Source organism: Lissotriton vulgaris, chromosome 9 (genome assembly GCF_964263255.1).
Source record: "Lissotriton vulgaris chromosome 9, aLisVul1.2, whole genome shotgun sequence".
NCBI lineage: Eukaryota > Metazoa > Chordata > Amphibia > Caudata > Salamandridae > Lissotriton > Lissotriton vulgaris.
The window spans coordinates 356,373,028-356,517,206 of NC_141697.1; the positions used below are offsets into that span (position 1 = coordinate 356,373,028).

Genomic DNA, 144,179 nt, shown 5'->3' on the forward strand with positions numbered 1-144,179 from the left:
CATTAGCCCAAAGCTGGAGCCTCTGGAGCTCCATAGATGAGGGGTGTATTATTAGAATTAGAAGAAATAAATAGTTTGTTTAATAAAGGATATTGAGTAGATTTGAGAATGTATGTTAGGGTACCATCCTCCACATGTGTTGCAGCCATTTATTCTCAATAGTCTTTTCTCACCTGATATTGATTCTTCAGTGTTTATTAGTCTGTTCCAATTGTTATTATGCATTCCTAAGGAAGAGATTCTAATAATTGCTTCCTAAGCCATGCTCAACACATAATGGCCTATTCACACACTGAATTTTGTAGTATGTAAAATAGTACTACAGTAGTTATGTAACATAAAATGCTATCCACAAGCTGTAGATCCCTGCCTCGTTTTTCTCCTGTACGGTGGTCTGTGCCATGGTGGTGGAGATCTCTCCACATGTAGGCATACATTTTAGCTGTAAATGTGGGAGGGACAGGCGGGAGAGGTTGGAAAATTGGGACTACCAGTACTAAAAGGGAGGGGTTGGGCTAATTAAAGGAGTGGTTAAGGTAGAAACATGGTATTTTAAACACAACCTCACAAATGTGCAAGACAATTGCTATTTATAAGCTACACTTCTAAAATTGTTACAGCCCTAAAGGTGTCAAAACAGACTTATATGTACTTCAATCCAGCCATGAAATGTATCATGCAACACATATGGCCAACCACTAGTGCTGAAACAAACTCTCATAGCAAATAACTGAGGCAGGGAAATAAAATACCACCAAATGGGAGCTAACATTAAATCAACAAAATTATTTTGACATAAAAAAATTGCACATGCATATTTTAGTGTTCAGATATTTTATATAATTATTATTTACCTATTTCTTTATGTTAACGTTTAATAATTCCATTAATGGATACAATTATATTACGTTTTAAAATGTTTTCTAAAAAATAACACGTAATTTAAATAAATTAAATACACAATTAAAAAAATACATAATTTAATAAAAAATATTAGTGACAATGGGATTTAAAAAAAACTATTTTTCTAAAATGATTTCTAAATTAAATAACTATATTTTCATGTAATAATTATTTTGTACTCTGTAATTTGATACGTTAATATGAGCTAATATTTTATTTTATTTTGAGGTCAAAAATATAAAAAAATAATCAGCATTTTTGGTTTACAATAAAATATTTTTAACAATTTTTGAAAGAACTTTTCCATAGGGGGATCTCCACTATGGTTGCTGATATCTCCTCCTAAGTGGGCGCAAATACAAGTGGTAACTATGCACTTCGAAAATCTTGTAGGAGGCTATAACTCCTGATCTGGAGTGAGTCGACCAATGTTAATCCACACCTAGGTGAACATCTACACTTGGAAATTCTCAATGCCAAAAAACTGTAACACCTTTGAGAAATGCACATGAATAAAAACTCAAGACTAGAAGAAATTGGGAGCATTAGCTGAAAGGGGTACATACCCATCTCAAATATTAATCACAATTCTTGTCAGGGTGAACCAATAAAGTCCCTTAATTCTCCTAAGCTGAAGCCTCTAGTAGATATGGCTCAGTGAAAACAGGCTTAACTGATTGGCAATGTGTAAAGGATTTATGCAGTACCAAAACATTAGTAATGTAAAAAAAACACATTAAAAATCCCAAATCAATTTAGAAAAATGGAGCACCTTTTTATCAATTAAATGATACCCAAATTTCAAAAATATAATAAGAGAAACAGGAGTTATAACTTTTTAATGTTTAAAGGTGAAAATGACGTCTAAAAGCATTACGCATCAACCATGGTCGTCTGATTGTGCTTGACCGGTATTCAGGCACAAGCTAAGGCCAACTGCAATGGAGCGGGTGCTGGGTCCAGAAATCACGTTTGACGCAGTCAGCCATTTTACCTTAAAATGTAATCTCTGAAATGGAAGTAAAAAATCCGCAGTGGGGCAAGGCAGCAGACTCTGGCTGAAGATGGCTCTATGTCATCAGACGCTGCTGGACAATTTCTCAGTAAAACTTAGATTTCGTGCCCAGAGAAGGTCAGTTTTTAGGACATTGGGGCCAGATGTACGACCCTAAATTGCATGCGCAAACGGTTTTGAGACCAGTTTGCGTATGCAAAATTGCACAGGGCCATGTACAATTCCTAAATAGCGAGTCACAATTTATTTGTGATTTGCTATTTAGGAAGTGCGAGTCACTAATAGCAAGGGGCATTCCCTTTCTAACAGCGTCCGCAAAGCAATGTATGAATGTTTTGTGACCGCAATTGCGGTCGTAAAACACTCGCAAATTACATCCCTCTTCAAGAGGGTGGTAATGCAGTCGCAATTTGGAAGAGGTCCCAGACATGGTGGTCTGCTGAGCCCAGCAGGCCACCATCCCAGGGGGCGGAAGTTATTCCCAAAATGGGCTCGCAAATTGTGAGAGACTCAGCAATATTCATGAGCCTCACAATTTGCGACCCCATAGGAAATCTCAAACAGTGGTAAACACACTGTTGTACATGACAAATAGTGCCTTGCAAATTGTGAGTCGCAAATGAGTCGCAAATTGCGAGGCACTATTTTGCAGTTCGTACATCTGGCCCTTAGATTCTTAAAGCCAGGCACGGCGGCAGGCTGTGGACAAAGAGTGTTCAACAAGGCTGGATGCCATTGTCAAGAGATCCAGTTGAAAAAGATTTGCTGCTTCTGAAAAGCTCTGCGTAAGAGCAACTTGGATCTTTGTCCCAGAAAGAACACAGCTTTATTGGTCCCAGACCTCTGGAGGATTTGAAGTCAAAAAGCTTTCAGGTTCCAGAATGCAGGAAATGTTGACACCAGCCATGGTGCGAGAACCTTGGGGTAAGAACTTGGCGCTCAAACACAAAGAAATCAGCAGGGTGTGGGGCAGGTCCAAATGGAAGTGTCAGTTACACTTGCGAACATGTCTCTAAAAGCACTTACTTTGTGCTTGCAGCATCACCGACTCAGCGATGCTTTATTTATTTATTTGAAAGGTTTTCTATAGCGTTGGCTAGACCCGGAGGTCTCGGAGCACTTTACATGAGCATAAGCAGTCAAGAAAAGCAATTGTTCAGGGTAGAAACAAAACAAGCGAGTACATATACAGATTAAGATTAAAAAGGGGCAAAACGTACTTTACATGAGTAGAAGCAATCAATGAAATCAGTTGTTCAGGGTAATCAAAACAAGCAAGTGCATATCACACTAAGTTAAGGGGGGCAAAATCAGGGTTGATGACAGATTATATACATATGAAAATAAGATGGGGTAACAACTCATGGTAGAAGGGAGAGAGTCGACAGGAAAGAAAAAATGTTGGGTAGGGGGGTAAGGGTAGGAGAAGGGAAGGTGTTGAGCAAAAGGGGGTACGGTCAGGTTAAACAGGAATTACATGTAGAAAGAGAGGGCGAAGAGAGGGCTAGGAAGAACAGAAAGATAACCAGTGTAGGGGAAACAGAAAGCAATGTCATCGGACTGACTTAAGGGCACCAACATTTGTTGAGAAGGTGATGTTTTAGGTCTTGCTTAAAGCTGAGGTAGTATGGGTTACAGCGCAGGTCCCTCTGGAGGGCATTCCAGATGGTTGGGGCATTTCCATAAAAGGAGCGAGATAGGGTGATTTTCTTTTTTAGTAGTGGGAGGACAATGAGGAGCGCATTGGTGCTTCTCATCAGTCTGGAGCGGCCCGCTTTATTGAGTTTGTTAGTTAGGTATTGCGGGGATTGTTGGTGAAGAGCTTTGTGTGTGATGCAGGCAGCCTTATAAAAGCATCTACCTTCAATGGGTAGCCAATTTAGGGATTTAAGGGCTGGCGTGATGTGATCAAAACGTTTACAGTCAGTGATGAGCCTGGCCGTCAAGTTGGGCACAGCTCTAAGGGGGGCTATGTGTACTTTAGGGGTCCCGGGGAGGGAGTATAGTGTTGCCGTAGTCCAGTTTAGAGAGGACTAGAGATTGAACAACCCATTTGAAATCATCTGGAGGAATGAAGGGTTTTATTTTCCTAAGTTGTGGGAGCTTAAAGAGTGCTTCGTTGGCCGAGTTTTTTATGTGGCCTTTAAGGGACAGATTTTTGTCAAGAGTGAAACCTAGGGATTTCGCTGAGTCAGACAAGGTGAGAGGACAATTGAGGGCATTGAGGTCTGTAATCCAGCCTTGGATAGGGAGGTGGTTGTTTTTAGGAGAGAAAAGAATAATTTCAGTTTTATTAGGGTTCAGTTTGAAATGGTTGGAGTAGAACCAGGATTGGATTTTACTCAGGGTATTGTTTAAATGAAGTACATCAGAATGGGATTTAATTTTATAGTAGAGTTGGGTGTAATTAGCATGGAGATGGTAGTTAATTCCAGCTTGTTTCAAAATGAGGGTAAGGTGTTCCATAAAGAGGTTGAAGAGAGACGGGGGGAGATGGGAGCCCGGGGGGGGGCACCTAGGGAAGAGACAGGGGTAGGATTGGAGAGGCAGGCATTAATTTTTATTTGCTGTGTTTTGGGCTAGAGGAAAGAGGAGAACCATTTGAGGACCAAACCATTAAGGCCAAAGCGAGCTTTAAGCAAGTTAAGTAGGAAAGAATGGTTAACTGTATCGAAAGCTGCAGAGAGGTCGAGGTGTATAAGCAGGCAAGCTTCTCCATTGTCTAGGGAACTGTGGATATCATCCACAATGCTCATCATGGCGGTTTCTGTATTGCAGCCTTTCCTAAAACCGGATTGAAAGGAGTCAAGTAAGTTGAAATAACTTATGTGATTGTGAAGCTGAAGCAATGCCCATTTTTCAAGGGCTTTAGTAGGGAGTGGGAGGTTAGAGATAGGGCGGAGGTAGTTAGGAACATTGGGGTCAGCAGAAGCGTTTTTAAGAATGAGAGTGATTTGTCTGAGTTGGAGGGAGTCAAGGGCACAACCAGGGGTAAGGGAGGTATTGGTGAATTTAGTCCAAAAAGGGGCAATGATGTTGTTAAGATTGTGAACTAGGTTAGAAGGGCGTGGGTCTTTGGTGTGCGAGGTCAGAATTAGTTTAGAAATTATGTTAAAGAGTTTGGGCTCATTCATAGGATGGAAATTATACCCGGATGCATTATTTTTCAGTAAACTGTGAAGCGTGGCTAGGTTACACCTTGCGCAAACCAATATTACGTGGCAATAAGATCAGGTTTCCTAAGCAAATGCTCCAGGGAACAAAAAGGCAACAGCCAACCACGTCCCAAAGAAATCCTCTGTTTGGTATCAAAAATGTTTTCTCAACACATAAGTCTTGATTATTTCATATACTGTGTTCTTTATGTGTTGCCTTCCAAATTTTTATTACATTTTAGAGTAGGTGTCACTATTACGCTTTATGCTTGGATATTTGATTAATGTTCTTTCTACTCACTGCACTCAGGTTTTAAATTAACTTTTGGTGCATGTTGGAACATTCTTTGGGGAATATAACCTTGAATTATTGTGCCCGATTAATTTGTGTTAATTTGTTTTTTTATTTCAGAACTGACTTGACCTCCTTCTGCTGGACCAGATTATTTGTTCTTTTACAGGTAATCTGAACTGCTGGTCTTTTCATAAATAATGACTGGCTTCTCAATTTATTTTTTAGGTTTTAAGTATCACTAAGAATAGGATATTAGGACTACTCAGAAAAGCACATATTTTTGTGCTACACTGTACACTGTGGGTTTTGATACTCAATATTGCCCTTTGTAAATTGAGTAATCCTTACATATATATATATATATATATATATATATATATATATATATATATATATATATATATATATATATATATATATATATATATATATATATATATATATATATATATATATATATATATATATGTATATATATATATATATATATATATACATATATATATACATATATATATATATGTATATATATATATATATATATGTATATATATATATATATATATATATATATATATATATATATATATATATATATATATATATATATTCGAACCTGCTTCCCATCCACCTCCAATAGCTGGACACAGAAAACGGCACACCAGGAAAATCCAGCACAAATCCTTTTACTGTGCACTTATGGAACAAGGACGACACGTTTCGGCATTTGCCTTTATCAATATATATATCTTTCCTCCTTTTTTTTTTACCTATTATAGATACTTGGCCTTATACTTTCTAGAACACCGAATGCGGTATATGGAAGGAATATCTTCTATCCTTTAGGTATATCTATTTACATATTTTATTGAGTAATATGTATGTTCTTTTACAAGCGTGGTCAATATTACCTCTCTCTTTATGGTGTCTATTCGGTAGTGACACTGATATGGAATATGCTTGATAGCAATAATTTATGAACTGTTGGAATTTAATCATTGACTGAAATATAGGGTGTGATTGTTCTTTTAACTGAAATACTTCTTGCTCTTCTCGTGTCGTTCCCTCCTCTTTAGACCCATATTGTATGTGTGGCCACACCGGGTTTTAATAATGTCCTGTACTGGATGAGATTTATTGATGATGTTTTCTGTGTTTATCAGGGTGACACCACCAGTGCACAGCAGTTTGTCGACACTCTTAACACCAACACCAGCAATCTTTTCTTCACTTCTAACATAAGCAGACACTCAGCCAAATTTTTGGATGTACAGGTTGACATCATTGGGAATAACATTGTAACCTCTTTACACCGAAAACCCACTGCAGGCAACAGTATTTTACATGCCAGCAGTGGCCATCCCCGGCATGTAATTGAGAGTATTCCCTTGGGGGAGCTTCTAAGATTAAAGCGAATCTGCAATAGTGAAGAAAAGTTTAAAGAAGGAGCATCAGCTATGCTGGAACGTTTGAGGGCCAGAGGCTACAATGAGACCACCCTTTCAAGAGCATTAATAAAAGCTCAGGAAAGATCCAGAGTGTCTCTTCTGTCACCAAAATCTCCAGAGGTTGACAATAGCGATCAGTCGCCTAGGCTCATTATTTCACACAGCCGTCAACAAAGACAAATTAAAGCAATCATCAATAGGCATTGGCCTATTTTAAAAACTGATGGTGTTTTAAACTCTAGAGTATCTGACAAACCTGTTGTTACCTTCAAAAGAGCCTATAGCATGCACAGCAAATTAGTTAGATCTAGCCCGGAGCTAGTCAGTGGCAGTGACTGGCTCACCAAAAAGGGCTTCTTTAAGTGCAGCTCTTGCCGTGCATGCAAATTTGGGCAGAACACCACCCACTATGACAATCCTTTTTCCGGCACCAAGGTGGCAATTAAGGGCAACTTTAATTGCCGCACGGAGTTTGCTGTGTATGTCCTGACCTGCACCTGTGGCCTGAGCTATGTAGGTAGCACCAGGTCGCAGGTGCATGTGAGGATATTGCAGCATCTCCGTGCAATAGTCAATCATGACTCCGCCTACCCCGTGGCTCGACACTTTGACATGGTTCACGCCAGGGACCTGGCGTGTTTAAAATATTATGTCATTGATGCAGTGCCCATCTTGAGACGGGGGGGGGACAGGGACAAAATCCTTAGAAGATTAGAGACTCAGTATATTGTGGCGTTAGATAGTAAACAACCAAATGGACTCAACGCAACTGAGGACTTACACAACTTCTTATAAGAAAGGGTTTTCTTAGCTTAGGAAACACCCCCTTTCTCATATATGTCTCCCCTAGCGACACCTATGAGGGCGGAGCTTTCCTGGTCATTGAATTACTGACAACTTTGGCTACTTATATTGATTTCAGAATTCATTTATGATTCCGATTTCTGGTAGCCCACTGAGCTATTGAATCTATTACACACGCTAAACATTGAAAATTTGTATATATTTCATATACACTAACTATACGTGTGTTTTATCAACACTGCAATTTCTCTTTTTTCTTAGTCTTTTTTTTGGGGATTGTACGTAATGTCACATACATTATTTTTCCCATTTAATTATTTTCGTCACTCACATTGGCACAAACACATAGGAGCACAAATTTAGAGGTGATTATGTTACACCATGTGTAAATATTTAGTCACATACTCTTGTAAATATTAGTATATCGGTCTTAATATTTATGAAATGTGTAAATTCATGAATTATGAATTTTTAATAAATATTATAGACATTAGCTCGTGGGCATTACACAAATACAGTTGTCACCTATATGTAACATTGCATGATTTTAGGCCTTTATGTTCAATTTTGATACTGGATTGCAATTTTCACAATTTGCATTAGGCACTTTATGTCTGTCTTTCAGACTATTGCATTCAGGCAGGGATATTCCAGCACTAGTCACTTTTATAGCCCGTAGTTCGGGCATTTCTGCATTCAAGCAGTTACGATATTTTCTTAGGCCTTTAATGAAATTAGTGCAATAACGTTATTCTGGGAAAAGGACAATGTTCAAAAATGTTATAAAGTATATTTTTGGTTTTTAACATTATGACTGATACCACATGCATTTATAATATGAATTATTGTATATATTGTACTATACACTATATGCATATTTATATTATCTTTGTATTATAATGTTGTGATTTAGTGATTACACTATGAATCAGTCGTCTGTATTTTCCATCTGAAGATTTGCACCTATTTCTATGCTTATGGACACAGTCATGTGATGCACGACAGGAGGTGTGGCTGACTGTTTCAACGGTGTGTGAACAAGAGTACAACGTACTCGAAACGCGTCATTTGAAGGGTCCTAAATAATTATAACATCCTGCCTGTTAAACATGGGGTCTGCCTTCTTCTTTCGCCACGCTGCCTGCGTGGAGGTTCGAGGATTTGCACTATATATATATATATATATATATATATATATATATATATATATATATATATATATATATATATATATTCGAACCTGCTTCCCATCCACCTCCAATAGCTGGACACAGAAAACGGCACACCAGGAAAATCCAGCACAAATCCTTTTACTGTGCACTTATGGAACAAGGACGACACGTTTCGGCATTTGCCTTTATCAATATATATATCTTTCCTCCTTTTTTTTTTTACCTATTATAGATACTTGGCCTTATACTTTCTAGAACACCGAATGCGGTATATGGAAGGAATATCTTCTATCCTTTAGGTATATCTATTTACATATTTCATTGAGTAATTGTATGTTCTTTTACAAGCGTGGTCAATATTACCTCTCTCTTTATGGTGTCTATTCGGTAGTGACACTGATATGGAATATGCTTGATAGCAATAATTTATGAACTGTTGGAATTTAATCATTGACTGAAATATAGGGTGTGATTGTTCTTTTAACTGAAATACTTCTTGCTCTTCTCGTGTCGTTCCCTCCTCTTTAGACCCATATTGTATGGGACCTAATACAGGTTATGCCTGGAATGTGGTTTACAACATTATCAAAGATTTGTTTATGGCGAGTGACATATATTTTTTTGTTTGATCCATGACTTTTTTTTTGGGATTCTACTGGAAGTGGGTTTCTTGTCACTTGATATAAGTATCATCTGTGTGAATTTTTAAATATTTAGCTCTTCATTTAGCTGAATGTACTATTCTTGGGGGCCACACAGCATTGCCTTTTCAAGCTAGTAACCTAGACATTAACATTGCTGAAAAGATGCTCCATTTTCTCTTGGCGACCTTCCGGTTTTTCTAATTTTGAGATTTACACCTTTTTTTCTTCTCTTACATCGTTCACATTATGGACTTAGTGTGTTTTTATTCACTGGGTGAACTTCTGCTGACTATTGGTTTTGCTCTTCTCTTTCACCTCCTAGTCCATATACTCTTTTGTGAGGAACGTTGTTTGATAAATCTATTGGTTGGAGTACTGTTATTTAGTGTAAATATGTATATTTCGTGTTGCTGTAGCCCTGATGAAGTTGTCGGGTGATTTTTCCCCTAGCTGAAACACGTGTCGGCTGCTTGGCTGCTTGGCTACATTCTGGTGATGTCAACTACACCAAGCTATCATTGAGAATCACTGCTTCAAACCTCTGCATTTGTGATAAAGAAAACAACAAAATAAAGGAGATATCATTCTGAACCCTTAAATTTGGATGTTTAGTTGGACTGATTAACTGATATGATGGAATTTGATTGTTAATTAGTTCTCTCTGCTCGGGAGCATTATTTTTCAGTTGTAAGTTGGAAAGGAGGACATCGGGCGAAGTTGGGATGGATAGATGAGAGAGAGGATTAAGTGGTAGGGACAGAGTAGAACAAGGGGGTGTGTCAAAGGCAACGTCTATGGCATATTGGGTGCTGGGTAGGGCCAGGCTTTGAGGGTTGAATGATCAATTTTAGTAATTTTACAGGAGAGGAAGTTGGCAATTTCTTCACATTTTTCGATTCAGGTCGTCAGCTCTGGTAGGGCAGATGACGTTTATTTTCTAATAATGTTAAACAGCTCTCTGGGCCTGTTTTTGGCACAATGAAGTTGAGCTTGAAAGAAATATGCCTTTTCATTGAAAATGTGCTTCTAATAAGCGGATCTAGCAGCTCTGAGGAGGGCCGGATGGAAGGTTGAAGTGTGTTGTCTCCATGTTCTTTCTGGGAGTCTAAGTTGTCTTCTTTCGTTGTTGAGTTCAGGATTGAACCAATATTTGGATTACATTTTTCTTTGTTGTTTTAGGGGCGACTTGGTCAAGGACATCACTAATGTTCTCATTGAAGTGTTCAGTGAGCTCATTAGCATTTTGAGAGAGAGGGGTGAGATGAAGTTGAGCTTGGAGTTTGGCCTCAAGTTCAATGGGGGGATTTGTTTATGGTTTCTGGTCCACTTCATGGGTTTGTTATTAGCTGCTGGAGGGAGTAGGGCACTGGTTGCGATCTTAAACAGAATAAGGTGATGGTTGGACCAGTCGATGGGGATGATGTTGGAAAGGGAGGCCAAGTCAATATTGGAGATGATAGCGTTGAGTGTGGCCCCTTTGATATCGGTTGGATTAAGGCATCGTTGTTTAAGGTCATTCATCTCAAGAAGGTTAATGAGGCGCATGACAGTGGGATCCTCTAAATCATTACAGTAGATATAGAAGTATTCTAAAATGAGATTTTTCAAGGCAGAAAGGGAGACATGATTTAGAAGATCAGAAAATGAATTGGCGAAGATGAGAGGATCAACCGGAGGGTGGTAGATGTTATGTAGTCTAATCGGAGAAGAGTCCTTGACAGTGAGTTCAACACCAAGGTATTCAAATGTCAAGTGTTCTTTAAAAGGGAGAGTTGAAATGTATTTTTATAGATCATAGGTATTCCCCCGTCTTTTCTGTCGAGTCTGTCCTGCCTAATGATGGAGTAACCGGGAAGGGTGAGTAGGTCAAGCATAGCCGTAGAGTGGTCGTTAAGCCAGGTTTCCGCGAGTAAGGCCATGTCAATATCCTAGCTGAGGATGGTCTCTGAAAATTCAGGAGCATGTAGGACTGCCGATCAGCAGTTAACAAGCATGCAAGAAAGGGGATTAGATTTATCCTTAACAGGATTGAGAGAGTGGACGGTGGTGAGTTGAGCTGGGGGTCTAGGTGAAATGAATGTAAAGGGGACTCTGTTAACACCCACAATAACTGAGATGCTGGAGTAAGGGGGAGGATATCCATTATCAGAGGCTTAGGTAGGTAGGAGTTACATAGGTTTATAAGGTCAGATGTGGAGAGGCATCTAACAGCACTTTGATGCCTGTGTGTTCAGCTGCAAAGGGGTGTAGTCAGTCATCAGGTGTGCTGGGAAAAGTTATGGGAGCAACAGTGACAGGCATCAGCATGTTTAGGAAAGGTCCTGGGGTTAAGCTTGTTGATATCCCCTCTGAGTCTTGTTAGTTCAATGGTCATAGCAGAAGGTTTGCGTTCTATGCTGTTCAGTGTCTATACTATAAGATTGAGGGGAAAGCTCACTGAGAAGGAGGGAGGGAAGGCAGTTTAACGAGGGGCAGGGGAGAAAGCCCATGGTAGGTGGTCTGAACAGTGTGCAGACTGTTGAAGAAAAGATTCTGCATAGAGTGAGATGGGTCAGTGCAAGAATCAAGAGATGTGGTAGAAGAGAGCAAGAAAGAGTGAGGGGTATGGGGATCAACCACTTCTGATTGAGTGGGAAGGAGGATATTAAGTGAGGGAGGAGTAGACGTAGAGGAGAGAACAGTAGGAGATCCCAGGGGAGGGGGGCAATGAGTGGGAGTGGGGTTAGAGGGATGGACAGAGGATAATCGGGGCAGGAGGGGATCGGTCTCTAGAAAGAGTAGGCGTAGGAGCATAAGACCTATAGGATGGTGCAAAGGGAGTTTCAGGGGAGGCATGTGCGTTGGGGAAGAGTTAGTGGGAGACTCTGGAGAGATGGAAGGGTCAGGAGGGAGTCAGTCAATGGTAAGATGAGAAGTTGGAGAATGAGACATAGCGGAGAGTGCAGAGGGCGTCCTCAGAGGGGGTAAAAGAGTAGGTAGTGAGTTAAGGGGAGAGTCAGATAAGGTGGTAGGGGTAGGAGGAGGGGATGAAGGATTAGACAAAGAGGAGAGTGCAGGGGGAGTCCCGGGGAGGAGCAAGAGAATAGGATAAGATTTAGGGGGAACGTCGGATTAGATGATAGGGGCAGGAGGAGTGCAGACAATGGTATGTGTAGGGGAAGGATCAAACAGCCTTGGGGGATAGGGGAGGAGGGTCCTCTTCAGGGGTGTAGGTCCTCATCAGAGACAGGGAGCGAGGTTGGGAAGGGTAGGGGAAGGAGGGCCAGAATCGGGGTGGAGGGAGACGATAAATGGGCATCAGGCATTTGGGTTACAGAAGGGTACAGACGGGACAAGGTTCTGAAATGGTTGTCGAAAATGTTGCGGTGGTAGTAGATGCTTGAATAAGAATGTTGCCGGTTCCTAATATGGAAATGTCAATTTCGCCATAAAAGGCTAGGGATGGGGTTGGTGATAGTTTGAATCCGTACAGAATTTTGCTTGATTTAGTGATGAGAAGGTGGAGAAGGAATGTGTTTTTCTATCTAGTAGTGTGTTTGGAGTAGAAAATAAAGTTTGTTTTCATTGGAGAGGACAGGCTGTGGTAGGTATCAATCATTAGCGTTTCAGGCTGACGTATCAATAATTTATGTATGAAATTTTTCTTGGCGCTTTGGGAAAGATTAGACGGGTATAAGATGATCCATTTGTTGGGGCCATGTCTGGAGAGAGCAGGATCAGGAGGAATGATGGTGGGATTGGAGGAGGACATGGTCAGAGGCACAGTGGGACGGGGGAAGGAAAAAGGAAGGAGGATATAGAAAAAACAGATACGAGGAGTTAATTCCCGTTGGTAGATAAAGGGAGTGAGGAGAGTCCAGTGTAGGGAGATAGGAGGGGTGATATGTGAAAATAAAATACACAATTCAAATAGCGGTCACAATGGGACAGGGCGGTGGAAAAAGGAAGGATGATATGGAAATATAAGCTAAGGGTAGTGAATTCTTGTGGGTAGATAAAAGAGAGTGAGAAGAGTCCAGTGTAGGGAGGTAAGAGGGGTGTTAAGTGAAAATAAAATTACCAATTAAAAATAGCCACAAAAAAGAACAACAATATTGAGAACCGGGACAACATAATTAGAAGGATGGAGATTGAGGAAGGGGATTATGCAAGGGAGTGTTCAGGTATAGTAAAAATATCAGAAAAAAAGGTGGTCAGCACCACAAGTATAGGAACAGGTCAAGTAAACAAGGCAATGCATAAAAACATTTACAACAGAAAAGGAGTTCAAAATTAAATGGAGGGCAGATAAAAAGATCAACATCAATAAAAGGGATTTCCCCCCCAAGTAAGGTGAAGGAAGACCTTGATCCAAAAGTAGTAGTCCTTAATGCAGCATAGATAAGTCAGTCCTACCTCTGTTTCGGCAGATGAGAGTCCTTTGTTTATTTTTATTTGTTCTTGTCGAATAGAGGAAATTGGGTCACCATCTTGCAAAGTCAGCATGAATTGAGAGGATTGAGTGGTAATACAAAATGGAGGGGGGTAAAAATGTCCCAATTGAAAGTGGGGCAGGAGATAGGGGAAATAGGGCTCTGGCAGAGACTAGGAAAACAACAATGAAGTAAAAAAGGAACCTCACACTCCACCTCAGGCAGAGAAAAACAACAATGAGGTAATAAGGAACATGGGACCCCAGAGCAAGCAAATGTGGTGAGAGAAAGCAGGTGTCGACGTGGGGGAGGGACTCTGTGGGATGAAAAGGGTCAGGGCAGCCATGGGAGAGCAAATAACCCTCACCGGGCCGGAAGAAAGGCGGTGAAGCACAGGGGAATGAAATGAAGCTCCATAAATCAGGGTCCCAAAAGATGGAAAAGAAAAACCACCAAACAGATGGAGGTAGTAGCCCCTGGTGGAGGAGCACAGCCGCTTCAGGGATGAGACGGACGGAAGGCCTCCCCTCGTAGGGGTTGAGGCAGCACGTGGCAACTACTAGCACTGGACGTGGCTCTTCCCAAGTGTCCCAGCCGTTACTAAGCATCTCGTCTCAGACTTAGGAGCCAATCTCCTTGCAGGAAAACAAGTGCAGCCGACCAAGGCTGTGTGAGGCCTTTGGTTTGTAGAGCACTCACCAGGTCATCAGATTATCCAAGGCCAGCGGCCTAAAAACAGCGTGGTAGCAGAGGATCAAAGAGAGAGAAGGATGGCAGGCCTCCCCTCAGCAGGGATGAAAGCAGCAAGGTGGTGAACAAATGAGCACGGGACATGGCTCGAAACCAGGTGTCCCAGCCGTTACCCAGTGTCTCGTCTCAGGTCCCAAAGCCGACCCCCCAGGCAGGAAACAAACATGGCCGACCAAGGCAGTGTGTGGCCTGCAGTAGGAGGAGCACTCACCAGGTCCTTGGTTCTTCCAAAGCCATCAGCCAAAGAACAGGAAAACAAGAAAAATTCCCCACGGGATTCAAACGCTCAGAGCCCTCAACTTAGGTCATCCAGGCAGTCAGATGAGGCGATGTATCCGCAAGGTTACACAAGTGGCCAGCCCTGCAGTGCGATGGTCATTGGTCACATAGAAGGTGAGTAGAACCTATAAGCGATATACGGCAGCCTCTGGACTGCTGTGCGAGAGTAGTGGTGGCACCAGGGTGACGGATGGCAAGGTTAAACAGGGATATCAACCAATTTGGTAACCCCCAACCCGGAGCTCACTGGAGGAGCACCTGTACAGTGACCATCTTGCTGCAAGCGCAAAATAAGTGCTTTTATTTATTTATTTATTTACTCCTCACTTTCCTGTCATATGCCACACTCCACTACCCCCCACCCAGCCCTGCCTCACCGCCCACAGCATTACCTGTGCGAGTCGCCTCTGTACCTTGGTAGTGTCCTTGCTTCTCCTTTCTGCAGTGAGGTGTTTTCTGCAGGCATTTTACACCTGTTCAGAGTTTTAGCTCCTCTCTGTGTAGCTTTCTTCTCTTAACAAGGTGGCAGTTACTGGTAGATATAACCAGTTATGAGAAGAAAGCTACATGAAGATTATATAACCCTCCAAACAGTTGTAGAATAACTGAAGAAAATACCTCATTGGGGAAAGCAGATAGCAATATCCACTTCCCTTGTAATCCCTATAAACTGGGTTTTATATTTGATTACATGTAAGGATCGATAGTAGGGTCCTTTACTATAGCAGTTTAGCCAGCAGTTGCGGTCTATACTGATTGTTAAAGGCTCTGAATCTGAGTTATAAGCCTCTGTTGTAGACATATAAGAAAAGAGAGGGCCAGTGACAACCGGTGTAGCCTATGGCAGAAGGGTTATAAGCCTAATAGAACATTCCTTCTGTAGGGTAGAATGTTAAAAAAGGAGAAACAGAAAGACAAAGATTGGAATGCTGTTGATGATGTTCTGCACCAGTCATTATTGACCATCAGGCACTCCACTGTTTTCAATGGAGATCTCAACATTTCAATGCTTTAATATAACTAATATCACTTGTGCATTTCTGATTCCCGTTGTGTATTCATTTACATTGTAAAGATTACTTGTCATTATCTTTTAATAATAAACATGTAAACTTGCATGCCGGGGTCATAACTATAGGATCATAAAGACTATTAATAGGATTTGTTCAGTTTTGGAGTTTAATATGAAGAACATAATCATATTCTGAGCTTATTTGCACACTTCACCAGTTCCTCGTAGATTAACGTAAGCCACTAAAAAGCTAAAGATGGAGAAACAGAGGAGAAAAGGTGAAATTTGAGCGCCGAGATCCTTTCATCAAAGTTTAAATTCAAAGGAGAGAATACTGAATATGAAATTGGATTTTATTTAGCACGTCCTCAGCCATTAACAGTGATAGAGATTTGGCAGTTATGCAAGTGCAGGGTTGCAAATTTTTCCCATGAAAAGGATGCTCTTTGTCATATGATCATAAATCAACAACAGGAAGGGCCTATTGAATGCAGTGGGAAAGACAAACGAGAGCGGGATCAGTTCAACTGCAGTGGCCCCTGCTGCTTCTGTGCCCTTTTCATCGACACTGAGAACGGCCTTGTGGAGAGCCTGGAAGATAAAAAAAAGAGAAAGAAGAAAAACATTATTCTTTTGACTAGAATAAATGTCTAAATAGTACCTACGTTTCAGTTCCAAAAATGTCTTGCTCTGCAAATGGGATCAGATCTTAAGTAACTTGTGAAATGCGTGGAATGTTCTCTACTATCTTCTTAGTTGACTATTTTTCTCTCCCACACCATCTAGCTTGTGAGCACTACCTTTGTGTCTCTTCGCTTGCGTGGACTCTGAATCACGTTTCGCCAAGGTGCTAGTTACCAGTGCCTAGTAAATCCTAGTTACGAGTGCCTAGTAAATCCTGACAGGTGTTACTAGCCAAATTGGGGATACAAGGTTTGTGGACCACACCAATTCCAATTGCCCCAGAACACATGTCCTAGATGTGCCAAATGCACATGGGAAGCAGCGCAATGTAGAAAACCATGGCAATCGGTGTGTAAACATTGCCTTCCGGGGTTATTCCCCTTTCCTCAGGGGGCAAACTTGGAATAGTGCTGTAACACTGAGGACTTGAATTGCCATCTCCTGTGATATTGGTATTTACTGAACTGTTCTCATATCGTTTAAATGGCCCTTGATCTCCATCTCCATTTGTGGTCCTGAGTTCCACTATCCAGGGACAGGATGGTTTACGGATTCTTATTAAAAGGCTAGAAATAGTTGTTGCAAACGTTTACAACCCAGGCGGCTTCAGTGGTGGCATGTGCGATTGCTGGTTTGCAGAAGGATCCCGCAGTGCTGGGCGTAAAGCAGATCCACTAATTTTTAATCAATCAATGCTAATATTATATCCACAGTATTTGACATTTAGATTGGCAATGATGAGCAAGTTTCGTACTTCTCTTTTAAATCTACATGGTAAAATCTGCTCCACTCACATTGAGATGTTGTTGAATGGATGATTTATCCCCAGTTCAAGCCAAAAGTTCATCCAAGTGCTTATGGAAGAATTTCAAGTTTGCACTATGTTTGTGCGGTGCAAACAGCATCCTTATCGCTCATGCTATCACTGGATATTATTTATTCTTACCCAAAAGGGTATCATGAGTGGTAACCCCAGATTCTGGTTTTGCACATATGTCAAGTTTGCCCTCTACCTAAATGTCAATCAAATGTCTTTCAGTCAATTCGAGTACAGCAGTTCTATTAGAATACTAAGGGCCCGATGTAGGAATCAATGTCAATTACCGAATTGGTAAATACCGATTCGGTAAAATTACCACATTTGCAAGGGGGACAGGGTGTCACTTTGACACCCTGTTGCACCCCTGATTCTGATTGTGTGCCATGTGGCACACATACATGCCCTTGTACAGGTGTACATGCACAGATGTGCATGTACACAGGAATTCGTTATCTACCATGACATAGTATTTCATGGTAAATAACGAATTCTTAAGGGCCGGTGGCACTGTTTTCAGTGCCACCTACATCACAAATTTGAGATTCGGTAAATTTACAGATTCGGTAATTTACAGAATCGGTAAATTTACCGACTCTGTAAATATACCGAATCGGTAAATATAAGGCCCCCTACATCTCAATCACCAAATACCGGTCGGTAACGGCCGAAATCGGCCGTTACCGACCGGTATTTGGTGACCTACATCTGGCCCCAAGTGCCCTGTTTACTTTACTGTATCCAGCGTGTCCAATGGTTGTGCATTTGTGAGATTGGTTCATCATATGAATCCTACCCTCTGCAGGACACTAGTTTCTTTCCAATATTAGGAGGACGATGCAATTTATAAATACAGAGGGTCTCGTTAAATGCTGAGGAAATGTTGGAAGTCTTACCTTTGATACCTTAAGGTCTCGCGCTCCTGTGATTCCAGAAATATCTGCATTGTTTGAGAAGATATCAATAATCCCCAACTTCATGAGATGCTCTTTTAGCTGAATGGTCGATGAGATGGATAACTTTGGTAAATTCAGGTTTACAATGCTGTTCAAAACATCAAACAAGGACCACTGCGTTATTGAACATGAAAAGTAAGTTCACAATTGAAAGAAGCTTTATGTGCTTTAATTTACGGAACATACATATTATTTTAGATATCATTCGAAAAAGTTGATTTTGTGGAATATGTTTGAGCAGCAAACAGATCAGCTCATCTTTATTACCAGTAGGAAAACTTTACAAACTATTCCTAACAATCCTTATGAACCTGATTGTAAATGTCCCTTAGGGTGGTTTACACCTCCAGTTTAGTTTTGTTCTAACAGGCGAGCACTGCCCGAAATGAACATCATTCCGAAAGCAAGGCATTTTTGGATAATCTTCAGCTCAAGAGGCAGCAGGGAGTTAGAACACTTGACATTCAAAAACCCACTAGCTTATAGTGACTGAAACAAAATTAAATAACTAATTTCTAGTCATACCAAATGCTTTTCAAACATCTCAGATGGTACGCTATGGTCTTTTGTGGTCCCCTCCTGCAGATGCTCCAATTAAATTATGCTGATCTACTAAAGATACACGTGGCCCCTACGAGATAGATTGTTGGATGGATTTGGACAGATGAGTGACTTTTGGTTAAGTAACACAGTACTCCTGCAATGATTTCCTTATTATCTTTTTAGCGGTACAGCTTTAGACCACCTGCCCTTCCTGTCAGCGTTCTGGTCAAATAGTAACTGACTTTACTTCAAACCACATCACCTATGTGATGCAGCGAACATTGTGTTGACTCGGATGACATAGTCATTGGTGCAGAGAATCCTTCACTGTTATGAATGACCTAGTTAATGTTCCATCAACATTGTAATTCAAGCCACAGCACAATTTTTGTGTGCTGAAATGTGCTTTGACAATTTTTTAGCCAGTGCATTGCATTGATGATGTCAAGGGTATGGTGAGTGCCATGAGTGATAAAGGATACAGGTTTTTCTTAATACATGATCTTTTTTTAGCACAAATAGATTCTTTCAAAGGGAGACCTTTACAGCCGCCTTTCAATGCTATTTCATAGAGTTTAAGATAGAGCATTCCAATGCAATCCAATCCAAACAAGCTTTATTCGACATGTTAGTCATAAAAGCATCATACAGAACATATCATACAACACAGAATGTATATGGTTTAAAAAACTAGTTCAAAAGCCTGTTTGATCAATATAGATTAGAAATATGAATAGCAAATTCCATTAAAACAGTTTTAACACTTTTTTAAAGAAACAACAATCTTTTTATTTAAATTAATTGTCATAAAAATAATCCATCTAAATAGCTGAGACTACTGTCTACATAGCATTGTAAATCATTAACTTTCCTTCTTGAGACATGTGCAAAAGAGCAATTATAAACACTCCCTTGTTATACAGCAAATGAACGAGATCTTATAGCCCACGACCACCCCCAAAATTTTTTTTTTTTTTTTTTTTTTTTTTTTTTTTGGTGCAAGACGTTTATTTAGTACCGTTAAGTATACACAGCATACTGCCACAACCCGGAGGCCGGCTGCTATAGCACATTTCATTAATCACAAATAAGCATCAGCGAGAAGGCAATAGTGCGTTGCGGAACTGTATATATAGAAAATAACATCAGTAACAGCACAGGCACAGATAGCATATAAAAGCGTCTTACTTTTGTCGTTTTTTTGGTGAAAAAGAGAACAATAAAAACAAACAAAACAACATCGTCAGAAGCGTGCGCACCCCAAACAAGCAGATTTCGGAGGGAGGGGGGGGGTGGGAACAGCCTCCCGCAGCAACCCGGTGGACCACGAGTGGGTAAAGCATACAGGTGAGTGAAGCAGCAAGGACAGGTCAGGGACATAGCAAGGGGGGTAAAGTGCATAGTGCAGTCACAAGGCATACAACGATGCAGGCAGGTCCAAAGCGGTTCAGTACTCCATTCTCATAACACCTAGAACAGTATTACATTTCACAACTCATCGTCACTCGGCGCTTCCGTTATCAGGTAGCAATGCAGCGGAGCCCAGACATCAGTCGGCCTGGATGAGAGTGGCAGCAACTCCGCATACGTGTGCAGTTGTTCCTGACAATACACCAGGTCTCGTAACCATTCCTTAAACTTGGGTGCCCTGCCTCTGCCCCATCTACAGGCCACCCTCCGCTTGGCTAGCAACAGAGCTAACGCGACATACTTGCGGTGAGCCGCCTGCAGGGGTACGACCCAACCCAATAGTGCCATCTCAGGAGTTGGCGGCACCGCTGCATTGATCATGGTAGAGAGGGCCTGAAACACTAGATCCCAATACTGACGTACAGTGGCACATTCCCAGGCAAGATGGAAAAAGTCAGCTCCAGGGGCCCCGCACCGATCACAATTATCAGTGTCTCGCAGCCCAAATCTGTGTAATCGAGCCGGGGTATAATACAAGCGATGTACGAATTTGTAGTGGATAATTCTATACCTGCTGCTGGATGAGATACGTTCTGTCTGTAGTAAGCTAAATTCCCATTGTTGATCGGTGAGCGGGGCAGGCAGCTCCTGATCCCACTTCGCTTTGGCAGGAAGTGTGGTGAAGTCAGTGTGTGTTCTAACTAATCTGTACAACGTGGACACAAGCTTATATGGATTTGCAAGTTGCAGAATGTGTTGCAGGGGTATGAGGATCGGTGGCTCATGCGGAAAGTCAGGTGTAAGGGCCTGCAGCCCGTGGCGCAAGCGCATATAGTAAAACACATCTAGTGAGGTAGGGTGTATGGTCCCAAATAAATGATCCCTCGTACGGAATTCGCCATTATGATATAGATCCCCCCACGTGCGGACATGGATTTTAGACAGTAAACGCTGGAAGCCAGTTTCCTGCAGCAGCTGCAATTGTGGGTGATAAGCCAGGGGCATACATGGAGCGTAGAGGAACTTCAGCCCCAGGGAAGCACAAATGTGTAGCCAAGCCGAGATAGTGCTAGACAAAGTGTTCGGGGTCTTATCCCTCCCCTCAATAACGGCATACAGAGCTCCCTCGATAGGCGTGGGGTGCGCCAGCCAGTGTTCTGCAGCCAGTTGTGGCATATATCTCGGCTGCCTCACCCAGAAGTAAGCATAGTGCGCCTGAGCCGCCCTGAAGTATAGCTCAAAATCAGGTATACCGAACCCTCCCCGCACATAGGGCCGTGCCAGAATCCCCCATTGGAGCCTAGCCTGCTTCCCTCCCCATACCAATTTTAGCATTGCAGACCGTAGTCTCTTAAAAAAGTATGCACCAGGATGGAAAGGTATGTTAAGAAACAGGTAGAGCAGCTGCGGAAGTACAACCATTTTAATCAAAGAGGCCCTGCCTGCCATCGACAGGGGAAGGGACACCCACCTCGCAACCTGGTCTTCAACCCTACCAATGGCAGTGCCATAGTTCGCTCTCATAAGCGCTTCCCGGTCCCTCTCAATGTGGACTCCCAAGTACTTAAAATCACCTTCAGTCCAAGTGAGCGGATATTCCAACGGGAAGGCCTGAGTGGCCGCCGTGAGGGGAAATATGCACGATTTGGTCCAATTTATTTGCACTCCCGAGAGAGTCCCGAATCTAATGAACTCCCTAAGTATGGGGTGTAGGTTGTCCCGAGGGTGCCGGACATACAGCGTGATATCGTCAGCGTACATGGATATAAGTATTTGTCGCTGGAAGCAACGCAGTGCGCTATCCTTATAATGTTGCCGCAGTTTGGCTGCAAGGGGTTCCGTGGCGATCGCAAAGAGCAGAGGGGATAGGGGGCACCCCTGCCTCGTACCTCTAGAGATCTCAAATTCGGGGGAGAGCTGCCCATTAATAAGGACTTTGGCCGTGGGCCGCGTGTAGAGCAGTTTTATCCAGGAAACGAAGATGGCCGGGAATCCCATGCGTTGTAGTACCCCAAAGACGTAATCCCACTCCAGGGAATCAAACGCCTTGGTGGCATCCAAAAAAAATGGCCGCCATGGGCAGATCCTCATGCACAGAACCGTACACAGAAAAAAAGGTGCGTAGATTGTGGGACGTAGCCCTCCCTGGGACAAAGCCCGCCTGATCCGGGAGGACCAGGTTAGGCAGCAGTAAGCTAATTCGGGTGGCAATGAGTTTTGCAAGAATCTTCACATCACACGTCAATAAGGAGAGGGGCCTATATGAGTCGCAGTGTGATGCAGATTTCCCGGGCTTGAGTAAAGAGATAATCAGCGCAGTTCTCATTGATGCGGGGAGATGCCCCACCTCCAGAGCGTCCTCATAGACCTCCCGCAGTACCGGGGCCATGAATTCAATGTATGTTTTGTAGAATTCAATAGGGATGCCATCTAGGCCTGTGGCTTTGCCCGATTGCATACTCATAATCGCCTCTTTTACCTCGTCAAGCTCAAACGGAGCACTCAAAAACGCCCGTTGAGCGTCACTCAGCCAACCAAGCGCGACATCCGCGAGGTAGTCGTCCAAAGGCGGGCCCCCCAGTCCCTTAGAGGTGTACAGCTTATCGTAATGGCCCACGAACTCGTTAAGGATTTGTGTGGAGTCGCGGAGCAACAGCCCTTCGGCTGTCTCCAGCTCCAGTATAGTTGTAGGCGCCCTTGCAAGCCGGACCGTAGCCGCCAACACCTTCCCAGGCCTATCTCCTTCTCCGTATTTCCGTGCCACCCAGTATTTATGTCTAAATTTCGCCTCCCGTGCAGCTTCCTCGGAATATTCAGTAACCAAATTTCGAATCTCTGCCAGAGTGTCGCTAGCGGGGCGCGCTCGGAGGGTCTCTTCCGCCTGGCTCAGTTTTACTTCTAGTGCCTTTAAGCGGTTCAGGATAGCTTTAAGCACACCCGAGCCCTTTGCAATGCAGAAACCCCGCAGTGTGACTTTGAAGGCATCCCAGACTGTCTCCACTGCATCCACAGACCCCTTATTTCTTGCAAAAAAGTCTAAGCATTCCTCGCGCAGCGTCTCCCTAAATTCCTCATCTAACAGCATTGCGGCTTGCATGCGCCACGCGGTAACAGGAGGGCCTAGCTCAGCTCCGCGCATGGCGACTAGAACCGGGGCATGGTCCGAATAGGTTCTAGGGAGGTGTCGTGCACCAGTGACAGTGGCATACATGTGTGTGGTCAGAAAGAAATAATCAAGCCTGGCCCATGACCTAGCCTGCGCCGTGAAATGCGTTCCCTCCCCCCTCGGCCCGCAGTGTGCTCGCCAAGCATCCACTAGGTGATTCTCCTCCAAGATGGCGCGCAGCACCTCCCGCCCTTTTGTGTAGTGGTGTGGGGCCGGGTGTGAGCGGTCCAGGGTCGGGTTCACAGTAACATTAAAATCCCCCCCCCATATTATGTGTTGCGACCCTGCTTCCAGTATAGCAGCCCAGAGTGTCTCGAAGTACTGCGGGTCGTCCACATTGGGGCCATAACAACATGCAAGGGTGACCGTCACACGGCCCAATCTGCCCCACAGCAGGCAATATCTCCCTTGTGCATCCGATTTCGTGCCAGCCATGTGAAAGGGTGTCGACTTTTTAATCAGGATTGCAGTACCACGGGCATAGGAGGAATACGAGGAGAACGCAGTACTCGAGGCCCATCTACTACCAAAGGCTGGCAACTTGTGGGGTGCAAAGTGCGTCTCCTGCAGAAATGCTATGTGAACATTATGTCTGTCCAGATATCCCAGAATATGGCGTCTTTTCCGATGATCCCCCAAGCCCCGCACATTCCACGTAAGAACATTCAGACAAGTGTCCCCCATCTCAACATTCTTTCATATAACAGAACAATCCAACTGCACCAACAGACCTTACAGTGAAAATCTCCAGCGGCCCACAGAAACCCCGGCCACCACAAGTAGCAGTCCCTGAGTCCCCCCTCCGTATCAAAGACAGTAGACCAGCCCATCCCAGGACGGGTGGAGGGTCGATGAGGTATAGGTGCACACGCTCGACTACAAAATGAAAACTTAAACCCAGTGCAAACCCAGGCATCCAACACTAGAAATCGTAACCGTTGCCATTCAGCAAACAGGCCTCCGTATGTGGCTAACCATGAGGCATCCCAGTTGTCCCCTCTCGAGCAGCGACACATAGAGAGAGGAGCCGGCAACCACAGAGTTAGTATTCGGGGCCACAGGCCCAAGTCAAGGGCAGTGAAAAACAAGGACCAGATCATCACGAACTGCCCCTTTGAAGAACTTCCCCCCACCCCCACCCACTGAAGCGCCCCCAACTCGCCAGTACCCTGTGCCCACCCCCCTCCCCGAGCAAACCCGCAACAACTCAACAGTAACAGTGCATTAAGCAAGTCCAGTGGGGTACACCCATTCGGGGTTCTAGAGGTGCACCGTCGTCCACCCCCGCCTCTCCTCACCGCAGTTACCGCCATGCTTACCGTCCTTGTCCGGGCGAGTGAGTCAGCGTGGGGGGGGTGGGGGCCTGGCATGCTACAGGGCCTGCAGCACCACCCAGCCCTACACTCCTGGGGGCAATGTCAGGAGCAGTAATCCATAGAAAGAAATAAAAAAAGCACATATCAATGAGTCATCAGAGACGAAAGCGAAGATCCCAGTTCAATCCGCATCAGAATCGTGTCCGCCATCCGCCTGTGCAGCTCTCTTGTCCCTTTTCGGCAGGGTCTTGATGTACTCCTCCACCTGTTGCGGGTTCAAGAAAAAGTGTTGCGTGCCTTGGTGGGTCACACGGAGCTTGGCAGGATAAAGTAATGCATAGTCAATGTTCAAGCCTCTGAGTTTTCGCTTCACGGCTAGAAACTTCCTTCTCTGTTCCTGAACAAGCGGAGTAAAGTCCGGATAAATGGAGAAGGACACTCCTTCAAAATTTAGGTTCTGGTTCGCCCTCGCTGCTTTCAGTGCCGCATCCCGATCACGGTAGTTTAGCAGGCGTGCTATGATGGGCCTCGGCGGGGTGCCTGGTTGAGGTTGAGGTCCAAGGGAACGATGGGCCCGCTCCACTATAAACTGTTTGGAGAGAGCCTCCTCTCCCACTGTGGCCATGAGCAGGCGTTCGACATATAACTCCATACGTCCCGTGTTCGTGGATTCCGGAATTCCCGTAATCCGGACGTTGTTTCGCCTGCCCCTCGCCTCCAATTCTTCGTTCTTGGCGGCGATCACCCTCAAAATGTTGTCCATGCGGGATAGTCGCGTGGCTTGCGATGTTGTGGCATCCTCCGTTTCGGATATGCGGCGTTCGGCTTCCGTCAGCCGTTCGTCATGTACATCCATTCGTTGAACTATGCCGTCCATCCGGGCGGAGAGCCGGTCCACCTTGTCCACCACCGTGGCGAAACCCTGCCGCATCTCCTGAAGCATTGTTGCTATCTCCGGGACCAGGGGGGCTGCCTCTGCCGCCGGGCTCCTTGGCGGCGCACTGTCCCCCGTCTGCTTCGTCCCCTTTTTCTGCGTCGCTGGTTCAAATTGCAGCTTGGGCTGCCGAGTATCTGGTTTCCCCATGCCAGGCAAGCAACAACTGCACCTCCGTGTCAAGCCGCTCTATTAGGAAGTGCACGTGTGGGAAACCACGGCGGTGGATCGGTTCCGACGTCCAGTGTCCAAAATAGTCCGGGCCAAAGCAGTCGTTCAACAGAATGTCTCCGGCTCAGAAAGCGAGCCGCCGAGACAGGATCTCACTGCTAGGTTGACGGGCCAGGTCCGCTAGGCGGAGGTGCGCGAGGCGTAGCGCGGCCTACACGCCACGTGTCAGTCCTGGGCGTCGCGTGCGGCACCACGCCGTCAACAGCGAGGCCGTAGCTCTTGATCACTCCCGCTCCAGACTGATCTCGATCTAGCTCCGTCCCCGAAGGTCGTAGAATCTCCAAACTCGGACAGAGTGTGCAGTAGCTATATCTCAATCCCCCAGACCGTTTTCGGGCGGGTGGCCGCAGTTTTGAAGGATAAAAGGAAGGATAAGAATGCCAGGCAGCCGGAGCCACACTAGAGTGCGGCCATTCAGCTCGTGCGCCCTCTAGCGCCCCCCGACCACCCCCAAAATTTTGCTACTGCAACAATAGAAGAAGACGTATCGGAGAGTAAGATTCTTAATGCTTCATTGGTCCTTCTAGTGCCTAGTAGTTTACAAATTGGCCCCAGCCAAGCATGTCGTGGGGCAGCATAGGCGGGGCAGACAAACAATAAGTGTGCTAATGTTTCCCTATTGGCCTGACAAGAAGGTAGAATAATACCACCTCCTTGTGCCCATCTAGAGGTAAACACTCTGATTGGTAGTGCTCCCACCCGAAATTGGAAGAATCATTTCCGGTTGTGCAGCTTTGTAATGAAATCCCAGTATTTTTCTCGACTGGGGGTTATTTTAACTTCCTTTTAACTTAACATACTGGACGGAGGAAAGGGTTGCGGTCCAGTTGCTGGCCGCATCCCGCCCTCCCAAGGTATTTAAATCGCTTTCTAGCACGAGCGCGCTGATTCTGACTGAGCTCACCTCTGAGGCGGAAAGCCAGAGGCTAGCGGGCCTTTTAAAAGTGTGCATTTTGGAAATCTTGTTTTGCATTTTTATTTGATTTGGAAAAGTTTTTAATATTAGCAGCCTCACTGCCGATTACTTCTCATCTCCCAGCGCAGCAGATTACGTGCTGATGCTGTAGGAGAGAGTACTGATAGCCGCCATACTGGACGGAGGAAAGGGTTGCGGTCCAGTTGCTGGCCGCATCCCGCCCTCCCAAGGTATTTAAATCGGTTTCTAGCGTGAGCGCGCTGATTCTGACCGGGCTCACCTCTGAAGCGGAAAGCCGGAGGCTAGCGTGCCTTTTAAAAGTGTGCATTTTGGAAATCTTGTTTTGCATTTTTATTTGATTTGGGAAAGTTTTTAATATTAGCAGCCTGATTGCCGATTACTTTTCATCTCCTAGCGCAGCAGACTACGTGCTGACGCTGTAGGAGAGAGTGCTGATAGCCGCCATACTGGACGGAGGAAAGGGTTGCGGTCCAGTTGCTGGCTGCATCCCACCCTCCTCAACACTGGATATAAGGACAACGTCATCTCGTCCGCGAAGCGGGCGCACCGTTGGCGCGCCGGAGGCGCGCCAACGGCAACCCCGTCTGCGCCTGTCCGAGCCAAGGAAGCTCCCAGCGCCAGTTACGCTGCCTGTTTTGGCCCCTTAGAGACTGATCAACAACCATCTGGTCCCCCTTACTCGAGAGAGATGCTCATACAGTTAGGTAAGCTCTATGCAGACAAAGGAACGTTCAGATTCTTGCAAACGGCCCACCCACGAGCAGACTTTCTTGCTGACAGTGTCTTGAAATGTGGGCTTTTGAATGTGAGGTCCCTGCCTAAGCACAGTATAGAGATCCAGCTGATGATTGAGACACACAAATTGGATATCCTCTTCATGACGGAAAAGTGGACTCACTCAATCAATGCATTTCAATCAATCAATGCATTTTTATAGCGCACTACTCACCCGGAGGGTCTCAAGGCGCTTGGGGAGGGGGGGGTCCGCTCCTGCTCGAACAGCCAGGTCTTGAGCTGCCTCCTGAAGGCGAGGTGGTCTTGGGTCGGGCGGAGGTGGGTCGGGAGGGAGTTCCAAGTCTTGGCGGCCAGGTAGGAGAAGGACCTTCCTCCTGTGGTTGCCGTAGTCCAGGCGGCTGGTGACGAGGGCCTGGGTGACCGTCTTCCTGGTCTCGGTGAGGATCCACCGGAATATCTTATGTAGCATGCGCAGGATGTTGAAGCACGACGAGGAGACGGCGTTGACTTGTCTGGTCATGGAGAGGGAGGAGTCCAGGATGAAGCCCAGGTTGCGTGCGTGGTCTGTTGGTTTGGGTGCGCTGCCCAGGGTGGGGGGCCACCAGGAGTCGTCCCAGGCGGAGGGTGAAGAGCACAGGATGAGGACTTCCATCTTGTCTGAGTTCAGTTTCAGGCAGATGTTCATCATCCACTCGGCTACGTCTGTCATCCCTTCGTGTAGGTTGGCTCTGGCGGTGGCGGGGTCGTTGGTGAGGGAGAGGATCAGCTGGGTGTCGTCGGCGTAAGAGATGATGTTGAGGTTGTGCTGGCGTGCGATGGCCGCAAGGGGGCTCATGTAGATATTGAAGAGGGTGGGGCTGAGCGAGGAGCCTTGAGGAACGCCGCAGATGACTTCGGTGGCTTCTGATCTGAACGGGGGGAGGCGGACTCTCTGTGTCCTTCCCGCGAGGAAGGAGATGATCCATTCTAGTGCCTTCTCTTGGATTCCGACGTTGCTCAGGCGCTGCACTAGGGTGCGGTGGCAGACAGTGTCGAATGCCGCTGAGAGGTCCAGGAGGATGAGGGCCGCAGGTTCCCCGTTGTCACTCTGACTGTCTGGTTGATCCCGGCTGTGCTGGTCCTCCTGGGTTTACATTTTTACATCTCCCTAGGCCTAATGGGAGGGGTGGAGGGGTAGGAGTTATTTTTAATGCAACTTGCAGAATCAATACTATTGACCTAGATCTGGCTGAGGGTACGGAGCTGTTGGAACTATCTATCCGGACTCACTCCGGGACTATTTTTACTGGGGTGCTATGTTATAGACCGCCATGGGCTTTTAGCATGCAGCAGCAACAATCGCTATTAGCTACCCTGACTAATATCGCAGCTTCACACCATAAGCTGGTTATTTTGGGGGATTTTAACCTCTGGCGCAATGGCTCCCTTGACTTGGGTCTCCTTAACCTACTTCAGTCTTGTGAAGCTTCGGCCTTTCTCAGCAGGTCATGGGAGCTCACAAGGCGGGACACCTCCTAAATCTGGTGTTCGCGGCTCGTGACCTGTTAGCTATGGGGGAAACTCTGCCCATGGATTGGACAGATCACTCCCTCCTCAAATTCTTTGTAAATATTAACGGTGCTCATACCAGGGTTCCTGTGACTGCTAAGGAATTTCGGTGCAGAGACTGGAGGGCTCTTGCACGCTTGAAATCCTTAGAGGGGGTGTTTAACGTGAGAAAGTTTTTTGGCTTGGATAAGCAAGTGGAGGAAAACTACGCTTCACTTTGCTCGGGGATCACAGCTGTGTTGGATGCCCATGCTCCCCTAAAAACACGTAGTTGCAAGGGGAATGTTTCTTCCCCCTGTTTCAATGACACACTGAAAAACTTGAAGCAGGGCTGTAAACTAGCTGAAAGAAGGTGGAGGCGGGAATATGAGGAAGCATCTAGTGAGTTATGGAAAAACAAAGTTTTGGAATATAGGAGTCTGATTAAGAAATCTAAGGCAGACTATTATTTCTCCTTGATTTGTAATTCTACTAATAGCTCCAGGAGCATCTTTAATATATTAAACAGCTTTACTAATCCTGATTGCTCCAAGAATGCAATTGTCCCGTCTCAAGAACTCTGTGAGAACCTTGCCAAATTCTTTGGAGAGAAAATTGAGCAAATTATTGAGGATTTGGAGGTTTCTCCTGAGTCTGGTTTCTCTCATGACACTAGACCTGGGTCGCCGGTGGACAGGACTGTCGAGCCAGCCTGGGTGCCGGAGGAACCATTATTTGAATTCCCACTCCTCATGGAAGATGCATTCAGTGGGCTAGCCAAGGGGATCTCCTCCGATTCTCCTTTGGACCCTGTGCCACATAAAATTTGGAAGGAATATGAAGAGGAATTATTTCCTTCACTCCGCCTAATCTGCAATCAATCTCTTGCTACTGGTATTGTTCCAGCCCAGTGGAAACGGGCGGTGATTTTTCCCCTGTTGATAAAGCCCTCTTTAGACCCGGATTGTTCCAAAAATTACAGACCCATTTCCCTGTTGCCTTTTCCAGCAAAGATTGTTGAGCGTCTGGTTAGTGCTACTCTCTCCAAACACCTGGAACAGCATCATCTATTAGAGGATGATCAATTTGGTTTCCAGCCAGCTCACGGGACCGAAACGGCCTTGGTCACCGCCATGGATGAGCTTCAGAGGCGTGCAGACAGGAGGCAGGCAGCGTTTCTGATCCTGCTAGATATGTCTGCCACCTTCGATACGGTCAACCACAAGATCTTGTTGAACCGGTTATCTGAGGCGGGGGTGAGAGGTAGCGCTTTGATGTGGTTTCGATCATTCTTGCAGGATAGGCAGCTGGCGGTTTCTCTTTGTCCCCCTTTCAATCGGCCTTCACTCAGGTACCTCATGGGGTCCCTCAGGGCTCAGCAATCAGTCCCATACTTTTTAATCTGTATCTTAGACCTTTGATCTCGCTCATTAAAACCTATAACATCAGGATTGTAAACTACGCTGACGATACGCAGATGATCCTCTCCTTTGAGGTAGAGGAATCAACAGATGTGGAGGTTTTCCACAATTGTCTGCGGGATACGTCATGGTGGCTAAAGGATAATTCCCTTCAGTTTAATGCTGGCAAGACGGAGGTGCTCTTCAGCGCCGGGAATAAGATCTCCCGCCCGTTTCCAGAAAACTTCTGGCCTCCTAAAACAGCGACTAAAGTACGGCCTGTGGATTCAGTCCGGAACTTAGGGGTCATGCTAGATCAAAAGCTCAGTATGGAGACTCACGTAAAAAAAATGACTGCCTATTGCTTTGCCATCCTACGCTCCCTGAGGAAAGTCTTGCCACTCTTACCATCTCAGGCTGGTGCTCAAGTGGTAAGGTGTACAATCCTCAGCAGGCTGGACTATTGTAATGCCCTTTTGCTGGGGTCCCCTGAGTTTCTTCTGGATAGGCTCCAAAAGATACAATCAGCGGCCGCTAGGTTGGCTCTGGGGTTTCCTAGAAGAGCACATGGGCCGACTACCCTTGCAAAACTGCATTGGCTACCTATGAGGCAGAGGATACAATTTAAGGCCCTCTGCCTGATCTTCAGGGCTCTCCATGGAACCGGCCCTGCCTCCCTGCAATCGAAATTCGTTTGGTATACTCCAACCAGGCTGCTTCGATCATCAACCGCCAGGTTGGTGAAGGTACCTAGATTCAGGAAGGTCAGAGCAGGGGGAAGATCCTTTGAAGTGGCTGCTGCTAAACTGTGGAATTTGATCCCGCTCGAGATTAGGCAAATCACGGAACTTCTTCCAATTAGGAGAAGGATCAAAGCCTGGCTGTTTCCCAAAGTAACTCCTTGAAAGGTCACGCTCCACCCGTTACTTGTAAAATGTAATGTAATGTTAAATGTTATTTATATCGCGCAGCAATCGCTCCAATGGAGCATCTAGGCGCTACCTCCGTCAAATTACCAGATGACAAAGTGACTCAGAGTTGGACCAAAAACAAAGGCAAGCATCAAACTAGAGTTCTGGCCATGCTATCTTGCAGTTTAAATATCCAAGTTTTTAATTCTTTGCAGAACTCTGTTTCTTTATCCAGAGTTCTCAGGGCAGGAGGCAGAGTATTCCAAGCCTTTGCACCCAGTACTGCCAGGGACTTTCCTCCACGGGTTTTTAAACGAAACCTAGGAACCACCAGAGTATTGGAATTTGATGATCGTAGGCTTCTGGTTGGGCAGTATCTCTTGAATTTTTTCTGTAGATATAGTGGTCCTGTTTTGTGCATTGCTCGAAATGTTATAATCAAAACCTTGAACAGGATCCTTTTTACAATGGGAAGCCAATGAAGAGCTTTTAATGCCCCTGAGGCTGACGATCTTTTTGGCCATTTTAGCACCAATCTGGCAGCAGCGCTTTGCACTAGCTGTACTTGTCCGCCCTTCTGAGCCTGTCAGCACCAGGATGCCTGCAAGGTGACAGTGCACTTTATAAGTGTTTTAAATAAATGAATACATAAATAAATAAATAAATGAATAAAAGCCACCGGTTAGTGAGGATGTCTCATTACTTCTCCATGTCTTCTGCACTACCATTTCCCAATACTTTTCCTTTAAGATCACTTTTGGGGGGAATGGGGAACCTGTTGGATCATCCCGGGGTGCTGGCATGCCCGTAGATGCTAGGATGTCTCTAACCTCCCGTAGCCATTTGATTACATGGAAATGATCAGCCTGTAGAATGTGTTTAAGGCCTGCAGCATATGATGCTAGTTTAGGTGTACTCCAGATTTTACGCCAGTACAATATAGGGTGTAATTTGGCTATATCTGCCAGTGGTTTTCTGCCAAGATTGTAGAGAAGGGGGCACGCAGGTGTACTTTGTGCAAGAGTTGTAATTGTATGTAGGAACCTATTTTCGGCTACAGTGAGCTTTGACAGATTCTCACAGCCCCAGAGTTCTGCCTCGTACAAGGCTGAGCTAACCACCTTCATATTATAGATCTGGAGTACTGGGCTGATTGGTTTCGTAAGTGAGGTATTTTTCTCAAGTTGGAGCACTCCTGATAACTGCTGATGCATCAGGGTTGCCAGGCCGATCTGATGGTTCCATTTGAAATCATTCTGTATATTAACCCCCAAAAAAGTAGAAGTATTGACTTGATCCAAGGGATGATTGTTCATTAAAATGCCACTTTAGAATGTTCTATGTGGGTTAAAAGCCATGATTTCATTTTAGATACATTAACTTCCAGGCCCCTTGTACAGCAAGACTCCTCAAATATCACGAGGGTCCTTGAAGATCACTCTGGGTTTTTGAAATAATTAATGTATCATCTGCAAACATTAAAATAGGGATTTTTTCACCTGCTAGTTTTGGGGCATCAGTTGCAATAGATTCCATGCAATTCACAATTCCGTTATTGAACAGAGAAGACAATGTAGGTGCCTGTCGGACACCTTTCTCGATGGGAAAGGGACTAGTAACTTTCCCTTGTGAGCCCCAGCGGATTTTAGCATAATTATCCCCATGAAGTCTCACAATGAGAATTGGTAATTCAAGTGGCATCCCCATATTTTGCAGGACTGCCCAAAGTTTGGGACGGGGATCAGGTCAAAGGATGACTTAAGGTCAACAAAGGCAGTGAATTAGGTTAAACCGAAACACCTGGTTGATGGTACTGGTAAATGCCCGAAAGCCAGCCTTTAGAGGGAATAGAATACTATTTTCATCTATCCAATCTTGTAACTTATTGAGGACAAGCCACCCCATTACCTTTTGTAAAGAATCTATTCAGCTAATAGGTCTGTAATTACATGGGAGTGATGTATCCCCCTTTTTAAACACAGGTATAATTTCCTTTCGAGGATTCAGGAACAGACGCACCTCAGGCAACCGCATTAGCCGGCAGGAAGAAATATTGGCACCATCTGGCGATATCATACAGAAATATGTCTGCCGGAATGTCATCAGGTCCTGGGGCACTATCCCCTGTTACTGATCTAAGTGCTACTTCGACATCAGCCCAGCAAAAAGCCTTGTCTTGATGGAATGAGGAGCTCAGCTACCCCGGGTATAGCTCTGCTATGTTAGGAGCATAATGGGGTTTAAAATGTTTGACCCTGTCCTCCTGAGTCACATGATTTTGTGGCTGTTTTGGCTGGCCACCTCGGTTCCATTTTATGATGTTCCAGAAGTGCTTGGTGTTACCCGTGGCACAAGCCTCTTTAAGGTCCTGCAATCTCTCCTCGTCCCAGTCTCTCTTTGCCTTTTTCTGAGTGCTCCTGTACATTTGCCTAGCTGATCGGACAGCAGCGGGATCACCTACTCTAATGGCATGTGCTAATGCTTTATTAAACCAATGACTAGCTTTCTTATTTTCACTACTTGGTGTCTTACACTGTTTGATGGAGTATGTGCGCAGGAGGGCAAATAATTTATTAGGGTAAAGATGGTAGCCTTGAGGACCTCCGATTTATCTATGCAAGCCTCTAACTCAGCTATAGCATGGTGAATATCCTTGGTAATATTAGATATGAGTTTGGGCTTCTCTAGTATCTTCACCCATTTTAAGAGTCTCATGTCATTGGTAGGGACAACGTCAAGGCCTAGCACTTCGCCACCTATTGATGTAGGTGCCTTCTGTCGTGGTAGCCTAAAGGAGGCACACAAGCGGTTGTTATCACTCTCCAACCTGTCCCTCACTATCATGTCATCCAAAAGATGCCATTGTTTCAGACTAATTAATAGGAAGTCTATCCGACTAGTGCTAGATCCATTATTAAACGTATTTGCCCCACCTCTATCAGAAACTGATCTTCAATTTGCCGCCCTTAAACCTTTCTCCAGACAAACAGAATTAATTTGAATAGCCACATCTGTCCATTTTCTTAAGGGTGCAAGCTCCAACTTTGTGATTCTCCACTGGGCATCTTCCTCTTCCATGAGGTATAGTTCATCTTTAGCTAGGGGCTCAAACGGCGAATTAAAATCACCCGGTATTAAAACATAGGATTCTCCCGAGTAATGATCGAGAAGATCGTCAAGAGCCACTAAAACTCCTGACTTCTTTCCTCTAGTTCCTCTAACATAAACATTATAAATGTCTATGCTCCCAAGGAGACCCATGTACAATCTTATGGCCATGATATCATTGCTTTGGGTCGCAAGTACCTGAATATTATAGCCGAGTTCTTGTCTGACCCAAATTGTCAACCCCCTTGCACCTCTTGTGACCAGAACATAATAATTTAAATAGCCTAACAGTGGAGGGGAGCCACCAACCTTGTTGCTTGGAAAAGGCAGATTTTGTGACAGTCAATAAAATCATGCCATTTGGTGAGATGCAAATTTTGAGTTAATTTCGGCAACATTCCATGACAACAAAGTTTCCCTTTGTGAGGAGTGTCCCAGTATCAACGACACATTCAATCTCCTAGGTAATGTACTTCTAGTCTCCCTCAGGCCCTCCTCCAAACACAGTGATGTTGTTATTTTTCCTACAGTTCGATCAGGGCCTATACTCAAGCACTCAGGACTAGGGGGGTTGTCCCTTGTAGATATACAAACATTTTGGGGTTCATGATGCATATGGGGCACATACTTGAGTCAATCATTGGTCTCCAATGAGGATTTTTCCACCTGTCTAGTGTAAGTCTGCCTAAGATATTCTCTACCCTAGGTATTAAGTGTGAATCGCCTAAAGTGAATAGATGACGAATCCAGAGAACTAGTTCTGAACTCCAGAGCAAAGAGATTTTCAGCCAGATCTGCCCTTACTAGTGTGAGCTCAATACAATCTGTATGATGGGTTGGGGAGGTAAGCCTACGAGCATTGATGATATCTTCCCTAATCACTGAGCGGCATTCTCTAACATACCGAATCCAATGGATTGATTTGTTTGTAAGGGAGTCCACAGTTTTCGTGCCTTTGCTAGAGTCATCTTTGGGTACATTCACCAAAAAATTCTGTGTGGGTGGGGCACATTCGAATTATTCACATCTACCAGGTCAGCTTGGAAACTGTTCTGGAGTTGATTAATTTAGGAAGAGTAGGTGTATCTGCCCTGTGAAGTCTGATCCCTAATAGTTGCTGGTCTACCATGATTAATAGGATTTCCTACCCTATCATTGAGTAAACTCATAGCTGGAGAGGGTGTTGGCATTGGATTTTTGATCAGGGCTATGGTGGGAGCAGTTAGACGACCAATGGGGACAGTGCTTTTAGCACCAGGAACTGTTCCACTCCTCATGATGGTGGACTGACAAGGTCGGAATGGAGGTCTAGGTATGAGGTTGCTATGCTCTGTACAGGAAGAATCCATTTGCAGTAAAAGCTTAACTGTTTTGGTTAGGTCCTCAATCATTGTTTTCATGGTCTCTATTTCAAGCCTAAGCAGATTAACCAGTTGTTTCTTGTAACAACCCAGGATAGCTGGGCGGTGGCGCTTGCAGTGGTTGGGTATTTTTATCCTTGTCGCCATCAGGCACTACCAGCAAGTGAGAGAACCTATTTGTGCAATTAATAATGGGATCTAGTTGCGGCAGGTTAATACAGAGGGACCTATTAGGGGAATTATCTTCCCTTGTTTTATCTTGTTTTCTCTCAAAACACGTGGCAATGGGCCCCTTTTTACCTGTTTTGAGAAACATGGCTGGGATTGCGGGATTGCGTTTAGGGCTTTGATTAATGGATTGAGTACTTCTATGGGGAGATTTGTCAACACCAACTTGTGTGTTAGGCTCTGTATCCAATATATTCTCGGTCTCACTAATAAGAGTGCCAATGCAATCAACCACACAGTTTCTACTTGCATGTTTAAGCAATTTCCTGGCTTTTGTCACCTTACTACCCTTACAAGTGCCACTACTCCCCCCCCACATCCCTCCATGGATTTTCTTTTCCCATATTACTACAATACCTTAACCTGCTTAACTTTTCCGTGGATATTCTCAAGTCAGTCTTATGATTCAATTTAGAAACATTTCCATTACATGTCCTTACATTTATACTCACCAACCTCAAGAGAGCTTTTGATACATTTGTTTAGAAATGGAAGATACCCAGGATAGTCAAAGATTTCTCAAATTGGTGCATTTTGGCTGGCCAAGCGGTCATGCACATTTTTCATATTCCCCACCAGGTTGTAATGGACAGCCTGGTGGGCAATATGCACAGGCTCCCGGTTCCGATTTGAGCCCTGATTCATGGCACTCATTGCAGTGTTGAGATTGACTCAGGGTATCCTGTGTGCCCTGAGTTTCTTGCACCTCTGGACTAGAGCCAGGAAGAGCAGAGACGCGGCCGTTGGAAAAGGTAAGTATTTTTTAAAAACAAATATTTTCAACCTGAAAGTTCCCTACCAGCTGCCACTGACACTGCAGCTGTAGTACTAAGCCAATACAGATCATATGAAGATTTAGGAATACCATTAACATTTCAGGAACATATAAAATGGTTCAAAGGTGACCTACCATATTGTATTGTATTGTATTGTAATTGCATTTATATAGCGCGTACTACCCCTGATGAGGCGTCAAAGCGCTTTTTCGACGAGTAGCATGCCACTCCGGGACCCACAGAGCATTAGTGTTGAATTAGTATAGTGAAACATGCAAGTACATTTTAATTGGTGGCTAGGTTAGTCAGTTATTTGGATTTGGAATGATAGCAGAAGGATAGGCCATTGGACAGAGTTGACTCTGCCGCCGCGTGACTGCCGACTGTGGGACGGGGATATGGATATCAATGTCGGGACCCCCAATAATTTATGTCCTATTGCCGCCATGATGTTAGCTACCCCACGGGCACCGGAGGACAGAAGGAGAGCGGAGGCTTAGATACTGTGATGTGAGGGAAACAACGCGGAGCCGGCCCCGGAGCGAAAAGTTCTCCGACCCACCTCCGACTCCAAACAAACTGGCTGGCCATCCGGAGCTCCGGCCGTCAGAGGACCTTACACCGCCTTCGTGAGAGTGCCGACTTGAGCCCCGGAATAGATATTCTCAGACCCCCCACTGCCTGCACCGTTCCTGCGTAGGGGAGCCCGATGTGTGAAGCATGAGGACCGGCGATGAGAGGGCGTGTAAGAGGACCGACGAGTGAGTTGCCGAGGAGCACTGCTGCTCGGAAGAGACAGAGACGCAATGCCCCATGGGACAGCAGTTCTCACGAGAAGCGGCATAATTCCAGCCACATAACCATACGATCCCACATGCTGCTGGGAGAATTATATGAGGAGTGCTGAAGGTAGGACTGAGCAAAAATCGATCAAGAAGGGGGATAGAGGGAGCCTGGGGAGTTAGGACCCGGCCTGCCTGACCTTAAAATGGTGGCCGCTGCGGACACTCAGATCTAAACAAATAGATAGTGGCAAATGAAAAAGGACAAGGAATGGAAACAGAGGAGGGCATCCAGACATCAGTTAAACCTAACTGCTAAAAAGGCGGCCATCTTGAAATGTCTACTTAACAAAGAAAGAAAGGAAAAAGAACGTGAATTGAAAGCTAATAACCCATCTTTAACAATAGTGTACGGGCTTTTATGAAATCCTCTCAAAACTCGCTTCACACCCTAGATAGGAGAAGAGATCTAACTCAATAACAGGCAAACTGTCCCATCAAACTGGACAAAGGGAGCTAGCAGAGCAGACGAAAAGTTTTTGGAACTATTAGCAGTCAAGTAGAGAAGAGTCACCACAAGGAATCAGCAAGGAGCAAACATGGACAAAAGCTTTTTAGAGCCAGCACATACCATAAAATATCCAACCAATTTATCCAAAAATGCAGCCAAAAAATTCAAACACAACATAATGAGAAAAAACCCGGACAAGCTGATCTCTGACTACTACTTTAGTATAGATAAAGGCATTATAGTAAACGACTTGTTATTCGTCACAAGAAAAACAGCTAAATGGCGCAATGCAATTACAAGAATGCTCATCACAAAATCAATAAACAATATCCCACATGGCACTAAAATTACGATCACACCGTCACCAAGATGTAGAGCGAACCTATGTATAACCATATATAAAAACAAAATAGTGCTTATACAAGCAGCCAACAGCGAATTAGATGAATTCAACATTGTGTTCTCGATTTTAAAGGATTCAGTAGAGAAATCAAGATGTCAACTACTCCAGACCCCACAAGAAGACACACCAGGCACCAACAATACCACCACCAGAGATATCACACGAACTGGAGACCATCAGGATCAATCTACACAATTAGGAGAACGAATTGGAATAGGAATGACAATAACTGAGGAGGACACAGAAAGAACAGAGATGTCGACACAACTTGCAAGCCGCGACCAGGAGCTATTCCAAAGGAAAGAACCGCCGCCGCCCCCCAATGAAGAGATATCTCACACATCTCGCACATATCAGACATCTCATTCGAATAGGCCGATCAATGGTAACCTGGAAATTAATACGTTAGAAGATATCAACCACTCCTTACCTCAATCTAGTACAATACAAGTGACATCTGGAGACATACCCCCAAACGTACTACCAATATCAAAAAACATAGATATCACATCCTACATCGAAAATAGAAACGGTACAGACAACCGAATGGATGACAAAAAAAAAGGATCCCGGCAAAAAGAACAGATCAAAAACACAGAAAAGCAAAGCGCATATCCCAAAAAGAGAGAGGAATCATTCCTAAGAGGTCACTCCAAAATCAGAGAGATATCAAAGAGCTTCAGACACTAATTGGCAACATGGCACAAGACACACGAAGCACGCTACAAGCGATGGAAAAGCTACTCGAAATGACGGCAAGCACTCATTCTAAAGTCGTACATATTCAAGAGCTAGTACACTCATCTCAAAGAAAGAGCAATGAGACGGCCATGCCATTATCACAAATTAAGAGCAATGAGAAGGCCATGCCATTAGCAAGTAGGCACAACCGACCAGATAGGACTAGTGATTACTTGTCGGAAGAAGAAACCCTCACCTTACTACGAACATATGAGACATCAGACCGCACTAGAGGGGAGGAAATTAAAACAGTACCGATCGACCCAAATAGAACATCCAGACAGAATGGAAGAAAACCCAATCTACAACATGTCCAACTAAACAGAATCACAAAATCCGAACCTAAGTAGCTCAGGGACACCTCTGATTAGCCTTCTTCTCAATTGTCGGTCTGCAACAAAAAATGCATCAGACATAGCGGACCTCATCGGCAGCAAGGAAATTGACTTGACAATCCTTACAGAAACATGGCTGTCAGAGTCCTCGTCTCCAATCATGGATATCTTAGTACCCCCTCAGTACAACATTGTGAGCCTAGATTGACTAAAAAAGATAGGAGGTGGCATAGCCTGTATTCACCGATCGGAGATAGAGGTCAATCAAATTCAATCCGACCCACCAGAATCCTGTGAATACCTAGGTCTCAATATAAGATCAGCAGACAATCAAAGATGCAACCTACATGCGTTTTACCATCCACCAGGAGATAACGCCTCGTTCATTGATGGGTTCATGGAGATCATAACAGCCAACTCTAACACCAACGCCAATAACATATTCCTAGGTGATTTTAATATACACTGGGACGATTACAATGACAACAGGTCGACCCTCTCAAAGACTTCCTAACGGAGCTAAACCTCACCCAAGCATGCACGCAACCTACACACTCGAAAGGAGCTATGTTAGACTGGATAATATCAAGAAACAAAGATACTTCAATCCTCTCGATAGCGCCATGTGACTGGTCAGACCACTATGCCATAACTTTCATGATTCCCACAATGAAAAAGAGCATGACCACGCAACCCATCAAACTTAAAAAATGGACTCGAGATACCAAAGAGTCCAATATTGATCTATTAGTATAAAGCTGTGAGAGGGACCTAAATCCACCTAATATCCTTCAGAATGTGAATGGTCTAACACACCACTACACTATATCAGTAGAGAATATTGTCAACACCACCATGCCGCTAAAACTGAAAAGAGTCACAGGGAAGATAAAAAATCCATGGTTTAATGGGACATTGAATGAAGACAGGCGAAAACTGAAATTGGCTGAAAGAAAATGAAGGCAACACCCATCATCCCCCGAACTGAAATCCCTCAGAAAAATCAGAAACGAATACAACAAAAAGATCCTCAACTCCAAAAAAGAATTTATAAGATCAGAATTGGATAATGCCAAAAATAGACCACAGAAACTATTCAAAATCTTAAAGCAACTATCCAATAAGCTAGCCAAATCTACCCAAGAGACCATGAAAACAAACATAAGCTGTGAAGAATTTGCGACATTTTTCACTGAAAAGGCCAACACTCTTGAAAGAGAACTCAAAAGCGCAGCTGACAACCTCCCCAACCACCCACGATCTACGATCGACACTCGATCGAAAACGGCCGATAACAGTACAAAAAACAAGGCACAATGGGATACCTTCAAATTATACGCCCAAAATACCATCACCAAAATACTCTCCGATATCAAACCTAACAACCACTACAATGACCCACTCCCGTATAAATGGCTAAAAAGAATCAGCCATATTGTGATTCCTATTTGGACCAATATAATAAATGCCTCGATATCCCAAGGGATCCTTCCAGATTGCCTAAAAACAGGTCAAGTCGTCCCCATCATCAAAAAACCCACAGCGGACCCGGCGGATCCTAATAATTTTCGTCCAGTGACGAATATTCCATTACTTGCCAAACTAATCGAGAAGTGCGTGCAAGATCAACTGAGCCGACACATCACCAACTTCTCCCTCCTAGACGACTACCAATCAGGATTCAGAACAGGACATAGCACGGAAACGGCGATCCTTCATATTTTCGATGACGCACTAAAGGCCCTTGACCAAAATCGAACATGCCTACTGATCCTCCTGGACCTGTTGTCTACATTTGACATGGTAAACCATGAAGCACTACTGACCAGGCTCAAGGACAGGATGGGAATGTCTGGAAATGTGCTGAAATGGTTTGAATCTTTTCTGTAGAACAGAACACAAAGATTCCTGGTCAACCAATCACTTTCACCATCTTGTCCTAACTCAATTGGAGTCCCACAATGATCTACATTATCTCCATCTCTGTTCAACCTGTATGTCGAACCACTTACAGAAATTCTTCGAAATTCAAAAATGTCCTATCACATGTACGCAGATGACACGGAAATATATATCAAGATTGTGTCTCTGGAAGACATCAAACTAATGAATGAGGCACTAAAATGACACTGCAATGGCTAACGACCAATCATCTGAAGCTAAATGCACACAAAACAGAGTTCCTACTAATTTCACCACCAAAGAACTATACAGAATTGAAGGAATGGATCAAGCTGGTGACAGCACTAAAATGCACCCCTACCCTAATTAACTCAGCGAAATCACTAAGAATTACATTAAATGTGAACCTAGACCTGAAAGCCCACATTAAATCAATGGCAAAAAGTGCCCATTTCATTTGAACTAAATAAGAAAAGTGAAACCTTTCATCTCAAAGACGGATCTCAAACTGGCAGTCCAGTCATTAGTTATTCCAAGGATTGAATATGGATGCACTACCTTAGCCGGTCTACCAAAAATATCTACAGCACCATTAAAAGCATGCCTCAAGGAGCAGCAAGACTCATCACCGGATCTAGAAAATTCGACCATATCTCTCCTCACCTGAAAGCATTAAAATGGCTACCCGATAAAGCCAGAATTCAGCTAAAAATCGCCTGCGTCACACACAAAGCACTCCTCTACAATACACCAGGATACCTCGCCGAGAAATTGAATTATCAGGAGGAAGCAGACCAGCTAGAAGTGCTAAGGAGCTGTTGTTGAGACCACCCATTTTCAGGAAGAAGAAAACCTATGACAGAGCATTCTCAGGAGCAGCCCCCAAAATCTGGAACTCCCTCCCTCCAAACATTAGGAAAATTCGAAACACAGCCACATTTAAGAGGGAAGCGAAGATCCTCCTGATGAGTAAGTTCCTTACATAGGTAAGACAACTCATCACTAAAACTGAAATAGTGACGTTCCAATACAGAACATCTAGGTAACTAGAAGGCGTTAATGGAGATAAATGCTCTACGATATGAATCAGGACCTGTGAATCAGGTCTGGCGGTACACATGGTGACCAAGCTATATGTTGATATTTACCTTATGCTACTATTACTGTATCTATATATATATATATATATATATATATATATATATTCCCACCCCCTTAGAGTCGAATAATTATGTACTTCGTATTGTAATTTGTCCAGGTTCTATCAATGCAATTATGGCTAAGGTTCCCACCAGACTGGGAGGAAATTCCATTCTGGAGTGCTCAAAAAACAAACCAGCTTGAAACAGTATTTGCCTATACTGAACACCATAATAAACATATGCCTGATCTACAAGAAAGTGACTGAACGTGGCACTGCAAGCCATTTGGCTGCCCTGCACTGAGTCACTTTCAAAGCACAGGGATGTGACATATTTACAATATTATGTTGCATCCCTATGCTTTTCCCTGTGCTGGCGCACAACGGGCTGCTATTTGCCAATGCAGGCACCATTGCACCATGGTGCAAGGATGTCTGGTTTTCAGGGGAGATTGTTTTTGTGTAGGAAGGAACACCACAAGAGGTGATTTCCTCTTTCTATGTGTGCTATGTGTGCTGCAGAATGCAAAAACGAGGAGCAATTAAAACATTTCTCCTCATTGTGCCTTCCTGGGCCTCCCCTGGGAGGCTTAGCATTCTGACACATTCCTAGGTTTACAAAAAGATGTAGATCTGGAATTGCAGAAAAAGCCATGGGTGTGACATGGGGACACCTACAGCAACACCCATGGCACGCCCCTTTCACACAAAGTGCTGTTTGAAATTGGGCCATATTTACAAGGACACGAAAAGCCACACAGGGTGGCTTTATGTGTCCCTCTAAATATTGGGCAGCAAAATTCACCGCCGATGTGTCGCAAAAAGTGTTGAACCAGCAGCACAAAGGGCTTGTAAATAAGCTCCATAAAATTCTCACAATGTGCCTGCCACTAGGGATGGTTCCCCCGGTAGATGAATGTGCCACATGTGGCACAGTTTTTGCTAAAATATATACAATAGAACATGGTACACCATGTATAGCTGTTATGCATGTGGAGAAGTGTGGCTCACTGGTTAGAGGAGGCAGACCTGGAAGCAGAGGTCAGCCCGGGACGAGGGTTCAATTCCCGGCTCGGCGGGGTCTTGAGTCCTAAAATGTCCATGGACTTGACAATTCTCGCTCTGGTGCCTACTCGATTCACGGGTTCACACTCTGTGACTCTGGACAATAGCTTGCTTAATCTCCACAACGGCCCCTAGCCGGGTGGGATGCCTGGCTTTCACCTTGCGAATACCCTGCCGGGGTTATCTCACAGGGGAATACCAGGACGGGTTCCCTAAGCAAGCGCTTAGAAACCGCTCGGTGATTTGCGCTATATAAATTCCTGTACATTTACATTTATGCCTGAACTGCTAAAACAAATTCAAAATGAATACAGGTCTGCCACCACCCTGGATTTGGGGCTGTAATAATTGGCAACAATGCTGCAATCGCTGCAATTATTTTAAGTAACATAAAAGAGGAAGCAGTTGCATTGGCAGCACGCCAACACCTCACTCATGGTCCTTTAGCGGACCAGGAGCGTGGATTACCAACATTTTTTGCTGAAGCATCTACATCTATAGGTCGAGATATCTTTGAGGCTAGACCAAATAACTAAGCCACACCTTAAGGCTAAATCCGAGAATGATAATGCCAAAGAGGCACCTGATTCTTCTAAACTGCACTGGGATAAACAAAAAAACTTAAGACAAAAGGTAGTCATGAAATAGATCTCCCAAACCGGAGCCCAATGAAAATCACTATATCCTCTATACCTGTGATACACTTAAACAGCTGTACATTGATACACCCCCTTCTTCAGGGCTCACTCAACAAACGCCTGGAGAAAAGAGGTCAACAAGACTGCAGACAAAAAGAGTATGCAAAACTGAGAAACTACTCACAACGCTCATCTGTCATAATCAAAAAAGGAAGCGAAACTTCTCCAACAAAAGCTTTAATTAAAAAATAAGAAAGTGGCAGGTATTATCATTAAATTTGCCCCACATATGGAGGACACTACTTCAGTATAAGGAGTGGGCCTGACACCGCTAGACAGCGCAGCGGAGGTCACAATAGTTTGCCAGACTCTTCAAGAGTTTCTGATGGCGAGAGCTACTAATGAATTTATTCAAGTTGAAGCACCAGATCAGCAGTTCAGCTATTCTGACAGACTGGTTGATTTGGACATCTCAATTGAGGGTGATATACCGTGTACCAATCAATACATTTTTAGGGAAAATTTAACAAATCCTTATGGCATTCTCTTTGCCGAAGTGGATTGGCCAAAAGGAAATAAAATGAGAGTGGCCCTTCGGTCCAAAGGAACAGGGCTCCGAATCAGACTGTAAAGGTACAATGTTTTTCTTTCAGAATAAGAGGTTGTCACAAGGGCTCATTTATCCTTATTCCATCTCTCCATAGATCAGGTTATGGAACATACTTGCACATTAGATTAGAACCTGGTTACAATCACGTGCCTGCATTGATTATTTGTACAAATTAGTAAACAATTATGACGGATTGTAATGTTATGTGTTTTGTCTCTTTGTTTTCTCTTTATACACATTTTATTTGCATGTAATGTGTGTGCGATCATGTATTTTAACAACAGAGAAGTAGCAAACATCTTTTCAATGGATGTTTTACTATGCATAGGATTAGATGATTGTATATGTATATTGGGATCTGTAATAAGCTTTTTTATTAAATATTTGATGCAGTCATTACTGTTGTGGCACTTTACTTGGGTGTGGGGCTGTGTACATGACCTGTGAATAAGTCAGAGATCTATGCAAGTTGGAATATGAATACATGAGTCCTTGTGACGATCTATGATTCCAAAGGGAAATTATAAGGTTCTTTAGGCACAAATTGCGTGCTCATATAATTGCATGCAACAGAGCAGGCTATTTGCCTGTCCACGACTGGTCCAAAAGTACCAGAAACCCTGAACGCAAATGGGTGTATTACTCCAGCCCCATGGGATGCAGATATGCCGTACAGTGAGCCAGGAATTATGGAACCATGGCGGTTTTGGGACATTGGAACCTGTCTGGTTACTGGACTAAACCAGCATCAGCACCAAGTACAAGTTCTGTGTTTCTGGTACTTTTGTACCAGTCCCCAGATATATGTGTATGCCATTTGTGTGTAATGAACATTAGAATTGCACCGTGGTACCAATATTCCTTTTGTCCCAACAAATGTCTTGCACTAATTCGGGATAGAGTATGGTGGCTCCAGTACTAATCCTACCCCCCCTTTTTTCTCACCCATTTGGGCACACTAATGATGTTTCTTAATGTTTCTTAATGTTTTTCATGACATTTCGTCAAAAAATTTTCAACATGTGTTGAGTGTGATTAAATAACACGGTAACACAAGTATAAATCGTTTCTCAGATTTCCTTTTTTTTATTCACAACTGTATTTTGTCTATTCTCACGATTTCAATGTAGTAGTACTGGAACCACCATACTCTATACTGCTTGACACCCAGGTCCCAGTGATTTTGGGTATACCCTTTTCTTTAATGTTGCACCAATTCGGACTATAAGAATCCAGCAGAAACATGTTGGCAAGCTGAGGGTCATAGGACAACAGTACTTCTTTTTTGTCTCTCCCCATAATTATCATAAGTATAATTATTTTCATAGAGCCCATCCACCACGTGAATAAAGGGATACCTGGGCATGGATGAGTCATTTTCAGTAGTAATATCAATCTCCAGTCACACAAAAAGAATATTTTTATATCTTCACTGACACAAAAAGGTGGATTTTCTTTCAAAGGAAAGCAACCACCTGCAAGGGAAGAGAATCATTCTAAGCAGTTAGTGAAGATCCAACTATGTTCCCACTGGGAACGTGAAACTTCAAAACAATAAAGTACCCGTGTGCCCAATGCATACGTAAACCGTCAGAGCTGAAGTAACGTAGTGACGTTTCTTAAACTGCAGGGGAAGATTAGGCTTTCCTTTTAATATGCAATCCTCACTCACTCGCTCTAGTAGTGACATGCTCCACCATCTGGTTCATCCTGAATGCTGAAAGCCAGGATGGGCTCAACCATATTCCAGGGAGCTCTTTGTGTATAAGATATAAAAATAACTTCTTTCTCCGTCCTTGTTCCAAGGCACTGTTAAACAAGAGTATGCCACAGAGTGGGCCCTTGCACAAGCCCCAGCATTATAATACCACCATGTAGGCTGAGATAAAAACTCACTATATCGAGTTGGGCCCCCCATTTTTCCATTAGTTTAGACAGGTCATTTGTTTTGTATTTTACGAGTAACTTATACGTCCCACTAATGACTGATTTCGTTTTTTTAGAATATAAACCGGTCCATATATCACATTCTGTAATATTTCAAATCTTTTTTTTTATTAATTAAAAAATCATGAATCTGTAGATACTTATATCTGGCATGTTCTGGTAGATCGTATGCTATTTTAAGCATACTGAAGTCAGCAAACCCCTGTGGGCCATATAAATCGGCCAAAGTATTAATTCCCTTCTCGGCCCATATGTTATTAGTATTGTCGGAAAATACACTTGGAAGACCTGGGGTGCGCCATAACGGTAGCTTTGGATGGAAAAATGAAGTCCTACTATAAGTCAGTATGTTTTTCCATATCTTTACTATATCCCTGGCCGTCTTGAACCTTACCCTCTTGAAATAGTTGGGGTCATTTAGTCTAAACAAAAACATGTTTGACTCTTGTTTCAGCATAAATTGATGAAAAAATGTACTTCCCCCTTTATGAAGTAAAGAACGTAATCGTAAGACAAATGAAGACCAAAAGTACAACTTAAAATCTGGAAAATTAAGCCCTCCCTCGTTCGTGGTGTTTTTCAAGTATTTCAATGATCTTCTTGCTTTTTTGTAGCCCCAGATAAAGCTATTAAAAATGCCATCTAATTGTTGAAAAAAACGGTTATTCAGTGCTAACGGGATCAATCGAAATAGGTATAAAAATTTAGGTAATACCTTCATCTTAATAAGATTGATTCTGCCGATAATATTCAAGGGTAACCTATGCCATTTCTTTAAAATTAAAGCTGTGGATTTGATTAATTCGTTGTAATTAATATGATTTATTTCTTGTATTTTGGCCGTAATCTTAACACCAAGATAAGTAGCTACCTTGCAGATCTCTGGAGTGGTCGTAGATGGTGAGTAGTTGGCAATAACTTGCGTCTTTTGTATATTAAGCCTGTATCCAGACTCTTTCCCAAATTTAGTAGCTTCTAATTTAATTCCTCTTAGAGCTTGATTTATATTGTGTGTATAAACAGCAATATCGTCAGCGTAAGCGGTCAGTTTAAGCTCTTTTGAGCCAGAGCTGAAAGGGACAATCAGGTTTTGAGAATTGAGAGCCATTAGAAAAGGTTCTAAAGAAAGAGCAAATAAAAGAGGTGAGAGAGGGCAGCCTTGGCGTGTGCCACGCAGAATTGGGAAATCTGAGGAAGTTAAACCGTTATTGCTAGTACAAGCAATGGGGTTATTATATAAGGCCTGTATACCCCTCAGAAACCTTCCCCTAAACCCTATTTTGGACAACGCACTCCAGAGATAGTTCCACCCCACTCGATCAAATGCTTTTTCTGCATCTAATAAGATCATGCCTAATGGGGTGGATTCTATCTCTGCGACATCAAAGGCCGTGATAGCCGTGTTTACATGTGAGGTGGTGTCTCTCCCAGAAATAAAGCTGTGCTGTTGTGTGTTAACTAGTTGGGGAATAATAGGTGCCAGTCTAAGTGCAAGTATTTTAGCAAAAAGTTTAGCGTCTGTATTATTCAATGAGATTGGTCGGTATGACCCCCTCTCTTCCTTTGGTTTATCCTTTTTTTAAAAGAATATTATTTTTGCCTTATTCCATGATTTGGGTGCATTTCCGTTCGTTCCTACTGACTGCATAACTTCTAATAATAGTAAGTCTAATTCAGGCAAACAGGCCTTGTATTACTCTAACGGGATGGTATCTTCCCATGCTGCTTTGCCCCCGGGCAAGGAATTGATAGCCTGGTGTAACTCTATCATTGTTAAATCGTCAGACAAATAGCTCAGATCTGGCCTATCATCAGACCTCGGTGTATATTTATCAATATAATCCCGTATAAGGTCAGAATCCGGTTGATTTTCTGGGGTATATAGAGTTTTGTAGAAGCTAGCAAATTGCTCTAACACTTCCTGTCGATTATTATATATATTGTTATCTGACCCCCGGATGTTGGAAATTAAAGAGCCTAAATGTCACCATGAAGCAAATAGAGAACTCGCTGTCTAATATTAATAAGCTAGTTAGATCTTCCAGCCTTAGGCTACAGCAGTTTAGAACAACTTGTATGCTCTATTACACTCCGGCAAGAATCTCTAGGTGGTCCCCTAATCCTGACTTTACAGATCGTACAAAATGCCCTAAATGCTCCGAAGTAGCTGCTAATCTAGTACACATGCTATTCTCTTGCCCCAAGCTTAAGACTTTTTGGGATAAGGTCCAAGATACATGTAGACTTAAGAAGATTGGGCTGCCCATGCTTTCTGCTTCTTTAATTCTGTTAGATTGTAATACTTCCCCAACCGCTCAATCTCCCTTGGCAACTATACTAATTTCTTGTGCTAAATTAACTATCGGAAGAGCCTGGATTGCTACGGATCCACCTACTGTTTGGGATTAGTGGGCTCTAGTAATGGAAATATATTCCAAGGAACTTGCCCTAGCAAATACAAGGGGTGGACGCTCTTTGGTCAAATTTGAAAGAAAATGGGGAACCTGTTGTTTGACTTGATAGGACTCTGTCAAGCCTTATCTTTATCTGACCCATTATGAAATATATTAGCTACTTTTTTTTTTCTCCTGTTGTTTTATGAATTTGTATGTATGTGATCTTTTGGTGTTCGATTAATGATACCTTCAGTACTTCATATTTCTTATGTATTTGATTTGTATATTTAATAATTTTCTCTTGATATCATCCATGTCCTGGATATATAGATGTATTGTTCTTTTCTTTTTCTGTCAGCCTGTTTACATTAAAAAATTGTTAAAAAAAAACTCACTATATCATATTATACTTAAACATTTCAGCTCACAAGTGCAACCACAGCACCCAATCAAGCATGAAGCTGGTATGAATGAAAGATTGTTGGCTCAGGGGAAATGCATAAATGTGGTAACTTCCATTACAGCCTTAGAGGCTGTCACAAAGGCCCGCATGAAAGCCTTACATCCTAGATTGATACAGTGGGTCACCTCCTTGACAGCTACTGAAGTTGATTATGGATGGAACTTATTATGACTTTGGTGGTGCTCCTGTGGCACCACCACCACTCTGTCTGCAGGAGTGCTGCTGCGGTTTCACAGCGGTGGCTGTGTCACGTTCATAGAAGTGACAGCGCCTGCAGTACAATCCTGCATGGTGTTGCATGCATGCCACAGTGTGCAGAAAAGGGGTGCAATTAGAGAGGGGCACAAAATGCTCCCCCAGCATGCACCATCCAGCTGGTAGTTGCCTCTCCACCATCATTTTCATGGTGGACTCACTGCCTTGATAAGGGTGGTGAAAAGGCAACTCGTAATATGCTTGGCTGATTTAGGCTGGTTGCAGATCCTTGATCCTGGAAAAACCAGCGGTCTCGTGGCAGTCCGACCACAACAATAAAAATACTGCTGGTGAACCCGCAGTGTGGTGATGGGTTGACCCCCTCCACGAGGACGGTGGTCCTGAGGACAGCCATACTTGTAATAAGGCCCTATGTCTTGTAGTTCCTATAAACTACAATATACACTGAGGGCTGGTGTCCAGACTGATTCTAGACACCCCCATTGGGTATGTTAACCTGTATACCAGCTAGCTCACAGTGCCACTAGAAACCCTCTTACCAACAAGAGAATAGTTCTTGGCAACTATTGAACATTACAACCCTGATCCCCCAGGACAGTGGAAAAAGTGCGATACTTTTCGCTCAGTCACTCATGCGTACTCTGTCTCACAGAGATATACACAGAATAAATGGTGGGGACGTTTTTCAATAAGCATTTATTGAACAAGCGTCATTCTAGTGTAAAATAGGTGTTCTGAAACAACTGTTAGACAGAAACAGATATAAATGAATAGAAGCACTAGCAGAGTAAAAGGATGGTAGAGTTCTACCATTCTGCTAAAACAATGAATTCTGGCAAGCATATAAAATACATGACTGTAAAATGCGTACTCCTACGATGCGAGCCTAACTAGATGTACCTAAGTGTACCTAGCATTTATACAGGTGAAAAAGCCATGAATCCCTCTAGGATAAAGTCAGCCTCGTTACCTGAAGTGAAAGATTGTGGGACCCCATTTTGGTCTCGAGATGGACAACCCGCAAGGGATGTCGGACCACTGAAAGCTGGAGTGTCTGCATTCAGGAACCTCAGCATCTTGTGTCAGTGTGTCAGCATGGACGTCCTTTTCTCCTCTGACTACCTCAGCAAGATATGGTGTTTATGTACCCAAAGTGGTACCCTCAGGGGTACTACCTTACAGTGTCATGTTGGACTTAGGATGACGGAAGGAATGACCCTTTTACATAGTTATTATGCAGGAGATGATAGTCCTGCTGAGTTTTCGAGAATCCTCATGCATAATGGATGAGGCTAGTTTTCAGGGGAAAACCTATGTGCTGTAAGAAGTATCATAACTAGGTAAAAGGTCAGTCCCAAGAACCGTTATGAAGTGGTAGGGGAGAATAGAGGGGAAAGGTTAGGTGACTCCCTGAGCCTATATTGGGGTACCTATATGAAACATAACAGTCTTTGGCTCTGCACTACAACACAAGATTTCCTCTAATATGAAGAAGCATACCCTAGGCCCAGTGATGTTTTGCCTCTTGACCAGGATGACATTATTGTCTATACTGACAGTTCAGCCCAGACCAAAGTTGGAACTAAACAGCAATACTCAGAAAACCTTTTACCTAAGCTCTATGGGATGGTACTGCCCAAATGATTAAACTCAAAGCTCTAATTCTAGCCCGAAAGGATAAAGATACAGAATTTCCCACTCTCATAGTGTGTGATTCAGATTACTGTGTCCAGTCTTTTAATGAGCATTTCCATTACTGGTGCCTGAATAGATTCAGAGACTCAAAAGGGAACGCTATCAAGCGCGAAGTGTTTTGAGAAAATGTGACATATCTTAAAGAATACATTTTTTACCTTTAGGGACATCTTTTGTTTACATGCCTAAGGGCTCTTGTTTATCTTTATTGATTGACACTTTCATTTTTTATTTCAAATAAACACCTTTTTATAACTGAGCATTTATATTAAAGTGAGTCAGGTCTTCATTTTTACTAGAGGCTTTTGCACTATAGTAGTGGACGAAGCAGGGAAAATTAGTGGTGGGAAAAAGCTGATCTCTGGTGGATCTATGTATGTGCTAGAACTTTGTTACATGCTTACTCTTTCCTGAGGGAGCGTCTCCACATCTCTAATTTTTCAACAGATAGAGCATCTTCCACCTTCTCCATGTTTCCTTCATTTGGTAAAATGAACAGTGCTGACGCATTTCCGGCGTAGGGCAGTTCTACTATGGTGCAGCCCAATTTTCGATCTCTCCATGAGCGATTTGAAGTGTAGCTGTGCATCATAGGGACTCGTACGGTAGTAACATTGTTGACAAAGAAATCGGCTTCTTTTGTTAGCTTGGGGTCAAATGGTTTTTCCCACTTGCCTTAAAAAAAAAGAGAAAGTGAGAAAGAAATGTTAAAAATAAAAGTCGTTTGGGGGAGATAATATGAGAGAGAAGAGAGAATGAGCAAAAGGAAGAAGGCAAAAGAAAGAATGTGGGAGAAAGGCAGAAAAGGCTGAACACATATTTAATGAGAAAGAAAGAAAACTGAGGGGAAGGTAGTATAGAAAAAAGAATGTGAATGAAGTAGAGAGGGTGAGAGAGCGGCAAATGAAGCGAGATCTTCACAGATTCATTTACATAACTAAAGTTAGGCAAAACTTTAATAAGATTTTGCTTCGGTTTGGATCACTTTTGTTCCGCAACCCCAATGCAAAATCCATGTTGGGATTTTGCCAGCTATGCAAATCAAAATTTGTGTTGGATGTGATCACAAAAGTAACAGAAGGAAGTGCTGAAAACTACCTTACACTACCTTGCATCAGGGAGGCAATGCATAGATGGAGAATGGGTTTTCACCTGCAGTCACCCAAGTATTTTAATAAAGTCAGTTAACATGGGCTTGTGCCAAAAATGGTGAGCTTACCCGAGTCTGGGGTAACAAGGAAAAATGTATTTATTTCTCCTTGTTACATGCTCTTTAATTGCATGCCATTTTTTGCAGCACACACAAAAAAAGAAATAAGCCTCGAAGAATAGTTTTCGAGCTGGAAGGTATCTAATCCTGCGCAAGAGCTATTCTGACTACAACCCAGGTACCCTTAGGTTGTGATGTAAGAGAGCCTGCTTTGATGTCCTTGTGGGCCAACAATTCCTCCTGTTACCTCCAGTAAGCCCCTTACAGCATGATTGCTTAGAGGTCATCGGAGGCCACGCCCCCTTTCTCCACCACTCTGGTGTACTGCTGGTTCATGGTGCACTACTGGCTGGGGGATAAAGCCGCCTTGGCTCTAGAGGGTCCTTGGAGGCCAACTCACCCACCTGTCACCTCCAGTAAGTCCCACACAGCTGGATTGCTAAGAAGATGTTAAAAGCCACACGTCCTTTCTCCACCACCCTGCAAAAGCGTCTCCTGGTGCACTACTGGTTTTGGGAAGAAGTCCACTTTAGTCCTGAGGCCCTCAGTAGTACAGTGGAATTCATAGATTTCTATCAGCTTTACAAAGTTGTTGCATAAGTTAATTCATTTATCTTGCGCTTTAGGATTAATTTTTTATTTACTGTTGTTTTTTTGAGCTCACAGTGTCACTACTATTGTGTCAAAGATCATATGGCCACACCTTCTCAAACATCATCAGGGTCAGAACCTAATGTGATGTCACTTTCTGTGATGTCTTCAGCAGCTGAAGTTTTGAATTATGTCACTTCCGCTATCCCTCACATTTCGGTGAATCAATGCCAATGTTCCTTTACTCTGAATAGTGCTTCAATAATTTTACATTACTCCATCATAGGTGTAGACTAGAGAGAGCTAGGCAGAATTCCTGCTGTTCAGCAGGCATGGACAAATATTTCTAAACAACATCAGAAAAAACACTTTATGTCTATATATGTTGGGAGTTAAAAAGCACAGTTTAAACCCATATGCTACATTGGGCTGTTGGCAATTAATGGGAGAGATGTCAAATCTGCATTGCTTTGCTCATGTGGTTTGTGTCAATGTTAAATCACTATTTGGAACTTCCACATATTAGATTGGTTACAAAAAGGTTAGGTTTCTTCTTACCCACCATTTTTGTTGAGGTGCATCAGAACATTCCCCCCCCCCACCCCCCATGTTGGTTGCAGACCTCGGTAGAAGTTCTTGCTGTATTCAATATGAATTGTAGGAAGGCAGCCTTCTGTATCCCTCCGAAAGAAGCATCTTGTTACCTTTGAAAAGTGTTTATAACTTTACAGTTTACCAATTATCAAAATCCTACATTAGTTACCAGTGAGGTTTTTGATCCAATTCAAATTTGGCTGCTTGCTTAATGAAGCCTTGGTGTTGATATGTTCATCCTTTCTGTGAGCAGACTTGCACTTGTGGAGAACCTCAGTTTACCAAAGTAAGGGTTCTATAGAATTGGAAATCCCAAATATTTGTAGGGAATTCACTTTGCAGCTGGTTCAGAAGTAGCACTGGATCACTGGAATTATTTTCCGGTATCAAGTCCCAACAGTGATATGTTTCAGAAAATAAGTGTAAACTTTATTTTTTATAAACTGCCTTTGGTTTCCATGAATGTTTTTTTCTTGGGGTATCTGTTGATTATATTTGCTGGGCTGCACCGTTGTATATTTTGTATGAATTTCATGCTTTGTAATGGGAAAATGGAAAATTATAATTGATATACAGTCATCCTTTAGATGTCTGGCAAATTCTACACTTCATGCAAAAACGTATAAAATAACTAAAATAAAGGGCCTTGTATAGAAAATGCCTCAAGGCTTTGTGCCCCCAAGCAATTGTTCATTGTGGTGAGCGTAGACATAGAGATTGGTTTAAAAGAGAGGAGCTCATTTTGAACATAAAAGAGAGGAGCTTAAAGCCTGGCTAATATACAGAACATTTTGCCTCAAGAAGCAAAGGCCTGGTATCAGAACAATCATTGAGAGCCAAGTGTGTTTTTTTTTCTTAATTCCCTCCTCGGGCTGCTTAGTGAAGTCAACATGCTTGGTGGTGGGATGATGTGATCCCTCATCCTTAGCTCCAATGTCATCTAAATGTCACTAACATATTTGCTGTACTGTTATCAACCGAATCGAAAATTAGATAAAATATTCCTAACCAAAATAATCAGATTTATGATACTGTACTATCATAAGGTTCTAGTGAATATTTTACATCAATTTTAACAGGAAGGGTTAATGAAGAATATTTATTCAAAATGCATCATTATAATTGGATAACAGTGAAAGATAAGGATGTATTTCACCAAGGGGTCTGAGTGACATCAAACAGATAAGGAGAACAAAGGTCGAGTTGGGTATGATTTTACTGTTAACCTATATATACCTTTATGTTATTTGTAGCCCCCCCTCACACATACTCATTTGCCCCTGCTTTAAACTGCTTGGTAGGGATAGAGGAGTAATAGGAAAGCCAAACATTCTCCTCCCTGTTCCAAATGCCAAATAAATGAATTTCGCCATCCTCTGTGCATTGCCTACCCCAAGTCCTGAAGCTATGTTCGGTGCTCTCCATCAGAAAAGAGAGCAAGCACTGCATTAGCAGGCCTCTGAGAGATCCATGTTAGTGGAGCCTGAATTTTCTTTATCACATAGCAACTGTGAGAACAAACGTCTGTTTCCAACTGTTGCTGTGTTGCACCAGTGAATAACCAGATATGAATCTGTTATTAATGGTAGTAGCTCACAGTGGAAGCTACACATAACAGATGTACGTGTATGCATCAGATGATTTACAATATAGTAAGGAAAGCAATATCTCAGTTCTACTTTTTTAGCTATACATTTCAATGAATGCACAAGGCTCATTCACCACAAAGGGCCAGCAATAATTTATGATTTCAACGAGATCTAGAAATCCTACTCACTCTCTAGATATCAACTACAGTCTTACAGAATAAAACCAACACAGTCTAACCAGGGAAATGAAAATAAATTAATGAGAAAAATGTGAGCCCTGGAGAACTCCACAGGCGGACATTTAAAATATGACATACAGGAATTATAGCAACTATTTGCATATGCATTTCCAACCATGATAGTCAGTGAGGCTGTCATTTCAAGATTCGTTCCAAAAAGTAGGGAAAGGTAGCTTTAACATTATCCGGTGTCAGTTTATGCCGTTGCTGCTTAGACAGTAAAGTGTTATGCTTGCATGAGGAAGCAGACTTTTGCCTAAACAGCGTTAAGACAAGTGAAAAGAATCAAAGAATGATCAACCCAAAGTAAATCCACTGATGAGAATGGACAAATGTATCCTATAAAGCCTGTTAATTACTGGCTCATGGATCATCACAACTGGGCTAGAAATAGTGATATTGTAAAAAAGAGAGCAAATGTTTAATTTAAGGGATAAGAGACTGTCAAATCCCTTTTCAAATGGCCAAGGATCAAGCAGGACCTACAGGGCCCAACCTGGGGGTTGAGACTTTTTATTCTGATATCCAAGGGCCCGACCTACTGTGGGTCCTGCACAACTGGGTCAAGTACCACATCAGCTCTTGACTTTCATTTATGGCACGGGTCGAGCAGTTCAGTGCTTCTCAGTGGAGGAGATAGATAATTGGTATAAACACAGGCTCTAAGCTCGAAATGCATTCAAAAGCAGCAATAAATGATTGTCCAGTCAAATACTGGCTTTTATGGAAATAAGAGTATTTATATATGAACACAAAGTGAAAAACGGCATACACAAATAATATACACAGATCTCCTGAGGCCAGTACTCTACTGTTGGATAGACAGGTCGCTAAGTTCCACTTCCCTCTCCATCGGTAGTGGTTATTCCTCATTCACAATAGCTGTCCTTCAGGTTAGGCCCAACTAGCAGTCTTAGGAGTCACACTTCTACTCTTTGAGTCAAAGGTTTTCCAGGGCCTATAGCCCCATGAACCAGAACAAACTCCCCTGGGCCCTTTGGCCAGCCGCGGCCGGCAGTGAGAGTAAATGCAGGGCAGTGACATGGGGAGGGATAGGGGCAGGGTGGGGGTAGTAATGTATGGATTACGGAGTTTTACAGGTAAGTAAACATTTAAATAAATAAAACGAATTTCGTTGAGTACACTGTATCCCAAAATGCGATGCAGTGCACGCTACAAAATTAGTTTTATTTATTTAAATGTTTACTTACCTGTAAAACTCCGTAATCCATACATTACTACCCCCCCACCCTGCCCCTCCCCACGTCACCACCCTGCATTTACTCCCACTGCCAACTGCGTCTGCCTTTGGCCGTGTTATCAGTCTTCCCCCTCGTGCTGGGGTTGCTCTACCAGAGTCCCAAGGAATGCTTCACACTCAGATGTCGCAGAATCCTGAGGCCGCTGCTAGTGACGATTGGCACTCACAAGTTTGCAAGGGCTGAAGCTGGTTGTCTGCATGCTCCCACCTGTGTAGCAGCAGGGTCCACTGATCCCTCTCACGGGTAAGGGGCAATCGCATGGGCTCTAATGTGTAGGCACTTGCAGGTCACTATGGCGGCCTTCCATTTAGCAGTAGCGAAACCAAGTCATGATACTTGCTCACTGTGTCCCCCTTCTGACTTATGAGGTCACCAAGTTTAGCTCAAACAAGCCCTATGGCCTGATCAGAATGACAGTAATTCAGTCTTCACAGCAGCTCCCTTTGGCATACGTATGGGGTTGCAGACTCCACTTTGCACACGGGGTACGGCCCGATTGGCACATAAGTAATGAATTCTTCACAGCAGCCCCTTCTAGCATATGGGGTCTCTGATCGCTCTGCCTTCAGACTATGGGCCGATCGCCACAGCAGCAATGCACTCTTCATAGCTGCCCACTCTGGCATCCGGGGTCACTGACTTTTACCTACACATTTGCTATGGCCCTTTCGGAGCAGCAACAGACAACTTCACAGTGGCCCCCTCTGACATGCAGGGTCTCCGACTTGAGTCTGCACACGAGCGATGACTCCATCATTGCAGCAAACACTTCCTCATAAATGGCTATGGAGATCCACTCGTCAGAATCCCCCATTGGATCTCACTCCCTCCAAGTGCTCTCCTCTTCCTAACAGTGCACACTGGTCTTCAGGGGCGGTGCGTCCATTGGGGCGTACGGATGTAACCCCCCCGCCCGCAGCTGCTCCCTCGGCGTCTCTGAACTTAAATAACCAGGGGCATGCAGCACAAGTGCGCATGAGTGGGGATGGAGGGCACCGTGCCCACTCATGTGCACTAGTGTCTGCTCTGCTGGCGCATGCCCATTAGGAGAGCGAGGGTTGAGCAAAGGCTCAAACCTCGCTCTCCTAATGGGCAGGCAGGCGAGTAGTAACCGTGCACTCAGCGCCAGGATTGGCTGAGAGGGGATTGCCACTTGCCGGAAGTGATGCGGCTGTTCATGTAGGCACCAGAACGGACCCGAGGCGGCGCGGACCTTGTCAGGCAGGTAGGATTTTCTAATTTTTCTTTTAAACTATCCCTCCACCCCGGCTCTCACTCCCGCGCGACCCCTCCCACCCCCCTCCCTGCACCTCAGCCAATTGTGCCTTTTCCTGCCATGGAGAATCTCGCCTGACTATCTGTGCCAGGAGAGACCTGCTCTGCTAGTCTTATGAAAGTTTAATTTATTTTGTAGGCGAAGCCAGTACTTTCTTTTTGTTGGAATGTTGACTTAACAAAGTGGATTTCTGCACAGATGGTTTACCGCCGCTCCTCAAGAGAAGAGGCTGGGCCTACATTTTATTTTAATAAACTATCTTGAGTTCAAGTGTTTTTTGTAAAACAGCTCAGTAAGTTAATGCTTCTGCTATACAGATGGCTGTAACCCGCAGGTCAAGGTTCGAAGCCAAGCAGCAGATAGATGTGTGCAGTCGATAAAATGAGTGCCATTCAGTGGTGTACTCCGAAGAATAAAGCTCTACAAAGCTGAAGGGGGGGAGGGGGCCGAAAGCACAATATGACTGATTGTGTTTACGTCCATCTTAGAAGAGGCACAGAACAACTATTGAAAAAGTATTTCCTGGGGGGGCATGGCTTGGACGCTGGCCAAGATGGCGGCGTAGTCCCGGAGCTCCGGAGCCGTTCCTCACACTCGACGCATTTGGGGCAGTCTACCTGATTCTACTGCCGTCATGACCCGAGTCCCGCGATCCAGAACTTGAGGAGAGCCTAGCGCCCTCTTTGTTTCCCGGTTTCGCGACTTGCTTGGCAACTGCAGGGGAGTCCCGTTTTTCGCGGCTGCGCCCGCCATTTTGTGCTCCGGCCGCGTTTCTCGGAGGTGGCCGGCTTATATCCTTCTGCAGCTGTTTTTGCCTCAACTTCACTCAACAGAGGACACCCTCTACACGTTCCACCAATGGTGAGCACAATTCAGCTGGGAGCTTATTTCTAAAGCGCTTTATATCTTGCGCAACTCCCTTTATGGTTTCTGGCGCCATTTTGTGACTGTGGTATTTCACCTCATCGCCCTTCTGATTCATTGCTTCTTTGCCTCGCTATTTTGCCTTTCTCCATCATGGCCTTGGATTAAAATGTCTCCAGCTCATTCAGACCTTCTTTACACCTGACTTCGCCCTTTCGTTTGTCATGTGCTGGGACACTGCGTTAGTAGGTTTTTCTTCACGACTTGCTTCAGGAAATTGAGCAAAGCTCCCTCCAATTTTCCATATGACTTTTCTCATTCATATTTCCAGTCTGGAGGATTGTCAATTTTTTGTTTCAGAACTCTTGCGATGCTGAATGTGGCTATATTTATTCCAATGGCTTTCTCCTCATTGTGTAAACTCATTGGCAATTTCTTGTACTTTACCTCATGAATGGCTCTATCATCCTGACGTGCTCCTCTGCCTGGCACAGTGCCTGATACTGAACTGGGGTTTACTCCTTCCTCTAGCCATGGCCTTGTGCTGATTTTTCATATTATTGCTCTTCATGTACCTTTTCCTGTCAGGATCACCTCATATTTAATATTGACATTTTGCCTCCACTTTCACTATTCTGGCCGCCTTACATGGGGAAGCTTCGCACTCTGAAACTCACCATTTTACCGAAGCCACCCATTGGTTCTGACTCCGACTCACCTACCCAGGAAACGGAGGAGGGTAAATCTTCGAAGTCGGACTCTATACATGGGGCTATCCCTAAGACTCAAAATGGAGGGAAGATCCAATCCTCTTTAACTTCATCCAAGCGTCTGAAGAAGGACCCGCCATGTCCTGGGAGTAACGCTTCGTCCTCTATAGACCTTATCTTGGAAGAACTGCGGGCCTTCAAACCTTTTATGGAAGCAACCACAAAAAACATGCAGGCCATGCAGGAGAAATGGTCATCATTGGATTCCCGTGTCACGATTTGGAACAATCCTCGGACTCTTTTCATTCTGTTTCCTCTCGCATTCCTGCAATAGAAGCTGAGATTCTTCTCCTATGACGACAAACAGAGGATTTGGAAAATAGAAATTGGAGGAACAACCTACGCTTATATGGTCTTCCGGAACTTTCAGACGGGTCCAATCCTACCATCTTCTTCCAATCGTTCCTTGCAAAAATTCTTGACAATCCAGCCTTATCTTCCATTACCATACAGTGAGCTCATTGTCTCGGTCCTAAGGTTGCCTCCAGACCTAGAGGTGTGATCATGCTGTTTTTGCACTATGCTGACCTCTTGCAGGTCCTTTCAGCCGCCAAACTAAAAAAACTGAATATTTGGGAAGGTCATCGCCTTTATCTCTCCCAGGATGTCTCCAAGGCCACCGCAGATCGGAAGAAAAAATCTTTGGACTTACGGCTGCAGTTAAGAGCCCTTGGTGCCAGGTGTAGCCTCTTACATCCATGTCTTTTCACGGTCACCTATAAGGACAGAACAACTACATACGAAGATCCTGAGGCCTTGCAAGCTTTCCTTCGTCAGCAGAGTCCTGATGTCATGGATACCTCCAAACCTGGATGAGTGACTTTGCTGTTCATTGCCTTATTGATCCCGTTGCATTGCCATTCAGTTTTCTTGGTTGTCGTTGCATTATATGTTTTCCTTTCTGTTTCTGTTACAATGACTGTCTTATGTTATAAACCCTTGTATTTTTCCTAATGTTTTTTCTCCTTTCTTCAGATATGTCCCCTCTCATCTTTATCCTGATGTCTCCTATTGTCTTCTTATCTTACCCATTGGATTTATGGGTTTAGAGGTTCGTTGCCGGTTCTGGTTGTTGTCGTTGTCGTCTCCCGCCACCACCATCCCCATCCCTGTTCTGGACTTTCCGTTTCGTAAGTATGTCTTTCAGTCGTTCGTTTTGAACTTGAACTGTCTTTTTGTGTATTTTCATATCTGTCCTTTCTCTCTCTCTCTCATCCTTGCACTCTCTCTTGCATTTCTCATGGTTTCTCCCTTCCTCTTCTTTTTTCTCTTTTTCGACACACTCTTCCATTTGCACTAAGTTTTTCCTCTTTTCTCTCCTTTTCTCATCTTCCATTTATCTCCTTCTTTGTTCTTTTTTCCTATTCATTCTTCTTCCTCTCTCTCCATTGTATTTCTTATGCATTACTGAGCATGTTACACTCAACTGTTTTTCTAAATTGTTTCGTTCCGTGTAACGACATGGAACGTCAAGGGATTAAACAATCCCATTAAGCGACAGAGGGTACTATCACATTTAGCGAGACTAAAAACTGATATTGCCCTCCTTCATGAGTCTCATCTAACTGAACCGGATGCTTTGAAACTTAAACGTTCTTGGGTGGGTAATGTTCTATGTTCTCCTACGACGTCTAGGAAAAATGGTGTTGTACTTTTGTTACATAAAAAGTTAAATGTTTCCTCGATCATCCATGAATGTGATGCTGATAGTCGTTGGCTCATTGTTAACTTACTTATTGATAACATCCCACTCACTATATTTAATGTATATGCCCCCACTGGGATCGATAGATCCTTCTGGCCTGCTATCTCTTCCAAGTTGTCTTCCCTTTCTGGAGATTATATACTTCTCAGAGGAGACTGCAGTCAGGTTGTTGATCCCTTTCTCGACCGACACTCAAAAGTCACTTTTGTTCCTTCTAGAATGCACACACAGTTTGTGAACTAATTTCAAAACAATGCCTTAGTAGATATTTGGAGACTATGCAATCCCGACCTTAGAGAATATTGTTTTTTTCCCCTCCTCACCAATCCCAATCCCGCATTGATCATATATCTCTAAGAAAATCCTTGTCCCAACACGTAATACGTTCTGAAATTGGTTCCATCTTACTTTCTGATCATGCCCCAGTGTTTGTAGACCTTGACTTACTCCCATTCTCTCCCCACTCTGGCAGATGGCGGCTTAACAATGCTTTACCTTTGGAACCCTCCTTTTTTTCTGAATTCACTGCCTTTGCCAAGGAATTTTTTCTTTTAAACTAAACCCCTGACTCCCCTTTTGTTATGGTTTGGGATTCATTTAAAGCAGCCTCTAGGGGTTTTATTATTAACTTTGTATCCCGTCGCAAGAAACTTCGAGAGGCCAAGTCGGAGAAAATTTTGGCTAACATTAAAGCCCTTGAACTTGCTTATTTTGCTTCTAAATCTGATTCCTCCCTTAAAGCTCTTATTGACGCAAAAATCTCTTTTAACAAATTCACTACAGACGCTGCTTCTAATACTCTACTAAAATGTAACTCTAGATACTATGGGGGTAAGAATAAAATGGGAAAGCTTTTGGCCAATTACTTAAAGATTCGTAAAGAATGAACGCACAAAAATTCAATCTATCAAAACTTCTTCCGGAGAATCTGCATATAAAGATAAAGGAATTCTCACAGAATTTGCCAAATTTTATGATACTCTTTATACCCCAGAACAAGTTCCTACGTCTGATGATATCCTTTCTTATTTTCAATCTCTTCCACCTCCCTCAGTTTAACATGTTGACTTTCACGCTTTGGAACAAGACATTTCACTTTCTGAAATCTCTCACTCTGTATCTAAACTTCGTCATGGCAAATCCCCAGGCCCTGATGGGTTTACTATTGAATTCTATAGTCAGTTTGCTTCTCTCCTTCTTCCTAAACTCTTACTTTTATTCCAATCCTTCTCTGCTGCCGGTTCATCTAGTGGTTCTTTTCAACAAGCCTTAATTTGCTTAATTCCAAAAGAAGATAAAGATCACTCCTTGTGCAAAAATTATAGGCCAATATCTTTAGTTAACACTGATTACAAAATTCTAGCAAAGATATTAGCTCTTCGCATGGATCCCCTCCTACCAGATATGATTGGCCGAGAACAATCTGGTTTCGTAAAAGGGCGTCTCTCCTCTGATAATTCCCGAGTTTTTCTTAACATTCTTAGCAAATCTTCTTCCTTGACTCTTCCTTTTGCAGCTATCTCCCTGGACATGGAGGAGGCTTTTGACGGGATTGGGTGGGATTTCATGTTTCAGGCTTTGCGTTGGATTGGTATTCCTTCTAAATTCATTTCTATTATATCTTTACTTTATTCTGATCCTCAAGCATCTATTTTTGTAAATGGGATGTCCTCTGATTATTTTTCCTTACACAGAGGAGTTCGACAAGGTTGCCCTTTATCACCCTTACTTTTTGTTTTAGCATTAGAACCCTTTCTTGCCAAAATTCGTTTAGATGACTCTATCTTTGGTTTTTACTTTGGTTCCCAACAAGTCAAACTTTCAGTTTATGCCGACGATATTCTTTTTTATTGCTACAACCCTACCACCTCTATTCCCTCTTTCCTTAAACAGGTCTCTTCCTTCTCTGCAGTTTCCGGTTACCGCTTAAACGCCGACAAGTGTGAAATTTTACCTTTGAATCCTCTCTGTCAGAAACATCTCTTTTCCTCTACAGGTTTTTCATGGCAACCATCTAAAATCAAATACCTGGGGGTTTGGGTTGCTCCTTTATTATCTGATACTCTCAAGTTAAATTTTGATTATATTTTCAAGAAAATGGACACCGCTATCACTCGATGGCATCCACTCTTTTTGTCCTGGTAGGGTCGACTCAACTCTATAAAGATGATTCTATCTCCTTTGCTCCTTTATACTCTTTCCATGCTTCCTTTACACATCCCTCTTTCTTTCTTTAAAAAAACTGACTCTTTATTATTAAAATTCTTATGGAATGGCAAACGTCCTCGAATAGCTCTTGCTACTTTGCGGAAAGATAAAGCTCAATCTGGAGTACGTATTCCTGATTTCAAACAATATCACCGTGCTTTTTTCATGAAACAATCGACTCACTGGTTTTCATCTACTCTGCCTCACTATCCCCCTGTCTGGCTCAACATGAAATCCTCTTTCCTCTCTCCTTTCACCTTCCGTGAATTTCTGTCCTTTACGTCTTCTTTAACTCGTCTTCGCATACCTATTCTTTCACATTCTCGCACTCTTCTTTCTCCTTACTTAACTTCATCCTTTCCTTCCCTCCTATCCACCCACGAGCAACCGATTAGGAATAACTCTCATCTTAAAATCCGTAATCGTACTATTTATTGGAAATCTTGGCACTCTCGAGGAATATGTTGGATCTCTCAATTACTTTCTCAGAATACGCCTCTCTCCTTCACAGATCTTCAATCTATTTTCCCTTTACCTGCTTCTGCCCGTTCGCAATATAATTCTCTTCACCCTGTCTTGCTCTCCTATCTCCAATCTCTTTCATCCTCCAATGATATTCCTTTGGATCGCAGACCTACTTCCCTTTTATTGGAAGCTTCTCCTTCTGCATCTGCTCTGTATAATTCTTTCCGTTTTATTACTGATAGGTTGAAATCTCGCATTGAACTTGCATGGGAGCTAGATCTTTCTCAGAACTGGCCTGTACTTTTGTGGGATAAAATTTGGACTAAACTTCATAAGACCTCTAGAGCTGCTAACACCACCCAAACTTTATTTTTCATTTATCATACAACTTTATTTACTCCACTGGCTTTGTCCCATTTTTCACCAGACACCCCTTCTACCTGTTGGTCTTGTCCCTGCCCTTCTGCTGACCTTAAACATATGTTGTTTGAATGCCCGCCTACTTCCCAATTCTGGCAGTTGGTTTGGCGGCAAATTCAGAGGATTTTCCATTTTTAGGTCCCCTTTTCACCCTCACTAGTTTTTCTTGGCTCCCTCTCTTCAGAACTTCCTCAATCTCCCAACCGATACCCTTTACTTGGTCTTTTCATTGCTATCGCCTTTCATATTTTTACTTCTAACTGGAAACAAGCTGCAAATATTTCTTATCAGTCTTGGTGGAATGCAATCTGTTTCAATCATCGTTTAGACACTAATTATGTATCCCCCATTTCCCTAGCTGTAAAACGTTACCTGATTTGGCTCCCTTTGGTAACATACCTCTCTTCCTCTTCCCTCGTTCATCCCTCTCCTGCACCTGAAACAGTTGAAGTTCGCAAACCTCCATGAATTGTTTATTACCTGTTTTTCTCTTTTTACATGATTACTTGATTACCTATCATTATTAAGTCTTACTGTACTATGTTTTACTTATGATATTCCATTCTAATGCTATGTTCAAAATTTTCATGCTTGTGATGCTTACTTTTTTATGAAATATTATTGTTATTACATTGTTTATTTCTTTGATCCACTTATTGTAACTCTTCTCCCTCCTCCCCTCCTTCTCTTTTTTCTTCTCCTCAATAAATCAAACTTAAAAAAAGAAAAAGTATTTCCTGCCAAGTTTTGTTAAAGTTTCCATGAATGTGAAGGGTGTTGCTCTTATATGGTTTCAGGCCACATAAGGGAGGAATGCTCAGATACCAGCTGGGAAGACCCTAGTACCCTATAGGAACCAGTCCTCGAAAAGTAGGAAAGCCTCACACTGACCAAGCTATGCTTGGGAATCCTGGCATACTAGGGGACCTTGGCACATACCAGCTGGTAGAGCGCAGCCTACTATCTCGACTAGCCATCACAAACCTGCATACGTAGGGCAGCCTCAGAATCCTAAGGGACCTAGCTCTCACAAGCCAATCAGAAATACCATCGCTCTATGGCTGCTAGCCCTCACAAACAAGCATATGTTAAACCCTCAAAATCATATGGGACAGGCTCTCTAAGGCCAGCCAGGACGTCCCAGCATCACACGGAACCCAGTCCTCACAAACCAGAATTCCACTCATTGCTCTGGTGTGGGCTGCAGTCAACGGGAGACCCCCTGAAATCAGCACGCACGAGGGATGCAAGCATAATGCACTGCCATCATGCACTGGGGACTGAAGCCACTACCCCATCATTGAGCACTGTCGTGAAGTACTGCAGCGCTCAGTACACCATCAGGCACTGTGAAGGACGCCATACTGCCATAAAGTAATGTACTGCAGCGCTTATTGTTTTATTAATTCAGTGTGCATGCATAATATATTCACACTGTGATATAGGGTACCAGATCTTGTTTTAAAATGTACATTATATAATTACAATGTATGCATTAAAAAAGATTTTAAATGGTTACAATAAGCAGGCCTCAGTAGGTGACGTGCTGCCGACCGAGTGTTAGATTTCCGATTTGTCAAGAAGAGGGTTACCATTGTGTATTGTATGTTGTGTTAAAGGGTTGCTCGAAGCCTCCTTTTCTTCTGAAGCCCCTGGTCTTGTTGTCCTAGCTAGTAGTAGGAGTTCCATAGATGGTTGAAATTAGTTGGGCGAGCACAAGCAGTTGCATTGTCACTCCACTTTTCTAAAGTTGTCAGAATGTCTGAGATGGTTCAAAATGTGGTAACAAAATGTGGCTTTTAAGTTGGCACTTAAGGCTTTGAAATAAAAAATGGACAGTTACATTGTAAATGTGTCCCATTAAAGATCACATGATACATAATATGCTAGTGTGTTCTCTTTTGCAGTGTATCTTTTAGAGACAGAGCATATAAGTTCAGGAAAAGTGTTTTTAAAGATTCTGAAATTTATGGAGTTGACTTCTCATCTGTGCTTCTTTCCCCGGTCTTCAAATGCTTTTGGTGTGTCTTTTTGCGTTTCTCTATTACTTTTCAGTTGATTTATTTTTGTATTAAGTGTATTGTGTTTTTATGGTACTCAAGCAACCAACTGGTTGCTTTAAAGAATTCATTAAGGGCACGAGGGTCAGGAATTACCATTAAACACGGTGAGATCTGCAAGTAGGGTTGGGTAGCCAGCCTATCAGTGTCTAAGATGTGCTGAGATGAGGAACTTGTAGATAAGCCTGTGAGGGCAGTTTAGGCCCAGCACTAATTGCTTTATTAACCTTCCCGATTCCTCAATTTGCTTAAAAATGTACCGTTTGTCCACTCTTTTTTTCAAACTTTTAGTGGGGAAGAACAAACATTAATGTTACGCCTCACCACTTTCAAATGTCACCAGCCACCACTGCTGGTTTTGGAAAGCAGGCATGCAAAGGTGCTTCAGGCTACAGGATAGGTGGTCTTAGATTTCTCAAGGTTATTTTCCCTCACCCAGCAGGGACACTGGCAGACCTTATCTCCCAGCCCTGGTCACAGGTAGAAATGTTCCACAGCTTCTCCTGCTCGATATACAGTTTGGTTTTTGGGGGCCTCGAGCTCCCTTTCTCATAGTCTATTTCCAGACACAAAATGTGATTTAGGGTTTACGCCTATGATGTTTGTGCTGGAGGCCTTTATCCTTTTGAAATGCCCACTCCTCTGTTCTGCCATTCATACAGAAAGAAGGCTGTCACAGCAGGAGTGTCTCCAAATCTGAGAGCCCCACAACACAGACCATGGGAGTGTCTAGAGGTTCATACCAGGTTGTCTGCCACTGTGAATATGCATCAAAAGGTTAATGTGCATCGAAAGGGTTATCCAAGGGCCCCTGCCCTGCTATTTATGATTCACCCACATAATGCTTAATTGCAGACTTGGTACATTTTTGATTGCTTTTTGAATGTGCCACTTGGTGCCTCAGTCTCATTGCACTGTAAATAATAAGCTCCTTTATTACCCAACCCAGTGATACCCATTTGTTTAACCCTTCAAGTATAAAAAGTTGTGTTGGCAACAAAGAAATTTGAACCAGTTACTTTTAAGTTGTCTACAGATTCCCAGTCTGGAGACATTAACCTACAGAACTGTCTAATGGTTGTGTTTGCTACACAAGGATACCGGTCTGTAAAATAGCTCAGTGGATCAAGGTATCCGATGTATTTATCTATGTGTATGCTTGTGGAACAAGCAGGTCTTAGCTGCCAAAATTGACAAAGCACCTCAGATGGTTTGGTTTTTATGCCAGTGCAGTGTGTGAAACCTGGAGATCTTACATATAAATCCTAGAAGTTGGTCAGAGAGTTCGTACATTCAAACAGAGATCCACATGGAGCATGTGGGTAAAAAGTTCCATTCATGTTCGAGAGGTAAGTGTGTTGTGCATTCACTTCAATAACATTCTTTTCAAGCCCAGTTCATACATTTTGAATTCCCATTGGACCAGCTACAGTTAAAAAAAAATTGAGGTGAAAAAATGAGTACTTTTTCCTTTTATACTAATTAAGAACCAGCATTAAATTACAAGGAATTAGGCTTATCTCGTTGACCAAGTATTAGTGTATTTATCGCTGAGGGTTACCTTATTAGACATCTCTTATGCATTCAGTAGACACGTAATTTTCCTTGGCTTCCCTGAAGGCATAGTGCACCTTTTTCGACTTTCGATAGCTAATTTATATAGGTTTTGTTCAATTATCAATAGAGTTTGTTTGTCTTTTAGAATGGCAGTTATCTCGGATTGATTCTTCCTTGACCTCTGAATTAAAGAACGGGGTATAATTATAGAGGGGCTCCAGTCCATCTGGCCGTTCACACCCCAAAACACCTAGAAAATTTAACAACTCAAAATAGAACTGCCAAAGTTTATTACGTAATTGTCATCAGGCTATAAAATACAGAAAGGGTTGACGTCTGATCTCATTTCTCTGACAGTTTGCTCCCTAAAAGGAAATTCCAGGCGAGACAAACTTTTGTTAGAAGAAAGGAAACATCTGCCTGTCTTGGTGACAGTCAGAAATTCCTCATTTACCCCCTGTGAAAGGCAGGCTCATTAGACAGTGCTTGTTCAATGCACTAAACCTAGATGATCTTATATCATGTTCAGGAAATGTATCTAATTGAGAAGCACGTGCAAACACCTCTAGAGGCGGACTTCTGTCCAAGAACATACTCAACCATAATCAAACGCATATGCAAATTAAAAAACACCCAGAGTGAAACTGAACCAACCACAAACGCATATAACAGCACATTGACAAGCGGGTACAAATAAAACACCACGTGCACTTACAGAAACATAAAATGCAGAGAATGCTGACATGCATACAAATATAATCAAAATATCCAGATATGTAGCTTACCTTTGAAATGAATATAATTAATTATAATCATTAATGTTGATGGATCAATGCTCTGGAGTAACTCAACAATTTGGCCATGAGTTTGTTTCTCAACGTAACCATTGATCTGCTTTTTGGCATCATCGCTATTCATGAAATTGCTGGAGAAGGCTTCTGAGTCATAATAAAGTTTGGCATCCTCCAGAAACTTTGCCAATATTTTCATATTCTCCTCTATGAAGAGAGCATTACCGGTGCTCAGTTGCAGGTCACTCTTTGGGTCGTTTAAGGTGTGGATGAGATGTTTGAAAGCCCCATGTAGATCTTCTTCTGTAATTTCAGAGCGGTTAAATCCCAGGTTATCAATGATCTGGTGAAGAGTGTCCTCCTTGGCACCTAGAGAGAGCAAGGCAAAGGCAGTGGAGATACTTACCGGAGAAAAGAAAATATTTTTGCACTCTTCCTTGGAGATCATGTGCTTAAAGAACTTAAAGGCAAACTCAGCATTGACGTCGGTAATTTTGTGGCAGGCCATGCGTTCCTTTGTTTGATGGTCATCATGCTCGCCTGAGTGGTGTTCGGCATGGTGTCCATCATGATGGTGCTGCTGTTGCTCCTGGTGAACAGTGCTATGGTCTTTCTGTTCATGATCCTTGTGATGATCGCAGTTGACCACACCACCTAGGACGGCGATCAGCAAACATATGTAGAACGCTGGTCTCATGTTGCTTTGAACACAGCCTGGAAGATGTAAAAGGCATCATCTGTGTTAAATATGCACACATGCAAACCATTTTTCAATTCAATGTATTTAAAATTTGGTTTTATATTTGTAAATATGTTTTTTCTGTTTCCCGAAAATATTTCAATATGAATTATTTTTAGTTGATACTAGCGTACTTGTTTGTTTTTGCTTTGTAGGGCTGGTGGTGTATCTAGGGATTCAGAACAGTTTAAGTACCATACATATTTCTAGGAGGGAAATGTTTGGACAAGCCCTGTTGTAATTTTCCTTGTAGGCAAGAATGATCGACTGGATATTTCTATTTCGATATTTAAAAATAGGAAACTTATTACTGTAGTAACTCATGTAAGTTCCTAGCATCTTTTCAGCTGATTTCAATTCCTTTGTTCCGTAGGCATTATATGCACTTATATTGCATGAATTGATGTATTTTTTTCTATAGGCTACCCAAGGCAACATTAATGCTCATCTACATGCAGAGCGGCAGTAATGCAATATTTCTTCTGTATCAGTGGTGCACCATATAAATAGCCATTTTTTTTAGATTTCTGTGAAAAACAATTATTTCTCACTTAAACAAAGTCTGGCCCCTGTGAAATATAGAGAGACCTTCCAAACTCTCTGCTAAGTTTACAAGGTATGCCATAATCGATCCCCTAAGTATGGCACTACATTTTTATTTCTTTACTTGTAAGGACCACATCCTCAGGTCAGTCTAAGATATCTTCAATTAACCAATCTACTAGAAACAAGGGACTTTCTGGTTGAACTCTTCATGTCTTGCCTCCTAACTGGAGAATTGTCTGTCACTATACTCATGACTTGAGGGGGTATTTGTCAAGTTCAGAAAGGTTTTAAAAACTCCCTAACAGTTCGGGTAGCCAACCTTCTCCCAGTGATACCGCCACGGTTCTTTGTTCATGGCCCTGACTAGTTAGACACCTAAGAAAAAAATCCATCTTCTCCGTTGGTGTTCAGGACTTTGGCCCTCAGTTAGAGATTGACAGAGTGGGAGCATTGCTGGAGATAAGAATGCCAAAATCAGAGTCTTATTACCATTTTAGAGTCAGGGGAAGCACAGTGCTCATATCAGTGAATGCTCTGTTAGCTGCTTCAGTGTAAGCATCTGACTTGGTGGGCCATCTGACAAAGGTCTGCTAAGTCACAAGGATGGTTGACCTGCCTTTTTTACGGTGGAGTTTCTATCACTGATTTTACTTGCATATGTTGGTTTGCATTTCATGGCAGACACAAACATAGAAAATGCAGAGTGGGCCTCAAGTGCTCTCTGCGCTTTGGGGCATTTGTTTTGAGAAAGCAAACTACTGCTTTGTGAATCGGTCCTACAATTATGGCTTTTGCTCTTCAACCTACATTGAGGTGAGGGGATCTACCACCGCAGTAGCCCCCCTCGTACCAGATAGATGCCCACTAGGCAGGCAGAGATCTCTAAATAGGATGGATGGGTCTCTGCCACTTGGTTTGACCTGGTGGATTCTCTAAAGAGGTCTAAATGACTCCATTTTTTAAGGCTTTGTCATCTTTGTGGAATTGTATTGTGGCAGGCACCCTGCTATGTCTCATCCCTACACACATAACTGTATCGATCATCACTGGCTTCCACAATGCACTTTTATAAATCTGCATTTCATTATATGTCCCTAAAACCGAAGTGCTCTGAGACCTCTGATGAGTGGTTAGCAGTGCTTTGCAAAAACATCACATTAGTAAATATTCTGTACCTGTCATACATTGTATAATTGAGAATCTTGCTATCTCAGCTGTACAGCCAACCTACGAAGTGCACATTCATGAAAGGGAAAAGAAGCAGAGATGCAAATAATGTACTTTTAGTGGACCAGCGCCAGTCTTTTGATGACTGTTGACCTGATATCCTGTTATGGGTCCTGATTTTGCCTACAAAAATGTTTGCTTGAACCAGTGGGCTATTGCTATTGACAAATATGTATGCACATGCTTATTACTGAGTCTGGGTGCTAGTTTCTGAAGTTTAGGAATTTACAAAGGTTTCTAAGAAGACTCCTTTAAAGGGTTGACAGTTCCAAAGGAGCTCTTTGAAAATCCTTGAAATCCGTGCTTGCATTCATCCGCAATACTTTCTGCATGCACAATTATTCACAATTGTGCAATTGATGATTAATTCCTTTTTAGGCCAAAATCATACCCTACGCAGACTACACCCAGCTCATCCTCTCACTTTCAGAAGACCCCCCACCACTAGGGCCAACTACAAAAACTGCATGAGGAACATCACAGACTGGATGAAGACCAATTGCTTAAAACTGAACACAGATTAGAGTGAGGTGCAGATTTTTGGGAGCAACCCATCCCTGTGGAATGACTCCTAGTGGCTCCTCGAACTTGGACCCACAATGACTGACCCCACCCTCAGCCTTGGCATCATCCTGGACAGCAGACTCACTATGAAATGCCGGATCAACGCAGTCTCCTCTGCTTGCTTGCATACTCTCCTCATGCTCTGTAAGGTATTCAGATGGCTCCTTTCAGTCAAGCCCTAGAGGCCACTTGGCTAGACTATGGCAATGCACTCTATGCATGAATCACTTCCCAACGCCTGAGGAGACTCCTGACAATATAGAACTCAGCCACTAGACTCATCCTTGACCCCCCAAATGGGCCCACATCACCCCCCTCCTCAGAAAGCTCTACTGGCTTCCTATCCAGAAAATATGCCAGTTCAAGATGCTCACACACCCCTATGAAGCCCTCCATGACCAAGGACCATAATACATCGACCACTGCCTGAAATTCCACCAACCATCCAAATGCCTGCACCCTGCCTCCCTCTCTCACATCCCCAGCATCCACCAAAGCGACAGTGAAGTACATTCCTTCTTCTACCTTGCTACTAACTCCTGGAATGACCTTCCCCACACCTTCAAACTTTGTCTTCCCTCTTAGAATTCAGAAAGGAACTCAAGACCTGGCGGTTCACTTAAGCCCAATTTCATAGTGAGACCAGCACCTTGATACCCTCACGGGTGAATAAGCGCACTATACAAATCCTGTTGATTGATTGATTGATTGGTTAATTTACAGAGGAAATATTTCCTCAATCGTTCAATCAATTTCCCTCACTCCACTAATTGTGGAGGTTTTCTGTGCTCATACCCACACAGTAAAAAGATTTACTGCTCACCGTGACAAGTAGAAATCTAATTATTTGGCTGCTTATTGCACTGCTTGTGAATTTAAAAGTATATTCTTTCTTAATATGATTACCTAAAATTATTATAACATTCAAAAACACCAAAACGTCAAATTATTTGAAAATGGCAAAAACTATACTCCGATTCTTGAATGAGAAGCTAAACTCATTGAAAAGCACCGATTATGTTGCCATGTGTGACAGAATGCCACAAATACCGAACTCAAACATTTTATCCAGTTACCCATAGTTCATGAACACATTCCACACAAGAGGCAAACACTCATGGTCACTTTTATGATATATACACACATTGGGCCCTATTCATAAAGGTAAACTGAGACAAAAGTCCAACTTTAAGACTTTTGGTATTAACAAAGGACATCTTCTACTCAGAAAATACCCTTTGTGCATACCAAAGTTAAACTTTATGACTTTCGGTATTCACAAAGGGCACTCTGTGAATACTGAAAGTCGTAAAGTTAGACTCTCGTCTCACTTTACCTTTGTAATTCGGGTCCTATATCTCCTTAAGTTCTCTATCAAGTACAAAATGTGCACTGAGTTCACACTTCAGAACAAGAGAAACTGGTTCTCCCTAGATGTCCCGCAAATTCTACAACAGCTGCTTCCAATTTTGGATCAGCTAATCCTTACCTAACCTCTGCCACACCCACTTGTAAAATCCAAATGCACCTAAAACCATTGCTACCTTTCCACTTAACGGTTCCCTCCTTTACTTTTGAGGTGCTAACACTGAATAGAGGAACCCACAAAACTAAAAACTCTCTCAGGTGACAGGTCTCACACATCTGTGAATAATATGAGGCAGAAGCACTTCTGCATCTGATTTTGAGCTTTGTAAGGTTCAAGATGGAGCAGCGCAGAAAGATTCACCCCAGTCACAAATCTGTGTTAAATCAATCATTGTTTTGCTCGCCATGCCACCCCAGTTTGGATCAAGCCATTTGCAAATTAGTCTTGACCCTGCTCCCCATGGGAACAGTCTAGCCTGAACTGCCAGGCTAGGTTCTCCCTGGACCAGATGACAAACATCCTAGGACTGCTTTCAGGGTATCAACCCTCATCAGCCAGGCTAGCTCAAATCCAGTGGCATAGCAAGGTTCAATGTGGACCCTGACCTTTTATCCAACAATCTATATTTCTTAACAGTGTACCTGCAAGCATTAGAGTTTGTATTCTTAGGGGTCTATTTATGAAAAAGTCACACAGTACAGCGCAGTTATCGCAATATGTCTGTCCAACGTAGGGGATTGCCAGAGAGAGGTGGGAAGGAGGAGGGGGACAGCCCAGAGACACCACAGTAGAGGTAAGTGTGTTTTTTTCTTTTTTAATTTTAAAAAAAATATTTTGTATTAGGGGGGGTGTAGGCGGAGAGCAGAGTGGAGTTCCACTGAGTTTTTCCCAACTCCGCGGAACTCCACGTAGTGGCACTATGCCAGTTCTGCCCTGGGTTAGTGTTAGTGGCAATTGGCAAGGTTGATCTCAGGTGCACAGGAACTGACTATACCAATTAAGGGTGAAATCCTACTGGTCGAGGTCTCAATGCTGCAAAAGAATATAGAAAGTTTAGTTACCTTGTGAGTACGGATATTCTTTAGTGGTGCAGACAGTTTTTCTGTTGCTTGAATTATATTGCCATATTTTTGGCTTGGAGAAAAATGTTCAGAAGAAATTGTGAAAGAGGGTGAGCTGCTGCGAGAGTGAGCTTGACGTCAGTGTGTCATACTATGATCGGTCAGTTCACAAGTCGTCCTGGGATTGGTTGACTGCACCATAAGAGTTGCACTGTCATTGGTTGAGTTTGCCAAACAGGAGATTTATGGGAGAATAATACTTTGTGGATTTACAGAAATCATTTGTGAAAACATTTTGTTATAAAAATGAAATTTTTTAAGTCATTACAAAAATTTGTAAAAAAGGATAAGACTGCATTTGCCGAAACAAAGGTAAAGGTACCATCTGAGGGTACGCCAGGAAACAGTGTCATGACGAACACAGGATCATATTCATGTCTGTGGCTCAACGTTTTGCATACACCAACTGAGACAAATGAAGAATTACAGTTCCCTCATTATGGGACATTTATTTTGAGGATTTTAGAACATTTAAGGAAAAGAATATACAAAATGAAAGAGCCTTGTTACACCAACTGTTATTGAGGTGTTAAATAACTGGGAGCACATTGCTCAATAGAAAGATATAGAGCAATGCAAAGGAAGGTATAGGATTACAATGGATCATTATGCAGAAGCTAAGTGGATGCACAACAAAAAATGTGGAGAGCAGACATAATATATGGAACACAATTGTATCTGGTGTTGGAGCTGTGGGAGACGTAGGGGCAAGAGAAGGAAGGAAAAAAAGCATTTAGAGGCAGACAATTCTGATAAAGAGGGAGCAGAGAGTCACATAGATAACAAACCTTACTAAATCGCCCACCACCTCATAAAGAGTTGCAGAATAAGGACCTGACACAAATGAATACACCTGAGGGACCAAATGCTCTCTTGATGCCTGAAGTACAAAAGCAACCGATGCCTATTTCTCATTTGAGTGGAATGTTAGCTCCTATAAATCAGGCAGATTCAAATACTCCTGATGCCTTGACTTTTATTTTTACTATTGGATCTGCTGTACTCCATTATGAGTCTGGGTGCAGGTAAATGCAATTCACAATTTGACTGTACCTACTCAATTTGATATGGTACATGGAAATTCTTCAGATTTGGCAGTAAAATCACTGAATCACACAACCATGATTCCTATTCCAACTAACAATGCTGCTGCAACTAATTTTGTCCCGAATCAGACACAAGCTGATCTAACGCAAGGGATGGTGCAGAGGTTTCCATCTCTTTTTCTTGTCTTATACGTTATGTTATGTTATGTTATTTTATTTTATATAGCGCGCAGATGCCGCAGCCAAGAGGCGTCCCGGCGCTTTAGGAGATGGTGGAACACAACACAGCAGAGGTAACCAGATAGGAATGGGACTAAACTGTGGAAAATAGGAAGGTTTTTAATGCCTTCCTAAAAAGGAGCAGGTCAGGGATGGAACGGAGTTGGGCAGGCAAAGAGTTCCAGAGAGCTGCCGCCAACACTGAAAAAGAACGTCCACCCATTCTAGCTTTTTTAAAACGTGGAACGATGGCTAGATTTAACCCTGAGGATCGAAGGGCTCTGGAAGGGGCATAGTGAAGGATTGTCTGCGAGAGGATAGGAGGGGACGCTAACTTAAGAATTTTAAAAGTTAAGCAGAGAGCTTTAAACTTAATTCTTTGACCTACAGGTAACCAGTGAAGATCTTGAATGGTTCGACGAGCAGAGACGAACTTCGGAAGGCCGACCAGCATCCTGGCCGCCGCATTTTGAACCCGCTGAAGGCGAGCTAGTTCTGCCTGATTCACGCCCAAAAACAGAGAGCTGGCATAGTCCAATCTGGTGAGAACCAAAGCTTGGACTATGATCTGTCTGGTGTCCGCATCAAATAATTTGAAGATAGATCGGAGGCACTGCAGGGCACCAAAACATGTACCAGCTACACGTTTAGTGTGGGGAGTGAAAGAAAGTTTGTCGTCGAGCCACACCCCGAGATTTCTAACTTCAGCTACAGGAGTGGGAACAGGGCCCAACTCGGATGGCCACCATTGGTCTCCCCATAGCCCACTTTCCCTACCAAAAATGATGACGTCGGTCTTAGAGGCATTGAGTTGGAGTCGATTATTCGCCATCCAGCCTGCCACAGCTTCAAGAGCTGACTGAAAGGTAGGGGCATCCATGTTGGAATCACCATTAAGTGCCACCGCCAGCTGTGTGTCATCGGCGTATGACACCATGGTGAGACCATAACTGTGGGCTACCTCCGCCAGCGGCTGAACATACAAATTAAATAGGGTAGGGCTGAGGGCCGAACCCTGCGGGACACCCTGAAGAATGGGGCGAGGAGCAGAGACATAGGGTGGTGTAGATACTTTGAAGGTTCGATCCGTGAGAAAGGATCGGAACCACTCAAGTGCTACCTCTCCAACTCCTGCCTCCACAAGACGATGCATAAGGATCTGATGGGAAACCGTGTCGAAGGCGGCACTGAGATCCAATAGGATCAGTGCCGCCGTCTGACCCTGGTCCAGCATCTTCCTGATGTGCTTCACCACAGCCAAGAGAGCGGTCTCGGTACTGTGGCCTGCTCGGAACCCATTCTGGGAGTTGTCCAGTATGTTAGCTTCCTGCTGGTGAGATGACAGAGTGTGATTAGCATGCGCTTCTGCTAATTTGGCTAGCCAAGGGAGAAGGGAGATAGGCCGATAGTGTTCTGATTTTGTAGGGTCAAGGGAGGGCTTTTTAAGAATAGGGATGATAGTAGCCTGCTTCCATGCAGTGGGAACACTGCCGGTGTTAAAGGAGAGATCGATAAGACTATGCATGGCCGGGTAGCAACACTCGGTGAGTTCCCGAAATTGAGTGGGTCTCATAGGGTCATCCGGTGAACCGGATTTGACTTTTATCGTCAAGGCTTTGAACTCCTCTAGAGTGGGACTGGGAATGATTAACAGTGGTTTAGGGACCATTTTGCGGTAATATTCTCACTGATGGGAGACTGAAAGAATGACCTGTAAATGGCCTCCACCTTTTCAACAAAGAACGAGGCCAAATCCTCACAATGTGCCAAGGAAGCTTCAAGAGTAGTAGTGGCAGTCTTTTTACTTGTGAGGTTCTTGCATACCCTAAAGATAACCTTAGTAGGATTCGTACTGTTCTTTATCTCCTGAGAATAGAAGGCGGCCCTGGCTGTGCATATGGCCTGATGGTACACTCTGGTGCAGGCCCTATAGGCCGACTTGAGGTCAGCGTCCTAAGTTTTGCGCCATGCACGTTCAGCTTTTTTACAGGAAGATTTAAGCGTCTTTAGGGATTTGTCGTACCAAGGGCTAGAGGGACTTGATCTAGTCCTACTCCACCTGGCCGGTATAAGAATATCTAGTGAGTGATTTAACCACTCACAGAAGCTATCATAGCCAAGGGAAACTTCAATAGGAGGTTGAGGATGGTGCTTCATCAGAAGATGGTGAAAGTGCTCTAAATTCAAGTTTCTCCAGGGACGTTTGAGAATATCAGGAGTGTTGTTTCTAGGGGGAGGAATAAAAGTGGTAATATGAGTTTCGATCAAATGGTGATCGGTCCAGGCCATAGGCCTAGGTTGGAGCACTGAAATATTGGTGGAGATATTCGTCAGGAAGGGATCTAGCAAGTGTCCGCCTGTGTGAGTCGGTAGTTGTACCAGTTGGATTAATTGGAATGCTTCAAGATCAGCTAACAAGCTATGGACCGAATTGGAGAGTGGGGCATCCATATGCAGGAAGAATAGTTCCAAGTGGACTTACTTGTGTGAATATGTGCGCTTCTGATATGCCTGTGTCAATGGATTTTTCAGTTCCAGATAACTCAATACTAAATGTAAAATCTAGTACGAGTACAAATTTTACAGATGGAAGTCTACCTTTAAATAGTACAGGAGAGCAATCAGTGCTTAATCCCTAAGAACTTGATGAATGGCTTAAAGGATTCAGTACCACTAATAATATAAATCCAGCATTGGTTCCAGTTTCAGTTTTGGGTTCACAGGTAAATACTGTTCCATCTAAACCTTTAATTTCTAGTCCAGTCCAGTGTTCAGATTTGGTTTCAGGTCCAAGTTTAGCTTAAATTTCAATACAGACAATTACACTACCCATGGGTGTGATCGTATTAAAAGTGGAATTAGAAGAGATGGCTCAGGGAATGCTAAGTCCATCAAGATTAGACAATGAACTATTCTTCCTCTGTAAAACTGTCTCATGATGAGCAAATGTGACTTACGAGAGATTGCTGAATTGGCACAGAAATATGGTATAGATATTAGAGATTCAAAGATTTTACAGAAAACTTACAGGATGGACTTTTCTGATTAAGAAATTGAAAATATTAGAGCACCAGGAAATAAATTATAGATAAAAAGCTGATGGCATTAAGCAGGAGATGAGAAGTCAGAGAAAACTGGGAAGGCAGATGGTCGAAAAAAAAGGTACCAAAGTGAGTGAGAGTGCAGTCACCACATGATCTTTCTGGTGGTAGATTATGGGATGTACAATTGCTCCCTATGAGAGAAGTGCCTGGAGGAGGTTAAGTCCATGCACCATGGACTATACAAGATATTTTGCCATTTACAAACAATTTCCCTAAATTGTGAAAAAAGTCAGTTGAATAGTAATTGCAAGTCGGGCGATTTTTGAAAATGACAAAGGTTTTATGGATTGGTCTAAGTACTTTATTTGAAATTGTGGTTCCAGCAGATTTGTTGGCCAAATGTAAGATCACTGTGAATTGGACAGAGGGAGAACCAGAAAGAAATTCTACAACAGGTGTTGCACTGTCTCCAGAAGTAATAAGAAAATACCAACAGGTGATAACCCACCTGAAGACAAAAATTCCCTGAAAGAAATTGATTAGTTGTAGATTGACGGGACATCCCAAAAGCTGAAAGAATCAGTCAATACATGTTGTGAAAGGTTGGTACATATTTTCAATCAGTATAGTGGCTCAAACTCTACTGCTGAGAGAGATGTGGGACAATTTGTTTAAAAATGTGTTAATGGTTTGAGACCAGAAATTTCTTTTTTATTATCTTTATTTTTTCACTTTGCAAAATGTTTTCAGATTATATTGACTTGAGACACAAGAAACTCAAAGAGAAATGAATAATTGCACATATAAAGACGATGCAAAAAGTACAGAATAAGATGGGTTTTGAGAACACAGAGAGACAATAACCAGGTGCCGATGATGCATGGTGTGAATAGTTTTCTAAAGCAGAATTTCCAGTCGCAAGGTAGAGGTTGTGGTATTCCCTTGGATCCTAGAACATGTGTTGAGGTTTCGCTTTGGAAAAAGACAAATCCATGTCAAGCGTGGACATTCGAAAAGTGAGTAAAAGTCATTTTTTAATACTATAGGGATTCATCTGTAGAATGTGGATCACACACAGTCTCAAGGGAATAACAAGGGACTGACTCAGCAAATGCAAGGACAGAGAATGCAAAATTCCAAAGCATCACAACAAATTCAAATGCCCCAATGTTCTATGCCACAGCAGAATGTTCAGATACAAAGGTACAATGCAAATCATAATTCTTACCAACATTAGAATGTAGCACAGCAATATTTGATTGAATTAGATAAAAGTATCAGGACCTGTTGGCATGGCGGTGCATGAGGTCGGAGGAGGACTGTGTTGTTGACGCAGCACTAGCGGTAGATCAGAGTGGTCCTTATATGGATGGAGAAGTGGATGGGAATCCTGCCTCATTCCTTGTCAACACCGGTGCTATCTACTCTGTTGTAAGAACAGCAGAGTTTCCAAACTTACTGTTGGACTTGGCCCTTTTTTCAGGGTTATCCCTAGAACTTTTTGCATTCCTCCTGTATTTTTTCTGACCTGTTTTGGCTGTTTTATGACTCTGGGTACTGCTGATAAGTGCCAAAGTGCATATGCTCTCCGGTGTAAATTGGTGTATTGATTGGTGACTCCATGAATGGGTCAGTTGTTTTATTTGTCAGACCCTAGTATGGTGCACCATGTGGGACCAGGACTTGTAAATCAAATTTTGCTGGTGGACTTGCAGCACTAGTTGTGCCACCCACAACAGCAGCTTGTAAAGTGTGTCTCTGGCCTGCCACAGCAAAGCCTGTGTGCAGTCTAGTACTGCCATATCGACTTGGTAAGTGCACCCACTTGCCAGTTCCTTCACCTTCCTTTTTCTTCATATCGGACACCCCTAAGGTAGGCCCAAGGGCAGGGTGCATTGTAAGTATAAGGTAGGACATGCCCTGGTGTGGGTGGCATGTCCTAATAGAGAATTTCGGCCATTTTCGTTTTTTCACTATTGCAAGGCTTTCTGTTCCCCATAGGCTAGAATGGGCAGTTTGATTATAACTGCTTATAATCCTAACTGACTGAGGGAACATGGTAGAAATTCGAATTTAGTATGCCTAAACTTAGAATGATAAAATAAATCTTTTAGTCAAGTTGGTTTTAACATTCTGTGTTTGAAAATACCACTTTTAGAAAGTAGGTATTTTCTTGCCTAACTATCCAAACCTGCCTCTGCTATGTTGTGTATTTCTTGTCTGGAGTTTGAGTGAGAGGGGTTGGGGAATCCCAGGACACAGGGTGAGTCAGCACAAGGCTGAATAGAGCTATCTGCATGTAGATGGGTGGGAGGAGTTGCACCTGGGACCTGAATAGGGCTGTGCCTGCCTTCTACAATGCTGGCTCCACCTCCTGTGGTGCGTATGATATCCCTGGCCCACACAATGAAAGGGAAGAAGGAGGCCTGTAAACAAAGTGCTCCAGGCCTGCACAGAACTGTTTTGGACTAGGTACAGGACCCTCTGCCTTAAGAGGACAAAGAATTTTGTAGTATAAATATGGGGACCCAGAACCCGAGACTTGAGATCACTTCTGAAACAACAAGACAAACATCTGCGAAGGAGAAGAACCAAGGAAGCTGTAGGAGTTGGGCTGCCCCCCTGCCAGTGTGATGTGTTGCTGGGTTAGCCTACAGTGGTGTCTTCAGTGCCATTTTGGGCTTGCAGAAGCCAAATGGCAAGTATTGCATTGAGCAGGATGTTTGCAAGGGGAATGCCATTGTTGTTACAGGTTGTCCTGAGGTACCCAACCCTGCAGTGATTTCATTTCAGATTCATGTGAGGGCGAACGGTTTTCAGACATTGACTTGTGCCAGGCCTTCTTTTTGATTCCATTGCATAAGGATACAATTTATATTATCTTTCCGTTTCGGCGGTAGTGTTTTGGGATGGTGCTGAGTGCCACAGGGATATATGGAAAGCTCCTCAATCTTTAATCAGATACTCAAAAAGAATCTGGAATCTCTCAAATTGCTGAATCACTCAGTATTAGTGCAGTATATTGACAACCTATTGGCGGCATCAACTACAAGAGAAGCTTGTAAAACTAACACAATTGCCTTGTTGAATCATCTCGTAGAAAAAGGACATCATGTATCACCGACCAAGTTACAGTTTTGCAAAACTGAAGTCCTGTACTTAGAACATCACAATGAGATAGGAGCAAGGAAAGTGTTGTGGGAAAGAATCTCAGCAATTTTTACCATGAATCTTCCAACTACCTAAAAGGAAGTCTGCATGTTCTTAGGAATGGTGGGCATTTGCAGACAGTGGATTCCAAGTTTTTCGTTGACAGCAAAACCTCTTCAGAGGTTGACAAACATAGAAATTTAGATTGTGTACCATGTGATGAGAGTTGCATGACTGCCTTCAGAGATCTGCAAGAATCTGCAAGAATGCCTTTGGAGAGCACCAGCTTTGGGAATGCCTAATTCTAACCAAGCTTTGTGTTATTCTGTAGTGAGAGAGAAGGTTGCACTCTTTCAGTGTTGGCAAAAATGCACGGAAGCAACCTAAGGCCTATTGCCAGTGACAATTGATCCTGTTGCAGCTGCTTTTCCTGGATGTCTGAAAGTGGTGGCTTCTAAGTGTGTGGGTCTTGAGCAGTGTGCAAGTATTGCCATGTGTCAGCCACTGACAGTATTTGTGCCCCATCTAGTGGAGATACTGTTGATTCATACGCAAACTTAGTATCTGACAATAACCATTAACAAAGTATGAGCATGTCTAGTTGGGTGCAGAGTAAGTGACTTTGAAGAGATGTACAGTGTTGAATCTAGAAGCTTTGATGTTGTTGCCTAGAAATGAGACCATGGTGGATAAAGCTGAGCATGATTACTTGGACGTGACTGAGTTGTGGATAAAACTGCATCCTGCTATTTCTGAGGAGCCACTGCCTGAATCTGATCTTGTATTGTTTGTTGATGGTTGCTGTTTGAGAGACAATGAAGGAAATCTGAAAGCTGTGTCTGCTGTATGTACAATAGGAGGTGTTGTGTAAGATTCATGGTTGTAAGGAGTGATTTCCACGCATGTTGCAGAGCTTATCAGCCTGACACGAGCATGCACTATTTCAGAACAGCTCCAACTTACAATTTTCACTGATAGTCAGTATGGCTTTAGAGTCGTACATGACTCCAGCCAATTGTGGTCACATGTGGGTTCATGACACCCTCTGGTTCACCCGTTAGACATACGAAGTGTTTGAGGAACCTTTTGCAGTCCCTACAATTGTCCACTCAAATTGCGGCTGTGAAGTGTGTTGCTCACAGACAAGGTACCAACTAAGTTACAGTTGGGAATCAGTATCCAGATGGAATGGCAAGCTATTGTATTTTGAATGAGTACACTTTAAAAGAAGGGAGCTTGAAAAACACATCCAATGTCACAGATTGAACCTCAATGTTGTCAGCTTTAGACACATGGCAGGAGGTTAGATAGCTACAGTATGAGGTGACAGAAGTAGAACGACAGACTTTGGGTGTGAACTGGCTGTACCAAAATGATGTGTGGATTTACATTGAATGTTGATCGGTGTTGCCTAACAGCTTATTGTCACCAATTGCAAGGCAATACTATGGTTCTGCACATTTTGGGAGAGATGCAATGATTAAGCCTGGGAAGAGTTTGCTGAGTTCTGCTACACGAACTCCAGGAAGTGCAAGAAAACTGAGTCGCGATACACAGAGCTCCGCAAGCGGAGGAGTGCATTGGATAAATGCAATTCACTGTGATTTTCAGTGCCAGGTGCTTCTTTGCACTGTGCAATAATCGCAAACGGCACAATGCACTGCGCAAGCAGGTGCAGCTGACTGTCTGCCGCTTGAGTAGATTTTAACTCAAGAAGCAGCTTTCTAAGCGCGAGCGGACAGTTTCTCAACGTGAGCGGTCGTGAGCATACGCAACCACTAGCAATGAGAAATCTGACCGGCTGCGTTGAGAAATCTCGTCGGTAAGTTGATTTTCCACTCTTGCGTTCGCCAACTTGATGTTGATGATTGCTAATGAGGAAAAATGTCATCGGGAGTTGGAATTTCCTTGCTTGCGCTCGCCAACTTGACGTTGACGAACGCAAGTGAGGGAAAAAAACTCCGCGAGCTCCACATAACGTACATAACATAATGTGGAGTGCGGAAATAGCCGCAAACTCTGCAAGGGGAGTTCACCGGCCCATACTTGATGCGCTAATCCCAAATTTAGATCAACTGCAGAGACACCATGTCATCACTGTGTAATATGTCGCCAGCAAAATCCAGGAAGAAAAACACAGGTTGTTATGAGTCATATTGGTAAACCTGCAGGTCTTTTTTGCTGGATGCAAATGGACTTCATGTATTTCTCTTTGCAATGCTTTAAGATAGGCTTTGGTCTTTGTGTGCATTTTCTCAAAATAGGTTGAAGCTTATCCTATATTTAGAAATGATAGTCTGACTGTGGCCAAGTTGCTGTTACAGGAGTTGATTCCATGATTCAGATTTCCAGCTTCTCTAGAGTCAGACCACAGAACCCTTTGTAGCACTGAGGTCCTAAAAATGTTATGTGCGGCACTACAGGTTGATGAGAAGCTTCATTTCAGTTACCAAGCAGAGGCTTCAGGGTTGATTGAAGAAGCAGGTTGGTAGAACAAATGAATGGCACATTGAAACCTAGGTTGTCTTACGATTGTGCATTGCCTCTCATGTTATTGAGTTTGAGAAGTACTCCAGATAGGAGGGCAGGATTGTCGCCTCACAAAATTATCATGGGATCTGTGATGAAGCTGCCAGCTGTTCTTGCTAATGCATTAGTCAGAATTACAGATGACCTTATTTTGAACTACTGCAAGGGCTTCGCTGATATGATACATTCTCTCACCAGGTTGGAGAAGCTGACCTCGCAGTCCAACAGGAGCAGTGCATGACCTCAGTGCGGGAGACAGGTTAATGGTGAAGAAGAATATGAAGAATATATGCCTGCAATCTCAGTGGAAGGGGCCTTCCCAGGTGGTCCTAGTTTCCAATACCATTGTCAAGTGTGCGGGTCCCATGAACTGGGTTGCATGCAGCTCATACTCACAGAGTTCCAGGCCCCCTAAATGGTACAACTATGCCTATTCCTGATGTGCCAGCAGTAACAGCAAGACAAAGGGATCAGGTTAGCCAAGCTGTTTTGGACCAGCAAGCAAATGGGACAGCACTCATGTGGCCTGAGGGGGGGTTGGCAAAGTCAATTGTAGGTACCAAAGGGTCGCAATCAAGAGAGTTGACTAGGAGTGATACTGTCCCCAATGAAGGGCATAGTGCAGTAAGAAAACAAGTTGTACCCAGAGACTATAGCCCTAAAAGAGGTGATATCCTGAGAATCGCTATCCCTGCAGGACTAGTACCACCAAGTATTCCTGAAAGCTCTGAGACATCAGGTTAAAGTGACACAGAGAATAAGTGAACAGCTTTGAGGAGATCAAAAAGAGCAAGGGTACCAGGCAAAGGTATACATCTCCTGAATTGACTTTGTTGGCTGCAAATACATGAGAACAGCAATACATGCCCACCTGTGCCTTGGATTTGCATTTGTATCTGAATGTACCAACTAATAGACCGACACCGTTTTTCCTGAATGTACTCATCAACAAAACTGATATAAGAGTATCTCCTTATATGAGACGATTTCTACCTTTACCAAAATATTTTCTGTGCCAAGACTTTGTAGAATTGCTCAAACTACTGCTGCTATTTTTGATTTCTTTTTAGTCAAATGGTCTAAATATTGAGCAGCCATGCAGTCTAACTGTGGAATCTTTTAAAGTGCAAATGTGTATATTCTGTAATTCTTTATATTACTGTTTTGATAAGAGTATCTCCTTATATGAGACGATTTCTACCTTTACCAAAATATTTTCTGTGCCAAGACTTTGTAGAATTGCTCAACCTACTGCTGCTATTTTTGATTTCTCTTTAGTCAAATGGTCTAAATATTGAGCAGCCATGCAGTCTGACTGTGGAATCTTTTAAAATGCAAATGTGTTTATACTGTAATTCTTTCTATTACTGTTTTGATATTAATTGCAATGCTTATTTTCTAAAATCTGCCACATTATGTTTCTGTAAAAAAAATCTAAACTTACTATTTCTTCTGGAGCTACTTAAAGAAAGTTTCTTATTCCATTGACATAAATGAAACTCTTTACACAATAAAACTTTGAAAATAGATTTCAGCTCAAATGTCTACACTATTTTGGTTAAAGAGAATGTCAATATTATGGATGTTGTTGATTGCGACATTTGTATGCAAATACCTTCGTCCGTTGCTGAAGGTATGACCTACCATAGCTTACTACTAACATATGGAATTTCATGCAGTGTACAAGGTAGGTATTTTATGATACTGATCAATTGCAATATTATTACTCAAATCAAGATCTAACCTTTTCTGAAATTACTATGCTTAGACATGTAAATCCGCATTCTGAGGTTTAAACAATTGAGGCAATGGGTTACTTATTTAGACAAACTTTTGACATGGCTTATGCACTTTGAAATAACCTAACATGTAAATTAGTGAGGACTGAAAAGTTTTTTATAGATTTAGTAGAGAGTAGATGAAACCATGAAATAAACATCATTAGTGTACTACCTAAATAAACTATTTGAAGCTTACTGCAGGAAGCAAACAAAATCATAAAGGGAAAAGTTTTATAAGCTCTAGATAGGCATATGAAAGTTTAATTAAGGTTATATAGAAACAAATTAAAAATTAACACTGAATGTGAGCATACATTTGAATTATATGAAAATTGGGGAAGACATTTAGAAGGTGTAGATCCCATGTTTCCTGGAGTGTACTATATTTGTGGATAGAGTTCATATTACAAGTTACCGAAAAGATGCTATGGAAAGTGCAATATGGGAATTGTTTTTCCCAAAATTTATCAAGTCAAACGCATCAAAGAAGAATCAATGGATTCAAATGAGAGAAGTGCAAATGCAAGTTAAATAGTGGGAGACACATTTGTAATACTGATACCTTCAGTAGGAGTAGCACTAAACTGCAGCTGTCTACTATTGTTGACAAACTTGCCAACTGGAGGTTTTTCTGAAGAAATGATATCGATAAGATCGATGGTGATTCAAAATTGACTTGCCCCCTGAGGTAATAGAAATTTTTAGGTAGTCAGTGTGATCCCCACTCGCACCCTATCCATGCTCCCGTGTCCCATAAATGTCATGTAATTTCCTTCCCGTGTCCGCCATGATAATGCAAATGTATTTCCGTCTACTGTTAGTATGTCAGTTAGTGAGCCCTTCATGTATAAAGTACCAATTCCGCATTAGGGCCCACGTTTCCAATGCATTTACATGGTGCACTATTAAATAACGCGAAGCACACGTTTTCCACGTTTTTCTGGCTCAGTCGAGCCAGGTCCTTAATTGAGGCTCCGAGCCTCTTCTGTCTCTGAAAGCTGTAGTTTAGGTATGCATCCCTGACCTCTACCTTACTTCCTGCCCAGCGAGCGGTGCCCGGCTCGGCCTGGCCTGCCTGCCAAGACAGTATTTTGCCTACAGTTATCTGCTCAGCCTCCGCAAAAACACATTCCAGTCTAGTGAAATAGGTAAACATATTCCAGCCTGCAGAGCAAAGGGCCCGGTCTTCCTGTCTCCATGCAAGTGATTTACCGAACCCGTTACCATGGTAGGCCCATGGCCCCCGCGCATTGCACCAAGACACGTATGCACGCACTAGCATTCAGTATTGAACGGCCTCTGCCCGAGAGACCTTTTACTTCAGACAACACATCCTCCAAACATAAGATACCAGATATGCTATAGGTGCAGGTCGTTCTGACATCCCAGACACCAAGACTCCTCTACTAGTGCTAAAAGTCAAGCCCCCAGCTCTCCTCAGTTACACGTCAATACCACGTCATGCTCTGATGTTAGATCTGTCGGCAGCCTTCGACACCGTCCCCCATGAGGGTCTTCTCGCAAGACTCGCAGAGATTGGTCTCCGGGGGACGGTGCTCCAGTGGTTTCGTTCGTTCCTGGCAGGTCGTCGACAAACGGTCTGGGCCTCTGCTTGCTCCGCCGAGATGTCGCCATTGGGTGTCGGAGTTCCTCAGGGCTCAGTATTGAGCCCAACTCTATTTAACATCTTCATGACCCCTCTGGCGGCTCTGGCGGAGTCTTTCGGGGCTCAGATCGTTTCCTATGCCGATGACACCCAGCTCCTCTTCACCTGTGAGAGGGGTGCGGATTTCGATGGAGGTAGGATCCAGGGTTGCCTTGAGGCTGTATTTCAGTGGTTCCAACAGAACAGCCTCAAGTGCAACTCGGATAAATCCGGGGTCCTCTTCTTTGGGTGCAGTTCGGATCCAGACTGGAAAGTGTGGTGGCCAGAGAACATGTTCCCACCAGCAAGTTCGTCCCAGGTGGCAAAAAACCTTGGGATTAAGATTGACAACGGCCTCACACTGCGCTCACAGATAATTGGTCTCACTGGCACCTGCTTTGGCCTGCTCCGGATCCTGCGTAAGTTTCTCCCTCTGTTATCGGAGGAACACAGGAAGATCACAGTGCAGGCGATCATTGGCTCGAGAATTGACTACTCTAACATTCTTTATCTCGGCCTGCCAGAATATCTGCTTCAACGGTTACAGGTGGTCCAGAATTCGGCAGCACGGGCCATCTTTGGACTATCTCGCCGCGCCAGAGCCTCGGGCCTCCTGGAGGCACTGCACTGGCTTCCTGTCCAGAAGCGGATAATTTTTAAGACCCTGAATCTGGCACATAAAGCTTTGCACGCCTCCGGAGCGAAATACCTCCAAAAAAGGCTGACCTTCTACCATCCAGCCAGGTCGCTGAGGTCAGAATCCTTGTTTCTTGCTGCAGTGCCTCGTGTTAAGAGGGCACGCATTGGAGGCCGCTCTTTCAGATTATTGGCGCCCCAGTTGTGGAATAAGCTGCCAGTGGCCCTGCGTAGCACACCAAACTTGTTGGCTTTTAGGAAGGGGCTCAAAACCTGGCTTTTTACTTCTTAGTTTTTCCCTGGGCTTTTCTGGTTTCTTTCTCTCTGTGTATTTTGTATTTGTGGGGGTATTTGTAGAGCGCGACGTTCGCTCCGGAGGGAGCATCTTGGCGCTGTCTCTGTCCTTTATTCGTTTTTTCTTGTTATGTTATGAGATTGGTGTGCAATTCAAAGCGTCGGGACACTCTTTTGAGTAGCCGTACGCTATATAAAATCCAGTATAACATAACATAACATAACATAACATAACATAACATAACATAACATAACATAACATAACATAACGCACTCATGTTAAAGGTTTCTGCTGTCCCTGCAGAATCCCTCTATGCATCCACCCACCTATGACACTTCTCTGACGTTTCCGGCACACACCTCCGTGTACGCCCCTGTACACGCCCTCTTTTACGCCCATGTGTTCTTATCACTCTCTTTTTCACTTGTTACGCCTACTGTATTCATTTCAATTATACCATTTTACTATATATAATGTGTGATGGTAATAAAATGTTGAACATCCCTTCCTGAACCTTAGTGGTGATGGAACTCGATGTCCAGTGTCTCGAGCCACTTAATTAAAGCCTGTATGACTCAGATGTCACGGACTCTGCCTCTCATTTTATTGAGCTACCCTTATTGTCATTCAATGTATAGAAAAATAGTCCCAGTAATTTTATTTACCACATAATCTGGCGCCCGAATAGGGACCCCTCCCCTTCCCCACGCGCCGGCGATGTAACGCAGGCCCCTGACCCCTTCTACAGCCGTGACGGACTCCTGTGCACACCTGCGGGTTTTCCTGCTATCTCCCTCAGGCCCACGGAGGAGACGGAGACTGCGGTCTGGCATCCAGACAAGGCGGTGAGGAATGCGGAGAGTCCCGACCAGAGCCCAAGCCGAGAGAGCAAAGTCCGAGGTATCTGGAGGCCCACCTGTTCCGAAGCGCATGCGTAGTAACAGCCAGACGCCGTAGCAGTCCAGTCCAGTCCAGTGTCGAGTTTCCGAGGCCTTCAGTTTTTCTTCCCGGTGAGTACCGTTGTTGGGAACGCATCTAGACGGGTTCATTAATTTGTGCCCGGTCAAGACGGGTCTGGGTACACAGACCCGGTCCAGACGTGTTCACTTAGGTGGATACGGTATGACGTGTCTCTTTATGGGACCGGTATGTCTGTACTGTTTTAGCAGTGCATCCAGTGATCCAGTATTCTAGTATTGTTTTTCGAGATTTCCAGAATTTATGTTTTTCTATGTACCAGGTAGTATAATTCTGAAATGTTTTAACGTGTTTAATGTCGTGGTATGAATGATTGTTTGCTATTCATTACTGTGTTTATTGTGTTCACGCTCAAGTAAGTTCAAATATGCCGCTGTTTTCGAAATTACGTCAGATAGGAACCAGGAAAGGGATACTCGAAGAAGCAGTTCCCGTCCCGCCTAGGGACACTCCCGGACATTTTATGTACCATAAACATGGCTTAGATGCCATACTGTACTTAGACTTATGGGTTGACTATACCAATGATCTGGAAGAGAAATATAGATGGCCTGTCTCAGGGACATGGGATGCTGATTGCATCATGAGAGTAGAAGAAGCATTGTGGAAAAATAAAGCCAGACAATCCCAGAAAGATGCCATAGAATTGTGGCGTAAAGAAGCGCATAGAAGAACAGAGAAAGAAATTTGGAAAGCAGAGAAAAGTAGGGAATCATCAGAAAAAGCCCAAGAAAAAGAACTACTAGAAGAAGGTGAACGAGTTAGAGCAGAACAGTCAGACCGACAAAGAAATGCCCTTATGAAAGGCATGTACCCCCTTCTCGCCGAGGGCCTACCTAAGGCCACCCTGGAAGTACCTAGTAATTTACCGCCACCACTGGTTCCAACTAAACTCCGTCATAAACAGACCGCAGCGGATATTTTCCTTTCTTCTTACTTAGATGACACTGTCCCAGAATATGCAAATACTAATCCTCCTCCAATTATTCATCCCCACAACCCTGTTCAAGACACGATTCCCCCCACTGTCTCTCCTGCCACTGGTCCTGGCAATCCTTTTAATCCACCTGTAACCCAGGGCCAACCTACATTACCTACACCTACTTTACCAGCTACATTACCACCAGCGACAGCACAGCCACTAATAGTTGACGATCCCACCTCAGGAGGAGCAGTAGGAGGTCTCCCTGTCACCCCGCCTCAAGTAAAACGAACAACATTAAGAGAAGCAGCATTACAACGTACACCAAAAGTAACTACATACGCAGCCCTTAAACAGTACCTTACTGATTGCAGATGTGATCCAGTACCAGGCGAAGACCAGATGATATTATATTCAATACGTATACGACGTGTTACAAATTATTTGACTATTTTACCAGACATGAGGGAACATTTAGACAACATATATCATTTTATTAGAACGGGGGAGAGACCAGAAAGTATTCACGAGGCCATGGCACACAGGAAGGTGGAGACTCAAAATATGATCTTACAGTTTTTGATAAATTGTTTGATAAGGGAACAAGACCAGCCAGGTAAAGACAAAGAAGAGATGAAAGTCCTGATAAAATGGAGTGACAACATAGCTGATGGAAAACATAGTAAACAAGGTTGTATAGAATCCATGTATAGAAAGATTCGTAAAGAAATTCTAGACATACACGAAAGGGAAAAAGCAGCGAGAGAAGCCGAGAAAGTGGATGATGAAGTCTCAGAAGACGATGATATAGAAACTGCGGGTGCAGGTAGAATAGCGTACGTAGGTAGGGCGAGACCTTTTGACAAACCCATACGCCTAGAAAACAAGAAACGTTTTCTTTCTCCCGTACCAGAACAATGTTCTCTTGAACATCTATTCCAAGCCACTGATAAAGTACTGAAACAACGAATAGGTTACAGTGAACTTAGTACCATGCATGAACAGGAACTAGCCCGGTCAGCAGTCCAATGGGCTGGCAATACTAGCGTATATAAAGATGATATAGTAGCGCTAAAATTTTTGAATCTTTCCCCAGACGAACAGCGACTAGCTGGTATCTACATGATTCAACATCTCATTACATTGTATGAAAGTCAACATTCTGATCCAGGACCCTTATATAATATATTGGAAGAGTTACTGCTAGGTAGATGGAGAGGCCTAGGTACCGATTTAATTAATGTCATTCTAGAACAGCGACACAAATACAGGACTTTCCTGACTCCACATTTCGTTCCTGTTCCACCCCCAGTAAGAAAAACATTTTACATAGACATACAGAATCCTTTACTAGAAGTTCATCCCGTCCGGACAGACGGGGTGAGCTAAGACGAGTATTTGTATACACACCCTTGACCAAAATGGAATTATTGGAAATGAAAACATTAGTGCCGTGTCATGATAAAGACCCAGCAGGGTTTCACCGTAAACTAAAAGACACGCTCCGCATGGGGGAGTATACGTATCCCGATATCATTAAAGTGTTAAAGGTACTGTTGCCAGCCGGCATTTACGAAAAACTTAAAGAAAAAGAATGGGAAGTGGGAGAGAAAAAGATTGATTGGGCAGAATTAGAAAACGAAGAGAATACGCGAATCCCTGGTACTGGTCTTGGAGAAAAAGCTAAAGCATTACCAGAATTATTAGTACAGGTCTTGCCAAGGTTATTGACAACTAAAAAGGAAGACTGGGATGCTATCTCAGCCTGCAAACAGAAACAAGACGAAGACACTAGTGATTTTTATTCCAGATTCGAGAAATGTTTCATTATTAATAGCGGCCTGAAAACAAGTAGTGAATCGTATCCACATCTTTTTGTGACCAAATTAGTAGAGAATTCCTTACCACAGGTTAAAAATAGAGTACTGAAAGTTGAGAGTACATGGCAAGCTAATACCCCTTCCCAAATGTTACAAATGTTACAGTACCATCAAAACCGAATTAGAGAAGAACACGAACACGAACAGAGACGTATGAAAGATACGAAAATGAAAGTACTAGTTGCCCAGTCTGTCCCAGCTGATGGTCAAAAGAGGGGTACGACACCGACCAGTCATCCTGCAGCTCCTGTTAAAGGGAATTGCAATTATTGTAAACAGCCAGGTCACTATATAAACGAATGTGCCGTTCTAAGACACAATATCGCTAGCGGCAAGACGAAAGAAAGACCGCGTCCACCTAGACAAGAACATGTTCCACAAAGTATTCCGCAGAACACGCAACCTCCTCAGAACACACAACAGACAGTAGCTGTACCCCAACCCCAACCCATCGCTGCCACGCAACATGTTACACAGCAAATGTACCAGTATGCTCAGTCAGATTACCCCGATTATCCCATGTGTTCTTGTCACTCTCTTTTTCACTTGTTACACCTACTGTATTCATTTCAATTATACAGTTTTACTATATATAATGTGTGATGGTAATAAAATGTTGAATATCCCTTCCTGAACCTTAGTGGTGATGGAACTCGATGTCCAGTGTCTCGAGCCACTTAATTAAAGCCCGTATGACTCAGATATCACGGACTCTGCCTCTCATTTTATTGAGCTACCCTTATTGTCATTCAATGTATAGAAAAATAGTCCCGGTAATTTTATTTACCACACCCCTGATATCCTTCTCGCAATGGAAATTGGTGTCTGACGATTATTGAAGGGTCAATATTGTTGTGCTTATATCAGACAGGAAAAAAGACTTACAGGATTACATTACAAACATTACTGATTTAAATAGGGACTTGAAAGACTTAAAAGAAGATGGTGCTTATGAAACCATTGGTATGTGATTATCGAGTGCTACCAACTGGTTGGGAAACTTAGGAAATGGCTTAGTGGTTTCCATCTTGACACCTGTAGTGGTGACTTCTTTGTTCATAGTGCTGCTGATAATATCTATCAAATTTTGCAGCTATGGAAAGAGTAAATATTGGGAGTGAAAAGGTCAAGAGCCGATCTTTAAATGGAGGATGCGAATGCAAATTTTATGATGAGATAAAAGCTTTAGAAGAGAGTAGAGGAAAGAGGTTAAAGACAGTACAGCCATAATCTGTGACAAGATCTGATGTGGTAGATAAGGTGATGGTGTGATTCTCCACCAGATGGGAGCCTAATACAGCACGATTTGAAAAATTATGACACATAACACGTTTATTCATAAAAGATGCAAAACGTTAAAAGTACACATTGCACATGTTAGGGACAGTAAAAAATGATGAAGAAAACAATGAAGAATTGTAACCAGCATGTGAATGCAGCTACCCATATAAAGGGGCACATCTCATCTTAGACTTGGAAATCCGTAAATTAATGATCTCCACATGGACATGGTCAGATCATCATTTTATTACATTTATTATCTCCAGTGTCCTCCCAAACAAATTTCCCACAGACAGGAAATCATATGGCTAGAAACTGGAATTGTGCAAACATTGGCAAATTTAGTTCATTATTAACTGCCACAGCCCCTACCGCACAGGAGGCTCTCTACAATCAGGCAAAAAGCATCAAGACGTGGCTTGAATCTGCCACGTATTATCTATACATAATATAACGACAAAGTCCCTTTATATACAGGGACTTTGTCGTTATATTATGTATAGATAATACGTGTACACTTTTTGGTTAGCCCACTCGGGCGAGAGTCTTAACCACATAACCACTACAAGATGGCGGACAAAATGATGTTATGAAATGGGCTTAGTCCTATGTCTATTACTATCACAGGGTGTATGTATACGGGTGGAAAATGTGCTAACATTACCGTGAGCAAGCCTAACGGCGAAACGCGTCGGCTTTGTTAACCTTTGTTGGTAAATAAACACTTTTGAACATCTCGGAGCGTCCCGACCTTTTTTCTGTACCCTGGAGGGTGGACAGGAATCTTGGATTCATTTCTTCAAAAACGCCGGTTTTGAGGGAGGGACCGCTGTGCAGTTTGAGCCCAGGATTACCGGCACGCTGTGCAAAAAACATATATATATATATATATATATATATATATATATATATCCAAACGGGTCCTCATCAAGGCACTCACAGCAACGTTCAGCCACGCTACCTTGAAGAAAAACAGCAGGACCAGGTATTCCGTGAGTTGATATTTTTATTTGGCAACAAACGGCAGCATAACGTTTCGGCCTCTCACAGGCCTTGATCACATGGTGCTATGCAGTCGAAAGGCAGAATTTAAAGTGCTAGTGCTGAAATAACGGTAACCAACCAGAATGGAGTAAAGTGCATGGTGCAATAAACATAGTCAAAATACTACGAAATTTCATTATTGCCATAAATCGCGCACTCAATAGTTTAACCAATGTTAAAAATTAAGAGTTTATCAGTGTTGGGATAAATCCCCCTAACAGATCACTAAATAAGTGTTAGTCTGCATATCTTAAGGGTGTGTATATACACATGTTGATTACATGATAACCGGATAAATCCGTTGGCAAAATCAAACACATTCAGGTAAGAAAAACATAAACAGACAAATACTGTGTATATTTGTGCAAAGAATGTAAAATAGGCAGCGAGAATAACAAAGCTGTTGTCAATATCTGGATAAATCCATATACTGTCTATTAAAAACAATGTCAATTTAATAGATGCACATATTTGTCTGAGCCAGTGTTTAAGTACATACACCCTTAAACCAGGAAACCTGATTATGAGATACACTTGGATCTGATTAAAAACCATTGGCTAACTGTAAACCCACACTGGTTGGATAACCGAAATTGTAAAACAAAGTGCAAGTGAATATGATTAAAATCAACGACCAGATTCCAAATCGATTATAAACATGATCATGATGTTAAGTATATTATAATCTAATCTGTCGACTAAAACAGTAGGATCACCAGGCGAAATAATTATGACATGTGGGCACATATATCCCTAGACAGACCACTGGCCAAGCTGGAAGTACTGAACAAAAACCATGTTGTGGAATATCTGAATGAGATACATGTTATAGTACCACAAGGAACAAACCAATAGAGATAATCTGTACAGAAAGCAAAGCTATAAACAGGTGTAAAAATCTTCTGATGCATTTAACCCATTGGGAAATTTGCTATCTAGCATGAGAATATAGCGTGTTTCCAATCTTCTCAACGCTGCTTCCCTGTTACCACCCCTTCTCATAGGTGCAATCATGTCTATGGCATAATATTTTAAGAGAGAGCTGTTGCTGTTATGTTTCTCTCTGAAATGCCTAGCAACCGGGTATGCTGGGTCGTTAGACTTTATGGCCCGTAGGTGCTGAAGGACCCTTTTATGCACCTGCAATTTGGAACTGCCCACGTAACGAAGGCCACATGGGCATTCCAAAACATAAACACAGAATTCACTTTTGCATGTGATTTTTTTCTTGATTTTACATGGGGTGTCCGAAAATGGAATGCGGTACTCGGTCTTGTTCACTCCCTGAATACACGCTTTGCACGAAGCACAGTTTCTGAAGCCTTTGCTCCCAGCCAACCAATCTTGTTTATTCACTAACTCAGGGCTTGATTTTACTAGTGCGTCCTGTAAGGAAAATGCTTTTCTATATGTAATCGCAGGTTTTGTGGGCATATATTTGCCTATAATGGGATCACATTTGACCAGACCCCAATGCCTATTTACAATTTTTCTTAACGCACCATGCTGATTGTTAAAGGCCCAAATGAGTCTGGTAGGTTGTTGTGTTGGGGTTGTGGTGGAATTTCGTGTCCCCCTATGTTCCAGGGCTTCAGAACGGGGTATGGCATTGGCTTTCCTGATGGCAGCCAGGATCACCTTTTTGTCATATCCTCGAGCCAGAAATCGTTGTTTGCACTCTTCCTGGGCTTTCTGATTCTGTGCTTCAGTGCTGCATGCTCTTCTGATCCGCAGCATTTCCCCATAGGGGATGCTGCGGATCAAATGGGGAGGGTGGTGGCTCTGTGCATGCAACACAGTATTGCCAGCCGTGGGCTTTCTGAACAGAGATGTTTGAATTTATCCATTGGTGATATTTATGGCAATATCCAAAAAGGTGGCATTTGTGCTGCTGATATCAGAAGTAAATGACAAGTTGTAATTGTTCTTGTTCAACTTGTCGATAAATTCTGTGACCTGCTCGGTGGTTCCTTTCCAGATCATGCATACATCATCGATGTATCTGAACCACCGAACAATGTGATTCCTGCAAATCTCAGAGTGTTCGCCAGTGAGGACCTGCCTCTCCCAGTACCCCATGTGAAGGCAGGCGTAACTGGGCGAAAAACAGGCCCCCATGGCTACACCTCTGATTTGCTGGAAGTGCTGTTTATTAAACATAAAGTAATTGTTATTCAAACAGAATTTTATCATTGATAACAGCATTTTGTTGTGTTCTGCCAAAACAATCGGACGGAAACCCAAGTAATAGGCCACTGCCCTGAGACCGTCCGCATGGATGATGCTGGTATATAGGGCAGAGACATCAAGTGTTACAAGCAGGTATGATGGATCCCACTGAACAGTGCTTAGCTTTCTTAAAAAGTCACTGGAGTCCTGGACATAAGAGGGTAATCCTAACACATGTTCCTGCAAGAATGAGTCCACATAGATTGTAGTATTCTCTAGCAACCCCCCACATGCAGAGATAATCGGTCTTCCGGGGGGTTTCTGCGAGTTCTTGTGGATCTTGGGGATCAGGTAGAGCACGGGCATAATAGGAAAATCATTTTTTAGATATTTAAGTTCATCCATGCTAATGAGACCAGATGACCGCCATCCCATGAGCAATGAATAAAATGTACTTTGGGCATTTTTAATGACCGCCAGATCACAGTGTCTGTAACAGGAGATATCATTCAACTGGGCAGTCGCCTCTTCTAAGTACAAGTCCCTTGCCCACAAAACAATGTTGCCCCCCTTGTCTGATTGACGGACAATCACATTGGCAGCCTTTTGGATCTCTGCCACTAAATCAGTGTATTTTTTGTTACAGTTGTTTCTGTAATTGTCGTTCCTCTGTGTCTGTGAGTATAGTGTCTTGATATCTTTTACTATGAAAAAAAAAAGTAACAGAGGCATTATAGTTAGGATATATAATGAAAAAAATTTAGAAATTCACTGAAAAGAAAACAAAGGATACAGGGATGATATAGGCTTGTACAAAACCAGAGAAATTCAGCAGTTATAGTTAGCTGAGCTTATGACCTCATATTACATCACTCAATATATGGTCAGTGACATCACTGATGATATCTCAAATGACATCACTGATGACATCATCCACAGATCTACTCACCACCACTTACACCCCCACACAATATCTCATACACCCACTTTGACACAGCCACTGACACACCCATTCACAGACCCATACAAACACATAAACCTACTCATTGGTCTATACAGCCACGGCCAGAATGGCTACCGGGTGTTTTGGAATGCTGCTGAGCTGGGGGCTGATTTCGTTGATGGGGACCTGTGTGTTGAACTAAATTTATTTTGCTTTGTTTATTTCAAAGCACACGCAGGTCTCCATCAACAAAATCAGACCCCACTGCAGTTAAATCAGCCCCCAGCTCGGCAGCATTCCAAAACACCCGGTAATCAGTCCGGCCCTGTATACAGCCACTCACACATCAACTCATCCATACAGACACTTACATACCCACTCATATATCCATACAGCAACTCACACACTGAACCAGTCACCCATACAGACACTGACACACCTACTCATCCATACAGTCACTTAAACAGCCACTTACTTACCAATACAGTTACTCACACACCCACGTATGTACTCATACATATACCAACACATGTACTCACTCATCTATACAGTTACTGAGGCAAACAGATACTCTCCCACACAGCCTGTCACACTCAGTCAGTCACTCACACTGCCACTCACACACCCATTCACTCACCCATATGGCCACTCATACACCCAGTTTCTCACTCACCCGTATACCCATTTACACTCACAGTCACTCACCCTTAAGGACGCTTATGAACCTGCTTAGTCATTCATTCATGCACTCATACATCTTCTTATACACCATTTATAGCCACTGACACTCCCAAACATTCACCCATTCAGTCCTTCATTCACCCTCCTATTCACCTTTACAGCCAATTTCCCACTCACTCACTCACCCATAAAAAGACTCACACAGTCAGTACCTTACTCAAACACTCATTAAAGCACCCACTCCTTTACCTATGTAAACACATACCCACTCCCTCAAGTATACATACTCTGCTATACACCACATACACACCCACTGTCTCACCTACACAGGCGCTCCCACAGCCACTTACTGTAGTATATATGTTAAACACCCAGTAACTGTTGGAAAACACTCACTGTCACTGGATGGTATAATCAGTGATGTCATTTTAGATGTCATTTGAGATGTCATCAGTGATATCATCAGTGATGTCACTGACCATGTCATGCGTTATGTAATGTTTGAGGTCATAAGCAGTGCATTGTGGGGGCGTAAGTTATAGTTAGGTCAGGTAATATAACTGCTGAGTTTCTCTGATGTGAATGAAATGACCGAAATATATATATATATATATATATATATATATATTCATACACACATATATACATATATACATATATATATATATATATATATATATATATATATATATATATATATATATATATATATATATATATATATATATATATATATATATATATATATTTTTTTTTTATGGGCTGGTGGGAGGAGCTGGTCCTCTCAGAAGCACGCATGGAAAGCAATATGATGATCATGTTAGAATGTACTATAGATACATCGATGATTTATTTTTTGTGTGGGACGGAACAGAAAAAGAAGCCGTAGAATGGGTAGAATCATTCAACAAAAACAATGTCAATTTACGTTTTACATCTACCATTAGCTTGTCTCAGATCAATTTTTTAGATGTTCAGTTACAGGTGATTGATGACAGGCTGGAAACCAAGTTATATAGAAAGGAAACAGCCGGAAACTCTATTCTGCATTTTACAAGTTTTCATCCTCGCCATTTGATAAATAGCATCCCCTACGGGGAGATGCTACGCATCAAACGAATTTGCAGTAACCCAGCAGATTTAGCAGAGGATCTTCTTGGCTGCAAAGAGAGGTTCCTCGCAAGAGGATACCCTCTTAAAACAATACAAACAGCTATTGATAAAACCCAGAAGCTAGACAGAAATACCCTACTTGTCCCTAAAAAAATCAGAGAACCTAATGATATAACAGTTGGTAATCCTGACCCTGTAAGACTAAATAGTCCATACACTACTCAGGAGAAAAACATCACCAAAATCATTAACAGAAACTGGGCGCTAGTGAGAAGTGACCCAGTAATAGGTGCTGAGATGCCGATTAGACCTAGTATAACATTTAGGAGAGCACCTTCAATGTATGGGGACTTGGTTTGGAGTAATCCTGAAAGATCATCATCAAACAATTGGCTAGCAACATCTAATGGGTTCATTGCCTGTAGGTCATGCAAGGCGTGTCAACTTTGGATAAACAAAAAGAGTTACTGTACGGCTTTTAGTAAAAAAGAAATCATGATCTCTAAACCTCTGCATTGCAAAACTGAATACGCGATTTACGTCTTAGAGTGTACCTGCCCTCTTCAATATGTGGGCAGCACAAAACTGCCAGCAAATAAAAGAGTGTTGCAACATATTCGGGCCATTAAAAACTGTGACCCAACCTACCCCGTCGCGCGACATTTTCGCGAGGTTCAAGAAAGCAATTTACATGACCTCTCGTATTATGTTATTGACACTATCCCCAAGACCAAAAAGGGTGGCGACAGGGAGCAGGCAATGAGGAAATTAGACATCTAACAGCAAATCAGAATTCCGCTTGCGCACACCCGATGCGTGCACGGTGCGCGCACCTAGATATATATATATTTTTTCTTTCGATTTTTTCAGGAACTACTGGAGGGATTTACACCATTTAAGCAAAAGCGTGATCTGTGAATCAGACTCTACCATTTTGCCAAATTTCTTGTAATTCCGTTCAGCAGTTCGGGCTGAAAACACAATTTGGGACCCCCCTTTTTTCTCAGCCCCACTTGACAAATCCCCCCAAAACTTTCAGAGAAGAAGCGGAGCAGAGCGGGCCATCTTCTTTGAGAAATTTGCGAAGATTCATCAACCGGCGCCAAAGTTATTCCCAATAGAATGTTACGGATTTCCTATGGAAACTAGCTCCTAACTATAACTTCCTACTGGCGACTGCGACTTAGCGACTTAGCGACTGGTGACTTAGAAATTCACTGACAAAAACAAAGGTCACAGGGATGTTATAGTTAGAGATAGATTTTACTCATACAAACCCAATAAAATTCAGCTGCTATAGTTAGCTGAGTTGACTATAACCCCCGCAATGATTACACCAATGCTACTCAAAGAAATGAATTCACACAAATACAAATAAAGGTTTTGTTAGGAAATAAAAGCTCACAAAATATTATCAATTGAAAGATTCCACAACTAGCCCCAACATTGTCACAGCATCCAAAGTCAGTGACACTAATTTACAAGCAACGGATATCCCCACTCTCAGGCTTCTACATTCTTTAGCCAATCAGAATCAACACGGGTCAAACGGCCAGTAGTCATTTCTCCCAGCATCCATTTTCGTTCCAATGATGCCAAAGGGCACTATAGATGTTTTTAGTGACAGAGTTGTAGAGGAAATATAAAAACAACCCAACTGTACCATCAATCATAAAAAACATCAGAGAAACTACCTTCAAGTACGATTTTCAATCTCATGAAACAATTGGGGGATAATCATGAAATAATTGTAAATAAAGCAGATAAGAGAGGCAACATCACCCTTTGGCCGAAAGTGCAGTATTTAGAGGAGGCCAAAAGATATATGGACGACCCAAGTTGTTACAGAAAAGCCTCAGTACAAGATCTTCGAAAAGTCAAGGAACCAGTGTTTCAACATCTCACACAGTGGAATCAAAAGGGGTGGTTGACAATGAACAAAGTAAACTTTCTAAAAAATGAACACCCCATTACACCAGTTCTTTACTTATGCCTAAAGTGAATAAAAACCCTGTTGTTCCTATTCCAGGGTGGCCCATCATCTTGGCTAGGAAAAGTTTAATGGACTCCATGTCAAAATACCTACAGTTTTTTCTACAGGAATACGTTACCACACTACCCTCCACGCAATGGAAATAGGATTATTTTTTCATCGTAATGGACATAACATCACTATATACTAGCATCCATAATGAAGATAGGATGGCTGCTGTTGAATATTACCTTGACCAAAGATCTATTTGTTTACAGGAATACAATTGCAGGATTCTTACTATGATTGATCTATGCATAAACAACAACTATTTCCTTTCAACAGGGAACTGTACCATAAATTGAGGGGAGTTGCAATGAGGGCATGTTTTCCCCCAGCTACGCATGTCTTCATGTGGGCTGGTATGACGAGCATGTCCTCAGAGCATTACACAAAAAAGCTTGGGATTCACACGTGATACATTATTGGTGATTTATAGGTGATGTCTGCATTATATGTAATGGCACCAACGAGGAAGCACAAGCCTTTGTATACTCTACAACAACAATGGGTTAAACTTACAATTCACAGCTGAAATCAGTAAGTAAAGTGTAGAATCTCTAGATGTACAGTTATATATATGTAGCGGTGAGATCCATACCAAACTCCACCGCAAGAGCCCAGCGGGGTATTCAATCCTTCACGTAAGTATCTCACATCAACGACACTTGATTCAAATCATCCCATACGGTGCCTTCTTAAGAATCCTCCGTATATGCAGTTTGGACACAGACCTCAAGCAGTGTCAACAGGAGGCATTACATGGCTTCATTGCCAGAGGTTATAAATGCAAAGTTTTAGAGAAGTCCCTCGCTAATGCCAATATACACACTAGAGAGACATGCCTAGTGTCGAAAGTTGATAGAGTCATTACTTCTACTCCCCAAGTCATTACATCTACTCCCCTCACAAGTACAACTGAGGTTACACCGCAGGACACTAGATTAATCACAACATTCAGTAGGCAAGAGAAGAAAATAATACACATCATCTATTCCCACTGGCCAATCGTTTTGACTGATTTGACTTTAAACCAAATTCTACCAGTTTTACAGGCAAATTCTACCAGTGTTCTACTATCACTTTCAGGCGAGCTACATATATGCAGGATGTATTAGTAAAAACAGTCCAGAATTTATCCCTATAAAAACTTGGCTATCTAGCAGAACAGATTTTTTTAAGTGCAGCACATGTTGCGCTTGTAAATTTGGCGCAAATACCACAGAGTATAGAACAACATTCAGCCCCAAACTGGTTCAGATTAAGGGCCATTACACGTGCCGCACAGATTATGCTGTACATGTGGGCTCAAGTATGTAGGCAGTACGAACCTTCCAGTGTTCAATAGAATTCTACAGCATTTGAGGGCAGCAGTCAATTATGATCCCAATTATCCTGTGGCCCGACACTTCAAGTTAGTGCAACACAACAATTTAAACAAGCTCAAATACTTTGTGATCGGGGCAGTCCCTACATCAAAAAGAGGTGGCAACAGAAAAAAGTGTTTATGACAAATGGAGTCACATTTCATACTAGCACTAGATGCAAAAATGCCTAATGGTTTAAATACCAGTGAGGATTTACGTAACTTTCTCTAATTTTCATGTATTTTATAATTGATGTTTGGTTTTAATTTTAACTTTCACATACCAACAGTGCCTATACCTCTCTGTTGGATCCCACACATGTTCACACTGCATTGAATAAGTATGATTTCTAAGCTTTCATTCATTTTTGGTAGGGATCTAGGTGTGACACTAGTGCCCAATCACCTTCGCAAGGGGTTTGTTTGCCATTCGGCATAGCACGTTGCTACTTTCAAATTATGATGGGCTTTTTGACTTGAATATATCTGCTCTAGCACTGGCAATATTAGGTTCAATATTTAGCTTCTGGGCAGCTTCATTGTTCATCAATATGGAAAACAATCACATAGCACTTTCTTTCAGCACTTTATTTACTTTATTTATTTATGAAATTTTTATAGCGCACAACTACCCGGAGGTGTCTCGGCGCTGTAAGACAGAGGAACCTAAGATTGTAGAGCGTACTCACTGATTGAACAGTTAAGTTTTTACCGACTTCCTGAATGTCATGAGGGATGGGCTGGCCTTAATGTGGAGAGGAAGGGTATTCCACAGTCTGGTGGTAGCGACTATGAATGCTCTGTCTCCCCATGATGATTTCTTTGTGCGTGGGATGGTCAGGCAGCGTGCTGAGGATGAACGAAGAGTTCTAGCAGGAGTGTATAGACATAGAGCCTTTTTCAGAAACTCTGGTCCAAAGTTGTTAATAGCTTTGTATGTTATACATAGAGCCTTAAATGTTGTTTGGCTTCTAATTGGTAGCCAATGTAGTTGGCGGATAACTGGGGATATGGATTTAAATGTTGGCGTACCAGAGAGCAGTCTTGCTGCTGCGTTTTGCACTAATTGTAATTTGTTTAAGACTCTCTCCTGAGCATTCAGAAAGAGGCCATTACAATAATCGATCTTTGCCAAGACCAGCGTGCACATGAGAGTTTTTCCCGCACTAAGGGGAAGGAAGGGAAGCAGCTTCTTTACCATTCTAAGAATGTTAAAGGATGCAGATACAACAGCATTCGCATGATGAATGAATGAAAGCTTGTCGTCAAACAACACCCAGAGGTTTCTCACTGTTTTAACCGGTTGCGGCAGTGATCCCAAATCGGTTGGCCACCACGTGGGGGACCAGCTAGGTGATAAACTACCAAACGTCATTACCTCCGTTTTGTCGGAGTTTGGCTTTAGACAATTTCGTGCCATCCAGGAACTGATAGTTAACATTCCCTCCTGAAAGCTGGCTGCCACTTGCATTCCATCATTGTGTACTGCCAGCACCAGTTGGGTGTCGTCGGCATATGACATTATTCTCATCCCTAGTTTTTTAATGGTCCTGGCCAAGTCCGACACATAAATATTGAATAAGGTCGGACTAATGGAGGATCCTTGTAGTACTCCACATGGAAGGGAAAACATTGGTGAATAGAATTCTCCCAATTTCACCGATTGAGTGCGGTTGGTGAGGAAAGAAGTGAGTAGCATTTTAGCTTTATGTCCTATGCCCATGCTGAGACACGGTCGATAAGAATAGAATGATCGACCGTGTCGAAAGCCGCGGTCAAATCCAATAGGACAAGAATCGCCGCTCCACCTTGATCTAGGATCATCCGAATTTCATCCGCCGCCTTGATCAGGGCTGTCTCCGTCCCATGGCCCTTCCTGAACCCAAATTGAGTCGAGTCCAAGAGATTATTATGATCAATATATTGAGATAATTGAATATTCATTATCTTTTCAACAATCTTTGAGGGGAAAGGGAGGCATGCGATAGGCCTATAGTTTTTGGGTTCTGTGGATCCAAGGTGTTTTTTTTTAGAAGAGGTTTAATGATGGTCTTCTTCCAAATCAAAGGATATAATCCAGTATTGAACATTGAGTTAAAAATGTTAGTAAGTATAGGGGCTATGTGCTCCGAAATAAGTTTTACCAATGGGGGGAGGGCAGGGGTCCAAAGGGGAACTTGACTTTGTGGAGAGAATAAGCTCTTTTACTGTTCGGATGAGATTTGGCTAAATTCTGAAAAAATCCGCAACCAGGTTATCAGGCACGCTGTCTCTAGCCACGGAATCTGTCTTAACTTGCGTAGCAAAATTTGAATGAATCTGCAGCACTTTGTCTTCAAAGAAATCTGCAAGGGAGTTGCAAAGATCAGGTGACACCTCTGTGACTGTGCTTGTGGGTGGATTGGATAATTTGGTTACCACCTGAAATAGCTGCTTGGTGGAGTTTTGAGCCAGATCTATTTGTGTTTGATAGTATTTGCTTTTTTCGGCTAGGATAAGGTGTTTGTATTTAGTAAGTGAGTCCTTGTATAGATCTTTTGCATTGTTGTCATCATTTTTACGCCATTTCCTCCCTAAATTTCTGCACCATTGTTGTTCCAATCTTAAAGCCTCTGAGAACCAGGGGGCTGACGGGACATTCCGGTTAGGAGAGACATTCTTAACTGGTACTGTTATGCTAAAGGCCTTATGTAGCCAGGAAGAATAGTCATTGGCCGCTGTATCAGGATCTGCTGTAACTTCCTGTTTGGTAGAGGACAGCCTTTTATGCAGGAGACTAATATCAGTATTTTTCCATGCTCTGACTTGTTTGGGGGTGTGCGGTATAGTATGTCTTGCCTTAGCTTTTGTGATTTGTATAGTACAGATTATTGCAGAGTGGTCGGACCAAGTGAGAGGTAGAACCGAGGATATTGAGATATTAGTGTTACTCGTAAAGATTCCATCCAGGATGTGACCTGCCGTATGAGTAGGTGTAATGACCAATTGTTGTAAGCCTGCTGACGGAAGGTCTGTTATAAGGGAGGAGGATTCCTTATCCTGTACGGATTCAAGATGGAAGTTCCTGCCATAGATTCCATAAGATTGTGTAGATTTTTTAGAAGCCCGCTCGAGGACCTGGTGGGCGATAGATCAAAATTCCTCTGAACGATTGTGTGTTGGGAAAGGTGATAGAAAAGGTCATTGGTTTACAAACCGATAACATAATTGGTTCTATTTTTATAGCAAATGTGTCTCGGTGAATAATCGCCAACCCCCCACCCTTTTTTAAAGGTCTATCGTGTCTAGAAACACTATAGCCTTCTGGGGTAGCCGCACAAAAGTCAGGGCCTGAAGAAGAGTCACCCCACGTTTCCATTATAAAAGCAAGATCTAACTTATGACTAGTTAGTAAATCCTGTATTTCTATCTTATGTTTGGGGAGAGAGCGCACATTAATAAGTACAAAATTAATGGGATTAGAATTAACATGAATAGCATGATCACTGGGAGGTGGTACTAGTGCTGTTGGGGTCACCTTAAGGGAGCAGTTAGGGCATCTGGCTGCTGTTTTGTTATTAAAGCCGTCTAGGCTGTAGCGGATGCAAGCATGACTATTGATGGAGGTACTCAAGTCCATAAGTTGTGATTTTGTGTAGGTAATGGTCCTTGTATTAGATGTTGGTATATGGGGTTCAAATAGTCTATGGTTACAGGCCCTGTGCCCAGTCGAGGCACGGACGGACGCAGCCGGGCTTACCTTTGGTGCGCCGCCGGCACGCCCGCTGCGCTCTCGCGCCATTTCCTAGAGTTATAGTGTCTGTGTCTGGTTGGGAGCGGAGCTGCTAGACCGCTAACCCAACCAAGATGGCGGTTCTTACTGGCCCAACCCGGAAGTGAGTCACTTTGCAATGAGGCTGTCCCCTGGAGTCTCCCTCCGCAACAAACAGTCCGCTAATGACTGGCGGTGGACCGAGGAGACTGCAGGGCGCCAAGTGCACTCGTGGATTTCAGCACTAGGTATGTTTAAAAATGCGCAAAAAGATTGTAAAAGTGGGACATGCTCGCAGGTCTTCTGGCAATGTTTTCCGATATTTGGGGGCCAGATAGGAAAAGGCACGACCTCCCATCTTAGCCTTTTTAATTCTCCGGGTTTGAAGGAGCTTTTGGCCACTAGATCTCAACTGCCTGGCCGGGGTACACCATTCTAACTTCTTTGTTAGGTATCTTGGTCCCAGTCCGACAAGGGCTTTAAAAACCAGGCACAGAAGTTTGAAAACTTCTCCTTTCCTAATGGGGAGCCAATGTAACTCTCTCAATAATGGTAAGGAAGGGGTGCATGCTGGCTTGTTCAGGGCTAAGAGTGCCGCCGTGTTTTGTATGACTTGTAGCCTTGAGAGCAGGTCTTCCCTCATCCCCACCACATTTCTATAGTCAAGTCTACTGACTAAAACTGCCTGTATCAGAACCCTTCTGGTGGGGAGAGGAATCCAGGGGAAGATCTTCTTTAGCGTACGCATCAGTCCAAAACATTTGCAAGATAGGGTCTTCACATGCTCCTCCATAGATAGTTTACTATCCATTAGGACGCCCAAGTTTTTTGCCCATTTGTTTAAGGAGGGAGCTTCTCCAAGTTCACCATACCTCAGTCCATAAGTCCTCAACTTTCCCAAACAATAAGATCTCGGTTTAGTTGGAATTAAGTTGCAGGAAGTTCTTTTTCATCCATGCAGCTATTTTTGTCATGCAAAGCTTGAATCTATCTCTGGTCACTACTGGGTCCTCATAGCAGATGGTTTGGAAACCGCAGGATTTAATAACTGAAGACAGAAATGACACATAGATATTGAACAGAGTAGGGCTTAAAATGGAGCCCTGAGGCACATCCTCATCCACAGTTGTGGTCCTGGATACATAAGTGCCCAGTTGTACACATTGGGATCTATCCAAAAGGAAACTCTGCATATATATATATATAGCTTGACAAAGGGCGAGGAAGCCCGAAACGCGTTGCTGATTTGTGAATAAACAACATCTTTGCTGTACCTGGCTAGTCCGTCTCCTTCTATTGGTGTCACGCCGTGCTGTGCTGTGCCAAGCTGTGTGGAGCTGAATCTGCATATATATATATATATATATATATATTTCAGCAGGCTCCACACCTCCATACGGCGAGAGTTTCCACAGCACCATAAAGCAGAGTCCACAAGCAAGTTGCTAAAAAAAATAAAAAGTGTGTATTTAATACACCTTCGTGCAGAGTGTGGAGAGTCTACGTGTTTCGGGGACCACCTTCAACTGGATGTATATATATATATAAACATATACATATATAAACATATATAAACATATACATATATATGTTAGTTAGGTGAATTTGTCGGTGTGAACTTTAATAATTTGAACTAAAACAGAAATTCATCAGTTATAGTGCGCAGCATAACTTGTAACTTATAACTTGTGCCGCCACCATGCACTGCTTATGACCGCACATATGGCATCACTCATTACATTTATAACATCACTGATGACATATCAAATGACATCAGTGATTACATCACTGTTGTCAACCCACAGATGATTTTAGAATGATATAATTTTGTATTTGAAAAATGTTGTATGTATTTTATCCCGATTGGAAATCTTCTGTAGCCTTGCACCAATGCTATTAATGCTACTCAAAGAAATGAATTCACTCAAATCCAAATAAAGGTTTTATGATGATGATGATGATGACATCTCTATTTTTATATGTACATTATATTTTTGAATAATTTTATGGCATCATCTGCTGAAATAAAGCTATTATCACATCACATTACAATTATATTTGACCTTTACTATCTCGAAAACTGTTCAATGGATTTACACCAAATCACAACATGCGTAATCTGCAGACCAGGATCTAGCTTCCTACTGAATTTGGTGTAATTTTTTATAAAACCTGTCTAAAAAAACTTTATGGAAAATGAATGATGATTTTCTTGATTTGGGACCTCCTTTTTTTCTCGGTCCCTGCTGAACGGATAACCCCAAACCTTTCTAGGAAGCAGCTGAGGTGGACAAACTTTTTATTTGAAAAGTGCGAATGCAAAAAACACTCCGCCTACCGAAAAGCAGAGCTAACTATAACTACCCACAACTGGTAACTGGTGACACGCACACACCTATGGGTGTTAGTTTGAGTCCCCTCATCCATTATTTTCAATCAAGCATGTTGCTGTACCTGTTCTTGGCAATGTGTGGTGATGGATTTACCGCAGGTCTAAGCTAAAGTACATTTTCCCACATTCCCCCCTCCCTCTCTTATTTACCATTAAAACATAGGCGTACATGCACAGACTTCGGCATAGTAAGGGCTAGGATATCTGCAGTCAGAGCAGAGATCTCTGAAGTGAAAAGAAAGGTGAGGCAAAGGTAAAGACATCCGCATGTAGGTTATTATTTTTGTTGTATGTGAGTAGTACAAGTGTAGTACAACTAAATGTTCTACAAAATGCCGTTTCTGAATAGGCACCCTAGTGTCTTAATCATATGAAGAGTTGAAAAAGGTATTTTAACATATTAAACGGCAGTAAATGTAATTTGCCATGGTGACTTGAAAGGAATGTGCTGGGTTTAGCTACAAATATAGCATAAATCATTTACCTTTCAATATAATTGCATAACACAAGAGGACACAATAATGCGCCATAAAGCAAAGCAACAATACAGCAAAAACATAATATGGCACAACATAAAAACTGTGAAAACGGAATGCAAAACAACAACCACAGTTTAGAGGTTATCCAGCAGAATGTAGTAACGCTGAACACAAACATTGTAGCACCAACATTGCAATACAAAACACAACAAATCACCAACATATCAAACAAATAAACACAACGTATAGGCACAAACATTATTGTCACTAATTACCACCTTCACAAACCTACTTTCAGAGCGATGGTGAAAGGTTTGCATCATGCGCTGTCATAAGGACCACCAAAGACATGAAATATCACCAACCAACAATATTTTGTGATCTATCTCTTATGTTCTCCCTTAAATGGTCAGTTAATTAAAAAAATAGCGCAGCTGAATGATTCAAGCTTTCAAAAATTAACAGCAACTCAGAAGCACTCTTTCTCAATGAGCTATCAAAAGAATCTGAGCAAAGGTAACATAGCAACGTTAAAATATAGATATGATTTCGGACCAAATGAGGACTTCAACACACAAACAACGATTGACTAAGATGTTAGTAAATGTCCACTGGTATGAGATTAAATTAGCACTTTCAAACAGACCTTGAGTTTGATCGGTTCTTTGAGATTTCCTTACTAATACACTTTCCTTAAAAGAGTGGAACACATATTTGTTAGTAACGAACAAGGAGCCCTGCTGCTAAATGATGCAGTTCGTATGGACAGGGTTCTCAGGCACATGCAGTACAATCGGGTGCTTATGATTTTCACTTATACAGATAGCAAACCACCCCTTATTCTCAATATAGTTCAGGGGATCATGAGATTAAAAGATACAACTATGACCGTGCAACACATCAAATTGCTTCATATCTGGACAATGAAAGGCCAGGCAGACATCTTTGGCAGTACTTCTGAATCTATAGTTTATGTCTATCAAATAAAATTAAACTGAGGACAATATAGTAAATACACATTTATAGTCTATGAAAATAGAAGCATCTGGTTGTAATCTTCTAGCAGTTCTAAAGTATACTTTGAAAAAAATAGCTTGTAGGATTGGTATATGCTGCTTACTGAGAATAAATAAAATATACTGCTGAATATTTACAAGTATATCACGTTTATCCTAAATTAGCATGAAATTAGATTGTAAAAAAGTCACTTTCAGAAGACCGCTTTGGAACTCTGTTTATAGTGCTCAGTGCCTTACCTATGTATATAGCTGATAGATACTCTCTCTGGATGTGCAGATTGCAATATAACAGTAGGCGTATTTGTAACACATGATTCACAACCTCAGCGGTATCAGAATCAATAATGATGACATTTTACCGGTCTGTTTTTTTCTTGTTTGCTTCAGCGTTTACTGGACTTTAAACTGTGATAGGTTGCCTTTGGGCTCCAATCAATCTGTACACGTGCATCACGGTTTCTACATTGTGCAATGCTGCCGGTCCAGAATAAATACATTATTTTATCTTATCTGAGAAGACTCTTTGCTTTGACGAACTTTTCTGAAAACAGTGACCTTGATCAGCCAAATGTCCTTTCACTTCCATTGAATTAACAAGCTGCATGAAGTACTAATCTCAGCTCGCAACACAAATGCAAGTTGTGCACAGTATTACAATACAACCCAAAATTACTTTTACGCTGCAGAAGATAACTAATGCATTGTAGAGAAAAAATAGTATCGAACGGGTTTTGCAGAACCAATGCCCCAATACTATAGATTCAATTTGTGAATCCTCCCAAAATCATTTAAATGCAGGGGTTGGAGGCCTGGAAGAGATGGGACAGCAGGCCTCCATTCCTGCATTCACATTCTTAGGATGGCTGACGATTTATTATAACCCTTTTCTTTTTTATTTGGAGGCATAGGGCCTAAAATAAAATACAAAACAGAAAATACATACTCCTGAATCATTTTGGGGGAGCACATGCAACAGTGCCTTAGACCATTCTCTCCTCCCATTAAATGATGACAATTCTTATTAACAATTTGGAAGCTGTCCCTCAAGGGCAGCTTCCACTTTGTGAAAAAATATAACTCTTTTTCATGTGTCAGTATCAAATCAATGGTTTGCGATGACAATTGCAGTCATGCAGTTTTTTTTTGTTCCCTGTAACCGAGTGCCTGATAACGCTGCCTCAATCTTAACATTGCTGCTGATTTTAACTTTGCAGCATTTAAAAATTGTATATGGCTTCATGATTACTATGTCGCCCTGTTTCAGTTGTATATTTTAAAACTGTTTGCTAGTTTGCCTTTTTGCCCATCCCTTTGCGTTTCTTACCCGCCTCACGTTCATCCTGCCAGCGCCCCGGTCCACCACGGGTTTTCCCGTTTGCTGTGGAGGGCGCCGGCAAACATTTGGTGTCCCTGCCCTCATTGGCCTCAGAGGGTCATGCGGGGCTCGACACTCAGGCCCAACCTTATTTAGACTCCATGACTTCCTCTGCGCTCAGCGGACGCGAAAAGTGGGCCCGCGCCGAAGTTGCGCCTAAGTCCAGCCCGTCTGCGCCCGTCCACGCTGAGTGCGCACCAGGGGCAAGGGATGCTGTCCCCATTTCTCTCTGTTCCCAAGTAAGTGCGGTTTACTCCTTTGAAGCTCTCCTGGCTTTGAAGCCCCCCAGAAAGCCTTGTTACTACTCATTTTCCCCTGATTTTAATCTCTTGACAGATTAGGTCAAACATTTTTTTTATAAATAATGTCTGGTCATTGACTGGTTGTTTAAATCTTGACAGATACTGTGCGAAGTATGCGTTATAGTAATCTTTAAGATTTGGTAAAGCATGACCTCCTTGTTCCGTATCTGCATACAGTGTATTGATTGCAATTCGGGGGGTCTTTTTTGCCCAAACAAAAGCTGAAAATAAGGACTCTACTTTTGAAAAGAATGAGCCAGGCAAGGAACAAGAAATCATAGAAAACAGAAAATTAAATAGAGGAAGCACTGACATTTTAATTAGAGCCACCCTGCCCAAGATGGATAACGGCAATACGTTCCAGCGTGCAAACATGTTGCGGACCTTCTGAATGAGGGAATCAAAGTTCAATGAGTAAAAATCTCTTACTGAGGCCGAGAATAAGACCCCCAAATATTTATTCGATCTATTATTGATACAACTGTGTAAATAAGGATGGAGTTCGGATCTATACCCCCACAAACTAAGATCTCGGTTTTCTTTTTATTGATTCGATATGGCCCGAGAGCCTCAAATTCTTCGAAGATTAAAAGAGCCTGTGTTTGAGAATGCATCTCAGGTTTAATCAGTAACATTATATCATCCGCATATAGTTTAATCTTGGCCATGGAAGTTATGGGAGGAGAAATATATACGCAGTTCCGAAGTGCCACAGCTAAAGGCTCGATAAAGAAGGCAAAAAGGGCAGGTGACAATGGGCAACCTTGCCTCGTGCCTTGCTGAACTACAATCGAGCCCACAATAACTGCATTAACAATAATATTAGCTTTTGCACCCCTATATAAATTCTGAATTAAATTAATAATTTGTGATGGAATCCCAAAGCGCTGTAAAATAAAAAAAAGTGTCTCCCAAACCACCAAATCAAAAGCTTTTTCCGCATTCAAAAGTAAAACTAAGGCAGGAATCTCTCGAGTTTCAAAATAATCTAAAGCTTCAATCAAATAATGTGTATTAGTAAAAAGTTGTCGACCTGCAATAAATCCATTCTAGTCAAAATTAATCAATTCTGCGGAAACATTATAAAAAAAAATTGAAAGTAATTTTGTAACTATTTTATAATCCGAATTCAACAATGTGATTGGCCTATAAGAATTAGGATCCATAGGTTCCTTCCCCTTCTTCAGAAAGCTGACCACCGTTCCATCTTGAAGGGAAACTGGAATTTGACCTCCCTCCACCATAGAGTTTAATAATAACAAAAAAGTTCCAAAAGAGAATTACAAAAAACCAGGAAAAACTCAGCAGAGAGTCCATCCGGACACCAGGCCTTACCATGAGGAAGACTTTTTACCACCAGCTCTATTTCTTCCCTGGAGAATGGGGTTGCCATTGTACGTTGGTCTACTTGTGAAAGAATCGGAGGGGGATATTTATCTAAAAAGTCATTTAGCCTTTGTTGATCTGTGTTATGTAACGTGCTATAAATATTCTCATAATGAGAAAGCATTTCTGACCCTATCTCTCCAGAGTCTGAGGTTTCCGTGTGAGTGATTGGGGATTTTAAGGAGTGAATCATGTCCGCAGCTTGTTCCTTAATCTGCCAAGCTAGAAATTTTCCAGTAAAGTTACTTTGTTCATAGATTTTTTGTGATTGCCTGCAGAAAATTTCCTCACTTTTTACAAAATAATGTGCGCTAATCTCCCGCTTAGCAGCATTTAATTGGTTCTGTACGCTAACAGAAGGGTTATAATATCTTTGTTCTATTAACGCCTGTATTTTTTGCTGCAGCAAATTCTTCGTATTCCTAGAAATGGAAGATTCCATTGCATCTTTTCCTATAATGACCCCCCGAATAAAGGCCTTTAAGGAGTCCCAAACGACGTGAAGAGGAGCAGTACCAATATTGCATGCAATAAATTCTCCTATCTCTAATTTAAGTGATGCTACCAATGATTCATCGGACAAATATATCTTATTAAAAACCCATCGTTTAGAAGTTCTCTTTCTTTCCCCCCAAAAAACTCAATGATTAACATAGCATGGTCGGAAAAGCCATTGTGTAAAATCTTCTGGAACAAAATTTTTAATTTTTTAGAAGCAAGAAAAAAATCAATGCGAGAAGATGACTTAAATCTTCCCGACCAGCAAGTAAACTCTTTTTTTAAGGGATTCTGTACCCGCCATGGATCACAAAGATCGAGTGTCTTCGCATTATTAATAATAGAACTTAATGAATTAGGTTTAGACTGTTTTTTTATATCAGTAGTGGAGTCTAGTTTTAGATTCATGAGAATGTTGAAATCCCCTCCGATAACAATATCCCCTCCCACCATTAATAAGGACTGAAACGGGTCTTCATAGATAAGAAAATTATCATTTAGGGGAGCATACAAGCTAACAAAAGTTAGAGGTAATTGTCTGTTTTTCAGTTTACATGTGGCCCAACACCAACGGCCTTGGCCTCCCCCCTCTGTTTGTATAATTTCCGCATGCAGATTTTTTTTTTTAAAAAGTGCAACGCCTCTCTGAGACTCGGTAAATGGGGAAAAACTGTGATATGAGGCCCAACCTTTAAACATAGTGAAGTCATCAACTTTTGAGACTGGAAAATGGATGTCCAGTAACAATATTACTGCAGGATTCTCAGTCATAATCCATGTTTCTATTGCACGCATTTTCTTATTATTATTTAAGCCATTCACAATAAAAGAAACAATTTTCAACCCAATTTTAGTAGACATTTGACTTTAACAAACAGCTTTTATTCCCCATTAAACCAATTAAAAAGCCCCCGCATTCTGTATCTGCCAGAAGATAAAACCAATTCTTTGTCCTCTGTGCCCAGCAAAAGAGAAATTGATAACATCAAGGACTTCATTTTTTATTCTTTTTACCGCCCAACACCCGTCAACCCAACCCCTTGATCCCCCCCAGCTTGTTGCTCTTTTCCTACTCTACTTTCCCTCCCCCACGCTAGCCACAGAGCTCTATCCCTTAACATTGAGGTGTCGTGTTATTACACCCCTTCAGCCGTCCCCTTGATTCTCCTCCACCCAGACTGAAAAAAATAATAAATAACCATGATGATGATAATTAAGGATAGAAGGATGGATTCTCCCAACTTATCTAACCATCTTCCATCTCCTTAAGCTGTTTCTGAGCTTCCTCAACATCAGAAAGCATATAGAATTTGCCCTTAATCAAAACTCTTAGCTTCGACTGCTGAGCTATCATAGCCTGAGCCCCCTTAGCCTTAAATAGGTGTAAAATCTTTACGAACTCCTTCCTTCGTCTAGCTGCAGCGGCGGACATGTCAGAAAGAATTCGTAATTTCACCGTTGCAATTACTGGAAACTGCCTCTGTTTAATAGATTTTGAGAGGATTTGTTCTTTAATTCTAACATCCGCAAAATTTAACAAAATATTGCGAGGAAGGATAGAATTTGGGAGTGGGTGGGCCAGAACCCGATGGGCTCTGGTGATGGTTAGATCACCTTTAAATTCGGGAATCACGCCCTGCTGAAGGAATGATGTGACCCAGAGGAGCATATCAGATCCCTCGATTCCTTCTGGAACCCCCACTTCGATTATAATTTTCTATATCATCAAGTTTAACCTCCAATCGCCGAGTTGTCTTAAATACCCTTTTAGCCTCCTTTTTGGCCTCCGCCATTTGGTCCTCCAAATTAGAAATTCTCTCCTCAGCTTCTGATAGACGGGCAGGAAGAGTGGATACTAGTTCTTCAATTTTATCCATTTTATCCGGTGATGTATAGAGGCCAGTTCTGTTTTTTGAGACCTCTTCACCTCCCTTATCTCGTCTAAAATTAAATTTAACATGTCTTTAACGGACATCTTCATTTCGCCCACAGTCTCAGTGTCCATATCTAGAATAGGGCTAAAAGAGTCCACCTCATTTCCAGATTTTGCATCCTGTACTACGGAAGTAGAGACTGTGCTCGCTTGTTCTTCCGTTTTTTGATATATAGTGGCTGAACTTTTTACTCCATGTGAGAGGGTGCTTACAGAAATAGTATTAGGCGCCAGTTTAGTCTTTGCGTTATCTAAAGGGACAGTGCCAGCCGGCATATCTGGAATCTGATTTAAATTGGAAGGCAGGGGAATCCAAGTACTAGGAGGAGACACAGTTAATTTCTTATCAAACAATGAGAATTGCTTTGAGGGCTGGGGGAGCCCGGGTGTCTTAGCCTTGTTATCCATATTCAAATGGTGATCAGTGAATTGATTAGGCGACACCTCTCGAGTGTTAAGTTTCCCAATTTCCCAATTTCAATTTTCCCAACATTAACTCCTGGGCTAGATTGAACAGGACGTTCTGTCAGTGATTCCTCCAGCTCATCTGAGCTTGCCGAGGAGTGTACCGAATTTTCTTCCCTGGAGTCCCCTTTCTCCGCTAATTTAGCAGCTGCTTCTTTAGCCTGCTGTCGCCGAGCCCACGCTTTACTTTGAGCAGTTGAAAGCTTGCCCATGTTACACACGATAATTATATAGGTTACAAGACCTAATTAGTATTGGGGGGGCTTACCGGGCAACAAATGGAATTGCAGGCTGGAAGTCCTTTGTGCCCATGATGTAAAAACAGAGCCCAGATACAGATGACTCTGGCGGTGAAATGTACTTTTTCCAAAGCTGTCACTCCTGCAGTTGTCACCGATGGTGGAGATCCACGCCTCCACGTAGCACCTGGGAACGGTGCTCCTAGCTCCTCCCCCCTATCCTCGAGGATGATGATGGCGGAAGGCTGCTGGCATCTTGGCAGCTCCAGCTCCGGCTTCGGCTTCAGCTTCTCGATGGCTGGGTAGGATTTTGGACTTTCATAATGTGTCTTGCACGCTAGCCCTCTCTGGGGCAGCGATTCAGCGGAATGAGAAAAAGGGCAGTAATCAAGGGAGAAAACTCCTGGCAGTAATGCATTTCGGCGTGCTTCCCATTGTTTGTTTTTCTCACGGCAGAGAGAGGAAACGTGCATCACGGAGGATAACAGGTCCTTCCAACCTCGACTACACAGCTTCACGGTATCACGCACCCGGAGTTGAAGAAATTATTGCTCACAGCTCGGGTTCCTTTTCGAGCATGAAGCGATAATAAAGCTATTAAGAAAGCTATTAATCCAAGCATGAAGGGTGTAACGGCTGTTGTGCAGCGGCTGCTACGGCTGCAAAGAAGGAAAAGGAATAGAAAAACATTTAAGGCTCCATTTTTTTTCTCTCAATTTAAACGTAAGAGTGACTATAGTTGTGATGGCTGTATTAGCTTTCAGAATCTTGGTATCCCCCTGTGGCAGCTGACGTCAAGTTATGCTGATGTGGCTGCCAGATTGTCAATTCTCTCTTGCATCTGCAGATGGGTATAGGAGAATAGTACCAGGTCGTCTGCAAAGTCCAGGTAATTGAGCTGCGTCCTAGGTTTCCATTGAATTCCATTTCTTCTTTTTGATGAGGATGTCTTCATGATCCAAACACTAGACAACAGTAAGAGAAAAGACAAGAGCAACAACCCTCATGGACTCCAGTCCTAACTTTGAAGGGTTCCGTAAGTTGTCCTCCAAAGACTATCTAGCTATCCTTCCTTTGTAATATTTCCTGATGACTTTATTGAGTTTATCTGGCCCACCGTAGTGGTGAATGAATTTCCAAAGGTTCTCTCTGTTCACATTGTTGAATTCCTTCTCTTAGTTGATGAATTTAACATTGAGGGCAAGTTCCATTACATCAACTGCTCAATGATAATTCACAGTATTGCAATCTGCTCTGTGCAAGATCTATCTTTGCAGAAGCTGGCTTGCTGGTCTTTCAACTGAGCGATGCTTTGGTCCTTGATTCTGTTCTGGATGACTCTGTCAAACACTTTGCCTGGGGTTGATAGAAGAGTTGGCCCTCTGTAGATTGCAGTTGCCCAGGTCACCATTCTTGGGGATTATTATGAGAAACCCCTCCTTCCAGTCCGATGGCAACCTTTCCTCTTCCCAGATCCTTCCAAAAATAGGGTCGAGCATTGGTACTCATGTTGCAATGTCTGTCTTCAGTACCTCTGCAGGAATTTTGTCATGTCCTGCTGTCTTCACATTTCTCAGATTTGTCATTGCTTGCAGTATTTCTTCCCTGGATGGTCTGCTGCAGTCAATTTGCAAGTCCTTGTCAGCTGGCTCTATGATTGGTGGAGACTGCGGCACAGACTTGTTCAGCAGTTCTTCAAAGTGCCGCACCCATCTTCATTTTTGGCCTTCATCACCCATGATCTTGTTTCCAGCTTTGTCTTTAACAGGTCTTTCTGGCTTGCTGTATCGGCCTGAGAGTTTCCGTGGTATGTCATAGAGGGCCATATTATTAAGAAAGGGCGATACATTATCGCCGCTTTTATCGGCACGAAACTGCAGCTAAACGGCGATAATGAGCTTGATAATATGCCCTTGTGAATTCCCATAGAAACCCAGGTTAACACCAGAACCTGGGCTTCTATGCGAATTCACAAGGGCATATTATCAAGCCTATTATTGCCGCTTTAGCAGCAGTTTCCTGCCGATAAAAGCGGCCATAATGTGTCGCCCTTTCTTGATAATATGGCCCAGAATTCTTTCAAGTTTCTGTGGCAAGACCACTGATGAATCTTTGCTTGTCTGCTATTAAGGTTCTCCTTGTTTACTTGTTGGTTTTGATGTATTCACCTAGAGCTTACACTTGTTCTGCTCTTGTGTGGCTGCTGTTGAGGGATGCTTTTCCCTACTGTCTTGGAGTTTGTAGTGAGTCTTGGCGAAGATCGATTCTTTATGCTGGTGTTTCTGCAGACCCAGTACCTCCTGGCAGGTTGATGTCACTGCTGTAACTCATATTTTGTCAGCTTTAGACTGAGATGTCCATGTGGCTTTCCCACACTGGCCTTCCTACCAGAAAAGTCAAGATACACATGCAAGAGCATAACATCACTGATGGTGAGTAGAATGACCAATAAGCTACTCCAACATTTCAAATGTGCAAATCATGACCCAAAACATTTTGAAAAGTAATGCTGGAGCAGTTGGACAAGATACTGGAGGGAATAGAGGTGGCTCTAATTAAGAAACAGACTTGTTGGAATTTTTCTGAGCAAACTGACAAATATGGCCTTAACGATTTGGTGGAGTGGGATAAAGTCCACACTTAAGGGGCGCTTGGGCTTACTGGTTTGGGTTAGTGTGAGGGCCATCCACAGCCCACTGATGCAAATAGGTCATATAAGAGTTTAACTACATAATGCGGTATAATTTCACTATGAGAGGATTTTTTTCTCCATTCACTTGTAACCACATATTAATATGGCATAGTGGTGGAGTTGAAAATATCCCCTGTTGTTTATGTTTTTCATTTTTTATAGGTTATGGGTGTGATTGAGTTGTTTGCACATATACTTGCTATTCGTTTTCCATGTGTGAGCCAAAGCAATCACCTCTAAGATGGCACAAAATAGTGAGGAGGGCTAGTGGTTGAGTGGTAAAACGTGACCACCTTTAGGATGGCGGCAAGTAATAAAGCGGTCTAGTGGTAGGATGAGTCCGAGTGACGACTTATAGTAGTGACCAGCTATATTTTGCTAATTGCATGGTTATCCTGAGTAGACTCCTTAAAAGAGTCAAGGAGCATCTGGCACCACAGGTAGGAAAAACAAACTATGATCTTGTAGGAGCTTTGAAGGTGCTGCAGTGTGTAGGTAGAGTATATCAGATGAGTGATGTGTGGCTCGGAAGCATGTTGTAACTACGAGCAGAATGTGATAAGGAAGGCCTTTCTATGCACAATGATCAGTGTATCAGGGGATTTCCATGAAACGTTCTGATGACACTTTTAAAAGAATGTTCTAGTACTCTCAACAAACAGGGAACAATTTTGGGACAATCTAAGGGCATATGTGAGGGTTAATGTATAACATGGTCTGTGGCTGCAGTTCTGAATGTTTGTTGAGTGGACTGAGGTGGCTGTGCAACCTTACATGGCATTTTTGCAATGAGCCTTCTTTTTCCATGTTCATGAATCTTTAGGTTATAGATTTCTTTTATATGTGGTTATCAGATAATTATGTATAATTACAAGAGCTGAAGCAGTTGTCGACGCATAGGCATTCCCCCGGTGGTCTATTGGTAATTATCACCTATTTGTGCAGGGTACTAAGATTGTTGTACATTTTTAATGTTATATGTTACTATCAATCGACCACTTTGAAGCTTGTAACGCCTTCTTTTTTTTCTGGTGCGTTGCACAAATTGGGAAATATTAAGGCCCTCTAGCCGTGATCAACTTGCTGACACTTTGTGGGCAATGAAACATTTTGGCTGTTCATAATAATTGGTCAGGACATGTAATGTGGTTTTAATCATGTGCCAGGATGTGTATTATAAAAATGTATAACAGTCCCCTTTACACATTTTTAGTTGAGGGGCGAAATGACTCAGCTCCCAGCTGCAAGTCCCACCCCCTTCCCATACTAATGGCAGCCATTGCGCGGCTGTGCCACTGGCGAGCCAAAGGCGTGCCAAAGGCAAGCCCATCAGTGCCTGTATGTGATGCAACCGTGACCAGCACTCAACACCGGAAGAAACAACACCTCCCAGCAGGCCACGGGGAACACAACCTATGGGTACTTCTCCTGCTGCCACTACCATCAGACCTTCACCACCACCTGTGCCGCCAACACCGCCGATGTCCTGAAGTGCATCCTCTTCAATATGCACTCGTCACCACTCCCACCCACAAGGCAGGACACACCCTTGACCCCATCTTCGCAGGAGGAAACAGAACCCACTTCAGCCACACCACACAACCCCCATGGGCTGACCACCACTGTGTACACTTCTTCATCAACTAACCCAAGCCACCAAAACCTGATCTGTGCCCTCCATGAAGAAACTGGAGCAGAGCCACTGAAGAGCAGCTCAACTCTACAGTCGACCTCGACCACCCCACCACCACAACTGATGCCAACCTTGCTGCCGGGGGACTTCACATTTGGATCTCCAGCTATTCAGAAAAGCTCACCCAGCTACGCAACTCCAACAGACAACGCAACAGAATAACCACCTGATTCACTGCCGAACTCCAAGAAGTCAGATGCATCCTACCTGCAGACGCCTCGAGAAGAATTGGCGAAACTACAAGACGCCTGAAAACCGCACCATCTACAAAGACGCCATGACGGAATACCACCTTCACATCAGAACCACCAAAGGAACCTTCATCCATAAAAAAATCCTCACCAACAACAGCAACTCCAAGGAGCTCTTTAGCGTTGGGTGTCCGCAAATCCACATACACCAGCCCCATACATAACTGCTGGGACGCATTTAGCTTTGTAAATCTGTATTAATTCCAGTGGGGGTCTTCTCCCAAGCTTTCTCCCAAAATAATGAGGGCCGTTGTGGATCTTACAAAAGCAAGTTTTCTTGCCGCAATGGGTCATGTCCATGTGTCATTGCTGTCTAACAGTATGCCCAAATAGGCAAAACTATTTGTATGCTGGTCTTCCAGGAACATAGCCCTTCATTTATGGCTCCCGGGCCCGCACCTCATCATATATGTTTTTGTGGTATTTACTTTAAGATCCAGGTGACTCATATACTTGGTAAAACTATTTAAAACCCGCTGTAAAGCCACTTGAGTGCGAGACATTAAGGCCGCATTATCAGAGTAAAGAAGCGCTGGAATAGGGCGTGCCGCTATTTGTGGAAAATCTTTATTATACTTAACGAATGCCTTGTACAGGCCATATATATAGAGGTTTAAAAGAAAAGCACCCAGCACGCACCCTTGCCTGACTCCTCTTTTGATAGGGGAAGGAGCAGCCGATCACCTGCTATGCCAAAGCGCACTCGTCCCTTAGCTTCACAGTATAAGCATCTAAGGAAATTAATGATTTGCGTATCCACCCCTATCTGTTCAAGAATGACCCACAGCTCCCTATGTCTCACTGAATCAAAAGCGGCAGAAAGATCTACAAACACTAGAAACAGTCTACCTCTCCTTACCCAGGTATACTTCCCAACTAAAATGGCTAAATTTACACTTTGGTCCACGGTCCCTAGCCCTTTCGCGAAAGCCGTATTGGATATCAGACAGGATATTATTTTCTGCTGCCCAATCTTGTAGATATTCCAATATGATTCGACCCGATATTTTAGTCATAGCATCTAACAAAGAGATGGGTCTATAACATTTCAGATCCTGGCGATCCCCCTTTTGGAAGATCGGGACGATGGTGTATTCAACTCATGTTGTAGGGAATGGGGTGAGGCAGCTGGCCTTTAAGACCTGGGTAATAATTGGTCCCCAAAATGCATTGTTAGAGTTCGAAAGATCGACAGGAACCCCATTCGGTTCCGGAGCCTACCCCCCTGCACTCGAAGCAAGCGGGCATATCACCTCGTCCAGGGTGAACCGGAGATCAAAATACTGAGTTGTAGGGTCGCTGGTGGTTGCCTTATAAGGGTTTCCACTAAGAGTAGCTTGGTTAGGGGCTAAATTGTATACTCCAGAGAAGTGGTCAATCCACTGCCTCTCGGATATGGCAGCCTCTATTGATGGCCCTTCCCTGGAATTCAGGAAGGGTGCTTTTACAACCCTCCAGAATGCCAGACTATCACCCCTTTCTGAGGCTTCATGGAGAGATTCCCAAGCCCCATTTCTTAGGGTTATTTTCCTTTCCCTGATGGTCACCCTATATTCTGCTATCACCGTTCTTATTTTTGCCGAATATCTAGGGCACTTATGCAGTTCCTGTTTTAATTTGGAGTATACCCGTGTGCACTTTGAGTTAAACCAGCCACCGGATTTTCTTTTGCTCTTCGCCGTGACAAACAGCGTCTCTCTAACAGCCTTTGTGATTACCTGGAAAGAGGAAATGACACTAACAGGGCTAACCACCTCGCTTAAACAGGTCTCAAACACTGGACTACACTTTCACGTCTATCAGTTTTTTTGTGATCTCTGTTGGGTTCACCATTGACCAGCGATGGCTATATCCATTTATCTAGAGACAGAGTGAAACATGATCACTCAGTAAAATCTAATTCACATAAAATGAATTTAATCTGAGGGCATGGCTGTTCAATAAAAGAATATAATCGATAGTCGAATGACAGCCCCTTCCATTAAAAGTACAGGGCATGGGTATAGATTTATTTGTTAATTCATTAGCAAAGCCCAAAGTCATACTGAACATTAAGTTATTGTACAGGTCCCCCAGAGCGCAGTGGCGAAAATGAGTATTACTAATGCCTTCATCAGGTAAAATGCCACAAGTTTTTCTACCTGAATACAGTCATGTGGCAATGACTTATGGTGCACTGAGTTAATAGTACCTTTGGCACTGAGCGTGTACAGAACCTGCGATGATGCGGGGCACTGCACTGGTAGCAATGTTTTTTGCTTTGTGGATTCTGCCCTAATAAGGCCATGTGAAGAGGACTTGTGGTGCAGTTAGTTAGTGGTACCTGAAGAACTCAGCGTGTGCCTACCCTGCGATGATTCGTGGTTCGGAGGCTCGCACCGGTAAAATGTCTCTTGCTTACTGGAATGCGTCATGTGCAGTCCCCATTCTACCTGAATCGTGAGCCCTCACAATGTAGTTAAAAAAGGCAGTAGTCAGTACAGACATTGAGGAATGTTTTTTGTCTCATCCTTTAACAAATTCTGAGGACATAGAGTACAATTGCCTCTGCCTTAAATAAAGTAAGGCTGAATTTCATGCTGTCCGTAGTGTAGATCCAATGCTGAATTCAAGTTGTGAACCCTGCTGTCCGCAGTGTAGATCGAAGGCAGTAGTCAGCACAGACATTGAGGAAAGCTTTTTGTCACTTATTTAAAAAAAATCGGAAGACATACAGTACAATTGTCTCTGCCTTAAATAAAGCAAGGATAAATTCAATGCTGTCCATAATGTAGATTCAAAGCTGAATTCAAGTTGTGAACACTGCTGTCTGCAGTGTAGATCGAAGACAGTAGTCAGGACAGACATCGAGGAATGCGTTTTGTCACATCCTTTAACAAAATCTGAAGACATATAGTACAATTGCCTCTGCCTTAAACAAAGCAAGGCTAAATTCAATGCTGTCCATAGTGTAGATCCAAAGCTGAATTTAAGTTGTGAACCCTGCTGTCCGCAGTGTAGATCGAAGGCAGTAGTCAGGACAGACATCGAGGAATGCTTTTTGTCACATCCTTTAACAAAATCTGAAGACATATAGTACAATTGTCCCTGCCTTAAACAAAGCAAGGCTAAATTCAATGCTGTCCGTAGTGTAGATGCAAAGCAAAATTCAAGTTGTGAACCCTGCTGTCCGCAGTGTAGATCGAAGGTAGTAGTTGACACAGACATCGAGAAATGATTTTTGTCATGTCCTTTAACAAAATCTGAAGACATATAGTACAAGTGTCTCTGCATTAAATAAAGAAAGGCTTAATTCAATGTTGTCTGTAGTGTAGATCCAAATCTGAATTCAAGTTGTGAACTCTGCTGTCCGCAGTCTAGATTGTAGGCAGTAGTCGATACAGACATAAGTCTGTGGTGCTGTGGTGCTGTCTTTTGTCTTCGCACAAGTGGACCACGCCCAAGGCGTAGCCTATGTATGTATACTCTTATGCTGGAGTTGCGTACGGTAGACCAGCCCACTCCACTTCTATTTCAAGGGGTGGAGTGACAACACAGCTACATGACCAAGATATTCCCTAGTGTCTGAGATAATATGGTTGCATCCACTGTGCAGTAAACTACATGTATCAATACTTAGAGGCTGATTCAGCGAAACCTTGCTTAATCTCCGCTGATAAAGCTGCGAACATTGATTGTATTGAAACCATAGAAATAGGGTCTGGGGGTGACCCTGCCACATCACTTGGTTCTTGAAAGGTTATAGGTGGTTCAGAAAATATGCCAGCCTCAAAATTATCTTCCATGCTAACTGGATCAATACTAATAACATCGCTGATAGGAGCGCTAAATCCAGCTGCTACTGATGCAGAGGGAAGTACTGTTTCACCTACTTCCCTCGACATATCAAGGTTTTGTGTAACTGAGTCAGCTAGATCTGCAGTATTTTCAAGCATTAGATTCTCTACGTCAGGCACGGCAGATGAACTCTCTTCTAGTCTTGTTATGTGAGAGGAGTCAGAATTAACGGATTGAAGCTGAAGTTCTGAGGTTTTAACAGAGGCTAACTCTATGCCCTCTACCACAGGGGACAGAACCTGCCCGTTACCTGACATGATCGCTGCACCTGGCAAAGATTCCGTGATGTTACTTCTGTGTTGCGGATGTTCTTTACCAATATTCAGTATCTGGGGGACAACCTTGAAATATGAGCGCAAAGAAGGAGTTATTTTAGAAACGGAGTCCGTGGAGGATTTAGCTTTACTGTGTCTCCTACCCCTTTTTGCTTTAACCTCAGTTGACAGATAAGAGGATGTTTCCCGAACAGCGTTTAAGTTTGGAGAATCTGAAAGAGGGCTTTTCCCAAACTCAAAAACCTCCCTACCAGCCTCCTCCTCCGATACTTGTGGCACTTGTGGCGCACCTTTAGCTCTCTTTTTACGGGATATACTAGCTGTACTAATCCCCAACACACCCTTTGCTGCACCCTTACCTCTTAGCTTTCTAGCAGCCTCTGCAGTGCTCATGTGTCCCAAAGACAAACTTACAGTTTTTCGGTGGTTTCTGGCGTTTGTTTCCACTTTTGCGTAAAGATCGCTTTCTGTAGTAAACCCCTTGTCTTCACCCTCCTGTGCTGCTTGGGCGGAAGGCAGGACGAGACCGTCAACTGGGACCTCGGGCGGTGAAACGGTGAAACCAAATGCCGGCTTGATTTTGTAAAAGACGCCGCTGGTAAGAGTGTCACTGCGGAGACTCCGAATCCGCCTTGATTTGCGGAGCTCCAGGGCTGCTAGATCCCAGCGTAACAGCTCAGCTGTGGGCTTGCCTAGGCGTGGGCGTTCAGCTCCGCGTTCACCTCCGCTGCTACCCGACTCCGGAGAACCGCCGCACCCTTCCTCCTGCGCGCCGAGGCTTGTCGTCAGTTCAAGGCACATCAGGGTCGAAATACAGAAAAAATAAAAAGATGAAAAAAGGCTCAAATCCCAAAAGCCTCAAAACCAAACGAGGCGAAGTGCGCAATATAGCCCAGACTGCCGATACAGTAGGCGGGCTAAATACACATGGAATCAGGCATCAGGAGACGAGACAGGAGCGGAGCACTGCTGCAGTCAGCCGACTGCCGCCATGTTTTCCCCGCGTCGAAACATCTACATGTATCAATACTATATCTACACACAGAAAAGTTTTTGGTTTGTATAGTGAGTTGTGTATAGCAAATCACCGGTAGTCTTGACAGTGTGTAAATTATTGTTGATGTGCAAGTTCCCTACGCCTACTTTGTATATTATTACCTTTAGCTGTGGTTCTGGTTTGTGCTGATTTTGCTGGCAGAAGGTATCAATGCAAGAGTGGTGATATTTTAGGTTTTTACTAGGTTGATAATGGGATGGTAATTAAAAAAGACCGAAAAAAAACAGATATGCTTAATGAACATTATAATTAGAAATTAGTATTTAAAAAACCTTTGAAATTCACTTAAAAAACCCATAGGTTTCAGTTACGTTAATGTTAGAAATTAGCATTTAAAAAACCTTTGAAATTCACTGAAAAAAACATAGGTTTCAGGCATGGTATAGTTAGGAATTAGCATTTAAAAAACCTTAGAAATTCCCAGAAAAAAACATAGGTTTATGGGGTATTATAGTTAGTTGGACATTTCATTCATACAAAACCATTACATTTTCCCTGTTATAGTTAGTGTAGCTAACTATAACTCGTGCATCCGCAATGCACTGCTGATGACGCCACATATTACATCACTCATGACATGGTCAGTGGCATCACTCATGACATCACTGATGACATCTCAAATGACATCACTGATGACATCACTTTACTGCTTTTTGCACTTTAATCTGTATGAATCATTTCCATGTTCTTATTCGTAGTATGGAGAGATTATGATGTCACGCCATAAATGTCTAACCATTACCATATTATGTTCTCTTAATTTATTCAAGGCGAAGGTTTATTTTCAACTCATGATAATTCTTTGACCATTTAATATTTGCTCTCGCACTTGCACTTTATGGCTATTAATTCAGTTTAGAAATATGTTTCTGGGAAGCTTCACCGTTCACCAAATTGGAACAGCATGGTGATAATAATTCAGCACCTGCATAGCACTTTAGGGATTTTTTTCAATATTCAAGCACTAGCAATTTGTAGATGATGACTGCAGACCATACAGCATACAGTATTTATATCTATTCATTTGTTCTAATATGGTTCTGGTAATATTAAAAACATTTTGATACTAGTATTACAGATTAGCTAACATGTTTTTTATTGATGCCATAAATTATCAGCAAGCTTCTGTTTATCACGCCATCAATTGGATTATGTTAGTCATCATGGATATATTTGTGATACAGAAACATGCTGTTAGGTCATATATAGCATCAATAACTGTTCATTAAGATGATGCATCAAATTCCTTTACATATTTTTAATTTTGGAAACTATTGAGCAGTTTGCAATATTGTATAAATGAACATTATGAAAAATGTTTGGTCATCAGCTATGCTTGTTAGCTTTGAGCACCGGTAGGGGTTGTTCGCTGTTTAAATGTTTGGATGTTAGTGGCGTGTCATGTGATTAAGGCTGAGCTTTGGCGGTCGAAACTCGTCATGGCAGGCACAAGCCTGATTTAAACTGTGTGCCATTCGAACTATTAAAGCACTTTATTGATGAAATTCATTGTTTCCGTGTTTGGTGGTCCGTTCCTGGATGGTCTCATCAGGAAAGAGGTGGTCCAGGATTGTGACTATATAATTGTACTAGCAGCCCGCCCCAGCGTTGCCTGGGGCAGAAAGGGGCTGGGGGCAGTATACCCGCTCCCGCCCGAGCCCCTCCCGTCCCGACCCCCTCCCGTCGCGACTCTGTCCCGTCCTGACTCCCTCCCGCCCCCACTCCTCCCGCCTGTCCCTCTATGCACACCCGCTCCCTTCCCGCCCTGACTCCCTCCCACCCTGACTCCCTCCCGCTCTTGCCCTGATTTCAAGCTTTACTTTACCTGAGCTGCTGTTCCGCTCCTCTTCCCCATGACGCGCCCGCGCTCCTCACCTCACCGCAGCTCCATGTCCGCCGCTCCTCCACCTCATCATCATCACGCACACGTCGCGGTCATCACGCATGTCGCGTTGCGGCCAGCGCTAGGTACCGGCCGGCGCTACTTTCAGGGGACTACTTTGTTTTAAAACTTAATTTTTATTAATTTACTTTTTTTTTTTATTTATATAGCCTATGTCCATCTACACACCCTGACATTTTCATAGGTGTGTAGATTGGCGCTGTGGTTCCTGAGTTTACCTGGCCAAAAGGTGCAAGTTCTCTCTTTATAATAGTAGTATAGATTTACTTATTTATGATTCGGAATATGAAATGGTCTAATGAAGAACACACGTTATTTTGTATTGCTTTATCGATTGTTTTCCTCTTGTTAATGTAACAAAATTATATGAATCATATAATTGTGTGACGATATATTTGTGTGATTGTTGCGATTTGCAAAAGATTCATGGCCATGTGTTGTACAGCACTTGATTAAGCTAAACTTAATACGGGGGCGATACTCGAACTACCGGGAACTCTGTTAAATTGCTCCAAAATGTGTGTCTTAAGCATTACTTTTTTCTGTATCTGTCACTTCATGGGATGGAAACAGTTAACATTTACTGTCCATTTGTTGTTCCTCCCATTCCATTCACTTCTCAAAAGCCACTATCCACTCAGCATAAGGGACGTTTCCCCGCCGAATTAGACTTCACACGCACCAGCACAGGTCACCAATCAGAGATCAGAGATTTGTCTTTGTTATTTTAATTACCATGGTGAAGGTTTGGAATGGGCATTCTCTGTGTTTTTCTGCTCCTTGTTTTGGTTCGTGGCGCCATTGCTCGCCGTAATTCTGACGCCCACCCACACAAACACAGTGGATAGATTTATTTTCCGATTTTACTTTATATGTGGAATCCAATTCAACATGATTGTCCTTATAGGGATATGCCCCCTTGCTTGTGCTTTATTACATAACTCTTGCAGGCAAGCACCCTTATTTTAATGGAGAAGTTCTTTAAAAAAGTATTTTTCCATTTTAATGTATTTTCAGTTAGGGGCTAATAGTGTTAGCTGCCAATGCTACGTTACTATTCGTATTCCATCAAGCATTGCTTTCAGCGAAATGGAGGGCGAGCGTTCTCTGTGCACTGGTATGTTGAAAACGGGCTCTGCATGCATTATTGCTGAAAGAAAAGTACTTCCATTGCAGCCTTGTACTGGAAGGGGTCATGTGCTCTCCGGTGCTCTCTCCCTTTCACAGGCTCAGAGCGGAGCACTCTGCACGGCTCTCTGCTTTACCGTTAACAGCATTTCTTGAAAGTAATCTGTATAGTTTAATATTTCCAAAGGAAACATGGAAATGCGCCAACTATACATGTTCAGCACGTCGCGTCGGCTGGATATTAAAGCAAACTGGAGGAAGAAGGATTCTGGCCGTGTACGGGGAGGAATGAAACAGCACATTTGAGTCTTGCAGTCCTTTCAGTATTATATTTTCAGGAAATAAAATTACTTGTATATGAAAACAGAGCCTTCGTCATCACGTACGTCGCGTAGTGGCCAGCGCTAGGTCCCGGCCAGCGCTTCTTTCAGGGGACTACTTTGATTACAAACCTAATTTTTTTAATTTATATAGCCTATGTCCATCTACACACCCTGACATTTTCATAGATGTATCGGGTGTGTAGATTGGCGCTGTGGTTCCCGAGTTTACCTGGCCAAAAGGTGTAAGTTCTCTCTTTATAATAGTAGTATAGTAGTATAGATGTCTGGATATATATATATAGGTAGTTATAGTTGGGACCTATTATCCATATGAAAATCTGCAACATTCTATTTGGAATAACTTTGGAATAACTTTGGCGCCAGTTGATGAATCTGCATGAAATTTTCCTACTCAGTTTTGTTCCTTCCCTGAAAGTTTAGGGGTCATTGGTCAAGTGGGAGCCGAGAAAAAAGGGGTGTCCCAAAGCGCATTTTCTCCATGCAATTTCCCATAGGACCTTTAGCCGCAGCTACAGCCCAAACTGCTGAACGGAATTACACCAAATTTGCCAAAGAGGTAGTCCTTGGTTCAGACTCATGCCTTTTGCTTATTTGATGTAAATCTGTTCAGTAGTTTCTGAGAAAATTACATTTAAAAGTACACATATATCTATGGGCGCACCATAAGCGCACCCTCCCGATCATGCGCTGTATTCTAATTGGCTGTCAAGTGGTTGTCAACATTCGAAACTAGAAACTGTTGGCAGCCATTTTATGCCTCGGTAGAAGCGAGGCTGAAGTTTTCTGTAAAATATGTGTGCAAAACGCGAAAAAGGGGCAGGGTAGACACACCCTGACCCCTTAAGCCTGCTCAGGGGGTCTCACAAGGACCCCCAGGGCCCAAAAATCTTGTGTTTGTTTTTTAAATCATGGGATGCGTGTAGGATCTGTGCATCTGATAAATTAAAAAAAGGAAACGTGGTCTCCCATGCTAAATATTTTGATTTGCCCCCGGGGTGCCAAATCCTGGGGTCATTTTTAAAACAATATTGTGAGGGTGTCCCAATCCCCCCCACTCTGCCCGGGGACCGCCACCCCCAGGGCTGTAACTTAATATATGTGGGGGGCTCACGTGCCACCCCGCAGCCCCGGGGGCCACCACCCCCGGGACTTGTTTAAAAATGGTGGGGGGCTCTTAGGCCCCCCTGCCCTGGGGACCGCCACCCCTGAGGATTCAAAACATTCATTGAGGAGGGCTCTGAGGCCCACCTGCCCCGGGGACCGCCAGCCCCAGTGCTTCTAAAAAATGTGGGAGGGACCGCGTGGCCCCCCTTCTGGAGCCCATGATGGCTCTGGGTACTGCCAACCCCAAGGGCTGGCTCCTGCAGTGTCCAGGGGTGCCGACCCCATTGACATTGCCATTTGCAATGACAGGATAGGAGCCTCGCGGCTCCCACCCTGTCATTGCAAACTGCTTTTCTATTTGGAAGAGAGAGCAGGAAACCTGCTCTCTTTCCACCAAATAGGAAAGCAAATTGCTTTTCCTCAGGGGGAGCAGCATTTTAGCTGCTCACCTGAGCAAAAGCAATGCCGGCTCCCGAAGGACGCGGGGAGCCGGCTGGGACCATGGGGCATTGGGGCTCCCCCTACGGTCCCCAACGTATTATATAAGCCACGGGGATGGGGTCCCCGGGGATAATAAAAATGACTGATACGGGAAAAAAAATGTTTTACTGTGAAATTAGGAGTTGCGCACCCAGCGCGGCGCTCAGTGCGACCCATTGTGTGCACGAGTTGGCGTGTAACCATTAGGGTACACGATATGTGTAGGCGGTAAATTGAATTCCACTCGTGGAATTTGCAGAATTTGGGTAATTTCGCGTTCCGGGTAGGCATGGGCGGAAAATCCGTTCCGCTCGCGGATTTTGCGGATTTTCGGGAAATCCGCAATCCGCGAGATTTGCGAATCTCCCGCAAAATCCGCAAATCCGCGAGCAGCGGATTTTGCTCGCACTGCTTGCACTGTTCGCGTGAGTTTGCGCCCCGCGAATAAGTGCAAAATTGCAGAAATACGATTTTAGCAAAACTGAAAGTAACTACTTACCAGGTTCAAAAGTTCAGGCTCATCATTAGTAGCCATTTCCTGTAGTGCTTCCTGAGGGGCCCCTCCAGAGTTCAGTTGCCAGTTGAAACTATTATGTGACCCTGCTCTGAACCTCAGAATAGTTACACATATGCCACAAAGGTCCTGAATTACAGCTAAGGGAGACAAGCAGGAGCCAGGCTGGAAGTTAAAATCCATTAATCAGCCCCTAATTCATTATTGTCAGTTGGGGCAGGGCAGGTGTTGTAACTAATTTTGCAACAATGAAAGCACTTAGCAAGTGCAAAAGATCACTAATCAGGGCGCACTAAGGAAGCAGGTGCCAGCTAAAAAAATATTCTGTGACACATTAATCAGCCCCAAATTAATTCAGGTCACTTGAGGCAGGGAAGGTGTGCTTTGCTTTGCCGAAAATAATGTACACTGGACAACCAGAGGGTGTGGTGATGAAACAGAGGGTGGCATGGGTGGGCCAGAGGGTGGCATGAGTAGTCAGAGAGTGGCAGTGGTGACAGAGAGTGGCAGTGATGAAGAAGAGTGTCCCAAACAGGCTGGACACGTAGAAACAACAAGTTCGCGAAACTTGCGACCCGACAGGTAAGTTGGCAATTTGCGAAAGTGTACAAAACCCTCGCGAACTGGCAGAAACACGGGCGAACACAAAAAAAAAAATCCGCAAATTCGCGGATTTTGCGGATTGCGAATCCGCAAATCCGCAAAATTCGCGAACGCGAGATCCGCAAAATTCGCTCATGCTTAGTTCCGGGGAGAACGCGAAATTGCCCAAAATTCTGTGTTCCGCGAGTTCGCAGAATTATTTGCTTGTTCGCGTTCTCAAAATGCGTGATGGCAAGATATTTCCCCCCCCCCCCCCGATCAAGCAAACAGCAATTGCGAACAGGAAAAAAGCATCTCGAACAAGCAATTCCGCTTGCTCTGGGAATTTCTGCGTGTTCGCCGAGATTTTTTCCCATTTCGCAGAGATTTGCAGAACGCAATTACGTAAATTTTGCCCACCCCTAGTACATGACTCCAGCGCGCATGGTGCACAGCTTGAACGTGTTGGTTGCCCGACTTTAGCGCATTGGGTGTGCGACTCCAAGCAAAAAACAAATAATATTTTTCAGATATACATGAAGCTTATGTGTTTAGTTGTTAGGTGGCTCTAAAATGAGCCCTTGTGTTTATTGAGAGATGTGTGGCGCCGCAGCCAGGGCGACTGACGTTGGAATCTGGGGATCACGGTTCGATCCCCGGCGCCGGCAGCAGATTAGCCCAGCACCATGTGAGTCTGGGCAATAGCTTGCTTACTATTCCCGACGGCCCCCAGCGCCTAGAGATTGTACGCCTTACAAATGTGGATTATTATTATTATTTAGTACCGACAAGTAAGTTCTGATGCAGAGTCTGAAGTTCGAGAGGAAGACTCTGTTCCCTTCATCTATAAAATGTATACCATCTCTCCTATAGATGCCAAGCATATTGAAATGCAGATTGTTGTGGTATATGGACCCCATTCTATAGTCTCGGAGAAAAGCAGAAACAGATTTATTCACATGTTTCCTAGCTTTCTCAATCTGTGGACAAAAATGATTTGACCATTTCCATTTCTGCCTTCGGCATATGTTAGAATAGACAAAGGCAGTATGGGGAAAAAGTGACATAAATTCTCCAAAGGTGTCTTTCATAAGCCTTTCCAGACCTACCTCAGTCAAAGTGCCTAGGTCATTGCCACCACAGTGCACAATTATGAGGTCAGGGTGTTAGAGATGCCAAAAGGATTTCATCAATGGCATCAATCGGTGCCACTGTAACCCTCTCTGTCCAATCCATTTAATGTCTACATTTGGTAAACCTAGGTCTTTGTGAATTCCTTTCTGTTCTGCGTACCTTTGGCTCCAGAAAATAAAGCTGTGTCCCACAATCCACACTCTAAGCATCTTGAAGAGAAGTCTGGATGCACTCAGATGGTGTCTGTAAATAAAGTGACAGTTTGAAAACTAAGATTTTTCTAAAAGGGTGGATAATATGCAGTGTTGAAAAACAGAAAAGAAATAATTGGTTGTTTGACAACATTCTACACTGAAAACTAGGCCGCATGTTTCTGTTTTTAAAAAACATGATTCTTTTTGGTTATCTAAGCTGCTATATTGAGAAGTCAAGCACACTTGCTGCTTTCATTAGCAACATTGTGTGATGAACTTTTGACCTCTGTGCTCAGTTAAGTGTTCCATGAACTGTTTCTGTGGTAAGAGGCAGAAGGCAGATTGCGGGTAGAGTTGAAATGCATTTCATTTGGAAAGGGTTGAAATCTGTAACCAATAGAAATGTGTGTTTACTTTTGAATTAATGAGGGAAGCAAAGTGATTTGATGTGAAGGTGTATATGTGTTCAAAATGAGAGGGAAACTGTGCCATTATTTTGTTCTCTTGAGAAGTGTTTTAAACAGAGATTCTGTATAAGAAAATATTTTGTGTGACTGATATACTCCTTATTCTACAAAACAATTTGAAAGGTGAGTTATTAATCTGTGAGGGACTGTATGTGGTGCATTTTAACTTTAATCAGGCTAATGTGTTTGTCCTGCTAAAGTGCAAGGAATACTTTTTTTCTAGACTTTTATTGTGAGTGTGTATGCATTTAAAAAGCATTCTGAGATAAACATTTTTGTATTTTATGTGTTTGCACACAGATAACTATGCTGTTCTCATGTTTTGGTAGAATTAGAAAACAGTTATTTTTTATTTATTTGCAAAAATGACTTAAGTTTCTACATTAAAATGCAGTACTGATTGTAGACTATGAAATGTGTTTTGGTAAAATGCAATGGATAGTGTTGGTTGTCTAGAGTGTCACAGTGAGTCTTGTGTGCATTTAGGAATTATACTGATAGAAGCACTCTATACTAATGAGTAGTAGAACATTTTGTTCAATGTGTAGAGTTATCTAAAGTCTTGTTGAGTGGTAAATGTGTTTTTGTAAAAAGCAAGGAATAGAGTTGCTTGATTGGAATCACACAGTGAGTCTGTGCATTTAGGGGCAAGATGGTGTCCATGCGTGTGGACGCGTAGGCTGACCTCTCCAGCCCTCCTGCAGGGATCATTGCAGATACGGAGAAAACGGACATAGCAAAGAGAAGCTTAAGCGCTGTACCTGGATTAAGCGCGACATGAGACAGCAGCGTCCAGTTCGGTTTACTTGTTTGTAGCATGTAAACGATATCCTGCTTTGCTTCTGGAGTGGGAGAAACAACACATCCCGCCGTGGAGAAAAACTCTGCCTCTACGACGTGTAGAACGGGTTGATTGAATACTTGGAGTTGACACATAGTTCTGTTTGAAAGGTGGGAGAAACATCGCGGCCGAAAAGCCTGCTTTGATTGATGCTTGTTGCATGGGGGAGCCTACAGCATCTCGACGCGATATCGCAGCTGGTGGTTACGGACGGTTAGCACAGCTGCCGCCGGTTTACAGACCCTGAGAAGCACCGTGAGAGGAGTGCAAACCACGAGCAGGAAGCTTCGTGGTAAGAGCATGGCCCCTAAAGGTGTAAGAGGGAAACGGGCGCAGGAGATACCCGGTGGCAGTATTGAGAATCCGGCCGAGGACATTAATAAACCGGGCAAGGCAACAAACATCACGGAGAAGAAAACTGAAACGGGTAAGATTAAAACCACCACGATACCCGCAATATTTAACGCAGCAGAAGAAAAATGTAAGGGGAAGCTAGGCACTACGGCAGGAACTACAGCCACAGCTGCATTTGATGGCAGTTCCAGTTATTAACGAGGACAATGAAAATGTAATGCAAGATAATGCTGGCACGGGTATTAGTTTTAATTCAGGGAATGGGACTGAGAGTGTGGTTATTGTTAATACAGTGGCCGAAACAGATAATGAGACAGTTATTGATACAACTACAACATCCATGATTAATTCTCAGCACGGAAATAAAACTGGAAGCTTAAATATTGACAAAGCCCAAAACGGGTCACAGTGCCAGCCGCCTCAATCACTGCTAGTACAAGCTTTTCCAGAAGGCCGATTTATAACAGAAGGCGAGTCAGGGGATTTCTACTCAGTCTCGGAAGGCTCGATCACTTCATGTGAGGATTTAACAGCACAGTATGTGAAACAAATGAGCATGGTAGACGGCAGTGATGGCGAATTAGAGGATTCTGTAGATCTTGGTGAAGAGAGCCCCGCCACGATCCGGGAAAGAGTCCATTCAATGAATGAGCGGGAGCCCGACAAGGATTTACAAAGAGCAGCGAACATTGGGAGAATAATACCATCTGGAGAGGAAGATATCACATTGCATACTATCTATAAAACTATTCTTACACATATGGACAAAACAGAGCAAGATAGTATGAGGATACAAAATTCTTGTTGTAGGCTTCAGAGCTCAATAAGGCGATTGGCAAAATCCCAGACTGATTTTGGAGAAAGGGTTGTGGAAATCGAAACTCGTGTTTCCAATAGTGAGGATCAGTTGGCACAACAGAAGACTACCACTGAACTGCTGAGTGCTAATAAAGAGGATCTACAATGGAAACTAGCAGACTTTGAAAATCGCGCTCGCTGCAACAATCTGAGAATAATGCAAATTCCAGAGGGAAAAGAGGGGCAAGATACACAACGATTTATTGTACAGTTATTTCATCAAGCATTCCCGGACATTACCAAATGGGATTGGGACAGAGAAATAGAAAGAGCGCATAGGCTCCCACTTAATATTCGTTTACAGGTGGGGGCTGCTGAGGGTAGACCTAGGCCGATTTTGGTTGCATTCAATAGTTTCTTGGCTAGGGAGGATATATATATGAATACACGACCTAACAAGAAAAGAAAGGGAGACAGTTTTGAGTTTTTTGCTACGCCTAACTTCTCGAAATACACTATGGATAATAGATGGCAGCTACGCCAGCTGATTGTGCAGTTTCAGAGCAAGGGCGCGCAAGCTTATATAATGAATCCAGCTAAACTCAGAGTGTTGTATAACAAAAACTCTCAATATTTTACGAATGTAAAGGCTGCAAAGGAATACTTACAGGCTATGCAAGGTAACTAGGAGATGCAGCTGTGGTCAACACTGTATAACACTGATTAATAAGTGAATTAGTGATAAGTTTATTAGTTTTCTCACATGTGTTAATTGAGATAAAACAAATCTTAGGATAATGATGTCCCTCCAGGGGGTGGGCTGGAGGCATGGGAAGCTCCACATCCAAGGACAATAAGTCCTAAAGCCTCGGTAAAAGGGTGGGGAAGGGGGGTGGTGGGGAGGGGAAAGGGGTACTTAGGGCACTGGGGGGTGATGGGGATGGGAACACGTTGGGGGTAAAATGGGGGAAAAACCCGGTTGAGGACAAGACACAGTGCAGGAAGGTAAATATCTCTGTAGGAAAGATTATGATCAACAGGATGTACTTGGTTATAAGAAAGATTTGCACCAAAGTATGGCGTGTAAGGATGAACATAGTTCTTGATGGCTCGCAATATTAAAATATGCTCTTTAAATGTCTCTGGTTTAAATAATGTGAAAAAAAAACATAACGTTGCTTCAGAGCTTCGGTACATCTCACCAGATGTTGTATGTCTACAAGAGACACATTTGCCGTGGAACAATCGTTTTGTAGTAGGAGATCTGGGGTACACATTACTTTGTGCATCACAACAGTCCACAATGACCAGGGGAGTTATGATTTTAGCGAAACCACGAGTGTGTACATTAATCCGCAGTTTAACAGATAAATGGGGCAGGTGGGCTATTGCTGAGATAAAAATCAAGTCGCCTCATATAACGTTGTGTTCCGTATAAGGGTCAAATTTAGATGAACCAGAATTGTTAAGCAGCTTGAATATGGAATTAGCAAGCTGGACAATACCGCTGATAATATGTGGAGATATGAACATAAATTTAAAAAACACAGAGCTCGTCAGCGGGCCAGATCATTATCTGGGGCGTAAACCAAGGGAGTTTAAGGCTCTATATAATTTGGTAACTGATCATGGTCTCGTAGATATATGGGGTAACTTGAATGCCGCATTACCTGGATACACTTACTATTCTTTTCCACATAAAAAAATGGTTCACTTAGATTATTTTTTTTTCTCCTCTATCAATACTAGATGAGGCTTACCTTGAAGTATTCCCTAAAGTAACATCAGACCATGCGCCACTTGTTTTAACTTTACCAGACCGGACGATGGTTTATGAGGCAAGAACGTTCACGTTTGATAGAAAATTATGCTATGACGATGAATTTAAGGCAAACATGATTAAGTGGATAACAGACTTTATTAGTATTAATACTGCCTCGGCCAGTACTGATATAGTTTGGGAAACTTTTAAGGAGCGCTTTAGGGTGGAGGTGGGGAGTTATGGTAACTATCGACAGAAGAAGATAAGGGGGGCGATGCAAGATCTATATAGGTTATTAAGTACTGCAGAGGAGGATTTAGTTGAGGAAATTAAAAAAACAGGGATTCAACGGAATATAGTAGACGCGGAAGAGAAGATCGCTAGGTGCCGAGCTAAGATAACAGGGATATGGAGTAAAGACAATGCTAAAAATTATATGGTACACAAGCGACAAATGCATGAATACAGTGAGGCAATTGGGAGGCCACTTGCTCCTAGGATAAAGATGCAATCAACTTTTAGATCTATAATTAAAATACAGGATCAACAAGGTAATATACATCAGGACCCTGATAGGATTCTCGATACATTTCAGCAGTATTATACGGAATTGTATACATTCCAAAAAGTAGAAAGTACTAATGCAAGATTTGACCTAGGGGAGACTGGACAATTGAGCGATACTGATAAGGAATGGCTAGATAATCCATTTACCCTAGAAGAACTAGATTTGGCGGTGAAAAGTTTAGCCAATGGTAAGGCAGCCGGACCAGATTATATACCAGGAGAGATTTATAAATTGTTTTTTGAACAATTAAAGTATATTATGTTGGACACATTTAGAGCGGCACAGAAAGGCAAAGCCTCCAAATCATGGAATGATGCAATGATTGTTGTATTTAACAAAAAGGGTAAACCCCCGGAACTTCCGGGATCTTATAGACCAATTTCCTTACTAAATTACGACAGTAAACTATATTCAAAGATACTAGCTAATCGAATTTCAAAAATCATAACTCCTTCAGTTTCGTTAGATCAGCATGGATTTATTCCATGGTACTGTGACACTCCCGGTTGAGAGAGGGGGACGGGCAATCCCTGACTTCCTATTATATTTCTATGTATGCACTATACAAAGAATGCGAATGCTGTTAACGGGGGAACCGGTAGAGGATATGGCTGAAGCACCTTCTATATTTTATTTAATGCTGGGAACATATAGTAGACGTAGTCTTTTTAAAGAGCTGGAGGGCAACTACTACAAGAGAACTCGCTTTAAGGTAATGGAAGCTGCTTTTAAGGTTTTGAGAAAGATAAAAAGAATGATTAAGATAGGGAAAGTATCATACTACACACCATTTAATGCAGAGAATATACTACCCCCGGTTTTTCAAGATCGAGTAGTGTCAGATTGGACACATCGAGGGATTGTACAAATAGGAGACTTGTTTGAACTGGATGGATCAATAGTTACTTTTGAGAGTTTGTCTTTGAATTATCACTTGACTAGATCCTCCTTTTTTAAATATCTTCAATTAAGAGATTTCACTATTAGAAGACAGGTCAGCGGTGAAATCAATCCGATAGTAGAAGCAATCCGCAAAGGTGAGAAAATAGGGGTTTTGTATAACTTACTAATGGAATATAGACTTGACAACTTGCAGAAATTTAATTTGTATTGGCAAAATCAACTGGGTGAACCAAGTTTACAAATAAAGGATGCAATTGATATGTGTAAGGACGCTTACCTTTCCGCCAATTTGAAGGCTCAATTTTTTAAGACTATCTTTAGATTATATTATACACCTGAGCGTTTGAGAAAGTGGGGCTTACAATATGATGGGAAATTTTTCCGTTGCAAGTCGGATAATGCTGACATTATACATATATTTTATAGCTGTTGTAAATTGCGTCAGTTTTTGTTTCGAAGATTTTCTATCTATGATTACACAGATTAATGTAAAAATATCCCCAGCTATGATGCTCTTAGGTATAGGTAAAGATGTAACACAGGATCCTGATTTATATCGATTTAGATATTTGATTTTTGTGACTATGACAATTGCTCGCCTTTGTATTGCTTCGGAATGGTTACAAGAAGAACCTGCCGCGTTTGTATTTTGGAGGGCGAAGTTATACCATATTTTTGAATTGGAATGGAGTTTGTATTCTTTGAAGAGGGGTAGAAAAAAGCGACTGGGTATATTGATTTGGGGTGCAATTCAGGAATATTTGGAGAACTGAATATCTAGTACGGAATAGTATGTATGATGAGATATAAATACATTATTGTTTATTACGTGTTTATTATACCTGTACTGTTGCCTTGTCCCTACGGGGGAATAATAAATTAAAAAAAAAAGAGTCTGTGCATTTAGGAATCACCATGAGAGAAGCATTTTGGTAATGTATGTGCTTCCCGACATGTAATTGGTTAAAAACGTATTGTGTTCTCACATTTTGGTAGAATTAGAAAATAGTCATTGGTTATGTGTTTCCAAAATCTAAACACTACGTTATTTCCTAGAACAGTACCCTACCATGACCCCCTACACTACACAAACACCACTGCACTACCTTTAGCCTTAAAACGCTATCTCTAGCATGGTGACCTATGATACATAAACACCACTGCACTATGCTAGAGCACTCCCCCAGTATGACTCCCTATAGTATCTAAACACCATTTCACTACTCTAAAGCTTAAATTTATAACAGCAGGACCCCTTACACTACCCAATCCCCACCATAGTATCCTACTACTGCATTTATAAGAAATATTGTTATTTGTCTAGAATCACACAGTGAGTCTGTGCATTTAGGAATCACTTGAGAGAAGCATTTTGGTAATTCATGTGTTTCCCAACATGTAATTGGTTAAAAACGTATTGTGTTCTCACATTTTGGTAGAATTAGAAAATAGTCATTAGTTATGTGTTTCTAAAATGAGTTTAATATTAATAGTAAAATGCAGTTCTGAAATATATGGAATGCATGCTTGATGTTTTTGCAGACAAATAGTACATCTAGTCTTGCAGTGACACTACTCCCAGTATCATTTCCTACATTATCCAAACACCACTGCACTACTGTAAACCCTTAATCTACCTCCAGCGGGACCACCTACACTACCTATTCACGACTTTACTACCCTAAACCTTAAGTCTACCCCATCACAACCTGCTACTCTACCCAAACACCACTTTATTTCCTAGAACAGTACCCTACCATGACCCCCTACACTACAAAAACACCACTGCACTACCTTAAACCTTAAAACGCTATCCCTATCATGATCACCTACGGTACATAAACACCACTGCACTATGCTAGAGCACTACCACAGTATGACTCCCTATAGTATCTAAACACCATTTCACTACTCTAAAGCTTAAATCTATCATAGCAGGACCCCTTACACTACCCAAACCCCATCATAGTATCCTACTACTGCATTTATAAGAAATATTGTTTTTTGTCTAGAATCACACAGTGAGTCTGTGCAATTAGAAATCACTCTGAGAGAAGTATTTTGGTAATTTATGTGTTTCCCCACATGTAATTGGTTAAAAACGTATTGTGTTCTCACATTTTGGTAGAATTAGAAAATAGTCATTTGTTATGTGTTTCCAAAATGAGTTTAATATTAATAGTAAAACGCAGTTCTGAAATATATGGAATGCATGCTTGATGTTTTTGCAGACAAATAAGTACATGTAGTCTTGCAGTGACACTACCCCAGTATGATTTCCTACACTACCCAAACACCACTGCACTACTGTAAACCCTTAATCTACCTCCAGCATGACCACCTAAACTACCTATTCACCACTTTACTACCCTAAAACGTAATTCTACCCCAGCACAACCTGCTACTCTACCCAAACACTACTTTATTTCCCAGAACAGTACCCTTCCACGACCCCCTACAATACACAAACACCACTGCACTAAACTAAATAGGAAAACACTACCCCAGCACAATCCCCTACTCTTCTCAAACACCTTTGCAAATTCCTAAATGTTAAATCTACCACAGAATGACAGTCTACACTACTCAAACACTACTGAACTACCTTAGAACACTATCCCAGTATGTCCTCCTATACTACCCAAACACCAGTGCACTACCCTAAACCTTAAACCTAACCCAGCACAATCCCTTACACTACCCAAACACCACTGTACTTTCCTAGAACACTACCCCAGCACTACAAAAAGACCACTGCTCTACCTTAAACCCTAAACACTATCCGTATCATTACCCTGTACATTACATAAACACCACTACACTACCCTAGAACACTAACCCAGTACAACATCCTACACTACCCAAACTCCACTGTACTACCCTACTGCTCCATTTATAAGAAATATTGGTATTTGTCTAGAATCACACTGTGAGTCAGTGTCCATTTGGGAAAATTGAGAGAATGATTTTGTTTCTTTATATATTTGCAGATATATAAATACATGTACTGTTGCAGTGACACTATCCCTAGCATAATTCCCTGCACTACAGAAAGACCAGTGCACTACCCTATACCCTTAATCTACCTCCAGCAGGATTACCTACAGTACCCATTCACCACTGCACTACCCTAAACTATAAAACACTTTACCAGTACGACTCACTACACTACCCAAACACGATTGCACTACCTTAAACTTTAAATCTACCTCAGCAGGACCTCCTACAATACCCAAACACCACTGTACTTTCCTAGAACACTACCTCAGCACGATCCCCTACATTACACAAACACCACTGCACTATGTTAAAACCTAAAACACTATCCCTACCATGATCCTGTACACTACATAAACACCACCACACTACTCTAGAACACTTTTCCAGCATAACCTCCTACACTACCTATTCACCACTGCACTACCCTAAACTATACTATGCCAGCACAAGCCACTACAGTACCCAAACACCATTACACTACCGTAAATCTATACCAGCATGACCCCCTACACTATCCAAACACGACGGTACTACCCTAAAACACTACCACAGCACGACCCTCTACCCTACACAAAGACCAGTGCACTATTCTAAACTCTAAATGTCCCCCTAGAACGACCCACTACACTACATAAACACCTCTGTACTACCCTAAACACTAAAACACTACCCAGCATGACCCTTTACACTACTCAAACACCATTGCACTACCCTAAACTTTAAATCTGCCCCAGCACGACTTCCTACACTACCCAAATATGACT

At 42.7% G+C, this 144,179-nt stretch overlaps 1 protein-coding gene across 1 annotated transcript; it reads right to left on the reverse strand.

Annotated features, from left to right (window-relative positions):
- Positions 1 to 16,224: 16,224 nt before the first annotated feature.
- On the reverse strand, positions 16,225 to 111,799 carry LOC147690125 (alpha-1-antitrypsin-like). Its single transcript, XM_086937726.1, has 5 exons — positions 111,574 to 111,799; positions 69,370 to 70,089; positions 52,179 to 52,449; positions 18,287 to 18,434; positions 16,225 to 16,480 (listed from the first exon to the last, which is right to left on the reverse strand). Exons 2-5 carry the CDS (start codon positions 70,070 to 70,072, stop codon positions 16,289 to 16,291), a joined length of 1,314 nt encoding a protein of 437 aa, XP_086793852.1. The 5' UTR covers positions 70,073 to 70,089; positions 111,574 to 111,799; the 3' UTR covers positions 16,225 to 16,288.
- Positions 111,800 to 144,179: the final 32,380 nt, after the last annotated feature.

Bases quoted from the DNA above. Each gene is read 5' to 3' on its own strand.
- LOC147690125 (XM_086937726.1), bottom strand. From the start codon at position 70,072: ATGAGACCAGCGTTCTACATATGTTTGCTGATCGCCGTCCTAGGTGGT. The intron at 52,450-69,369 runs GTAAGCTACATA...TTTTTTTTTAAG, and splicing joins TAATTATATTCATTTCAAAG to GCAAGTGGGAAAAACCATTT. The intron at 16,481-18,286 runs GTAAGACTTCCA...TTTATCTTCCAG, and splicing joins GAGACCTTAAGGTATCAAAG to GCTCTCCACAAGGCCGTTCT.